The sequence below is a fragment of the Bombina bombina genome, chromosome 2 (assembly GCF_027579735.1).
Source record: "Bombina bombina isolate aBomBom1 chromosome 2, aBomBom1.pri, whole genome shotgun sequence".
NCBI lineage: Eukaryota > Metazoa > Chordata > Amphibia > Anura > Bombinatoridae > Bombina > Bombina bombina.
Window position 1 is genome coordinate 526,784,448 of NC_069500.1, and position 144,179 is coordinate 526,928,626.

Sequence of the window (144,179 nt, forward strand, 5' to 3'; positions counted from 1 at the left end):
TTTCTAATAAAGAAGGGGTGGAAAATACATTTACAGAACAGCACTCTTTTAGCCTCTGGCAGTGAAGGGGTCATTCATAGCTCTGCAAGTCAAAGTTAAAAGAACATTGTTCTGAAAATGTTTCCTTTCTCTATCTTCTTTCTTTCTTTTTTTTTTTTTTTTTTTTTTTTTTAAAAAGGCATTTAAAGGGACAGTCAAGTCCAAAAAAACTTTCATGTTTTAAATAGGGCATGCAATTTTAAACAACTTCCCGGCCAATTTACTTTTATCACCAATTTTGCTTTGTTCTCTTGGTATTCTTAGTTGAAAGCTAAAACTAGGAGGTTCATATGCTAATTTCTTAGACCTTGAAGACTGCCTCTAATCTGAATACATTTTGACCACTAGAGGGCATTAGTTCACATGTTTCATATAGATAACATTGAGCTCATGCACGTAAAGTGACCTAGGACTGAGCACTGATTGGCTAAACCGCATGTCTGCAAAAGAACTGAAATAAGGGGGCAGTCAGCAGAAGCTTAGATACAAGATAATTACAGAGGTAAAACGTGTATTGTTATAACTGTGTTGGTTATGCAAAACTGGGGAATGGGTAATAAAGGGGTTATTTTTCTTTTTAAACAACAAAAATTCTGGTGTCGACTGTCCCTTTAAACTTTATTACAGTATTGTTTTAAATGGGTGGGTTTTTTTTCTTCTGAAGGAACTAACTTATTCCTGTCCAGCTTGTGAGGGTCTTGTTTCTCTCCACTAATGGAGCTTATACTTTGTCATGATGCTTTTTTGGGGAATCACGTCAGTCAAGTAAATTCAGGGTTCTCTTTAACAGAACTGAACTGGAAATCTTTGTAGTTTTGAAAGTCTGTATGTCATTGCAATTACCATGAATACTACTACTAATAATAATAATCATGTTGGCTCACACAGGGGGAACTCACATTGGTGGTGTTTACTGAGACGTTAACATGTTAAATAATAGTTTACATACTCACTCCTTCTTACAAGTTCACAAAAAAATCATCAGGGGTTAGGTGTAACCCTACCCATGCATTTTTTTTAATGTTCAACATCTTAGCAGTTTTTGGAAGAAAATTAGTATCTCAGTGTAAGTTTCTTAGCAACTCTAATCTTATGGTATAAAAGATGTTTTTGAGTCTGCCACCTTTCACCTGTGATCGACTCAGCTACAACAGACACGCAAATATATTTAAAACAATTTAATAAACTATTTAATTTACTTTTATGTCAAACTCCTACTGCAATGAGAGCCTGCAAACCGGCTTAAATTATCCTGGCTTAATTCGTCCAGAACGACTGAAAAACTGCACAAGCATGCTGCTCACTTGCCCCATACCCAAGTGCACAGGTTTCCTGGCTAGGAATCTTGGCTTACCACATATTGATAAATATACCCCATGATATTTCAAGATTTAACATATTTTATATTCATATTTTTGTTAAGTATATAAAACTTCACGGTGAAAGTACCTTTATTTGCCTGCGAGTTAATGCAGAGCTGAGCACCTCCGGTGACCCATAGCAAAATGGTATTTTTTCAATGAAGTGACGTTTCAACCTCTTAGCCAATAGGAGTGGTTGCTGACCTCCATTATGTCTAGCATGGTATTGGCTTAGAGGTGGAAACATCACCTCTTTGGGAAAATAGCATTGGCCCTGGGAGGCCGGATGCAGACCGTTGCGCATAAACTCGTGGGCACATAAAGGTACTTTCAGCGTGAAGTTTTTTATACTTCATGACTGAAAATCCCTTTTATTTAAAGCACTGGGAAGTTTACCATCACTTTAACTTTTATATAAATATTAAGGGGCCTATTTATCAAAGCGTCAACTGAAAATACGCTTGAATTCTACGTCGTAATTCTCACGAGATTGTTCTTGTCAAAGCGTCAAGATCGGCAAATGTTGAACTTTGTGATGTAAAATACAATCCCGCAATCTCAATCCGACACAGATCGATGCTTGCGTCATTACAGATGTTCCGAATTTAGATTCAACTCTATTTGAGCCTTTTCCCAATTTATCAAACATTTAACAGGTACGCTTGCGTGTATTCCGATGCAGCGTACCTAGTTTTCAATCCGCCACCCTTGAGGTCGCGGATACCATAGACCTCAATGGGAGTCTGAAAACACAGAAAACTTATATTCGATGCTGCAAGAGAATGAAATATATTACATAATAAAAGTAAATTAGAAACTTTATTAAACTTGTATAACCTTTCTAAATCGAACAATATTATTGCTCCACATTTGGTGCACTAGTAGATATAGGGATAAAAATTAAATACATTACTACTTATGGATTATGTTACAATTTTGTCTCCCATTACAAAGCAAGGGGACAATATTTCTCCAAATTTATTGAAAACTTTTCCCCCAAACTTTGCACTAATAGATATAGAGATAAATATAAAATAGATATAGAGATAAAAATTAAATACAAAACATAATATAGCTAACTTCCTTTTTATTTTTTTGGAAAAATCTATTTGAACCTTGTTTAAGCCATGTAATACAAGTCCTACTCTCCACTTTGCGTCATATTTAGAGTTGCCACCTCGGCCATGTTTTCCTGGACACTTATGAGTTACACATGCTGCAGGGTGTGCAGGGAGGAATATGTATTGTGCTGTTTATGAGCACTATTCATGTGATGTCCAGAGGCTCAATACATGTTCCGCCCTGCACACCCTGCAGCATGTGTAACTCATAAGTGTCCATGAAAACATGGCCGAGGTGGCAACCCTAGCCATATTTGACTCAACACTTTTCACACCAAAACTCATAAACAACCCACACAATAGTGAAGTTTTCCACCACTTTTGATTGGAATATGCATAATCACATGATTTATAACATCAGCCAATCTGATTCAAATATACATTATAAACTATCACTAACAAATCAAATTGCTCAATACTTGTGTCATTGATCACTCATCAGAACTTGTAAGTGCCATTTGTTACATTGTGTATTGTTACATTGTGTATTATACTTTCAAAGTATGTATATGTGAAACTAGTATTAAAGGGACAGTCAACACCAGAATTTTTGTTGTTTTAAAAGATAGATAACCCCTTAATTACCAATTCCCCACTTTTGCATAACCAACACAGTTATAATTATACATGTTTTACCTCTGTAATTATCTTGTATCTAAGCCTCAGCAGACTGCCCCCTTATTTCAGTTCTTTTGACAGACTTGCATTTTAGCCAATCAGAGCTGACTCCTAGGTAAAATCACTTGCATGAGCTCAATGTTATCTATATGAAACACGTGAACTAATACCCTCTAGTGGTGAAAAACTATCAAAATGCATTTAGATTAGAGGCGGCCTTCAAGGTCTAAGAAATTAGCATAATTACCCTCTAGGTTTAGCTTTCAACTAAGAATAACAATAGAACAAAGCAAAATTGGTGATAAAAGTAAATTGGAAAGTTGTTTAAAATTACATGCCCTATTTGAATCATGAAAGTTTTTTTTGGACTTAACTGTCCCTTTAAAGATAAACATTGATGTTGACATTGGACACAGTGTAATATTTTAGACAAGAATTTTAAAATTCGAATTTATGTTTGATTCAATATAATCTTAAACTGATAGCTCAAAGGCATAGCCCATCTAACTTTAAACTTTCATGATTCAGATACAGCAGAAATTAAAATCACCTCTTTACTGGCATGCTATTTTCAGTGTATTTCTTCCTTCTCTTTATTTTATTTTTCAATAAGAAATGTCATCTTATATGCCAGCCCATTTTAGAACACCTGTGAAGGGGTGGTTTTTAAAACTAGATTGCAATCAAGAGGGGTTACACAGGTACAGAGAGAAAAACTGGCCCAATTCTTAAAATATCCATTGATTGCAAATAAATACATATGATACCCTGATTACATGTTGTATTTGAAATTATTCCTGCTCAGAATAATAATACATTTACACTATATCCATATAGTGGTATAAATAAACACAGAGATAAGGGGCGCGATCCGATATCGATCGCAGTTTGCGGCGCAAGCGAGGGAACCGGCGTCGCCCGCAGTTTCAGCTCGCAACTCGAGCCATCCCATATAGGTCGCCGTCAGATGCTAACGTGCCGTAAGTCTCACAAACCAGCGATGTCCAGAAATCTGCGTAAGTACAAATTTCTGGCGTCGCCAGTGACTTGCGCCACGTTAGAAACTGCCGGCGCCTATAAAACCTGACTAAAGTTTAAAACACCCGCACTGTCTAACACGCCTCCCTAACATAGCCCGCACTGTCTAACACGCCTCCCTAACATAGCCCGCACTGTCTAACACGCCTCCCTAACATAGCCCGCACTGTCTAACCCTCTATCCGCTATCCCCCCTCACTAGCCTAACAATAAAAATGCTATTAACCCCTAAACCGCCGCTCCCGTACCCCGCCGCAACCTAATAAAGTTATTAACCCCTAAACCGCCGCTCCCGTACCCCGCCGCCAGCTATATTATATCTATAACCCCCTAAAGTGAGCCCCTAACACCGCCGCCATCTCTATTAAAATGATTAACCCCTAATTTAATCTACCTACCCTGCCGCCAGCTATATTATCTATATTAACCCTAAGTATATTATAGTTAATATAGGTATTACATTATATATATTAACTATATTAACCCTAATTATATTAGGGTTAATATAGTTAATATAGTTACTATAGTATTTATATTAACTATATTAACTCTATCTAACCCTAACTAAATTTATATTAAATTAATCTAATTCATTTATAAACTAAAATGTTCCTATTTAAATCTAAATACTTACCTATAAAATAAACCCTAAGATAGCTACAATATAATTAATAATTACATTGTAGCTATGTTAGGGTTAATATTTATTTTACAGGTAAATTGTTAATTATTTTAACTAGGTATAATAGATATTAAATAGTTATTAACTATTTAATATCTACCTAGTTAAAATAATTACCCAATTACCTGTAAAATAAATCCTAACCTAAGTTACAAATACACCTACACTATCAATAAATTTAATAAACTACTAACATCTATCTAAAAATACAATTAAATTAACTAAACTAAATTACAAAAAAAAACAAACACTAAATTACAAAAAATAAAAAAAAGATTACAAGATATTTAAGCTAATTACACCTATTCTAAGCCCCCTAATAAAATAATAAACCCCCAAAATAAAAAAAATTCCCTGCCCTATTCTAAATTCAACAAATTTCAAAGCTCTTTACCTTACCAGCCCTTAAAAGGGCCTTTTGTGGGGCATGCCCCAAAGAATTCAGCTCTTTTGCATACAAGAAATACAATACCCCCCCCCCCCATTACAACCCACCACCCACATACCCCTATTCTAAACCCACCCAAACCCCCCTTAAAAAAGCCTAACACTACCCCCCTGAAGATCTCCCTACCTTGTCTTCACCACACCGGGCCGAACTCCTGATCCGATCCGGGCGATGTCTTCCTCCAAGCGGCAAAGAAGAATTCTTCCTCCGGCGACGTCTTCCTCCAAGCGGCAGCAAAGTCTTCATTCTTCCGGCGGCATCTTCAATCTTCTTTCTTCGCTCCGCCGCCGCGGAGCATCCATCCCGGCCGACTGCTGAACTTGGAATGATGTACCTTTAAATGACGTCATCCAAGATGGCGTCCGCCGAATTCCGATTGGCTGATAGGATTCTATCAGCCAATCGGAATTAAGTTAAAAAAATCTGATTGGCTGATTGAATCAGCCAATCAGATTCAAGTTCAATCCGATTGGCTGATCCAATCAGCCAATCAGATTGAGCTCGCATTTTATTGGCTGTTCCGATCAGCCAATAGAATGCGAGCTCAATCTGATTGGCTGATTGGATCAGCCAATCGGATTGAACTTGAATCTGATTGGCTGATTCAATCAGCCAATCAGATTTTTTTAACTTAATTCCGATTGGCTGATAGAATCCTATCAGCCAATCGGAATTCGGCGGACGCCATCTTGGATGACGTCATTTAAAGGTACCTCATTCCAAGTTTAGCAGTCGGCCGGGATGGATGCTCCGCGGCGGCGGAGCGAAGAAAGAAGATTGAAGATGCCGCCGGAAGAATGAAGACTTTGCTGCCGCTTGGAGGAAGACGTCGCCGGAGGAAGAATTCTTCTTTGCCGCTTGGAGGATGACATCGCCGGAGGAAGAATTCTTCTTTGCCGCTTGGAGGACGACATCGCCCGGATCGGATCAGGAGTTCGGCCCGGTGTGGTGAAGACAAGGTAGGGAGATCTTCAGGGGGGTAGTGTTAGGCTTTTTTAAGGAGGGTTTGGGTGGGTTTAGAATAGGGGTATGTGGGTGGTGGGTTGTAATGGGGGGGGGATTGTATTTGTTGAATGCAAAAGAGCTGAATTCTTTGGGGCATGCCCCACAAAAGGCCCTTTTAAGGGCTGGTAAGGTAAAGAGCTTTGAAATTTGTTTAATTTAGAATAGGGCAGGGAATTTTTTTTATTTTGGGGGTTTATTATTTTATTAGGGGGCTTAGAATAGGCGTAATTAGCTTAAAAATCTTGTAATCTTTTTTTTATTTTTTGTAATTTAGTGTTTTTTTTTTTTTGTAATTTAGTTTAGTTAATTTAATTGTATTTTTAGATAGATGTTTGTAGTTTATTTAATTTATTGATAGTGTAGGTGTATTTATAATTTAGGTTAGGATTTATTTTACAGGTAATTGGGTAATTATTTTAACTAGGTAGATATTAAATAGTTAATAACTATTTAATATCTATTATACCTAGTTAAAATAATTAACTATTTACCTGTAAAATAAATATTAACCCTAACATAGCTACAATGTAATTATTAATTATATTGTAGCTATCTTAGGGTTTATTTTATAGGTAAGTATTTAGATTTAAATAGGAATATTTTAGTTTATAAATTAATTAGATTAATTTAATATAAATATAGTTAGGGGTGTTAGTGTTAGATAGAGTTAATATAGTTAATATAAATACTATAGTAACTATATTAACCCTAATATAATTAGGGTTAATATAGTTAATATATATAATGTAATAACTATATTAACTATAATATACTTAGGGTTAATATAGTTAATATATATAATGTAATAACTATATTAACTATAATATACTTAGGGTTAATATAGATAATATAGCTGGCGGCGGGGTAGGTAGATTAAATTAGGGGTTAATCATTTTAATAGAGATGGCGGCGGTGTAAGGGGCTTACATTAGGGGTTAATAATATTAATATAGCTGGCGGCGGTATAGGGGGATTAGATTAGGGGTTAATAATTTTTATATAGGTGGCGGCGGTGTAAGGGGTCAGATTAGGGGATAGATAAGGTAGATGGCGGCGGTTTTAGAGGCTCACAGTAGGGGGTTAGTTTATGTAGATGGCGGCGGGGTCCGGGAGCGGCGGTTTAGGGGGTAATAACTTTATTAGGGATTTCGGGGGGGGGGGGGGGTCGCGGTTGACAGGGAGATAGACATTGCGCATGCGTTAGGTGTTAGGTTTATTTTAGCAGATCGCGGTTGACAGGGAGATAGACATTGCGCATGCGTTAGGTGTTAGGTTTATTTTCTAGTTAGTTTAGGGAGTTACGGGGCTCCAATAGTCAGCGTAAGGCTTCTTACGGCTGCTTTTTGTGGCGAGGTGAAAATGGAGTAAGTTTTCTCCATTTTTGCCACGTAAGTCCTTACGCTGCATATTGGATACCAAACTGCGCGGGTTTGGTATACCTGCCTATGGCCCAAAAAACTGCGGGCGACGGCAGAAATATACGCGCGTAACTTCTAGCTTACGCCGTATATAGGATACCAAATCCGCGCAATTATTGGCGTCGCCGGCTTTTGCGGGCGACGATTTTTATCGGATCGACCCCATGAAAGACAACATTGTTTCGAACAAAAAAAGGAATTTAGGGACATGTAAATATGTTTGCAAAAGATTTCTGACATAACACACACACACACACACACATATATATATATATATATATATATATATATATATATATATATACACAAGTATGTGCAAAGATATATGTACAAATCCTAGCATTAATAATCATTTATTAAAAAAAAATGAGATAAAAGCATATCATGACTATATAAAAAAATAACTTTCTATGAGATATTGTTTGTTGAGGTATAAATCTATCTATTTCTTGTACATTAACAGATGAAAAATAAAAGATTAGCTTTAGAGAAATGTGCTTATTCATGGACAGTAATGAAATGGTATAAATAAAGTTGGGAAAAACCCGAATAACGGAGACATCGATGACTGTTAGTTAACACCAGTCCGATGCTCTTTGCACCTTACTCGACGCGCGTGTTTTTACCAACTTTTTTGATAAATAAGATCATCGTATTCAGGTCCGCGGCAGCGATGTTTGTCGATGTCTGGCGAGCGTATTGACGCTGGTGAATGCCTCATAGTTGACGCTTTTATAAATAGGCCCCACAGTGTATGTATATATATTTATATATATATATATATATATATATATATATATATATATATATATTACATATTTTAAATATTTCACATTTGATAATACTAGTTGTAAAGGACATTTTTACCCTAGGTATTTTGATGCATAGGAGACTGAATCAAAAAGTAGGCATGTGCATTCCGCAGTTTCGTTAGTTGCCAGATTCAGAAAATGGAGGCTGCATCCAGCATCATTCAGCTCTTTTCAGAGCCGGATTTCTGCTTGTGATAGTGCAACACACTAAGATTTGGATTTACACTTACAGCAGCTAATCAAACTGCTGAATGCACGTGCCTACCAAAATGTCTATAAATGACAGCATATGACAAGCAGAGAGCTTTGGGCATATTACCGACTCCAACCTCCTGCTGTAATACTTTGCCAAATGCACAATGAATATTAGACACCTCTGTAAATTGTCATAGGGTATTATTTATTTATTTATTTAGATTTTTGTAATGTGGGCGCTATTGCTGATCAGTGTTTTTGGTGATCCCCCGCACTACAGACTGTGGATAATTAATGGCACTCCCAGGCTTCATAGGAATGTCGTCACCATATACACACATGGTGATGTCACAAAGGGGGCAGTATGGAATAAGATTTCTGTCAAAAAAGCAAGTGTGTATGATTCTTTATCATTGTACATAAATAGTGACATATGAATACAAATCTAAATTTTCAAATACAGTTTTTGTTTTTTTTAAGTACAATCTTCATTTTTGGAATTACACTTTTTTTTTTTTGGAATTACACTTTTTGGGGTTTTTTTGGAATTACACTTTTTTTTTTTTTATTACAATACTGTTTTTTTTCTTTTGGAAGTACAATTCTTTTTTTTGGTATTACATTTCCAGTATGTGTCAAAATACTATCAAAAATATATCTAGTTCCCATTTTGCTAAAGGTCTTGTGATGTCACAGCATTCACTTCAGTATATGCCTGGGAAGTAGCTGCTCTTCTGTTTTCAATTAAATGTGGAGAAATGGTTTATAATCCCAGTACAGGTAGCCCTCAGTTTACGCCGGGGTTAGGTTCCAGAAGGAATGGTTGTAAATCGAAACTGTTGTAAATTGAAACCCAGTTTATAATGTAAGTCAATGGGAAGTGAGGTAGTTAGGTTCCAAGCCCCTCTCAAAATTGTCATAAGTAACACCTAATACATTATTTTTAAAGCTTTGAAATGAAGACTTTAAATGCTAAACAGCATTATAAACCTAATAAAATAATCACACAACACAGAATATATAATTAAACTAAGTAAAATCAACAAAAAACATTTGCTAAACAGCATTATAAACCTAATAAAATAATCACACAACACAGACTTCACTTGCATTTTTCTGCAAACAGTTCTTTCTATGCATTCCAATCTGGACTGATTTATAGACAGGAAGATCTTGTTCCTTTGAAATCTGCTCGATAGCTCAGGTCTGGTTAAACTGATTAATTTCAGCTTGCTTGCCTTTGCTGCGACACAATCGGAAAGCTCCCCCTACTGGCTATTTTAATAAATGCACTTCTTCTCAATGCTTTTCAATAGCAGTCACATGACTGGAAAAAAAGGTTGTTATTCTGAAACGGTGTAAATTGAACCGTTGTAAAACGAGGGCCACCTGTACATCAACATCTCAGGTAAACTTTTTTTAAAAAATGTTTTATATTCAACAAAGGGTACAATCATACATAGTGTATCGTCATCACACCTCGCAGGGTGAGTTAAAAGGCAAAGGAAAGACAAGTCAATGAAAAGAGGCAGCACACATTTGCATTTACATGAAAATACAAAGCTTAGTTGAAACTGTGATTACAAGAGCTTTCAATGGAATGAAGAATGTTCCAACTGATATGCACCTTTACCACAATGCTGGGATTTAAAAAAAATAAAAATAAATAATTTAACTAATCTCAACATAAAATAAAAAAATTCAAACAGTGATTAACTCTAGGAAAACATTGCAATATCAGAATATGTTCTTAATGACGATGGCCATTGTTTATTCAATGATATAGACTATGGCATAATAGAGCAAATTGGAATGAGTGTGCCATTTCCATGCTACACAAAATATGGTAAGGGGTGTGTTAGCCATGTCGATGTGTTACGTTTAGATTTATATTCATGCGGTTAACCCAGATTAGGCTACAAATAACGTGGATAATTATGCTCCATTGGGATTCAGTGGGTGAGTTGCCTAATAGTATTGATAAAGAGTTAAATGAAATTGTAGATAGATCACTTAGCCCTGTGTGGTAATTCTAGTGAGGGGTGCGGACAATATCCATTTATCTGGGGGATAAGTGTGGGACTAAAGATTGCAAGGTAAAAAAAAAAAAAATCTGCTGTGTTGAAGATAACACATTCCTTTTATAAATTGTCTATGCACTCATTTCAAATTAATATAAGCCTGTTAAATGCTATAAGTCTTGTATAAGGCTATGCATATGACCCGGGGCAAACATAGAACAGAAAATATATGACCAATAATGAGTGCAAATATACAATATACATATCATTATGCCACACAGTGCAAGGAAAGAAAAGTACTACAATGACGCAATATTACAGTGTCATTTAGAGTACATTGAGGTAACATAAAATAGGTGTTCTATAAAACTAAACCTATATAAAAACTAGATCTGGATAGCTACTTGCACCAGAGCAGATATTAATCTATATTATATTGATGAATGACTAACATGCTAAAACAATTAGAGTCATAATTACGTTTGTAGAAAATTCACCTCACTCAGTTGTTTGAATATGTGAAGGGGAAAATATGATATGTGACTTCCTGTCCAAGTCTAGTAATAGACCTAGACAGTAATCTGTTGCTTCTAAATAAATATTTTTTACATTAACTAAATGGCAATAGCTAATGACATTTTGTTAGAATGTTAGAAGAGTGGGAGCAGAATGTCAAATGGTTATGTAAAGTTTGTATGATGCCTGATATGTGACAGTAAAGCATACTACCAGCTTTAATATATTTTTCCATAGTGAGAATAACAACTCTCCACCAACTCATTCAGTTATCCTATAGCAACCATATTAGTCATCTCTGCTGGTATGGTATAAATGAGTTAGTGATGAGACAAATGAATATCCCTTCTCACTATGTTCCCACAGTCCATGCCGATGTCAGCATAAACCCCAAACAGACTAGCATTAATCTTAATGAACATTATAGAAAACAAAACAAAAACAAATGAACAAAAAGAACAATTAACGCTGCTAGCTATGTTGCTTGAGCTATTAATTATAGATATGGTGTAGGAAAATAAACAAACATATTAAAGAAATGCAGCATGATAATTAGAGGCCAAATTAAGTCTGGCGGCATGCAGAAAGAAAACCTTATACGCTTTCGAACAGTGCATCCAGATATGTTTTCGTAAATATGTATCTCAGCCGATTCCTATGGCGCAGTGGGGTTTTAGTGCTCTCTTCCTGAAGGCTATCTGCCAAGTCTCTCAATGTAGACGGTTGCAGGGAAAAAACAGAGTGTTAGGCAGAAAGAGCTGTGTATCAACCAGCCCGTCAGTTCCAGGTTTGCCGGTTGGTTGTACGGGCAGGCTTTTAGCTCTGTATATATGGTGCTCATGTCGGTTGTCATGTGCAGTGACGGGCATGCCGGGAGCATCAGGAGACTCACGATATGGGGAAGATGACAATACTGCAGTTGCACAGAGGAGAAGGGTAGGGCTGTATCCATCTTTTGCAGGTCCCCATCACTAAACCAGAGACGGCATCCTCCATGATTGGCCGCATTTTTCCGGGGTGATCTCTTCATATAATCTATAGCTGACATTTGCGTATCGGGCACAGGAAATGGCCCCGTTGTTTTGAAGGGCTCATTGGCATCATCAATTTCCTGTCCTTCCTCCTCTTGTCCCTGGGGTCTCTGTATTGTAACCGCATTAGCAGCCTCACGGGGGAATATTTCTGGCAGTGGGTGACGCTCAGGAAAGAAAGATGGCGACTCAGGAACTTGGGTCTCAGTCAGCAGACGCTGCATAGTTTTTTCCAGTCTAGTGACCGCTGGGAGCAGTATAATTTTCAGGGCAGAAAGTATATCCTGCATCTGGCTATCTTCCATTATTTTAACGGTTTTCATCAAAGCAGTAGTAAGGAGTCCGTGTAAGGCATATAGCGTAGTGTGTTCCTGTCCACCTCAGAACACCTCACACACTCTTCAACCTTTTACCGACTTCACGGGGGCCAAGTGGTGCAATTCTTGATCCCTTTAGTGTCCGAACAGCTATACTGTTAAGGATAGTATGGATGGCTGTAGATTAGTCCACATAAAGTAGATATAAAGAAGAGTCTATGTTCAGAGCCTCACAGATATGTGGCCATCTTGGTTCGCCACCCACCGGAAGTCCCCAGGAAAACTTTTTAACATTTATCATGTAACATACAAGATGGCTTAACATGCCAGAAGAAATTATTCTCATTTGCAACATACAACAATATATAGGGGAATATTGATTTTGATGTTTTAATTACAGCTCATGGAAGCATTAAAAAACTCACTGTAGCGTGTGGTTTTCTTTCAGAGTATGTTTTTATGCTTTAACATGTCCAACGTGCTTATTCCTCCTTGTTTTATACAATAATGTACTAAGGGATATTAATTTTGATGATTTAATCACAGCTTTTATATTAGCAGCATTTCTACCCTCTCCCTTTATCAGGGGGTCTTCTAAGCTAATATATTTATTTGAAGTGACATCATTATCATTTAATTCTTTGTAAATTAAAATAAAACCATATTCTAATACTAATTCATTATGTATTTACCTTGCTTTTGCAAAAAAAAAAAAAAAACTTTCAATGATGTATGGAACTTTAAGACCCTGCTCTGATCCAATCAGCAGCGCTAATTGCACATGTAGCACTTCTACTGTGTGTTTAACCCCTTTGCAGGGTTGTTAGTTGTAAAATTACATGCTCTAATGGAAAATCAATATTCCTCTGTATAGTGTTGTGCAAAAGAGAATAATCACTTTTGGCATATTAAGCCATGTTGCATGTTACATGATAAATGTTAAAAAGTTCACCTGAGATGTTAATGTTCTGGGATTTTCAGCCATTTCTCCACATTTAGGGCTAGATTACAAGTGGAGCAGTAGTTTGTGACCTTGCTCGCACGTAAAGCCCCTGCTCTGATCCAATAAGCAGCGCTAATTGTAAATGCGGCACTACTATACTATACAATATATGTATACCTTTTTTTTTTTCCCTTTGCTGGATTTACATTATGTAATGAATATGTATTCGAGAAATTTTAATAAAGACTTTTGAAACCCCCCCCAAAAAAAGAAAGAATACAACTGTATTTCCCCATAGACTACATTGGATCTTGAAAAGTGGGGAGGAAACTAACACTCATCAAGTCACGCAAACCCGACCGCGTTTTCTCAAGTGCGCTAACCTGACATGAAATATAAATATTTTACAATCCAGTGTTCTTCACATAGAAGAATACTTTCTATTTATTCTTAAATACATATTTCTATATATATAAAACATAAAGAAAACAGCGCTATAAAATCATGTATACAAAATATATTTTTCCAAATTAAAATGACTAACAATCAGTGAAAGTCTATAAAAAAGGAATATAAATATATCTGTCTGTCAGTGAGATCAAACAATGTGGGGTTCACTTATCACCATATATTATTATTGCAGGATCTCTTGTTTGAGCAAAATTTTAACAATTCAAAAATGTCAAGGTATCAATACAAAATATGTTGATACAATGGGGCCGATTTATCATTGCGTCAATCTCAACGCATTCGCTGGAGTTAATACGCTCACCAGACATCACTGCCGCAAATTTACATACGATGGCATTACTTATTAAAAAGTCTGTCAAAAAAACGTGCATCAAGGACGGCGCAATGAGCATCGGACTGTTGATAAATAAGAGTCATTGATGTCACAGATATTTTGTTTTTTCCAACTTTATTTATACCATTTCATAACTGTCCATGAACAAGCACATTTCTCTAAAGCAAATATTTTATTTTTCATCTGTTAATGTCCAAGACATAGCTAGATTTATTCCTGATCAAACAATATCTCATAGAAAGTTATTTTTTATTTATTTGTTATACAAAAACTTGAAATATGAGATTTCCCCATAGATTAATGTGTATTTGTATTTCTATAAATCATGATATGCCTATCTCATCTTTTTATTCTTTTTTTAAAAATGATTATTAATGCTAGAATTTGTACATATATCTTTGCACATACTTGTATATATATATGTGTTATGTCAGAAATCTTTTTCAAACATATTTACATGTCCCTAAATTCCTTTTTTTGTTCTAAACAATGTTGTCTTTCATATCTCTGTGTTTATTTATACCACTATTTGGATATAGTGTAAATATATATTTATTCTGAGCAAGAATAATTGTGAATATAACATGTAATAAGGGTATCATATGTATTTATTTTCAATCAATGGATATTTCTCCAACATTGGTGTGTCCGGTCCACGGCGTCATCCTTACTTGTGGGATATTCTCTTCCCCAACAGGAAATGGCAAAGAGTCCCAGCAAAGCTGGTCACATGATCCCTCCTAGGCTCCGCCCACCCCAGTCATTCTCTTTGCCGTTGCACAGGCAACATCTCCACGGAGATGGTTAAGAGTTTTTTGGTGTTTAAATGTAGTTTTTATTCTTCTATCAAGTGTTTGTTATTTTAAAATAGTGCTGGTATGTACTATTTACTCTGAAACAGAAAAGGATGAAGATTTCTGTTTGTAAGAGGAAGATGATTTTAGCAGACAGTAACTAAAATCGATTGCTGTTTCCACATAGGACTGTTGAGATGAAGTAACTTCAGTTGGGGGAAACAGTTAGCAGACTTTTCTGCTTAAGGTATGACTAGCCATATTTCTAACAAGACTGTGTAATGCTGGAAGGCTGTCATTTCCCCTCATGGGGACCGGTAAGCCATTTTCTTAGTCAAAAACAAACAGAATAAAGGGCTTATTATGGGCTAAAAAACTGGTAGACATTTTTATGGGCTAAATCGATTGCTTTATTTGTGCATATTATTCAAATTTAGGCTAACAATTGACATTTATAATCTTGGGGAACGTTTATAAAACGGCAGGCACTGTATTGGACACCTTTTTCAGTCAGGGGGCCTTTCTAGTCATAGACTGAGCCTCATTTTCGCGCCATTAATGCGCAGTTGTTTTTTGAGAGCAGGGCATGCAGATGCATGTGTGAGGATCTAAGAATCTCTGAAAAAGCTTTTAGAAGGCGTCATTTGGTATCGTATTCCCCTCAGGGCTTGGTTGGGTCTTAGCAAAGACTGTATCTGGGACTGTATAGGGGTTAAATTGAAAAACGGCTCCGGTTCCGTTATTTTAAGGGTTAAAGCTCTGAAATTTGATGTGCAATACTTTTAAGGCTTTAAGACACTGTGGTGAAAATTTGGTAATTTTTGAACAATTCCTTCATACTTTTTCACATATTCAGTAATAAAGTGTTTTCTGTTTGAAATTTAAAGTGACAGTAACGGTTTTATTTTAAAACGTTTTTTGTGCATTGTTGACAAGTTTAAGCCTGTTTAACATGTCTGTACCTTCAAATAAGCTATGTTCTATATGTATGAAAGCCAATGTGTCTCCCCATTTAAATTTATGTGATAATTGTGCTATAGCGTCCAAACAAAGTAAGGACAGTACTGCCACAAATAATGATATTGCCCAAGATGATTCCTCAAATGAGGGGAGTAAACATGATACTACATCATCTCCTACTGTGTCTACACCAGTTTTGCCCATGCAGGAGGCCCCTAGTACATCTAGTGCACCAATACTTATTACCATGCAACAATTAACGGCTGTAATGGATAACTCCATAGCAAATCTTTTATCCAAAATGCCTACTTATCAGAGAAAGCGCGATTGCTCTGTTTTAAACACTGAAGAGCAAGAGGACGCTGATGATAATTGTTCTGTCATACCCTCACACCAATCTGAAGGGGCCATGAGGGAGGTTTTGTCTGAGGGAGAAATTTCAGATTCAGGAAAAATTTCTCATCAAGCTGAACCTGATGTTGTGACATTTAAATTTAAATTAAAACATCTCCGCGCACTGCTTAAGGAGGTGTTATCTACTCTGGATGATTGTGACAATTTGGTCATTCCAGAGAAATTATGCAAGATGGACAGGTTCCTAGAGGTTCCGGTGCCCCCCGACGCTTTTCCTATACCCAAGCGGGTGGCGGACATAGTAAATAAAGAGTGGGAAAAGCCCGGCATACCTTTTGTTCCTCCCCCTATATTTAAGAAATTATTTCCTATGGTCGACCCCAGAAAGGACTTATGGCAGACAGTCCCCAAGGTCGAGGGGGCAGTTTCTACTCTAAACAAACGCACTACTATTCCAATCGAAGATAGTTGTGCTTTCAAAGATCCTATGGATAAAAAATTGGAAGGTTTGCTTAAAAAGATTTTTGTACAGCAAGGCTACCTTCTACAACCAATTTCATGCATTGTTCCTGTCAATACGGCAGCGTGGTTCTGGTTCGAGGAACTAGAAAAGTCGCTCAGTAGAGAAACTCCATATGAGGAGGTTATGGACAGAGTTCACGCACTTAAATTGGCTAACTCTTTTATTTTAGATGCCGCTTTGCAATTAGCAAAATTAGCGGCGAAAAATTCAGGGTTTGCTATTGTGGCGCGCAGAGCGCTTTGGCTAAAGTCTGGGTCAGTAGATGTGTCATCCAAGACAAAATTACTTAACATTCCTTTCAAAGGTAAAACTTTATTTGGACCTGATTTGAAAGAGATTATTTCAGACATCACTGGGGGAAAGGGCCACGCCCTTCCACAGGATAGGTCTTTTAAGGCTAAAAATAAGCCTAATTTTCGTCCCTTTCGCAGAAATGGATCAGCCTCTAATTCTGCATCCTCTAAGGAAGAGGGTAATGCCTCACAACCCAAACCAGCCTGGAAACCAATGCAAGGCTGGAACAAGGGTAAGCAGGCCAAGAAGCCTGCCACTGCTAACAAGACAGCATGAAGGAGTAGCCCCCGATCCGGGACCGGATCTGGTGGGGGGCAGACTCTCTCTCTTTGCTCAGGCTTGGGCAAGAGATGTTCAGGATCCTTGGACGCTAGAAATAGTTTCTCAAGGTTATCTCCTGGAATTCAAGGAACTACCCCCAAGGGGAAGGTTCCACAAGTCTCACTTATCCTCAAACCAAATAAAGAGACAGGCATTCTTACATTGTGTAGAAGACCTGTTAAAGATGGGAGTGATACACCCAGTTCCAATAAAGGAACAAGGAATGGGATTTTATTCCAATCTGTTCGTAGTTCCCAAAAAAGAGGGAACGTTCAGACCAATTTTGGATTTGAAGATCCTAAACAAATTTCTCAGGGTACCATCGTTCAAAATGGAAACTATTCGAACGATTCTACCCACCATCCAGGAAAGTCAATTTATGACTACCGTGGATCTAAAGGATGCGTACCTACATATCCCTATCCACAAGGAACATCATCAGTTCCTAAGGTTCGCTTTTCTGGACAAACATTACCAGTTTGTGGCTCTTCCATTCGGATTAGCCACTGCTCCAAGGATTTTCACAAAGGTGCTAGGGTCCCTTCTAGCGGTTCTAAGACCAAGGGGCATTGCAGTAGTACCTTACTTGGACGACATTCTAATACAAGCGTCGTCCCTGTCAAAGGCAAAGGCTCATACGGACATCGTTCTAGCCTTTCTCACATCTCACGGATGGAAGGTGAACAAAGAAAAGAGTTCTCTGTCCCCGTCAACAAGAGTTCCCTTCTTGGGAACAATAATAGATTCCTTAGAAATGAGGATTTTTCTGACAGAGGTCAGAAAATCAAAACTTCTAAGCTCTTGTCAAGTGCTTCATTCTGTTCCTCGTCCTTCCATAGCGCTATGCATGGAAGTAATAGGATTGATGGTTGCAACAATGGACATAGTTCCTTTTGCACGAATTCATCTAAGACCATTACAACTGTGCATGCTCAAACAGTGGAATGGGGATTATACAGACTTGTCTCTAATGATTCAAGTAGATCAAAAGACCAGAGATTCACTCCGTTGGTGGCTGACCCTGGACCATCTGTCCCAGGGAATGAGCTTCCGCAGGCCGGAGTGGGTCATTGTCACGACCGACGCCAGTCTAGTGGGCTGGGGTGCGGTCTGGGAATCCCTGAAAGCTCAGGGTCTATGGTCTCGGGAAGAGTCTCTTCTCCCGATAAACATTCTGGAACTGAGAGCGATATTCAATGCTCTCAGAGCTTGGCCTCAACTAGCAAAGGCCAAATTCATAAGGTTCCAATCAGACAACATGACGACTGTTGCTTATATCAATCATCAAGGGGGAACAAAGAGTTCCCTGGCGATGAAAGAAGTGACCAAAATAATTCAATGGGTGGAGGATCACTCCTGCCACTTGTCTGCGATCCACATCCCAGGAGTGGAAAATTGGGAAGCGGATTTTCTGAGTCGTCAGACATTTCATCCGGGGGAGTGGGAACTCCATCCGGAAATCTTTGCCCAAATAACTCAATTATGGGGCATTCCAGACATGGATCTGATGGCGTCTCGTCAGAACTTCAAGGTTCCTTGCTACAGGTCCAGATCCAGGGATCCCAAGGCGACTCTAGTAGATGCACTAGTAGCTCCTTGGACTTTCAACCTAGCTTACGTATTCCCACCGTTTCCTCTCATTCCCAGGCTGGTAGCCAGGATCAATCAGGAGAGGGCCTCGGTGATCTTGATAGCTCCTGCGTGGCCACGCAAGACTTGGTATGCAGACCTGGTGAATATGTCATCGGCTCCACCATGGAAGCTACCTTTGAGACAGGACCTTCTTGTTCAAGGTCCATTCGAACACCCAAATCTGGTCTCCCTCCAACTGACGGCTTGGAGATTGAACGCTTGATTCTATCAAAGCGTGGGTTTTCAGATTCGGTGATAGATACTCTGGTTCAGGCCAGAAAACCTGTAACTAGAAAAATTTACCATAAAATATGGAAAAAATATATCTGTTGGTGTGAATCCAAAGGATTCCCATGGAATAAGATAAAAATTCCTAAGATTCTCTCCTTTCTTCAAGAAGGTTTGGAGAAAGGATTATCTGCAAGTTCTCTAAAGGGACAGATCTCTGCTTTATCTGTCTTACTACACAAAAGACTGGCAGCTGTGCCAGATGTTCAAGCATTTGTTCAGGCTCTGGTTAGGATCAAGCCTGTTTACAGACCTTTGACTCCTCCCTGGAGTCTAAATCTAGTTCTTTCAGTTCTTCAAGGGGTTCCGTTTGAACCCTTACATTCCATAGATATTAAGTTACTATCTTGGAAAGTTTTGCTTTTGGTTGCAATTTCTTCTGCTAGAAGAGTTTCAGAGTTATCTGCTCTGCAGTGTTCTCCTCCTTATCTGGTGTTCCATGCAGATAAGGTGGTTTTGCGTACTAAGCCTGGTTTTCTTCCTAAAGTTGTTTCTAACAAAAATATTAACCAGGAGATAGTTGTACCTTCTTTGTGTCCGAATCCAGTTTCAAAGAAGGAACGTTTGTTACACAATTTGGACGTTGTCCGTGCTCTAAAGTTCTATTTAGAGGCTACTAAAGATTTCAGACAAACATCTTCCTTGTTTGTTGTTTATTCTGGTAAAAGGAGAGGTCAAAAAGCGACTTCTACCTCTCTTTCCTTTTGGCTTAAAAGCATCATCCGATTGGCTTATGAGACTGCCGGACGGCAGCCTCCTGAAAGAATCACAGCTCACTCCACTAGGGCTGTGGCTTCCACATGGGCCTTCAAGAACGAGGCTTCTGTTGACCAGATATGTAAGGCAGCGACTTGGTCTTCACTGCACACTTTTGCCAAATTTTACAAATTTGATACTTTTGCTTCTTCGGAGGCTATTTTTGGGAGAAAGGTTTTGCAAGCTGTGGTTCCTTCCGTTTAGGTGACCTGATTTGCTCCCTCCCTTCATCCATGTCCTAAAGCTTTGGTATTGGTTCCCACAAGTAAGGATGACGCCGTGGACCGGACACACCAATGTTGGAGAAAACAGAATTTATGCTTACCTGATAAATTACTTTCTCCAACGGTGTGTCCGGTCCACGGCCCGCCCTGGTTTTTTAATCAGGTCTGATGAATTATTTTCTCTAACTACAGTCACCACGGTATCATATGGTTTCTCCTATATATATTTCCTCCTGTCCGTCGGTCGAATGACTGGGGTGGGCGGAGCCTAGGAGGGATCATGTGACCAGCTTTGCTGGGACTCTTTGCCATTTCCTGTTGGGGAAGAGAATATCCCACAAGTAAGGATGACGCCGTGGACCGGACACACCGTTGGAGAAAGTAATTTATCAGGTAAGCATAAATTCTGTTTTTACGATCTGGGCCAGTTTTCTCTCTGCACCTGTGTAACCCTTCCTGATTGCAGTCTAGTTTAAAACACCACCCCTACTCAGGTGTTAAAAAATGGACTGAAATATAAGATGACATTTCTTAATGAAAATGAAATTCAAGAGAAGGAAGAAAAACACTGAAAATAGCATGACAGTAAAGAGGTGATTTTAATTTCTGCTGTATCTGATTCATGACAGTTTAATGTTAGGTGGGCTATCCCTTTGAGCTATCAGCTTAAGATTATATTGAATAAAACAACATTTAATTATTAAGAATTATTCAGAGGCAGAGAATTAGTGTGATTACCCCTACAATAAAATGTACAATTCCAAGGGAGTAACTCTTCCCGGTCCTGTAACTGGGACTTACAGATAAATAACACTCATCCCACTTGTGGTACTTCCACACTGCAACAATCCAGTTATAGCTCAAGTTTACTGTCAGAGGCGAAAAAATGCAGATAACTGTAGAATCTGTCTCATACAGATCAAGAGATTCCTCGACAGCAGCGTTCTCTGCTGTTCGCACAGTGACGCAGTGAAACATCTTTAAAAAGGTTAACAATTAATCTGTTAATTGTCTATTCGGTTTCACAACCTATCAGATTAATTGTTAACCTTTTCAAAGATGTTTCACTGGTGTGGCACCATAGGCTATGATTACGGCTTTTTGCTAAAACATGTAAGCCACTGGTGCCACGCTCACACTACTCAGCTTTTTGCATTTGCTGCACTGTTGATCTTCTGGATTTTAATTGATGTGAATAAACCTTGGATTTTACTACGTCATACTTTCTTCTCTCTGGTATTAAAAATTATTGTCAGAAATATTACACTGTGTGGCCTAATGTCATCATCAGCGTTTATCTTTAATACTAACTTCACATATACATACTTTCAAAGTATAATACACAATGTAACAAATGGCACTTTCAAGTTCTGATGAGTGATCAATGACTCAAGTATAGAGCAATTTGATTGTTTAGTGATAGTAGAAAATGTATGTTTCAATCAGATTGGCTGATTTCATTAATCACGTGATTATGCATTTACCAATAAGAAGTTGTAGAAAACTTTACTAGTTTGTAGGTTGATTAGCAGTTTGAGTATTGCATCAAATTTGGTGCGAAAGGTGTTGCGTCAAATTTGGTGCGAAGTGGAGAGTGTGACTTGTATTACATGTGTTAAACATGGTGCAAATAGATTTATCCAAAAAAAGGAAGTTGGCTATATTATGTAATGTATTTATTTAATTTTTATTCTTATATCTACTAGTGCACCAAATTTGAAGCAATACTTTGCACCAAATTTGGAGCAATAATATTGACCCCTAGATTTGTAATGGAAGAGGGTCAAATAGAGTTGATTGTGACGGCGGATGATCAGTATTCCGCTCAAATAACACAAGCATCGATCTGCGTCGGATTGATATCACGGGAGCATATATTACGTCACACATTTCAACATTTAACGATCTTGATGCTTTGTTAACTATGGCGGATCAACTTTGAGTCTAATTTGACGTGAGATTCCAGCGTTGAAGCATTAATAAATCGGCCCCAATAAGTCAAATGCAAGAAACATTAAACGCTGGTGATATATATATATATATATATATATATATAAAATTCTAGAGAAACACACTAATTACTGACAGCATTGTGCATATCAATACAGGAAATGAAACATACAAAATGCTAGCAGCATATCAAATAGTAAGCATTAAGACAGTGCTAAAAGAAGAATGCCCTAGTTACTAGCAGTATAAGGTATATACATATTGGTGCAGAAAATAAAACATTTGAATTGCGAACAACGTATATGTTAAAAAAACCCCAGCAAAAAACAGATTCAGGATACAAAAAAAATGCTAAAAAGCTGTGACTAACAACAATTGCCTGGTCAGGCCATTGTTTGCCTCCCCAGTTTTGCATAACCAACATGGTTATTTTAATACACTTTACCTCTGTTATTACCTTGTATAAAAACCTCTGCAGACTGTCCCCTTATATCAGTTGTTTTGACAGACATGCATTTTAGTCAATCAGTGCTGACTCTGCAATAATTCCACAAGAGTGAGCACAATGTTATCTATATGAAACACATGAACTAGCACTGTCTAACTGTCAAAAACTGTCAAAATGCAATGAGATAAGAGGCAGTTCAACTGCTTAGAAATTAGCATATGAGCCTACCTAGGTTTAGCTTTCCACAAAGAATACCAAGAGACCAAAGCAAATTAGATGATAAAAGTAAATTGGAAAGTTGTTTAAAATTGCATGCCCTATCTGATTCATGAAAGTTTAAGTTTAACTAGACTGTCCCTTAAAGTAAATGAAAACATGTAAAAACATATTTATGCTATATTCCTATTTAATAAAGTGTTATACTGTGTATTTACTGTAAATATTTCACATTTCAATGTTTTTCACATAAGGGCATATGTTATATGTATTTGTAAATAGATATTCCTATATATCTGTATATACCTATATTTATTTATAATTATCTATATATAGGTATAAACATATATTTGTGCAAAAAAAATCATCAGATAGATATAGAAATATATATTTATGAATACATAGAACATATTCCTCTATGTGAAGAACATTGGAATGTGAAATATTCATATTTACATGTTGGGTTAGCGCACTTGGGAATATGGGATCGTGTTTGCACGATAAGGGAAAATAGGTTATCACACGCGATATCTTAAATTTGGCTTTTTACGCACATCAGGTTAGCACGCAAGCGAAGACAGTATTTTCAACTCATAATACGTGCGCAACTTGGCACAAGCAAAAAGCTTACTTCTAGCTCAGATAACGCTCAAGCGGAAGCATTAAATAGAGCTCCACTTGTAATCTGGCCCTCAGTCGGTAAGTAACACAAAAGTCAAGTGATCAGTAAATAGGCTGAACTCTGGAGGATTTCCGTTCCATTAAATTGCTGCTTTAAAATTGTGCCTTAAAGTGCGGAAAGATGAGAAGTATTCATGTCGCACACAATTTTATTTTAGAATATCAAAGAAGAAAAAAGGAAACATGAAAGAGTTCAACTCTGTGATACAACTTCTATAGAAATATAGAAATATCAAAATGTTATATTTAACTATTTTATCTGCATACAAAAAAGCCAAACTCTCCCAAAAGTAAGCGTTATTGCAAAGTTGTGCGATTCCAAAGGCTTGAATAGCAATTAGATTCATTTCACACAGGTTAAAGTGCTTTCTTAGTTATGTACATATTCATTCCTGCTGGTCTATGGCAGAGAAAGGGGTTAATCGGAGAGGGTTTAATGACTTATCTGTGTGTTTCTTGGCAGGAGATATTCGGCTGGTCCCTACAGGATACAGATCAGCATTCTTAGGTCTCACTGCCAGTAAGAGGTTCCTTTCTGCTTCTAGTACTGAATTAAATAATCCATATTCTGTATTTAAGATATAAGTAAATACACTGTATGTTCTTAAACAGAAGGGGTTAATACCTCACTCTGTACTTTTCTTTGGCAGCAAAGGGGTTAATCACAAATCCACATCTCTTTTCGGAAGAGAAGGGGTAAACCGCAATTGTGGCAAAGAAAGAGTAAAATAAAGCCCTTTACCCTTTGGAAACAGAAATATGCTCAGTGTTATGTTGCACAGCTATGTTCCTCTCCTCTCATATGTCCCCCGTTACCCCCCTATGATTCCAGCACAATGACGTGAGACCCTCAATTGTTCACAGGGGTGTGATGGGGGATGCGGCTCTCAGACAATGGAGCCCAAATCTGGGTGGGACGGGAGGGGGGAGAGAGACAGGTGTGTGTATATATATTTATGCACAAGAAAATTATCAGCAGAACTGTCTACCAAATCTGCATCAACTGCTAACATTCAGGTGACAACGGAGTGGTATAATGTATTTATCTGTGTTCTATGTGTTTGTGTGCATATTGTTATATGTCAGGTAATTCCAACATCAGCTTATCGCTTAATAATGTTTGTGTAGGTGCTTCTTCTTTTTCCATATGATAATATTATTTGTTATCATACACCTTTATGTCCAGCTCAGCAATGATGTCTGTTACACAGATGTACATATCTAAGCTTGTTCAGCGAGACCACGTGCCCTGCTCTTTGCAGCTATGCACAAGCTATCCATATGTGATTACCATGTGCTTGTCCCATAGGCTCACAATCTCTTTTGCAGATACCGTGATGGGTGACGCTCATATGGCAGAGTTTGGGGCAGCAGCTCCTTATCTGAGGAAGTCAGACAAGGAGCGTCTAGAGGCCCAGACCAAACCGTTTGACATGAAGAAGGACATTTATGTACCAGATGACAAGGAAGAGTTTGTGAAGGCTAAAGTAACCAGCCGTGAGGGCGACAAGATCATAGTGGAAACTGAGCATGGCACGGTAAGCATGGCCGCATGACCACGTGTGTGAGCTCCCAGTTGTGGATATGATTTACTTAGTATGAGAGCTGACATCAGGCTATTTGTATTGTAGACAGTGACTCTAAAGGACAGTGTTCTGATGCAGCAGAACCCACCCAAGTTCGATAAGATTGAGGACATGGCGATGCTGACGTTCCTGAATGAGCCAGCGGTGTTGTATAATCTCAAGGAGCGTTACGCAGCCTGGATGATCTATGTGAGTCTATCTTCTGGTGACTCCTACACTGATCCTAAAACTATCCCTAACATGCAAATCAGCGGATTGCTTACTAACTTTAAATCAGATTCCTAAATCTCAAACTGAAACATGAAATGTTGACTAATTCATTACAATACACCAGGCTAATGTAATGTGTGAGCTACTGAACATAGTAAAGACACATAAAACTGCAAAAAAGAAAACACAGAGATTAAACACATAGTTAAAATTATCTACAAAGCAGCCATGCACTGAGAGCTAGCTGAACACATCTTGTGAGACAATGACAAGAGGCATATGTGTGCAGCCACAATAAAGGCTAAGAAGAGAATACATTTTATTCAGGTAATCTTATCCATGTTATATTAATTTGTGTTCCACATAAACGTTCTAAATTTCTCAAATACCTTATGCAATCTTGTAAAATACATTGTATTATATTATACACTCCTCTATATTCTATATTCTATTTCATATAAACAGACAGAGAGAGATAGATAGATAGATAGATAGATAGATAGATAGATAGATAGAAAGATAGATAGATAGACTGATATATAACAGACAGATAGGTAGATAGATAGATTGATATATGACAGACAGATAGATAGATAGATGATATATAGATAAATAGATAGACAAAAATGGAAATTTTGACTTTTTCCCAAACAAGTAAGAATATGCAGTGTATGAGTAAAAAAATGTGTATTTTTTCCTATCATTTACATACAGTGAACTAGTAACTTTTTTTCTGGACTAGTAACTTGTCTCTGCTAAACAGTTAACTACAGTGAATATCATATATATATATATATATACACACACACCTATGTAACACATACTGTATTTTGTTATTTCCACCAGACATACTCAGGTCTCTTCTGTGTGACAGTGAATCCCTACAAGTGGCTCCCTGTGTACAATGCAGAGGTGGTGTCTGCTTATCGTGGGAAGAAGAGGAGTGAAGCTCCCCCCCATATATTTTCCATCTCTGACAATGCTTATCAGTACATGCTGACAGGTCAGAGTTCAATCTTCTGTTCAGATGTAAAATCTGTTTCCACTTGTAATTATTTTATTATTTTCTGTAATTTAGTGGGGGGGGGGGGGCTTTCGTACTTTAGATAATTTTTTTAAATTGTATTTAATTGTATTTAGTTAAGGTAATTTATTTAATGATAGTGTAGTGTTAGGTGTAATTGTAACTTAGGTTAGGTTTTATTTTACAGGTAATTTTGTATTTATTTTAGCTAGGTAGTTATTAAATAGTTAATAACTATTTAATAACTATTCTACCTAGTTAAAATAAATACAAAGTTGCCTGTAAAATAAAAATAAACCCTAAGCTAGATACAATGTAATTATTCGTTATATTGTAGCTAGCTTAGAGTTTATTTTATAGGTAAGTATTTAGTTTTAAATAGGAATAATTTAGTGAATTGTAGTAATTTATATTTATTTAAATTATATTTAAGTTAGGGGGGGTAGGGTTAGACTTAGATTTAGGGGTTAATATATTTAATATAGTTGCGGCGACGTTGTGGGCGGCAGATTAGGGGTTAATAAATGTAGCTAGGTGTCAGCGATGTTAGGGATGGCAGATTAGGGGTTAATAAAATTAAACTAGTGTTTGCAATGTGGGAGGGCGGCGGTTTAGGGGTTAATATATTTTTATAGTGGCGGCGATGTCCGGTTCGGCAGATTAGGGGTTAAACATTTTTATTTAGTGTTTGCGATGTGGGGGGGGGCCCTCAGTTTAGGGGTTAATAGGTAGTTTATGGGTGTTAGTGTACTTTTAAGCACTTTTAAGAGTTTTATGCTATGGCGTTAGCCCATAAAACTCCTAACTACTGACTTTTAAATGCGGTATCAGTCTTGACAGGAGAGGGTCTACCGCTCACTTTTGGTTAGACTAGTATGCAAGTCCCATAGAAAATATAGGATACGCAATTTACGTAAGTGGATTTGCGGCATTTTCGAGTCTGAAAAAAAGTGAGCGGTACACCTGTACCTGCAAGACTTGTATACCAGCGGGCATTAAAAAGCAACGTTAGGACCTCTTAACGCTGCTTTTTAAACCTAACGCACAACTCGTAATCTAGCCGTAAATGTTTTAGTATGTAAAGAATATCTGCTTCTATATTCATTTTGCAACGTTAAAAAAAATGAAACGAATTTTAACACATTTGTTTCGAATTTCGAATGTTTGTACAACATTCTAACATTCGTTTAATGTAATAGTATTTCTAGTGCTTGTAATATTCATTTAGAATTTTGCTAATAATGTGATTCAAACTATGCAATATTCAATATATTTATAATAGTATTTCCAATGCTCTCTTTAAATGTAATGTTTGAATTATGCAATATTCAAAATAGAAACATTCAAATTGATATATTTGTATCTATTATGTATCAATTTACTAAATTCCCTACCACACAAACTATTGAACTTCTGAATAGTATTTGTTAAATCGAATGTTGCATTAAAAATTTTAAATGTGGATATTCGATTTAATTATGAACATTCGAAAACGAAAGTAACATTCGATTGTCCAAAACGTATGTCATCTGGACAATAATATTCGGTCTACCAAACAAATTACACTTTCCGCAAATTCGCCCATCCCTACTCTTGATTTTGTGGCATGGTGAGTGGAAATGGTGAATTAACAGATAATAAACATAAAGGACATACTGAGTTTGTTGTTTTCTTCCAGATCGTGAGAACCAGTCCATCCTGATCACGTAAGATTGCACTTTTAACTCACATCCCCATCTATCATCCAGCTCATGATTTCTCTCACTACTCACCACTCTCTATGTCCTTTTTTGGCTTCTTCTAGCGGAGAATCTGGTGCTGGGAAGACTGTGAATACCAAGCGTGTCATTCAGTACTTTGCCAGCATTGCAGCCATTGGTGGAAAGAAGGATGCAGCCGGTGCCAACAAGGTAGGATGGAGGGTGATCTAATAATAGATTGTATGCAAGAAACTGAGGAAAAAGAAAAAATAAACAAATTATCTGAGATAGACGTTGGATAATAAAGAAGAGAATTGGGATAAATAGAGGGATAGTGTAAGTAAAACAACAAAACATACAACCCTTTAGCTTTCTGGTGGGAGCTATATACAAGAATGGGGTGAGTCACAAGAATTGTGATGATTAAAATAAATTAGATGTGCACAATCCCACGTGTTACTGACCTCTCTGCTTCAATCTAGGGGACTCTGGAAGATCAAATCATCCAGGCTAACCCTGCTCTGGAGGCCTTTGGCAACGCTAAGACTCTCAGAAATGACAACTCCTCTCGATTTGTGAGTATGTGAGCTAAAAGGCCAAGTCATCTTAGCTGCATGGTTAACCGTCATGATAATGACAGATGAAGACAATGTATTTTGGCAACTCTATGGTGCCTACGCACTTGACTTTAATGATGGTTCTAGGGGTGCTGGGTGTCCTATGAACCCCAGTCATTATTGTAGCACATCTAATTCTCAAAGATGTGAACAGACATACATTTTTGAAACAATACATTTGTGCATGTATTTTGCTCTATTGGGTCAAGGAGAGAGGGAAATGGGTGTAAAAGGGATATTTAAAGGGACATCAGTTTACATTGTTATCAAATGTATTTCCCTCCCTTGTTATCCTTTGTTGAAAAGCATACCAAGGTAGGTTCAAAAGCAGCAATACACTACTGAGAACTAGGTGGTGATTGGTGCCTCTTGTCACTCGCTCATTTGATGTGTTCAGCTAGGTCCCATGAGGGTATTGCTGCTTTAACTAGGTGTTTAACATGGGTTAAAAAAATGATGACCTCTAAGATTGCTTGTCTCTAAGTTCCTACAGACCACCCCCTAGCTCAGTGTTTTTTTTAGCTTTTTATAATCTTGCACTACAGCCAGACAGTGCTAGTTCATGTGTCTTGTGTGTCATATAGATAACATTGTGTTTACTCCTGTGGAGAATGATAATGGGTTCACAAGAACCAGCACTAATTGGCTAAAATGCAAGACTGTAAAAAGCTAAAAAAAAAAGCATTCAGACAAGGCGCAGTCTGCAGGGGCTTAGATACAGGTAATCATAGAGGTAACCGTAAAAAGGATTTTAATGTAACAGTGATGATTCTGCAAAATCGGATAATGGGTAATAAAGGTATTATCTATCTTTTTAAACAATATCAATTTTCAAGTAGACTGTCCCTTTAAATACAAACAAAAGTGTAATAACATCATGTACAGTATGCTTACCTGATAAAATATTTTTTTTTCTGCTTATTGTATGATTTTTTTTTCTGAAACCTTATGTGTTATGTTGACGTGTGTAGACAGGTGTCAGGTGATATATAATACCAGGGAGAGGATGGAGACAAGGGGTGATGAACTCAGGGATCTCAATAGTGTAGCACAGTTTGGAACATGTGTAATTTCCCCAATTCATACATTGAGGCTTTGTTTAGCAGGAAGCCAAAAAACAGGACTGTCCCATGAAAAACTATACAATTGACAACTATTCCTTTTCAATGCATTTTCTCGCTCTTTCCTTAACCTATAATATACTTCATTAGGTCACAATTTATTTCTCTTAGTCTATTCTGTAATGTTAAAGTACGTAGCATAAACTCTGTTTAAGAACTAACGTTAACATTTCCCTGTTTCTTTACATAAATGCCCTTTCTCAATTATAGAACTAAACTGGCTTCTTTAAAAAGCCTCTTCTTAAAGGGACAGTCTAGTATAAATTAAACTTTCATTATTCAGATAGGACTTTTAATTTTAATCAACTTTCCAATTTACTTTTATCATCAAATTTGCTTTTTTTCTCTTGGTATTCTTAGTTTAAACTAAACATCGGTAGACTCATATGCTAATTTTTAAGCCTTTGAGGGCTGCCTCTTATCACATGCTTTTTAAATCTCTTTTCAACACAAAGAGACAGAAAGTACACGTGGGCCATATAGATAACACTGTGTGGCACAGGGGGTTATTTAAGATCTAGCACAATACAATGCTAAATGCAAGACAATAGAAAATAACAAGTCATAGTCATGTGATTAGGGGGCTGGAAGAAGGTTCCTAGATACAAGGTAATCACAGAGGTAAAAAGTATATTAATATAACTGTGTTGGTTTTGCAAAACTGGGGAATGGGTAATAAAGGGATTATCTATCTTTTAAAACAATAACAATTCTATGGTAGACTGTCCCTTTAAGAATGCATCAGAGAGTATGGCTTCCATTAATAAGAGGCTTTGTTCTACAAATATTTTGTGGTAGGATATGAAGCAAGGCTACTTTAGGATGAAAAATGCAGCTCCAAATTAATTTATTTTTAGAACAAATATGATTCTTCCCACAGGTTTAGATTTATTTTGTCTTCAGATTTCCATCCATATCTAGACACAATATACTGCAGAAGATTAATAGCAGCTAAAGATTTAAAGTAGTGTGAACCAGATCATCTGCATAAAAATAAAACTAATTTCATCCAATCTTCATTTGCTTTATGCCCTCCTGTGATCTAATAAATTGTGCTATGGTCTTTCTAGATAACATTTTGATAAGTGGTGAGAGGGAACACCGCCATGACTGGTGCCATTACATAACTTAAAAAAACTTCTGATGCCTTTTTATTTCTCTCCATTCCTTTCTCAGGGTAAATTTATCCGAATTCACTTTGGTGCCTCTGGGAAGCTGGCGTCTGCTGATATAGAGACCTGTGAGTTTCTTCCTTCCTGTCATCTCATATAGCCTTACTACTTACGCCCTCTCTTCTTCCCACCACTCACACTCAGCCTTACCTCCACAGATCTCCTGGAGAAATCACGTTGCGTCTTCCAGCTGAAGTCTGAAAGAGATTATCATATCTTCTACCAGATCCTGTCCAATAGGAAGCCAGAGCTTCTGGGTACAACTGTAACCTCTGATTTTCTGTATAGATGCATCTTTTCTAGCACATTGTTGCATTAATCACTCACTATTTGTCTCCATCATCTTTATTTATGGGTCATACTCCTGATGTATATAATTTCTCTTACTCTAAAAAACCTCTGTGTCTGCCGGTAATAATCAGATCCTTTTTCCCTTATTAATCTCTACAGATATGTTACTGGTAACCAATAACCCTTATGACTATGCATACATATCTCAGGGAGAGACCACGGTTGCATCCATTGATGATGCCGAGGAGCTGATGGCCACAGATGTGAGTGCTCATATATGGTTTGATTTCCTTCTCAATTTGTTTAGATCCTAAATATATGCTGCTGAATATGACAGGTTTCTATAACTACAATTTAATAAGTGACATAAGTTAAAAAAATAATAGGATATCTGCACTTTTTCAACCATCTACACAGAGCGCCTTTGATGTTCTGGGGTTTTTTCAAGATGAGAAGAATTCCATCTACAAACTCACAGGAGCCATCATGCACTTTGGGAACATGAAGTTCAAGCAGAAGCAGCGTGAGGAGCAAGCAGAGCCCGATGGGACTGAGGGTGAGATATACAGATATGCTTATATTGCAATATTTGCTGCTCATAGGACTGTAACAACAAGTGTAATACAGAGGTGTACCTGAAACAATCTATACAGATAATAAAATGATGCACTGTGTGTATGAAATCACAATTTTAAAGGACACAATGTATTTCACTGCTGGTAGGTACAGTATATGATATACAGTATGATGTGCAAGGTTGCCATGTATTTATGAGACCCACCAAGGCATTTGAAAATATAAGGAAAAATTAGCCCTTGACATTAAAAAGAACTTTGATCAGTGCTAACTGTCCCATTAACTGATCTGTTTAATCAGTCACTATTAACAGGAGCTGTCCCAGATGATTGGAGAATAGCAAATGTAATACCTCTAAATAAAAAGGGCAGTAGAGAAGAATCTGGTAACTACAGGCCAGTTAGTTTAACTTCAGTAGTAGGGAAATTAATGGAAAGCCTCTTAAAAGAAAGAATTATGACTTACATAAAGACAAACAATTTAGAGGACCAAAATCAGCATGGTTTTACTTCAGGGAGATCATGTCAGACTAATCTAATTGACTTCTTTGATTATGTAACAAAAGTATTAGACAAGGGTGGAGCAGTTGATGTAGCATATCTAGATTTCAGCAAAGCATTTGACACCGTCCCACACAATAAACTAATTCACAAACTGTATCTCCTTGGTCTAGATTTAAAAATTGTGAACTGGGTGGAAAGTGTATTAGTAAATGGAGTTCATTCAGCAGAGGGGGCTGTTACTAGTGGTGTTCCTCAGGGGTCAGTTCTGGGGCCTGTTTTGTTTAACATATTTATCTGTGATATCAGCAAAGGGCTACAGGGGAAAGTATGTCTGTTTGCAGATGATACAAACATTTGTAACAGAGTGGATGTTCCAGGGGGGGTAGACAAAATGAGAAGTGATATACAATAATTGGAGGATTGGACAAACGACTGGGATCTAAAGTTTAACACAGCAAAGTGTAAAATAATGCATTTAGGGAAGAAAAATCCAAATGTTAATTACAGACTCAATGACACTTTACTGACTGTTACAGATGAGGAACAGGACTTGGGAATTATTATTTCAGACGATTTAAAACTTAGTAAACAATGTAGTAATGCAGCGAGTAAGGCTAGCAGAATGCTTGGATGTATTGGTAGAGGTATTTGCAGCAGAAATAGTAAGGTTCTTATGTCACTTTATAGATCATTAGTTAGGCCTCATCTTGAGTATTGTGTGCAGTTCTGGAGGCATTGTGTGCAGTTCTGGAGGCCGTATCTTCAGAAGGATATTAACAAACTTGAATCTGTGCAAAGGAGGGCTACCAAAATGGTACATTGTCTAAAAAATAAAACTTACCAGGATAGGCTCAATGACCTAAATATGTATAGCTTAGAGGAGAGAAGGGAAAGAGGTGATATGATAGCAACTTTCAAGTACGTTAAAGGGCTTAGTAAAACTGAGGCTGTGGGTATTTTACATAAAATGGAAAATTCAAGAACAAGGGGTCATGATCTCAAGCTAAAGGGTAGTAGATTCAGGAGTAATTTGAGGAAGCACTTCTTTACAGAAAGAGTGATTGATGTATGGAATAAACTTCCTCAAGAGGTAGTAGCGACAAACACTGTGGGGGACTTTAAAAATGCATGGTACAAGCATAAGGCTATCCTACAAACTAGATAAGTTTATACTATTAGGTCAGGGGCGTATTTAGGTTTTGTGCTGCCCTAGGCACTCAAAATTCTGCTGCACCCCACCCCAGGTTTAAGGCCTTTTTTTAGACATAATATTTTTGGGGTAGAGTGTAAAAAAATAAAAAAATGTCTTTTTGAGTAGATGTTCACCAGGGCTTGCATTCACTGTGGTCACACACACACACACACACACACACACACACACACATATATATATATATTAAGACATTATTTTGCAAGTCAGATGATTAAAGTGTTTATATCAGAAAAAATATCCTTCACTGTATGATAGTTTGTCAGTAGGTAGTTGTTTAACCTTAAACATCTTCTTTGGTGATTGACAGTTTTTTAAGCAAAATATCTGCTTGGATAAATATGTAATGAATATACAAACTGGCCTTTAAAAGTACTTAAAAAATACAACAGTAGTTATGATAGGTTTAGGAATTGTATCCTAGGGGATAAAGTCACATGATACATTCATAATAAAGTATATACTTGTATTGTTTCTGAATGTATTAAATGCATACAACATATTTTCAGTTGTGTTTTAAGTCACATAGTTGTATAGATTCAGCAATAAATACTTAATCTTTGCATGTATGACAGATAGACAAACAGTAAATGTACAAGTATGTAGGGACTAATCCGTTTAAGTATTTTAATGCTTAATGAAGATGTATTGAAGGGAGAAAGGCATATGCTGTTTCACAGTGGTCACGTTGTAGTGCACACTGCACTGTGTAGTCTGTGTGAGTCTCAATCACGCAGTGGAGCCAGGAAGAATACCACATTCCCTCTCAGTCCAGGCCAGGCTGCGCAAGTGAGCTCTGCCTCGACTGTCACCACGTCATGTGCACCCACATACAATCCCATAGGATAGCAATAGCCGGGTCAGCCATTTAAGTCATTAGTAATTGGCCCTGAGTTCAGTAGAGTGGCCCTAGGGACTCAAAATTCTGCTGCCCCTTAAAAATCTGCTGCCCTAGGCACCAGCCTTGTTGGCCTATGCCTTAATACGCCCCTGTATTAGGTAATATCGGGAAGACTTGTTGGGCCTATGGCTCTTATCTGCCGTCAATATCTATGTTTCTATTAAAACAGAGGTTTATAAAATGGTGAAAACATTTGTTTATTACTCAGATATCTGATAAGTGGGTGAGTTTATCCAGAGGCCACAACAGAGGCAGTGACTCAGAGTTTTGAGAGGGTTAGGGCTGTCCCCTTATCTCCGTGAAACACAGTACAAATTAATGCATAGGGGCCTATCTCACACCACAACAATAGGCTAAGTGGCCCTGTCCCCAGATCACACTTGTAAGAAATGCTCCTCCCCTAGCCTAGTCCAAAGATCTGTAAATTCTGGGAATGATCACTGGCTAAAGAGGGTGTGTCAACTTAATGTGACTATATCATGATCTATGGTCCTGTTGTGTAGTGACAGAAACAAATAATCAGGCAACGTTTGTAAATACTGTATTTTTGTTAGCTAGGAAACTAATATTATCACTCTGGCTTTCTACAACTCCCCGAGGCCTGCAGTTCTAAGGAATAGGATCTATCGCCAGCTGATGATAGAACAGGCATATGTGAAAGGAGAGATCTCCATATGTATAAAAACCTTCTTTTTTAAATGGGAGATACTAATTAATACACTTTCTGTTCCACTACAACACAATATACTAACCCTCTCTACCTCTGAATTTATTATGGAAGAGCTGCTACGTGGTAAATGGAGTTTTTTTAATAAGACAGGGGGAAGAAATGATGGATGTTCCAGTTCCAGAGAGCTGTAGGCTGGTCGGGGTCTGGACCACTTCATTATCAGTGTTTGATCTTGGGGAAATGTAGTACACTAGTTTTAGTTAATATGTTAATATATTTTTTGTAAGTTTAAAATATAGAAAAAAAACCTAAGAACCTTCTCTAGAATACTAAATAATATATCCTTTTGATGGAATATGTTTTTTTTTTTTATCCTCAGTTGTCTTTATACTGCTTTATGATCATGCAATGTAATTGTGCGACATGTTCTTGATAAGTCTATGGGGTAGATTTATTAAATGCTGGGTGGACATGATTCGCTGTAGCAAATCATGTCCGTCCGACATTGCTGTTGGCATTTAACATTGCACAAGCCAATCGGCCGCTAACAGGGGGTGTCAATCATCCCGATCGGATCGGAATGATAAATGCAGGAGCGGTCTTACGACCGCTGCTTCTTAACTTCAGTTTCCGGCAAGCCAGAACCTTGAGGCGGAGACAGCAGCATCCGCTGTTTGTTAAATCTGGCCCTATGCCTCAAGTTTCTTGAATAAAAAAAAGAGAGAGAAAACATGAACAAAACAATTTTTCTCCAACATAGGTGTGTCCGGTCCACGGCGTCATCCTTACTTGTGGGATATTCTCTTCCCCAACAGGAAATGGCAAAGAGCCCAGCAAAGCTGGTCACATGATCCCTCCTAGGCTCCGCCTACCCCAGTCATTCTCTTTGCCGTTGTACAGGCAACATCTCCACGGAGATGGCTTAGAGTTTTTTAGTGTTTAACTGTAGTTTTTATTATTCAATCAAGAGTTTGTTATTTTAAAATAGTGCTGGTATGTACTATTTACTCAGAAACAGAAAAGAGATGAAGATTTCTGTTTGTATGAGGAAAATGATTTTAGCAACCGTTACTAAAATCCATGGCTGTTCCACACAGGACTGTTGAGAGGAATTAACTTCAGTTGGGGGAACAGTGAGCAGTCTCTTGCTGCTTGAGGTATGACACATTCTAACAAGACGATGTAATGCTGGAAGCTGTCATTTTCCCTATGGGATCTGGTAAGCCATGTTTATTAAGATAGTAAATAAGGGCTTCACAAGGGCTTATTAAGACTGTAGACTTTTTCTGGGCTAAATCGATTCATTATTAACACATATTTAGCCTTGAGGAATCATTTAATCTGGGTATTTTGATAAGAATTTATCGGCAGGCACTATTTTAGACACCTTATTCTTTAGGGGCTTTCCCAAATCATAGGCAGAGCCTCATTTTCGCGCCGGTGTTGCGCACTTGTTTTTGAGAGGCATGACATGCAGTCGCATGTGTGAGGAGCTCTGATACATAGAAAAGACTTTCTGAAGGCGTCATTTGGTATCGTATTCCCCTTTGGGCTTGGTTGGGTCTCAGCAAAGCAGATACCAGGGACTGTAAAGGGGTTAAAGTTAAAAACGGCTCCGGTTCCGTTATTTTAAGGGTTAAAGCTTCCAAATTTGGTGTGCAATACTTTTAAGGCTTTAAGACACTGTGGTGAAATTTTGGTGAATTTTGAACAATTCCTTCATATTTTTTCGCAATTGCAGTAATAAAGTGTGTTCAGTTTAAAATTTAAAGTGACAGTAACGGTTTTATTTTAAAAAGTTTTTTGTACTTTGTTATCAAGTTTATGCCTGTTTAACATGTCTGAACTACCAGATAGACTGTGTTCTGAATGTGGGGAAGCCAGAGTTCCTTCTCATTTAAATAAATGTGATTTATGTGACAATGACAATGATGCCCAAGATGATTCCTCAAGTGAGGGGAGTAAGCATGGTACTGCATCATTCCCTCCTTCGTCTACACGAGTCTTGCCCACTCAGGAGGCCCCTAGTACATCTAGCGCGCCAATACTCCTTACTATGCAACAATTAACGGCTGTAATTGATAATTCTGTCAAAAACATTTTAGCCAAAATGCACACTTATCAGCGTAAGCGCGACTGCTCTGTTTTAGATACTGAAGAGCATGACGACGCTGATAATAATGGTTCTGAAGGGCCCCTAAACCAGTCTGAGGGGGCCAGGGAGGTTTTGTCTGAGGGAGAAATTACAGATTCAGGGAACATTTCTCAACAAGCTGAACCTGATGTGATTACGTTTAAATTTAAGTTGGAACATCTCCGCGCTCTGCTTAAGGAGGTGTTATCCACTCTGGATGATTGTGACAATTTGGTCATCCCAGAGAAGCTATGTAAAATGGACAAGTTCCTAGAGGTCCCGGGGCTCCCAGAAGCTTTTCCTATACCCAAGCGGGTGGCGGACATTGTAAATAAAGAATGGGAAAGGCCCGGTATTCCTTTCGTCCCTCCCCCCATATTTAAAAAATTGTTTCCTATGGTCGACCCCAGAAAGGACTTATGGCAGACAGTCCCCAAGGTCGAGGGAGCGGTTTCCACTTTAAACAAACGCACCACTATACCCATAGAAGATAGTTGTGCTTTCAAAGATCCTATGGATAAAAAATTAGAAGGTTTACTTAAAAAGATGTTTGTTCAGCAGGGTTACCTTCTACAACCAATTTCATGCATTGTCCCTGTCGCTACAGCCGCATGTTTCTGGTTCGATGAGCTGGTAAAGGCGGTCGATAGTGATTCTCCTCCTTATGAGGAGATTATGGACAGAATCAATGCTCTCAAATTGGCTAATTCTTTCACCCTAGACGCCACTTTGCAATTGGCTAGGTTAGCGGCGAAGAACTCTGGGTTGGCTATTGTGGCGCGCAGAGCGCTTTGGTTGAAATCTTGGTCAGCTGATGCGTCTTCCAAGAACAAGCTACTTAACATTCCTTTCAAGGGTAAAACGCTGTTTGGCCCTGACTTGAAAGAGATTATCTCTGATATCACTGGGGGTAAGGGCCATGCCCTTCCTCAGGATCGGCCTTTCAAGGCCAAAAATAAACCTAATTTTCGTCCCTTTCGTAGAAACGGACCAGCCCAAAGTGCTACGTCCTCTAAGCAAGAGGGTAATACTTCTCAAGCCAAGCAAGCTTGGAGACCAATGCAAGGCTGGAACAAGGGAAAGCAGGCCAAGAAACCTGCCACTGCTACCAAGACAGCATGAAATGTTGGCCCCCGATCCGGGACCGGATCTGGTGGGGGGCAGACTCTCTCTCTTCGCTCAGGCTTGGGCAAGAGATGTTCTGGATCCTTGGACACTAGAAATAGTCTCCAAAGGTTATCTTCTGGAATTCAAAGGGCTTCCCCCAAGGGGGAGGTTCCACAGGTCTCAGTTGTCTTCAGACCACATAAAAAGACAGGCATTCTTACATTGTGTAGAAGACCTGTTAACAATGGGAGTGATTCATCCTGTTCCATTAGGAGAACAAGGGATGGGGTTCTACTCCAATCTGTTCATAGTTCCCAAAAAAGAGGGAACGTTCAGACCAATCTTAGATCTCAAGATCTTAAACAAGTTTCTCAAGGTTCCATCGTTCAAGATGGAAACCATTCGAACAATTCTTCCTTCCATCCAGGAAGGTCAATTCATGACCACGGTGGATTTAAAGGATGCGTATCTACATATTCCTATCCACAAGGAACATCATCGGTTCCTAAGGTTCGCATTCCTGGACAAGCATTACCAGTTCGTGGCGCTTCCTTTCGGATTAGCCACTGCTCCAAGGATTTTCACAAAGGTACTAGGGTCCCTTCTAGCTGTGCTAAGACCAAGGGGCATTGCTGTAGTACCTTACTTGGACGACATTCTGATTCAAGCGTCGTCCCTTCCTCAAGCAAAGGCTCACACGGACATCGTCCTGGCCTTTCTCAGATCTCACGGATGGAAAGTGAACGTGGAAAAGAGTTCTCTATCTCCGTCAACAAGGGTTCCCTTCTTGGGAACAATAATAGACTCCTTAGAAATGAGGATTTTTCTGACAGAGGCCAGAAAAACAAGACTTCTAGACTCTTGTCGGATACTTCATTCCGTTCCTCTTCCTTCCATAGCGCAGTGCATGGAAGTGATAGGTTTGATGGTAGCGGCAATGGACATAGTTCCTTTTGCGCGCATTCATCTAAGACCATTACAACTGTGCATGCTCAGTCAGTGGAATGGGGACTATACAGACTTGTCTCCGAGGATACAAGTAAATCAGAGGACCAGAGACTCACTCCGTTGGTGGCTGTCCCTGGACAACCTGTCACAAGGGATGACCTTCCGCAGACCAGAGTGGGTCATTGTCACGACCGACGCCAGTCTGATGGGCTGGGGCGCGGTCTGGGGATCCCTGAAAGCTCAGGGTCTTTGGTCTCGGGAAGAATCTCTTCTACCGATAAATATTCTGGAACTGAGAGCGATATTCAATGCTCTCAAGGCTTGGCCTCAGCTAGCGAGGGCCAGGTTCATACGGTTTCAATCAGACAACATGACAACTGTTGCGTACATCAACCATCAGGGGGGAACAAGGAGTTCCCTGGCGATGGAAGAAGTGACCAAAATCATTCAATGGGCGGAGTCTCACTCCTGCCACCTGTCTGCAATCCACATCCCGGGAGTGGAAAATTGGGAAGCGGATTTTCTGAGTCGTCAGACATTGCATCCGGGGGAGTGGGAACTCCATCCGGAAATCTTTGCCCAACTCACTCAACTGTGGGCATTCCAGACATGGATCTGATGGCCTCTCGTCAGAACTTCAAAGTTCCTTGCTACGGGTCCAGATCCAGGGATCCCAAGGCGGCTCTAGTGGATGCACTAGTAGCACCTTGGACCTTCAAACTAGCTTATGTGTTCCCGCCGTTTCCTCTCATCCCCAGGCTGGTAGCCAGGATCAATCAGGAGAGGGCGTCGGTGATCTTGATAGCTCCTGCGTGGCCACGCAGGACTTGGTATGCAGATCTGGTGAATATGTCATCGGCTCCACCATGGAAGCTACCTTTGAGACGAGACCTTCTTGTTCAAGGTCCGTTCGAACATCCGAATCTGGTCTCACTCCAGCTGACTGCTTGGAGATTGAACGCTTGATCTTATCGAAGCGAGGGTTCTCAGATTCTGTTATCGATACTCTTGTTCAGGCCAGAAAGCCTGTAACTAGAAAGATTTACCACAAAATTTGGAAAAAATATATCTGTTGGTGTGAATCTAAAGGATTCCCTTGGGACAAGGTTAAGATTCCTAAGATTCTATCCTTCCTTCAAGAAGGATTGGAAAAAGGATTATCTGCAAGTTCCCTGAAGGGACAGATTTCTGCCTTGTCTGTGTTACTTCACAAAAAGCTGGCAGCTGTGCCAGATGTTCAAGCCTTTGTTCAGGCTCTGGTTAGAATCAAGCCTGTTTACAAACCTTTGACTCCTCCTTGGAGTCTCAACTTAGTTCTTTCAGTTCTTCAGGGGGTTCCGTTTGAACCCTTACATTCCGTTGATATTAAGTTATTATCTTGGAAAGTTTTGTTTTTGGTTGCAATTTCTTCTGCTAGAAGAGTTTCAGAATTATCTGCTCTGCAGTGTTCTCCTCCTTATCTGGTGTTCCATGCAGATAAGGTGGTTTTACGTACTAAACCTGGTTTTCTTCCAAAAGTTGTTTCTAACAAAAACATTAACCAGGAGATTATCGTACCTTCTCTGTGTCCGAAACCAGTTTCAAAGAAGGAACGTTTGTTGCACAATTTGGATGTTGTTCTCGCTCTAAAATTCTATTTAGACTCTACAAAGGATTTTAGACAAACATCTTCCTTGTTTGTTGTTTATTCCGGTAAAAGGAGAGGTCAAAAAGCAACTTCTACCTCTCTCTCTTTTTGGATTAAAAGCATCATCAGATTGGCTTACGAGACTGCCGGACGGCAGCCTCCCGAAAGAATCACAGCTCATTCCACTAGGGCTGTGGCTTCCACATGGGCCTTCAAGAACGAGGCTTCTGTTGATCAGATATGTAGGGCAGCGACTTGGTCTTCACTGCACACTTTTACCAAATTTTACAAGTTTGATACTTTTGCTTCTTCTGAGGCTATTTTTGGGAGAAAGGTTTTGCAAGCCGTGGTGCCTTCCATCTAGGTGACCTGATTTGCTCCCTCCCATCATCCGTGTCCTAAAGCTTTGGTATTGGTTCCCACAAGTAAGGATGACGCCGTGGACCGGACACACCTATGTTGGAGAAAACAGAATTTATGTTTACCTGATAAATTACTTTCTCCAACGGTGTGTCCGGTCCACGGCCCGCCCTGGTTTTTTAATCAGGTCTGATAATTTATTTTCTTTAACTACAGTCACCACGGTATCATATGGTTTCTCCTATGCAAATATTCCTCCTTAACGTCGGTCGAATGACTGGGGTAGGCGGAGCCTAGGAGGGATCATGTGACCAGCTTTGCTGGGCTCTTTGCCATTTCCTGTTGGGGAAGAGAATATCCCACAAGTAAGGATGACGCCGTGGACCGGACACACCGTTGGAGAAAGTAATTTATCAGGTAAACATAAATTCTGTTTTTAGGAGATAAAATGATGTATTTTAATACTCTACAATTATTCTGGATTCTGCAACTTACTAGTTTGTGTATATGTTTTAAGAAAATAAATGCTGGAAAAGTTCAAGAATAATACGACATACAGTGGGGCAAAAAAGTATTTAGTCAGCCACCAATTGTGCAAGTTCTCCCACTTAAGAAGATGAGAGAGGCCTGTAATTTTCATCATAGGTATACCTCAACTATGAGAGACAAAATGTTGAAACAAATCCAGACAATCACATTGTCTGATTTGGAAAGAATTTATTTGCAAATTATGGTGGAAAATAAGTATTTGGTCAATATCAAAAGTTCATCTCAATACTTTGTTATATATCCTTTGTTGGCAAACGTTTTCTGTAAGTCTTCACAAGGTTGTCACACACTGTTGCTGGTATGTTGGCCCATTCATGCATGCAGATCTCCTCTAGAGCAGTGATGTTTTGGGGCTGTCGCTGGGCAACACGGACTTTCAACTCCCTCCAAAGGTTTTCTATGGGGTTGAGATCTGGAGACTGGGTAGGCCACTCGAGGACCTTGAAATGCTTCTTACGAAGCCACTCCTTTGTTGCCCGGGCGGTGTGTTTGGGATCATTGTCATGCTGAAAGACCCAGCCACGTTTCATCTTCAATGCCCTTGCTGATGGAAGGAGGTTTGCACTCAAAATCTCACGATACATGGCCCCATTCATTCTTTCATGTACACGGATCAGTCGTTCTGTTCCCTTTGCAGAGAAACAGCCCCAAAGCATGATGTTGCCACCCCCATGCTTCACAGTAGGTATGGTGTTCTTTGGTTGCAACTCAGCATTCTCTCTCTTCCAAACACGACGAGTTGTGTTTCTACCAAACAGTTCTACTTTGGTTTCATCTGACCATATGATATTCTCCCAATCCGCTCTCTAGCATACTTCAGACGGGCCCGGACATGTACTGGCTTAAGCAGGGGGACACGTCTGGCACTGCAGGATCTGAGTCCCTGGCAGCGTAGTGTGTTACTGATGGTAGCCTTTGTTAAGTTGGTCCCAGCTCTCTGCAGGTCATTCACTAGGTCCCCCCGTGTGGTTCTGGGATGTTTGCTCACCATTCTTGTGATCATTTAGACCCCACGGGGTGAGATCTTGCGTGGAGCCCCAGATCGAGGGAGATTATCAGTGGTCTTGTATGTCTTCCATTTTCTAATTATTGCTCCCACAGTTGATTTCTTCACACCACGCTGCTTGCCTATTGCAGATTCAGTCTTCCCAGCCTGGTGCAGGTCTACAATTTTTTTTCTGGTGTCCTTTGACAGCTCTTTGGTCTTCACCATAGTGGAGTTTGGAGTGTGACTGTTTGAGGTTGTGGACAGGTGTCTTTTATACTGATAACAAGTTCAAACAGGTGCCATTAATACAGGTAATGAATGGAGGACAGAGGAGCCTCTTAAAGAAGAAGATACAGGTCTGTGAGAGCCAGAAATCTTGCTTGTTTGTAGGTGACCAAATACTTATTTTCCACCATAATATGCAAATAAATTCTTTCCAAATCAGACAATGTGATTGTCTGGATTTGTTTCCACATTTTGTCTCTCATAGTTGAGGTATACCTATGATGAAAATTACAGGCCTCTCTCATCTTCTTAAGTGGGAGAACTTGCACAATTGGTGGCTGACTAAATACTTTTTTGCCCCACTGTAACTGTGTAAAAAGAAAATGCTTTAATGTGTTAGGGCCCTTTATTAATGCACCATTGCTCGCATAAAACAATGTATTTAACCCCTGTAAACGGGTTAAACACACAGTCAAATCAAGAGCAATAATGCACTTCTGGGACTTAGTTGAACACATCTGGTAAACCAATGATAAAAGGCATATGTGTGCAGCCACCATTCCCCACTAGCTCCTGGTAGCACTCTACTGCTCTTAAACCTATCTATGTATGCTTTTGAACAAAGGATACCAAGAGAATAAAGCAAATGTGATACTAGATGTAAATTGAAAAGTCCATTAAAGAGAAGTGACATCCAAATTCTTTCGTGATTGAGATAGAACATACAATTTTAAGCAACTTTCTAATTTACTCCTATTATCAATTTTTCTTCGTTCTCTTGGTATCTTTATTTGAAAAGCAGGAATGCATGCTTTGGAGCTGGCCATTTTAGTTTAAGCACCTGGGTAGCACTTGCTGATTGGTGGCTAAATGTAGCCACCAATCAGCAAGCGCTACCCAGGGTGATGAACCAATATATAGGCCAGTTCCTAAGCTTACAATCCTGCTTTTTCAAATCAAGATACCAGAGAACGAATAAATATTGGTAATAGGAGTAAACTAGAAAGTTGCTTAAAATTGCATGCTCTATCTAAATCATGTAATAAAATAGAAATAGGGATAATGATAATATAAGTTGTAGTTGATAATTCCCCGTCAGGTACTAGGTTACTACAAATTAGGCAATAGAAATATAGTCTCCCGAATTGGGGACAATAATACTCATATATGATATAATGTAGTATAAACCAATAAGACCAGGGGAGGGTGCTCACTGTTCAAATAAATGTAGAAAAAATGGAGACAAGCGAACAGAAAATAGAGCACTCACAAAAGGAATGGCATTAGTGGCTGTGCAGTGTAGGTGTATAACATTAAAACTTAACATTTATTATGCAAAAAAATGGATTAAAAAATACTGTTTAAGTAGTAATTAATACTTAGATTAAAAGACATACAAGTAATGGATGGCTGTCTATCCACATTAGCCCCAAAAAATGTAGCAATAAAACTCAGAATTAAGTAAGAGGGATTTTAGGCAGAGACACACCAAAACATGGTTCACGGATTGCACACTGTATATCTGAAAAAGAGGATTGACCTCAAACGTATTATACTATCTAGTGCAATACTGGACCGGTGTGAGTCTGTCCAAAATGATCCCTAGTAACAAAATTAGTGATAATGATAGAGAGGGGAAGTGTAAGTAGCGTAGGTCCACACAACAATAATGTACTATACAATACACAAACCCAATGGATAAGAGGGTATGCTCACAATTAAACTAATAGCAAAGGAACCTAGGATAGGTTAATAATAAGGTAATGTGGACCCTAAGGTTCAACCTATTATAGTTTGCACAATGCCTCATAAAGTGTGACCAGCACCTAATTACATATGGTGGATAGACAGCCAGAGTTTTAGTGTTATACACCTACACTGCACAGCCACTAATGCCATTCCTTTTGTGAGTGCTCTATTTTCTGTTCGCTTGTCTCCATTTTTTCTCTATCTAAATCATGAAAGGAAAAATGTGGGGTTCATATCCCTTTAACTGCTTGCCTGATTATATTGTTTCTTTAATATTTAACATAATTAAAAACAGATTGATGACTGTATTTAAAGGGGTATTGTATTGTAAATTGTTCTCCCCTTTTATATGTTCCCAATGATCCATTTTACCTGCCGGACTGTATTAAATGGTTTACTTTAAGCTCCTTTATACATTGTGAATTCTTGCACATGCTCTTTAGAAGTTAGTGCCTCAGAAAGTGTGCATAAAAAACTGAGAACAAATTGATAATGAAAGTAAATTGGAAAGTTTTTTTTTAAAATAGGATGCTACCTATAAATCACAAAAGTTTAATTTTGATTTTAGTGTCACTTTTCAATTGTTATCTTTAAAGGGACATTAAACCCAAATTTTTTCTTTCATGATTCAGATAGAGAATACCATTTTAAACAACTTTCTAATTTACTTATATTATCTAATTTGATTCATTCTCTTGATATTCTTTCCTGAAAAGCATATCTAGATAGGCTCAGTAGCTTCTGATTGGTGGCTGCACATAGATGCCTCCTGTGATTGGCTCGTCCATGTGCATTGCTATTTCTTTAACAAAGGATATATAAAGAATGAAGCAAATTAGATAATAGAAGTAAATTGGAATGGTGTTTAAAATTGTATTATCTGTCTGAATTATGAAAGAAAAATGTTGGGTTTAATGTCCCTTTAAGTATCAACCTTTGTGTATATACAAATATATAAGATAAAGAAATGTGTGTGTATAGAGATATTGATAATATAAGGATGTCTGTGCTTTCTGCAAACAATTAAATGTGTTGTTTTATATTAGCAAAACTAGTTATTTTGTATACAAAAATAAACCTAAAGGAAAATGTTTCCATACATGTAATACTCTGCAGCTGGTATAACAAGTAATTGAGAACACATTACGGTGAATATCATTTTACAGGTTCCTTTAACCATTTCATATAATGAACATGCTAGTTATATTGGTTGCATTGTATTACATACATAAAAGTGTAAGAAGTAACTCTCTGTATCTCGTGTGTTTTTGTTTCAGAGGCTGACAAAGTTGCATACCTAATGGGTCTCAATTCTGCTGACCTGCTGAAGGGTTTATGTCACCCTCGGGTCAAGGTTGGCAATGAGTATGTCACCAAAGGGCAGAATGTTCAGCAGGTGAGTGTTTTTTATCACTGCCTAATTATTACTATTTCTGTTTATTTGTTTAATAAAACAGGGCTGCCAAATTCTGTGCTGTGCACATAAATAGCAGAGCACAAACAAATACAGATACATAAAGCAGACAAGACAAACCTAATGCAGAGCCCTGCTCTGAAGAGCTTGCAATCTAATGTGACAGTGTAAAGTAAGGGCTCTGGTTAAAGGGACACGGAACCCATTTTTATTTCAGTAGTCAGATAGAAAATACAATTTTAAACAACTTTGTAATTTACTTCTATTATCAAATGTGCTTTTTTCCCCCTGGTATCCTTTCTTGAAGGAGCAGCAATGCTCTACTGAACATCTAATCAGTCAATTACAAGAGACAAATGTGTGCAAATCAGCAGCTAGCTCCCACTAGTGTAGGATATGTACATATTCTTTGTCAACAATGAATACCAAGAGAACAAAGTATATTTGAAAATAGAAGTGCATTTAAAGGGTGTCTACTCCAAAAATGTTATTATTTTAAAAAGATAGATAAACCCTTTATTATCCGTTCACCAGTTTTGCATAACTAACACTGTTATATTAATACACTTATTGCCTCTTGGCTAGATTACAAGTTTTGCGTTATGAGCGGCTTGGTGCTAACTTGCAAGTTATTGTCACCGCTCACCTCCCTATAGCACTGCTATTACAGGTTTTCATAAATCCGGCGTAAGCAGGCAATAAGTGAACGTTGAGCAAAATTGAGCTCCATACCGCACTCAAATACCAGCGCTGCTTTGAGCTGGTTTTACGTGCTCGTGCACGATTTCCCCATAGACATCAATGGGGAGAGACAGCTAAAAAAAGCCAAACACCTGCAATAAAGGAGCGTAAAGCTCCGTAACGCAGCCCCATTGATTCCTATGGGGAAAGAAAAGTTATGTTTACACCTAAAACCCTAACATAAACCCCCAGTCTGAACACCCCTAATCTGCCGCCCCCGACACCACCGACACCTACATAAATTTATTAACCCCTAATCTGTCGCCCCCAACGTCGCCGCCACCTACCTACACTTATTAACCCCTAATCTGCCATCCCTGACACCGCCGTCACCTACCTACATTTATTAACCCCTAATCTGCCGCCCCCAACATCGCCGCCACCTACCTAAATTTATTAACCGCTAATCTGCCGCCCCAGACATCGCCGACACCTACATTACACTTATTAACCCCTAATCTGCCGCCCCCAACATCGCCGCCACCTACCTACACTTATTAACCCCTAATCTGCCGCCCCCAACGTCTCCGCCACTATACTAAAGATATTAACCCCTAACCTAACCCTAAGTCTAACCCTAGCACCCACTAACTTGAACATAATTAAAATAAAGCTAAATAAAAATTACAATTAATACCTAAATAATTCCTATTTAAAACTAAATATGTGCCTATAAAATAAACCCTAAGCTAGCTACAATATATCTAATAGTTACATTGTAGCTATCTTAGGTTTTATTTTTATTTTACAGGCAAGTTTGTATTTATTTTAACTAGTTAGAATAGTTACTAAATAGTTATTAACTATTTACTAGCTACCTAGCTAAAATAAATACAAAGTTACATGTAAAATAAAACCTAACCTGAGTTACACTAACACCTAACCTTACACTACAATTAAATAAATTACATTAATTAAATACAATTAACTAAATTACAAAAACAAACAAACACTAAATTAAAGGGACACTGTACCCAAATTTTTCCTTTCGGAATTCAGATAGAGCATGACATTTTAAGCAACTTTCTAATTTACTCCTTTTATCAAATTTTCTTCAGTCTCTTGGTATCTTTATTTGAAATGCAAAAATGTAAGTTTAGATGCCGGCCCATTTTTGGTGAACAACCTGGGTTGTCCTTGCTGATTGGTGGATAAATTCATTCACCAATAAAAAAAGTGCTGTCCAGAGTACTGAACCCAAAACAAGCTTAGATGCCTTCTTTTTCAAATAAAGATAGCAAGAGAAAGAAGAAAAATTGATAATAGGAGTAAATTAGAAAGTTGCTTAAAATTGCATGTTCTTTCTGAATTACAAAAGAAAAATTTTGGGTACAGTGTCCCTTTAATAAAAAAAAAAAAGAAATGATCAAATATTTAAACTAATTACACCTAAAATCCTATCTAAAAAAACCTAAGCTCCCAATTGCCCTGAAAAGGGCATTTGGATGGGCATTGCCCTTAAAAGGGCATTTAGCTCTTTTTCAGCCCAAACCCTAAGCTAAAAATAAAACCCACCCAATAAATCCTTAAAAAAACCTAACACTACTAGCCAACAGACTTAATAAACACATCTCAGGACTAATACACAGCGATCAGGTAGGCTTTATACCTAAGAGAGAGGCAAGGGTTAACACCACCAAAGTCGTCCAACTGATCAATCACGCTAGGATCTCCAGCATACCTATAGTGCTCTTCTCCACTGATGCGGAGAAGGCATTTGATAGGGTGGGATGGCCCTTTTTACAGCGAGCTATGACAGAGATTGGAATTCCAAAGGAATTTTTAAATATGACTATGGCTGTATACTCCAACTCAAATGCGAAGGTTAGGGTGAATGGCATGCTTTCCAATAGTTTCCATATAAGTAACGGCACGTGACAAGGCTGCCCGTTATCACCACTGCTCTTTGCAATCTCCATGGAGATCCTAGCCCAAAAAATCAGAAATAACACTAATATATCGGGGATAACAGTAGGTGATACAGAATATAAACAGGCATTATACTTAGTTTAAAACTCAGAATACACAGACACTTGCAGACCTAGAACAGTATCTACCCTATTGATATTATGAAATGGTGTTCATTGTATTAATTGTCACTCCCTCTCCTCCGAATAACTTATACGGTACTTCTCACAAGGGCCCCCCCTCCCTCTTTCTCTCCCCCCCCCCCTATTTTAACCAAAACAGCTCTTGCCTGTTGATTCCCCCATCTCTCTCTCTTCTATCTCATAACTTCGATTATTGCATCTCCTATTCCAGTTACTAATTCTCTTCTACTCATCTAGGTCCAAAAGTGGCCATTTTCAAAGCCAAATTCCTCTCTCACACCATGTAAGTTTGAAGGGTTCAAGAGTAACCCTTAGCTCCAATAGAGGAACACGCCTAAGATAATAATATAAAACTGAGGTTCAAACCGCCTACCTAAAAAGACTCACTACCCGACCTCTTATTATGCGATATCTTACTTTTGTGAAATATTGATTCTGCTTTTATTTTTATGTCTTATGGTATTTCATGTATGTTAAATTTCCTCTAACAACCTCAATAAAAAATGTATTTAAAAAAAAACAAAAACCAGGTATTATATGCGGATGACGCCCTCTTTATACTAACAAAAGCTGAATTCTCTGTCCCTGAACTTCTGAGAGAACTGAAAGCATACGGGAAGGTATCCAACTTTCTACTAAATCTTAATAAATCTGAACAGATGAACATTAACACCCAAAACCAATGTATTCAGAAAATTAAAACTGAGCACAATATTACTATAGCTAAAACCAATCTGAAATACTTGGGTATATACCTTACACCAACACCATCAGATCTCTACAAACACAATTTTATCCCTCTGAAAAAAGATATAGAGAGAGACTTACACACATGGAAAAATAAACCCTTATCTTGGTTAGGCAGAGTAGGGATTATTAAGATGAATGTGCTCCCCCAAATATTATACGTAATGCAGGCTTTACCCATTCCCTTTCAGGAAAATTATCTTAATCAATTACAGAAACTTATTGATCAATACATCTGGGCTGGTATCAGGCCGAGAGTCCCGAGAAAGACAATGTATCTTACAAGGGATAAGGGTGGTTTAGGCCTCCCAAACCTAAATGCATATAGAAAAGCTATAGTATTACAAAGGGTTGTGGAATGGTCCCATAACACTATGGATAAGGCTTGGGTGCATCTAGATCGACAAATACTGTCAGTTAATAACGTGGGCACTCTGGCTTGGTCTCCACCGCAGGACAGACCTAAAATTCTAACTAAATATATAATAACAGCAAATGTTTTGACCGAATGGGATAAGACAATTGCCACTTCCACTCACATCTCAACTAAATTTTCCCCTTTAACCCCAATTACTGAAAATAAGAACCTTCCATACAACGCATTAAGTTGCCATATTAAATACCCATACCACCTAAAAGAAGGTTCAGTTCTGTACGCGGTTGAGAACAAATTGTTTAAAACACACGCACAGCTACAAGAAGCACACAGAGAAATTTTCCCATTGGATACACTACAACCAACTCGTTCATTATATCTCTCATCATAAATTTAAGACAGACCTTGGAAGAGAACTCATACAGTTTGAAAGACTATGCGTCTCACTCACGACCCCAAGACATTTAATCTCGCTTGTATATAAACTCACATCCATGATAAACACTACATCTATCCCATCATACACACTAGCTTGGAGCAGGGATTTGTCCCATGAAATCGACAGTGACTCTTGGAGAAGAGACTTTTATTAACAAAACTCTCTTCTGTTTAAGCCACCATTCAGGAGATTCACCTGAAGTTCCTGACCAGATGGTACCTCACACCATCTAGGCTTCATAAAATATTCCCCGCGCTGAGCAACACTTGTTGGAGAGGCTGCGGAGAGGAGGGTACACTCCTCCACATATGGTGGTTTTGCCCTAAATTACACACATACTGGATAGAGGTTTTTGCTGCAATTTCACATATCTTACAGATACAGATCCCGCAAACCCCTGAAAGCTTACTGTTCCATTTGTATGCAACATGTTGAATGTAAAATGTATACCATATTTTGACTTTCTGTTGATCATATTTACTGTATTGTAAAAGTTACATCAATAAAGTTTCTTTTTTGGAAAAAAAAAACAACAACAAAAAACCTAACACTAACCCCCGAAGATCCACTTACAGTTTTTGAAGACCGGACATCCATCCTCAATGAAGCGGCAGAAGTCCTCAACGAAGCCGGCAGAAGTCTTCAACCAAGCGGGCCGAAGTCTTCATCCAAGCTGGCAGAAGTCTTCATCCAGACGGCATCTTCTATCTTCATCCATCCGGCGCGGAGCGGCTCCATCTTCAAGACATCCGGTGTGGAGCATCCTCTTCTTTCAATGGATCTTCAAGAATGAATTCTCCTTTAAATGATGTCATCCAAGATGGCGTCCCTTGAATTCCGATTGGCTGATAGAATTCTATCAGCCAATTGGAATTAAAAGTGAAAAAATTATATTGGCTGATGCAATCAGCCAATAGGATTATGCTTGCATTCTATTGGCTGATTGGAACAGCCAATAGGATGCGAGCTCAATCCTATTGGCTGATTGGATCAGCCAATAGGATTGAAGCTCAATCCTATTGGCTGATTGCATCAGCCAATAGGATTTTTTCACCTTTAATTCTGATCAGCCAATCAGAATTCAAGGGACGCCATCTTGGATGACGTCCCTTAAAGGAACCTTCATTCTTCGTTAGCCGTCAGAAGAAGAGGATGCTCTGCGCCGCATGTCTTGAAGTAGGAGCCGCTCCACGCCGGATGGATGAAGATAGAAGATGCCGTCTGGATGAAGACTTCTGCCGACTTGGATGAAGACTTCTCCCGGCTTCTTTGAGGACTACTTGCTGCTTGAATGAAGACTTCTCCCGGCTTCGTTGAGGATGGATATCCGGTCTTCAAAAACTGTAAGTGGATCTTCAGGGGTTAGTGTTAGGTTTTTTTAAGGGTTTATTGGGTGGGTTTTATTTTTAGCTTAGGGTTTGGGCTGAAAAAGAGCTAAATGCCTTTTTAAGGGCAATGCCCATCCAAATGCCCTTTTCAGGGCAATGGGGAGGTTAGGTTTTTTTAGATAGGATTTTATTTGGGGGGTTTGGCTGTGTGGGTGGTGGGTTTTACTGTTGGGGGGTTGTTTGTATTTTTTTTTTTTTTACAGGTAAAAGAGCTGATTTCTTTGGGGCAATGCCCCGCAAAAGGCCCTTTTAAGGGCTATTGGTAGTTTAGTTTAGACTAGGGTTTTTTTTTATTTTGGGGGGGCTTTTTTATTTTGATAGGGCTATTAGATTAGGTGTAATTAGTTTAAATATTTGATAATTTCTTTTTTATTTTGTGTAATTTAGTGGGGGGGGTTGTAATTTAGTTAATTAAGTTTAATTAATGTAATTTATTTAATTGTAGTGTAAGATTAGGTGTTAGTGTAGCTCAGGTTAGGTTTTATTTTACAGGTAAATTTGTATTTATTTTAACTAGGTAGCTAGTAAATAGTTAATAACTATTTAACAACTATTCTACCTTGTTAAAATAAATACAAACTTGCCTGTAAAATAAAAATAAACCTTAAGCTAGCTACAATGTAACTATTAGTTATATTGTAGCTAGCTTAGGGTTTATTTTATAGGTAAGTATTTAGTTTTAAATAGGAATTATTTAGGTATTAATTGTAATTTTTATTTAGATTTATTTTAATTATGTTAAAGTTAGTGGGTGTTAGGGTTATGTTTACACTTAGGGTTAGGTTTAGGGGTTTATAACTTTAGTATAGTGGCAGCGATTTTGGGAGCAGCAGGTTAGGGGTTAATAACAGTAATGTAGGTTGCAGCGATGTTAGGGACAGCAGATTAGGGGTTAATAATATTTAACTAGTGTTTGCGATGCGGGAGTACGGTGAAATAGGGGTTAATCATTTTTTTTGTGGAGGCGATGTCCGGAGCGGCAGATTAGAGGTTAATATTTTTATTTTAGTGTTTGGGATGCGGGAGGGCCTCGGTTTAGGGGTTAATAGGTAGTTTATGGGTGTTAGTGTACTTTGTGACACTTTAGTTATGAGTTTTATGTTACGGCTTTGTAGCGTAAAACCCATAACTACTGACTTTCAGTATACGGTATGGATCTTGTAGATATGGGCTGTACCGCTAACTTTTTGGCCGGACAGGCATACTCGTAATACCGGCGCTATAGAAGTCCCATAGAAGTCCCATTTTTTGAAAGCTGCAGTAGCGTTGCGTTACGGCTAAAAAAGTGTGCGGTACAGATATACCTGCAAGACTTGTAATAGCAGCGGTAGTGAAAAAGAGCCATAACGCTGCTTTTTCACTCATAACGCAAAACTCGTAATCTAGCCGACTGTTAATACCTTGTATCTCAGCCTCGGCAGACTGCCCCTTATCTCAGTTCTTTTCACAGATTTGTATTTTAGCAAATCAGTGCTGACTCATAAATAACTCCATGGGAGTGAGAACAATGTTATCTATATGGCACACGTGAACTAGCACTGTCTAACTTAAAATTTTTCAAAATGCACTGAGATAAGAGGTTGCCTTCAACAGCTTAGACAGTAGCATATGCGCCTACCTAGGTTTAGCTTTCAACAACAATTACCAAGAGAACAAAGCAAATTTGAAGATAAAAGTGAATTGGAAGTTGTTTAAAATTGCCTGTCCCTTTAAGTAACACAATACACCTAATGCACCAGCACAGCCTATCTATGCAACACTACAGCCCAGCAATACATCACCAATAAGCAACATGGCAGGATAATAATGTCACACAACAGCACATGACAGTAGACTGATCTAATACAAATCTCAAACACAGCTTATCATAATGCAAAAAGAAACAAAACCAAAACCCAGTAAAAATATATCTTAACACAAGTTATGCAAGTCAGCCCAACTGCAACGAAACACAGTAAGCCAGTGATGTAACAAGTCACACTTATTACTTTTCTCTTAATTATCTTTCCCCAGGTGTATTACGCTATAGGTGCGCTGGCCAAGTCAGTGTATGAGAAGATGTTCCTGTGGATGGTGGTGAGAATTAACACCACGCTGGAGACCAAGCAGCCCAGACAATACTTCATAGGAGTGCTGGATATCGCAGGATTCGAGATCTTTGATGTACGTAGGTACAGAGGAAGGAGCATATAGGTGAAGCTATATCAGCTATAGGGAAGCAGGGTAAATAGGCTGGTATAGGGTGACGTTGGGAAAAGAAAGTGTAGACCTAGTATAAGAAAGAATCAGAACTGAGGTATTGTGGGAAAATGGAATGACATAAGAGTTGTAGTTGAGTTAGTAGTGGTTTTGGTAGTAATAATGTATTTCCTATGACTAATGTGGCAGTGATATAAGATATGTAGTTAAAGGACCACTCAATGCAGTATAATTCCATAATTAAAAGATATTGCATAATAAAAAGACAATGATTTAACACAAAGCGGTCAATTTACTAAAGTGCGAACGGACATGATACGATGTAGCATATCATGCCCGCTGCACATCGATAAAATCCTGGCAGCATACGCTGTGCATTTATCATTGCACCAGCAGTTCTTGTGAACTACTGGTGCAATACCGCCCCCTGCAGAGCAGGGGGTGTCAATCAACCCGATTGTATTCGATCGGGTTGATTTATGTCCTCTACCGGAGAGCAGGCAGACAGCTTATGGAGCATAACTTCTGTTTCCATACGGGACTTGATACATTGACCCCTTACTCTGAATTTCAAATAAGCAGTAGTTTTCTTTTCCAACAAATGTATTTTTTCTCCCATTTTCCGAGCTTGTGCACATGCTCATTAGGAGCTTGTTCCCCAGAAAGTGTCAATATAAAAAGACTGTGCAAAATGTGATAATGGAAGTAAATTGGAAGGTGTCTTAAAACTGCAGCTCTTTCTGAATCCTAAAAGTTTATTTTGACTTGAGTGTCTTTAAGGGCCCAAGGATCAAAAGCTTGCCGGTATGGGCAGAAATTATAGCATCGTAATGTAATGTAGAAGTCTCTTTTTTACATTGAGTACTCTGTATAGTGAGATAAACAGTTCACAAGCTAAAATGTACTTTTATATAATTGTTTGAGGTACCTGACAGGACCTAATAGATACTCTCGCCAGAGCACATCATCAGGCCCTAAGCCTTTTAATTGAAGTTACAGTGATGTAACAGCTATGTTTAATGTGACAATGGAGTAAAGTGTTAATATTTCCTAGCTGTATTTTTCTGACTAAAGAGTTATTGATATAAATATTTTGGCTAGCATAGAAATGATAAATATTTACCCAGTCTTCTTTCTTTTCCCTTTTACAGTTTAACAGCTTTGAGCAGCTCTGTATTAACTTCACAAATGAGAAGCTCCAACAGTTCTTTAACCACCACATGTTTGTGCTGGAGCAAGAGGAGTACAAGAAGGAGGGAATCGAGTGGGAGTTTATAGATTTTGGCATGGACTTGCAGGCCTGCATTGACCTCATAGAAAAGGTGAGACTTGCCAGGCTTTACCTACCTTCAACACTGGTCTGGAGAAAATATAGCTGGGGATCTGTATTAATTATTATGGCCTAGATTACAAGAGGACAGCAACATTTTTAGCTATATTGAGCAAACATAGCTCAAGGACAATCATTAGAGCTTCTATTTTTGCAATCATATTACAAATGCATGCTTATTTATTTTAGTTTTATTGCTCAAGCAATAGTCCATGACAGGGTTCATCAATTGTGGACCTCCAGAGGTTTTGGAAATACATTTCCCATGATGCTCAGCCAGCATTTCAGCTGGCTAAGTATCATTGGAAATGCAGTTCCAAAACCTCTGGAGGGCCACACTTGATGACACCCTGGTCTAGGGCGTGGTAATATCTGCATGTCAGATGCATGGTGTGCTTTATCTCTTACATAACAGACCTCTATGTGGGCACACAGTAAACTTCATATCAGAAATCGCGTAAGCTTTAAGACGAGGGTGCACTAAACCAATGGTGTGCAAGTAGTGACATTCTGTGCTATATTACAATAATTAATGATAATGGATTAATTAGCTCTACATGTTGCAGCTGTACTTTGGATTGCCTTCAAGAGCAACACTTAAATAACCACTTGTAATCAGGGGCGGAACTACCATTGGTGCAGCAGGTGTAGTGGCACAAGGGCCCAAGTGCTGGGGGCCCATATTAGCTACTCTATACAGAGGTGTGTGCAGAATGTGTACAATCCACCTGCAACACTCATAGACCCATCTCTTCAGTTCTTATGAGCTACACACATCAAAGAAACAACACCAATACTCTCCTGTCAATCTCTATCTTGCAGTTATTAGCTGCTTGAGAGACCTCAATTAATCCTGGGACCTGTTTGATTCCATATAAATAGAAACATAGAAAACCTAATATCTATTCCTTGCTTAACCAAAGCAAGAACCCCTTTCGCTTGTGCACTACGGAACACCTGCTCTGTCTGCAATAAGTTCACTTCTGCCCATGATCGTTTCTCCTCCTACACCTGCAACCTTCTGGCACCTATTAACAAAAATTGGGAAAAAAACTCAGCCTGTGCCATTGCATATCTGCCTGTATACTGTTATAGTGCCACAAAGCTCAGTTCTTGATTCCATATTTTTCATTCAACACATTATTCATAAGTTCCCATATCCAATGTGATTCAGTATTAACTTCATGCTGATGATACCCAAATCTGCCTGTCTGTACCAGACATGTGCTCTACTTGTACAGTTGCATCCCTAGCATTCTATGAGTGTCTAGTTATCTACCCCCCCCCTTTTGTCTAATATTTAAGTATCAAATCTCAATAACTGTTGGCAAAAGTGCATCACCTCAACCCTTTTTACCCTCTGCTATAGCATCACATTTGCCTCAGGGCATTTATTCCCATTCCATAGATTTAACAGTGTAGTGTTCCCTCCCATACCTCTGTCGTTGACTACAAATATTCTCTTCTTCACTCTGCTCAAGACCTTTGTCTCTCCCCTCTCTTGTTACATCATCACATTTTTTAGAACGCTATCTAATCTGTGGAATTATCTGTTTTATCCAACAAGAATTTTCCAAACTTTTGGAGCTTCAAGCATTTCTTACAACACTACTGCTATCCTTACCATTTACATGCTATTTTTAACCCCTAAATGCTATCCTTACCCTTTACATGCTATCCTTACCTTCTACATGCTATCCTTAACCCCTACATGCTATTCTTAACCCCTACATGCTATTCTTACCCTCTGCATGCTATCCTTACCCTCTACATGCTATCCTTAACCCCTACATGATATAATTACCCTCTACATGCTATCCTTACCCTCTACATGCTATCCTTACCCTTTACATGCTATCCTTACCATCTACTTGCTATACTTACCCTTTACATGTTATCCTTGTTCTTTACATACTATCCTTACCCTTTACATGCTATCCTTACCCTCTACATGCTATCCTTCTATCCTTACCCTCTACATGCTATCCTTACCCTCTACATGGTATCCTTACCCTTTACATGGTATCCTTACCCTTTACATGCTATCCCTACCCTCTGCATGCTATCCTTCTATCCTTACCCTTTACACACTATCCTTACTCTTTACATGCTATCCTTAACCTCTAAATGCTATCCTTGCCCTTTACATGCTATGCTTACCCTCTATATGCTATCCTTACCCTCTACATGCTATCCTTACCCTCTACATGCTATCCTTACCCTTTACATGCTATCCTTACCCTCTACATGATATGCTTATCCTCCACATGCTATCCTTACCCTCTACATGCTCTCCTTACCCTCTACATGCTATCCTTACCCTTTACATACTATTCTTAACCTCTAGATGCTATCCTTACCTTCTACATTATATCATTACTCTCTACATGCTATCCTTACCCTCTACATGCTATCCTTACCCTCTACATGATATCATTACTCTCTACATACTATCCTTGCCCTCTACTTGCTATCCTTACCCTTTACATGCTATCCTTACTGTCTACATGCTATCCTTACCCTTTACATGCTATCTATACCCTCTACATGCTATCCTTAACCTCTACATACTATCCTTACTCTCTACATGATATTCTTACCCTCTACATGATATCATTACTCTCTACATGCTATCCTTACCCGTTACATGCTATCCTTACCCTCTACATGCTATCTTTACTCTTTACATGCTATCCTTACCCTCTACATAGTATCCATGTAGTAAATGTGTAGTGCAGTGTGTGTGTATGTGTGGGTGTATGTGGGTGTAGTAAGTGTGTGTGTGTAGTGAGACTCAGAAAGTGCTGCCCCCCCCCCCCAATCTGCTGCCCTAAGCAAGTGCCTTGTTTGCCTAGGCCAAAATATGCCCCTGCCTTAACCTCCTCATACTATCCTTATCCTCTAAATGGTATCCTTACCCTCGACATGCTATCCTTAGCCTCTACATGTTATCCTTATCCTCTACATGGTATCCTTGCCCTCTACATGGTACCCTTACCCTCTACATGGTATCCTTACCCTCTACATAATATCCTTAGCCTCTACATGTTATCCTTACCCTCTACATGTTATCCTTACCTTCTACATGCTATCCTTAACCCCTACATGCTATTCTTAACCCCTACATGCTATTCTTACCCTCTGCATGCTATCCTTACCCTCTACATGCTATCCTTAACCCCTACATGATATAATTACCCTCTACATGCTATCCTTACCCTCTACATGCTATCCTTACCCTTTACATGCTATCCTTACCATCTACTTGCTATACTTACCCTTTACATGTTATCCTTGTTCTTTACATACTATCCTTACCCTTTACATGCTATCCTTACCCTCTACATGCTATCCTTCTATCCTTACCCTCTACATGCTATCCTTACCCTCTACATGGTATCCTTACCCTTTACATGGTATCCTTACCCTTTACATGCTATCCCTACCCTCTGCATGCTATCCTTCTATCCTTACCCTTTACACACTATCCTTACTCTTTACATGCTATCCTTAACCTCTAAATGCTATCCTTGCCCTTTACATGCTATGCTTACCCTCTATATGCTATCCTTACCCTCTACATGCTATCCTTACCCTCTACATGCTATCCTTACCCTTTACATGCTATCCTTACCCTCTACATGATATGCTTATCCTTCACATGCTATCCTTACCCTCTACATGCTCTCCTTACCCTCTACATGCTATCCTTACCCTTTACATACTATTCTTAACCTCTAGATGCTATCCTTACCTTCTACATTATATCATTACTCTCTACATGCTATCCTTACCCTCTACATGCTATCCTTACCCTCTACATGATATCATTACTCTCTACATACTATCCTTGCCCTCTACTTGCTATCCTTACCCTTTACATGCTATCCTTACTGTCTACATGCTATCCTTACCCTTTACATGCTATCTATACCCTCTACATGCTATCCTTAACCTCTACATACTATCCTTACTCTCTACATGATATTCTTACCCTCTACATGATATCATTACTCTCTACATGCTATCCTTACCCGTTACATGCTATCCTTACCCTCTACATGCTATCTTTACTCTTTACATGCTATCCTTACCCTCTACATAGTATCCATGTAGTAAATGTGTAGTGCAGTGTGTGTGTATGTGTGGGTGTATGTGGGTGTAGTAAGTGTGTGTGTGTAGTGAGACTCAGAAAGTGCTGCCCCCCCCCCCAATCTGCTGCCCTAAGCAAGTGCCTTGTTTGCCTAGGCCAAAATATGCCCCTGCCTTAACCTCCTCATACTATCCTTATCCTCTAAATGGTATCCTTACCCTCGACATGCTATCCTTAGCCTCTACATGTTATCCTTATCCTCTACATGGTATCCTTGCCCTCTACATGGTACCCTTACCCTCTACATGGTATCCTTACCCTCTACATAATATCCTTAGCCTCTACATGTTATCCTTACCCTCTACATGTTATCCTTACACTCTACATGCTATCCTTATCCTCTACATGCTATCCTTACCCTCTACATGATATCCTTACCCTTTACATGCTATCCTTACCCTCTACATGCTATCCTTACCCTTTACATGCTATACTTACCCTTTACATGCTATCCTTACCCTCTACATGGTATACTTAACCTCTAAATGCTATCCTTGCCCTTTACATGATATACTTACCCTCTATATGCTATCATTACCCTCTACATGCTATCTTTACCCTTTACATACTATTCTTAACCTCTAGATGCTATCCATACCTTCTACATTATATAATTACTCTCTACATGATATCCTTACCCTCTACATGCTATCCTTACCCTCTACATGATATAATTACTCTCTACATACTATCCTTACCCTCTACTTGCTATCCTTACCCTTTACATGTTATCCTTACCCTCTACATGCTATCCTTAACCTTTACATGCTATCCTTACCCTCTACATGCTATCCTTACCTTTTACATGCTATCCATACCCTCTACATGCTATTCTTAACCTCTACATACTATCCTTACTCTCTACATGATATTCTTACCCTCTACATTATATCATTACTCTCTACATGCTATCCTTAGCCGTTACATGCTATCCTTACCCTCTACATAGTATCCATGTAGTAAATGTGTAGTGCAGTGTGCGTGTATGTGTGGGTGTATGTGGGTGTAGTAAGTGTGTAGTGAGACTCAGAAAGTGCTGCCCCCCCCCCCCAATCTGCTGCCCTAAGCAAGTGCCTTGTTTGCCTAGGCCAAAACATGCCCCTGCCTTAACCTCTACATACTATCCTTATCCTCTACATGGTATCCTTACCCTCTACATGCTATCCTTAGCCTCTACATGGTATCCTTACCCTCTACATGCTATCCTTAACCTCTAAATTCTATCCTTGCCCTTTACATGCTATACTTACCCTCTATATGCTATCCTTACCCTCTACGTGCTATCATTACCCTCTACATGCTATACTTACCCTCTACATGCTATCATTACCCTCTACATGCTATCATTACCCTCTACATGCTATCCTTACCCTCTACATGGTATCCTTACCCTCTACATGCTATCCTTACCCTCTACATGGTATCCTTACCCTCTACATGGTATCCTTACCCTCTACATGCTATCACTACCCTGTACATGCTATCCTTACCCTGAATCTGATTTCTTAGTTGTTGTCTTTCATGCTTTATCTTTCCTGCTTCTCTGTAAAATATTTATTAAGATTCAAGATTTTAATGTAGGGTTCAGGACAGGTTATTGGAGATGTTAGGAGAGATTGTCTATCTGAGCCTACTTAATATTCAGTGAATAGCCCTTGCTGTTTAACACACTGAGGCCACAGTGGACGTACAAGTTATCACATTAGCTTACAAATTAGATATCTATATGTTTTTTGAAATAATACACTGTGGACTTATTTTATCCTTGGGCTTATGAAATAGTCACCATAATTTGAAACATTGTATGCCTCTTTAAATAAACAAGCATTGTTTTTGTGATTTTGCTTGAAAATTCACAGTACGTAATTAACTACTGCCAGAAAAGGCTTTAAAATGCACAGCCTCTAGATGTTATTGGGTTGAATATATAGCCATGCTAGTTTAGGCAACCTCCCCATTAGTGAATTTAAGATATAGTCCTTGTTACTCTCATATAATCTCACTTGATTCTGCTGGCCGACTAATACATCTTGTACAAAGAATCTACACATCTTATCTCTCCTCAGCCCATGGGTATCATGTCCATCCTTGAAGAGGAATGCATGTTTCCAAAAGCAACTGATTTGACCTTCAAGGCCAAACTGTATGACAATCACCTGGGCAAGTCCAACAACTTCCAGAAGCCAAGGAACTTAAAAGGAAAGCCTGAGGCTCACTTTGCCCTTGTGCACTATGCTGGCACCGTGGACTATAACATTATGGGCTGGCTGGTGAAGAACAAGGACCCCCTTAATGAGACAGTGGTGGGGCTGTTCCAGAAATCCTCCATGAAGCTGCTGGCACATTTGTTTGCTAATTACGCTGGTACTGAATCAGGTACAAAAACAAGGAAGTTCTTGCCACAGTTTGTATCAGTTTATAAAGTTTATTGCAATCTCTGTCTTATATCTATATCTGATTCTCAAAGTTTATCTCAATTTCTCCACCAGTTTCCTGCTTATTTTTCTATTTTGCCCTCTCCCTGATGCTAACTACCCTTGTTTATTGTCTGCCTGGCCCTTACCATGCAATGAATTTCAGAATTACAGTTATCTTTGCAAATAAAAACAAATGTATGCCTTTCCTAATGCATCCAATTTTTTTTTTACCTTGGAATGTTAATGCTGTTAATGTCTTTCTTTTCTTTGTTTCATATTCATGTATTTATTTATTTTTCTTTGAAGTTATAAGTAGTGTGTGGCTACATTTTCACTGAGTGCTTGTCCCTATCCGTTCTGTATCTGCTCTTTCTCTGTCTCCCTCATCTCTTTTTTTCCCTGCTTTATTCTCACCCTTCACCTTAATTTAAAACATTGTATGCCCCTTTAACTAAACAATCATTAATTTGTGTGTGTGCCTGTAAATTCAGAATACCTAATTAACTACTGCTAGAAAATACCCAGCAGCCTTCTCTAGATGCCATTAGGTTGAACAGAGAAGGAATAACTGTGATGGTTTAGGCAACCTCTCCATTCTGAGTGAATATAGGTTTGTGTCCTTGTTGAGTGTTTGGCCCTATCTGTTCTCTAACCCCTCTTTCTTTGTCTCCCTCATCTGTTTTTCTGCTTTATTTTCACTCTGTGTGTTTCATTCTCTAGAACAAGCTGCAAAGGGAAAGGGCACTAAAAAGAAGGGTTCTTCATTCCAAACAGTATCAGCTCTACATCGGGTCAGTGATTGCTTATAGTTATGGCTGCTTATCTCCCCTATATTTTCCTCTTGACCTTTCTTTCTATTGTTTAGTCTTTGTTTCATGCGTCTCATGTAACATGGCAATGTTTTACAAATAACTCACACTAATTATATTTATGTTTTAAAGAAAATGCATTCATACTATCTGTTAATTACTAATGTAACCGAGAATTTAATCAAAGTTCCCTATTTTTACAACATGATAATAATAGAAAAGTACATCCATATTTGGGCAAACCACTCATTTTGCTGTATTCTGTGCATTTGCTTTAAAGGCAAAACAAGTGGCTCATTGGACAATTAAACGAATGCACAGAGACAAAAATGTAGGTGATTTGTTTGTACAGTTAAACCCATTACCCTAAAGACAGGAAAGGGTTCACATTGACAGTTTTACACTATTCAATAGTGATCCAGCAATGCCCTTGTAATTTGATTGATTCCTGTGCCAGACAACAAGTATGTAAGCTTCACTTTTGTTCTTAACAATCCTGACCCCATTAAAAAAATTACATTTATAATATGTATTTTTTAGGGCTACTGCTGGCTTGTGGCGCTAGATACTACTATATCTTTATTTAAGTTTATGCTGCTGCAAGGGCGTATTTAGGTTTTGTGCTGCCCTAGGCACTAAAAATTCTGCTGCCCCCCCCGCTGCCACAAGAAAAGGAAAAGGTTTTAGGCCTTTTTTCCCCTTAATATTTTTTTGGGTCAGTGTGTAAAAAAAATTTTTTTTTCCCCCCATAACAATTCAAAAGAAAATGGCTAGCAAAACACTTGCGTACAGGTGGGTTGAATTGCATGCATCTCATACCATTTTCTCCCTGAGAGAAGGGAAAGAAAAGAAGGGGAGGGGAGAAAAGGGAGGGAAAGGAAAGAAGGAAGTGAGGGAGGGAGAGAGAGAGAAGAGAAAGGTGGGGGAGGGAAAGAAGGGAGGGAAAGAAAGGGATAGAAGGGAGCAAGGGATGGAAAAGAGAGAAAGAAGGGAGGGAGGGAGGGAGGAAGGAAGGAAGGGAGGGAAAGAAATACGGGAGGGAGTTGGAGGGAGATAGAAAGGGAAAGAAGGGAGAGAGGAAGTGAAGTAAAGAAGAATACACTTTGAAAACTATCACTGCCCTTTACATGCAACAACATACAGTAATTACCATCATTCAAGTAATGAAACGTTTTAAGTGTTCGTTTACTATTTACTTTGTGGGTTCATGAATGCAGAGAAAGTTAGCAATTAGTAGCTAACATACATTAGCGCTGAGAGTTTACAATCAGACATCACAAGATGATCTAAGCATTGCACAGGCGCATCCAGTCTGTTAGTTACTAAGACCTGCAATAAGCACTGTGCAACCAGACCCACCACAGCTGACAAGGGGCGGCAGCATATCGGCACAAGGTCTTTTCCAGCCTCACCTTGTAAACATATCCCCGGGCAAGTTTCTCACCAAGAACGCTTCCACTGCAAATATGCCGGCAGCTCTAAATGAAGCAACGGTTTAAAGGAGCATTGCCTGTAAAGAGTGACCTTAATCAGTGCACGTGCCTTGTCTTCTCTGTAAAAGCCTGCACTTTATCGCTCACTGTACTGTGTGCTGGCTTTTAGAGAGAAGATAGGGCAGATGTGCTGCCCCTCCCTAATCTGCTGCACTAGGCACCGGCCTTGTTGGCCTAGGCCATAATACCCCCCTGTGCTGCTGCCCTGAATATATTCACCATAAGAAATAAGGAGTTAACAGATATCTGTTAACTAAATAATAATGTCAACATTCGGCTGAACAACATGACCCAGTGAATTAATGTCTAGATAATAATATGCTATAGACTTTCTATATATATTATTGTTTTATTGAAAAGCAGAGACTTGGGTCTCTAGTTATTAAGCCCTGTAATTTTCTTGCATTCGCCGGCCCAATACGCTCGCCTAAGCTCGCCTCACATCACAGCCGCGGACCTGAATACGTTCGCAAAAGTTATCAAAAAAGCTGTCAAAAAGCCACGCACCAAGTACGGGGTGATGAGCAGCGGACTGTGATAGTTATCACTCATCCAATCTCGCTGCTCTTCGGCTTTTTTACAGCTTTATTGATAAGCTGTCACTAAGCACCCACACTATACTATACTGTTCTACCCCCTATACCACCACCCCCGGAGCCCCCCGCAACTAAATAAAGTTATTAACCCCTAAACCCCGCTCCTAGACCCCGCCACAACTATAATAAATGTATTAACCCCTAAACTGCCGCTCCCGGACCCCTCCGCCACCTACATAATACCTATTAACCCCTATCCTGCCCCCCGTATACTGTCGCCACCTATAATAAAGTTATTAACCCTTATCCTGCGGATCCCGGACCCCGCCGCAACTAAATAAATTGTTTAACCCCTAAACCGCCACTCCCGGACCCCGCCACCACCTATATTAAACTTATTAACCCCTAATCTGCCCCCCTACACCGTCGCCACCTATAATAAATTTATTAACCCCTATCCTGCCCCCCTATACCGCCGCCATCTATATTAAACTAATTAACTCCTATCCTGCCTCCCTATACCGCCGCAACCTATAATAAAATTATTAACCCCTAAACCTAAGTCTAACACTAACCCTAACACCCCCCTAACTTAAATATTAATTAAATAAATCTAAATAATATTACTCTTATTAAATTAATTATTCCTATTTAAAACTAAATACTTACCTATAAAATAAACCCTAATATAGCTACAATGTAATTAATAATTAAATTGTAGCTATTTTAGGATTTATATTTATTTTACAGGTAACTTTGTATTTATTTTAACTAGGTACAATAGTTACTAAATAGTTATTAACTATTTAATAACTACCTAGCTAAAAGAAATACAAAATTACCTGTAAAATAAATCCTAACCTAAGTTACAATTAAACCTAACACTACACTATCATTCAATTAATTAAATAAATTAGCTACCAATACCTACAATTAAATAAAGTGAACTAAATTACAAAAAACAAACAAACACTAAATTACAGAAAATAAAAAAATATTACAAGAATTTTAAACTAGTTACACCTAATCTAAGCCCCCTAATAAAATAAAATAAAAAAATAATAATAAAAGTCCCTACCCTATTCTACATTACAAAGTAATCAGCTCTTTTACAAGCTCTTAAAAGGGCTTTTTGCGGGACATGCCCCAAAGTAATCAGCTCTTTTGCCTGTAAAAAAAATACAATCCCCCCCAACATTAAAACCCACCACCCACATACCCCTACTCTAACCCACCCAAACCCCCCTTAAATAAACCTAACACTACCCCCTGAAGATCTCCCTACCTTGAGTCGTGTTCACCCAGCCGGGCTGAAGTCATCATCCAAGGGGAGCTGAAGAGGTCTTCCATCCGATAGAAGTCTTCATCCAAGGGGCGCTGAAGAGGTCTTCCATCCGATAGAAGTCTTCATCCAGGCGGCGTCTTCAATCTTCATCCATCCGGAGCGGAGCCATCTTCAAAAGAGCCGACGCGGAGCCATCCTCTTCTACCGATGACTACCCGACGAATGAATATTCCTTTAAGTGAAGTCATCCAAGATGGCGTCCCTCGAATTCCGATTGGCTGATAGGATCAGCCAATCGGAATTAAGGTAGGAAAAATCTGATTGGCTGATTCAATCAGCCAATCAGATTCAAGTTCAATCCGATTCAGTCCAATCAGCCAATCAGATTGAGCTTGCATTCTTAAAGACGTCACTTAAAGGAATATTCATTCGTCGGGTAGTCGTCTGCTGAAGAGGATGGCTCCGCGTCAGCTCGTTTGAAGATGGCTCCGCTCCGGATGGATGAAGATTGAAGATGCCGCCTGGATGAAGACTTCTATCGGATGGAAGACCTCTTCAGCGCCCCTTGGATGAAGACTTCTATCGGATGGAAGACCTCTTCAGCGCCCCTTGGATGATGACTTTGGCCCGGCTGGGTGAACACGACTCAAGGTAGGGAGATCTTCAGGGGGGTAGTGTTAGGTTTATTTAAGGGGGGTTTGGGTGGGTTAGAGTAGGGGTATGTGGGTGGTGGGTTTTAATGTTGGGGGGGTTGTAATTTTGTTTTACAGGCAAAAGAGCTGATTACTTTGGGGCATGCCCCGCAAAAAGCCCTTTTAAGGGCTGGTAAAAGAGCTGATTACTTTGTAATGTAGAATAGGGTAGGGACTTTTATTATTTTGTTTTGTTTTTTATTTTATTAGGGGGCTTAGATTAGGTGTAATTAGTTTAAAATTCTTGTAATTTTTTTTATTTTCTGTAATGTAATGTTTTTTTTTTTGTAATTTAGTTTAGTTTATTTAATTGTATTTAATTGTAGGTATTGGTAGCTAATTTATTTAATTAATTTAATGATAGTGTATTGTTAGGTTTAATTGTAACTTAGGTTAGGATTTATTTTACAGGTAATTTTGTATTTCTTTTAGCTAGGTAGTTATTAAATAGTTAATAACTATTTAATAACTATTGTACCTAGTTAAAATAAATACAAAGTTACCTGTAAAATAAATATAAATCCTAAAATAGCTACAATGTAATTATTAATTACATTGTAGCTATATTAGGGTTTATTTTACAGGTAAGTATTTAGTTTTAAATAGGAATAATTTATTTAATGATAGTGTAGTGTTAGGTGTAATTGTAACTTAGGTTAGTTTTTATTTTACAGGTAAATTTGTCTTTATTTTATCTAGGTAGATATTAAATAGTTAATAACTATTTAATAGCTATTGTACCTAGTTAAAATAAATTTAAATTTGCCTGTAAAATAAAAATAAATCCTAAAATAGCTACAATATAATTATTAGTAATATTGTAGCTATCTTAGGGTTTATTTTATAGGTAAGTATTTAGTTTTAAATAGGATTAATGTAGTTAAGAGTAATTTTTATTTAGATTTATTAAAATAATATTTAAGTTAGGGGGGTGTTAGGGTTAGTGTTAAACTTAGGTTTAGGGGTTAATTAGTTTAATATAGATGGCGGCGGTATAGGGGGGGCAGGATAGGGGTTAATAAATTTATTATAGGTGGCGACGGTGTAGGGGGGGCAGATTAGGGGTTAATAAGTTTAATATAGGTGGCAGCGGGGTCCAGGAGCGGCGGTTTAGAGGTTAAACAATTTATTTAGTAGCGGCGGGGTACGGGATCGGCAGGATAGGGGTTAATAAATTTATTATAGTTGCGGCAGGGTCCGGGAGCGACGGTTTATGGGTTAATAAGTTTATTAGAGTGGCGGTGGGCTCCGGGAGCGGCGGTTTAGGGGTTAACATGTTTAATATAGGTGGCGGCGGTGTAGGGGGGGCAGATTAGGGGTGTTTAGTCTCGGGGTACATGTTAGGGTGTTAGGTGCAGACATCTCCCATAGGAATCAATGGGATGTCGGGCAGCAGCGAACATGAACTTTCGCTATGGTCAGACTCCCATTGATTCCTATGGGATCCGCCACCTCCAGGGCGGCGGATTGAAAACCAGGTACGCTGGGCCGGAAAAGTGCAGAGCGTATCTGCTAGTCATTTGATAACTAGCAAAAGTAGTCAGATTGTGCCGAACTTGCGTTCGGCACATCTGGAGTGACGTAAGAATCGATCTGTGTCGGACTGAGTCCGGCGGATCGTAGCTTACGTCACAGAATTCTACTTTTGCCGGTGTGTATGGCATGATAACTTAGGCGAATCAGCCTCGCCACAAATACGCTGTGGAATTCCAGCGTATTTGAGGTTGACGGCTTGATAACTAGAGGCCATAGTATTTTCTGCATATGAGCTAAATATTAAAAGAACAAGAAAGACATTTTTATATATATACACAAAAAATATAACCAACTAAGGGCCATATTACGTGGGTGTTTGCACACGTTGGGTTTAGCACTTGTATTACAAGTTGACGGTAAATGTGAATGCATGACCACAATCATGATTTAGACTAGAATGATTACTGCATCCTCAGAGCACTGGTTAACTGTTTTGTGAAACAAAAAAGTGTCACAAAACACATACAAAATACAATGAGCAGTTACACTCATAATAATGATATCTAATAAAAAATATTTTTGAAAAATTGCACAAAAAAGTTATAAGAAATCAAAGATATGCGGTTGAAGGTGTTAGAAAAAAAAGGACTGCAAGGATTTTAACCCCTTAAGGACCAGCGACGTACCCTGTATGTCGCTGGCCTTTTTTTGGGACTTGATTGTTTTATAGCACGGTCTTGCAACCAGCGTTGAGACTGCTCTATTCCACAAAGCCTGCTGGAGGGAGTGCATTAATAGCGTGTTCTTGCTAGACTTGTGCTATTATGTCCTGAAAAAAACCTTAACAACCAGTGACATACAGGGTACATTGTGGTCATTAAGGGGTTAACATACAAGGAATATAGGTCCACAGCATCTTCACATTCAGGACATCTTTATTGTAGACAGATATAAGACAAATCAACATTTCGACCTTCGGGGCAGACCCCTTAATCATGCATGATTAAGAGGTTTCCCCTGAAAAGTGGCTTTGTCTTATATCTGTCTACAATAAAGATATCTTGAATGTGAAGGTGCTGTGGACCTATCTTCCATGTATATTATTGGGATTAGCAGAGTCCCAGGTCGACACGGACACAAATACACAGATAGCAGCTTACCTATTGTAAAGGGCTTTAACATAGAGATACATACATATACATGTCTAAAGATGTATATGTATGTATATATATATATATATATATATATATATATATGTTTATATGTGTTTACATATGTATTTATATGTGCATTTATGAATTTACAGACATGTATACACATATAAACACATAAATACATATGTATACATATATAGACACATATAAGTGATTTGTAGCCATTGCAGTCAAGTAGATGAAAATATGTAAAAACATATTTATGCAATATTCATATTTAATAAAGTGTTATACTATGTATTTACTATAAATATTTAAAATTCCACTGTTCTGCACATAGGGGAATATGTTCTATGTATTTTTAAATAGATATTCTTTTATATACTGTATATATATATATATATATATATATATATATATACCTATATTTAATCATCTATATATAGGTATAGATATATTGTACCAAAATAACACCAGATATATGTAGAAATATTTATTTATGAATAAATAGAACATATTCTGCTTTGTCAAGAACATTGGAATGTGAAATATTCATATTTTAATGTCGGATTAGTGCACTTGAGAATATGCAATTGGGTTTGAGCATGAGTAAGGTTTTTCCCCCACTTTTTTGCTCCATTGACTTTTATGGCGGAATATGTTAATGCTATTGCGATATTCAAAGTTCGGCTTATGACTCGCATTGTGTTAGTGAACATGCGAAAACCTTTTACTTTCAACTTGTAATATGAGTGCTACCCGATGAGTGCGCAAAAAACTTACTTCTAGCGTAGTTAGAGTGTAAGCAGGAGCATTAAATAGTGCTCCACTAATTAATCTGGCCCTAAGAATTTCACTGTAAAATATCTACAGAAAAATAAATATTTTACAGGCATTTCAACTTTTGTTAGTAAAATTTGCAGGGTTTTGCTGCCAGCCACATAATCATTGGAAAGTATTCTTAACTTATATTTTCTGCTGAGGGCAGTTAGGGCCAGGTGTAAATGAGCTCTTGCACTAGTTAAGCAATCACTGGGTATAATGTAGCAGAACTGTGATGTATTTAATTTGTGCACTGCCCTAGATACCGAAAATTCTGCTGACCCTTGAACAGCTCAAAACTTTAAACTCTTATTAGCCTCTTATTCATATGCAACCAGAGGCCATGGCGCATAAAGGGGTCATGTAAACCACTTGACAACAAGGGGTCACTTATTTTTAATAAAATCACAAAATTAGAACATTTGGAGAGCACAGGAGTAGGAAGACATAATTTTAACATTTTAACAGTTTTTGGTAAATACACAAATTTCAACCTGTGTGTGGCAAACTTTACCAACAATAAGTACTGTGACTGATAAATATATCTTCATGTCTCCACCTACCATTGTTGTTTCATCTTACCTATTTTTCTATTCCACTCAAATTGCTCATTCCTCTGCAGGAGAACCTCAATAAGTTGATGACAAACCTACGCTCCACTCATCCCCACTTTGTGCGCTGCTTAATTCCAAATGAGACTAAGTCCCCAGGTGGGTAGTGAAAGCAATCAATAGCTACATCGCTTACAATGTAGACCATCACATCACCTTTTTCCCCCACACAAAAAATAAGTTACAATCACCACTTTCACTGCAGGTGTGATGGATAACCGTCTGGTTATGCACCAGCTTCGCTGTAATGGTGTCTTGGAAGGAATCAGAATATGCAGGAAAGGATTCCCTAACCGCATTCTTTACGGTGACTTCAAGCAGCGGTGAGTTCACGTCATAAAATGGAAACCTAATGGTAATTTTATGGAGGGAATCTGTTCCTAATCCTAACACTGATTTGGTTTGCATAGTAATATCTGATAAAAGGTGCATATATTATCTGAAGAAGCTGTCACATAAAGGAGACTGTCCCTACCAACACAGAGTGACCTTCACAGAACTGATACAGAGTCTATTGAGTCAGTATTAACAAATATAGCCGGACACACAGAATGCATATAAGCGTTACGCTCATTAAAAGGATATTAAACAGTTGGCGTATATTATAAAATTATTAATTATGTATAGTTAAAGAAACTTTGTAATATTCTTTCATTATTTATTTTGTTTCCTTTTCCTGTAATTTATAAGTACCAGTAAACACAGATTTGCATAATCACTAAAAGCATGATAAAAAAGACAATGCTATAGCACATAGGGGCCAGCGTTGTATCGGCCCCATTGCCTCTGTTTCCACGCGAGCCTTCAACCTCGCCGGAAATTCGTCCGTCACCTCTGAGGCGGCGGACAGCAATCTGCCTGATCGCAAACGATTGGGTTAAATGACACCCCCTGCTAGCGGCCGATTGGCCGCGAATCTGCAGGGGGCTGCATTGCACAAGCATTTCACAAGGAATGCTTGTGCAATGATAAATGCTGACAATTTGTAATTTTAGATTTAATAAATGTAATTTAATCTTAGGTTTAATATTTAAATGAATGTTAGGATTTTTATTTTAATTGTAATTTAGGATTTTTTATTTTAATTGTAATTTTGGATTTCTTAAATTAATGTAATGGGGTTAATTTAGGGGATGTTAGGTTAGGGGGCTTAGTGATTAGTTATTTGCGTTGTGGGGCATGGCTGATTAGGGGTTAATAGTTTTAATAGCTTGTTTGCGTTGTGGGGCATGGCGGATTAGGGGTTAATAGTTTTAATAGCTAGTTTACGTTGTGGTGGCATGGCAGATTAAGGGTTAATAGTTTTAATAGCTAGTTTGTGTTGTGGGGCATGGCAGATTAGGGGTTAATAGTTTTAATAGCTAGTTTGTATTGTGGGGCATGGCAGATTAGGGGTTTATAGTTTTAATAGCTAGTTTGCATTGTGGGGCATGGCGGTTTTAGTGGTTAATACATTTATTATAAATTGTGATGTGGGGGGGGATGGCGGATAGAGGGGTTTTGACGTGTCGGGTTAGATTTCAATAGGTAAAAGGTCTCAAAGAGCACCTTTTTCCTGTTTTACACCTAGTTGAGCTGGGTGTAATTTTTGTTACTGTATCGGCAGCCTCCAACAGTGTATTAACGGTTTATGCGGGCATTGGAAACCGGTATAATTTAAAGATTAGCGCGTTCTGATACTTAGTATGGGATACAATATAGTTTTTGGCAGCCAGAGTACGGTTGCCGAAATTGAGTTACAACGGGCTGTTAGAAGCAGTCGGTGAACGATATTGCTTCCAACAGCTTATTTAACGCTTTGCGAGCACACGCAAACCGAATTACGGCTCAATGGAAACGAGCCCGGAGTTTCTATAGAGTCTTGTTTGCACAGACTCTTTTATTGCCTGTTTTATATCTGTCCCTAATTGTCCTCAGCAGGAGAAAGAGATACATAGAAAATGTAAGTTCAAACAAACATGGCAGCAGCCATTACTTTTTAGAAACTAAAGTACTTTATTTAAACTAAAACTTTACACTTATATATTCAATAGTTAAACAGCTGATACAATTGTAAAAATAAGTCCCTCTGTATATTATTCTTTGGATAATCTTTGCTTTGAATACATCAATATGTCTAGCATGTATTTACTGTTTAATATCCTTTGCTGACTTTGCACTTTTTTTCTATTTCTAAGCTACCGAATTCTGAACCCTGCAGCCATCCCAGAAGGCCAATTTATAGATAGCAGGAAAGGGGCCGAGAAACTTCTGGCCTCACTGGACATGGATCACACTCAATACAAGTTTGGGCATACCAAGGTATTAAAGGGCCAGTATAGTAAAAACTGACTTGCTGTAATCCATTAGTTTTAAGATTATCAACCTTAGACTACTATGTCATTAATCCCTACATAGGGGTTAAGCACACAGAAGAAGTCCTGCCCCCTGAGCGGAAATTGCAGATGATCTAATCAGCAACACTAGTTATATTGAAATGTTTTTTTATTAGCAATTACAAACTCCATTACAGTGCTTACAGAAAAACTTGAACATCAGCACAGGATTTAAATTTATACATGAATGTCCTATGACATCTTCATTATACAGAAAAGAAGAGGTGAAAAAAAAATAATAAAAAAATAATAATGAATAAATAGATAAAAAAAAAAAAGGGAGAAAGAAGAAAAGGCTAAAAAAAGATAAGAAGAGAGGATAGAATAAGATGAGAGAGGGGAGAGGGGTTAGTTGGCATCCCATGGGTTCCAGCACAATTAAAGTTATTTACTAGTTGCACGATTTAGATGGAGAGCATCCCATTTGTTTTAGTTCATCTTTAGGTACCAGAAAGGATAATTTAGGAGGAAGCTAGATTGAGAGACTCCTTGTGACCACTCTCTGACATGCATTTTTGTACCCATGCAGGTGTTCTTCAAGGCTGGTTTGCTGGGTCAGTTAGAAGAATTGCGAGATGAACGTCTCTCCAGGATAATAACCCGCATCCAGGCTCAGTCAAGGGGAGTCCTTTCAAGAATAGAGTTCAAAAAGATTGTGGAGCGCAGGTAATTCACTTGCTAGTAATATTTTATGTGACAAATATCTGAGGAGCAAAAATATTTTGGGTACAAATGTCAATGTCAATTAGTCACGCTAACAGTTCCAGATGCAGAATTGTCTTATGCACAGTACAGCTCTGCAACAATAGTAAGGCTGCAGGCGCACTGTTACACTTCGTCTTGAGTTGGAGGTTAGAGTCAGGGTGGAATTATATGATTACAATGTAAATGAATGGTTCTGGTTAGAATTTTGGTGACAGTAAATATGTCCATTACTTTTTCTTTTAATCGTCATTGTTGCTGGGAATTCAAGATTGTCTTGAATAGGTATATGGCCATCCTGAGAGCTAATTAAGCTTACATTTCTGCAGGAAATATTGGCAGACCCAATAAGCCTTCTAGTTCTTAACATTTCACTGTAATTCTCTAGTTCTTAAAATTTCACTATAACTCTCTAGTTCTTAACATTCTTAACATTTCACTATAACTCTCTAGTTCTTAACATTTCACTATAACTCTCTAGTTCTTAACATTTCACTATAACTCTCTAGTTCTTAACATTTCACTATAACGCTCTAGTTCTTAACATTTCACTATAACTCTCTAGTTCTTAACATTTCACTATAACTCTCTAGTTCTTAACATTTCACTATAACGCTCTAGTTCTTAACATTTCACTATAACTCTCTAGTTCTTAACATTTCACTATAACTCTCTAGTTCTTAACATTTCACTATAACGCTCTAGTTCTTAACATTTCACTATAACACTCTAGTTCTTAACATTTCACTATAACTCTCTAGTTCTTAACATTTCACTGTAACTCACTGTTATAGTGAATAGAGGAAATTTTCCATGGTTATTGTTTCCTTTTTGCACAGAGATTCTCTCCTTGTTATCCAGTGGAACATTCGAGCCTTCATGGGTGTCAAAAACTGGCCTTGGATGAAGCTTTATTTCAAGATTAAGCCCCTTCTAAAGAGTGCTGAGACTGAGAAAGAGATGCAGACCATGAAGGAGGAATTCCACAAGCTGAAGGAAGCTATGGAGAAGTCTGAGACAAGACGCAAGGAGTTGGAGGAAAAGATGGTGTCATTGCTTCAAGAGAAGAATGATCTTCAGCTGCAGAACCAAACTGTAAGTGTTTCTGACTGACACAGATGCTGAGATAGACTACATAGACTAGAAACATAGACCTGGATTACAAGTGGAGCACAAAATGTTAGCGCTGACATTGATAGAATGCAATTTATAGCACTTCTATTTTTACTTTCATATTACAAGTTGAAAGTTAAATATTAGCGCTTGAGCTAAAGTATCTGTATGTCAGATAGTATGGGTGTGCTAAATCTGGCTTTGCACAGATTTTAGTGTATTGCTTTTTCACAAGTATAAATATGACTCAGTAAAATAGCTGACCGCACAAAGGACCGCCTTTTTCCGCATTCTGAGATATCCAAAACCTTTAAACGCACATGTCTGTTGCACACTCTTCCCAGTCCAGCATATTGTCATGTGCCATATCCCATTAAACCTCTGTTAATACATTTATTATAAAAACAATCCTATATATATTATAAATGTGTTTTGTTATGCATTTATTCTAGTTTTAACACTTTACTCCAGGCCTTCAAATGTGCAAAATGTTTCAGTACTATCTTTTTTTTTGCTGCACTTGCGCAAAACACATAACTCACTATTTGTAATATGAGTGATTATAGCACACCCTGTGCTAACCATTGAAAGTACAGGGCGCACTTAAAAAAATCTTGGAAGAGCTAACATTCTCTGGTAAAATTGGTCCCTAGGAATTATTGACCAGGACATCAGATTATATCAAGATGGGATTCATTCTATCTCTATATGGTATAAGCTTCTGACACAAAAATTAGGTCATATACAATTAAATGATACTAAATGGTTAAAAGATTTAATTGATCTTGATCCAGATTAAGTTTCAAAAAGCATAATGAAGGTAATAAAAACTACATTTTCAAATGCGTGGAGTTAATCCCAAATACGTGCCAAATTATTCACCGGTCATATATTTCCCCGGCTTTTCTATCTAAATGGTCTGCTGCCTCTAGTGGTGTTGTAGATGTAACTTTCCTAAGGCAGATTTATTACTCTGTTTCTGGAATTGTCCAAAAGTACAAAGATTTTGGAGCCTGATCAGATATTGGTTAAATAGGTTTAATGAACAGAATATATACTGTATCTGAATTGTTATATATTTTTTTTTATAATAAAACTATGACTCTGAGAATGTTGCTTTGATAAATATGGCAAACCTTTTTAGACTGGAATATAATTTTAAGAACTAAATCTAAACATAGCCCTATTATGGGAGAATTTGTTAAGAAAACTTTAGTCCATAAATTTGGAACAATATGACCCTAACACCCCCTCTTGAAATGGACAGAGGTGATCAAATAATTTCCTAGAGAGGTTCAGTTACAGATAATTTGTTTTATAAATCATATTATTTCAATATGGCAGTTCTTTTGGGTCGATAACCAAATTATTGGGGAAAAATTACACTTGTTGAGTATCTGCTATGGTTTTGTATTGTCTATTTTTTTTTAACATCATTTTCTAATTTGTATTTATTTTTTATATTTGTTATATGACTTGTAATACCAGAGGGTGCACTATTCTTAGCACAAGGTTGCTTTATCGATTTCACTCCACTTATAATTTAGGCCATAATAGCCTATTTTAACTCCATATTTGTCATGATAACACCCACGAGTAGAGATATAGAGGCCCATTTATCAAGCTCCGTATGGAGCTTGTGGGCCCGTGTTTCTGGCGAGTCTTCAGACTCGCCAGAAACGCAAGTTATGGAGCAGCAGTCTAAAGACCGCTGCTCCATAACCCTGTCCGCCTGCTCTGAGCAGGCGGACAGAGATCGCCACAATTTAACCCGATCGAGTATGATCGGGTTGACACCCCCTGCTAGTGGCCGATTGGCCGCAAATCTGCAAGGGGCGGCGTCGCACCAGCAGCTCACAAGAGCTGCTGGTGCAATGCTGAATACGGAGAGCTTATTGCTCTCCGCATTCAGCGATGTCTGTGGGACCTGATCCGCACAGACATTTCGTAAATAGGCCTCATAGACATCTGTTTTCCGTTGCACATAGACACTTTTAGCCATGTCATAAAGACATGCCAACATGAGGTTTCCAATCAACACACTACAGAAATAGGAGATGAGTATTTGGTAATCTATAGTGCTTTACAAAAGAACGATATTAACATATAAATGCACTTGACATTAGGTCAACATTAAAATCTTGCTAAATATCTAAGGGGAAAAAATGGGAAATATATTTAGGAGTGTTCCAGAGCAAACATAAAATCAATCTAATTTACAACTAGTATTAATGTTCAATATGTATAATTTATTAACTTATATATTCTATTTTCCAGGAACAAGACAATTTGGCAGATGCTGAGGAGCGTTGTGACCAACTGATTAAGAACAAAATCCAACTGGAGGCCAAGCTAAAGGAGCAAACAGAGAGATTGGAGGATGAGGAGGAGATGAACGCAGAACTGACAGCCAAGAAGAGGAAGTTGGAAGATGAATGTTCTGAACTCAAGAAGGATATTGATGACCTGGAACTGACTCTGGCCAAAGTGGAGAAGGAAAAGCACGCCACAGAGAATAAGGCAAGATGCTTACTTTTGTGCTAGCAATAAAATATTTTTCTCTGTTTGAATATTTATGATAACAATTTCTCTCTTTCAGGTTAAAAATCTGACTGAGGAAATGGCTAGTTTGGATGAAATTATTGCCAGGTTAACAAAGGAAAAGAAAGCCCTCCAAGAGGCTCACCAGCAGACACTAGATGACCTCCAGGTTGAGGAGGACAAAGTCAATGTGCTAACTAAAGCCAAGGCCAAGCTGGACCAGCAAGTAGATGATGTAAGTGACAGTCAAAATATGTATTCATTAACAATAAACATTTCACAAATGTTATAACTAATGTCCACTTATTATTTTAAAGCTGGAGGGTTCTCTGGAGCAGGAAAAGAAACTTCGAATGGATCTGGAACGAGCGAAGAGAAAGTTGGAAGGGGACTTGAAATTGTCTCAAGAGAGTCTCATGGATCTGGAGAATGACAAGCAGCAGCTGGATGAGAGGATAAAAAAGTGAGAGGATGTCTTCTAGCTACCTATTGAATGAATGAGACATCACAGACTAAGTGTATATGAAAACAATTCTTATTGATTGATTATTTGTTTTGTAATAGCAGATTAGATCTACTCTAGTAATTTAAGATCATACGGTATGTGCTTCAAATCTTTGTCTCTCTTATTCAGGAAAGATTTTGAGATCAACCAGTTGAATGCAAAGATTGAAGATGAGCAGAACATTTGTGCTCAGCTACAGAAAAAGATGAAAGAGTTGCAGGTAGATCTATTTTTAGAGTAATATTATAATTCAAAATGCAAACAATAATTTTTATATTAAAATGTAGTTTATCCTTATCTGTAATAAAAGGTTAAAGACCTTCCATATATCCCAGTTTGATTTACTTCTGTTATTACATTTCAGTATTTATTTTTTCTCCTTCCTCCAGGCTCGCATTGAGGAACTGGAAGAAGAGCTAGAAGCTGAGAGGACAGCTCGAGCCAAGGTAGAGAAGCTTCGCTCTGACCTATCACGTGAGCTGGAAGAGATCAGCGAACGTCTAGAGGAGGCTGGAGGAGCAACCTCGGTGCAACTGGATCTGAACAAGAAGAGGGAAGCAGAGTTCCTGAAACTAAGGAGGGACCTGGAGGAATCCACCTTACATTCAGAGGCCACAGCAGCTGCCCTAAGGAAGAAGCATGCAGACACTGTAGCAGAGCTGAGTGAGCAGATAGACAACCTCCAGAGAGTGAAACAGAAGCTGGAGAAGGAGAAGAGTGAATTCAAACTGGAGCTGGATGATGTGGCGTCCAACATGGAACAGGTGGTGAAATCCAAGGTTAGTTGCGGCTCCATGATCATCATTCTTCATATTGCACTACTTTCTTCCTTTTGATATTTTCTCTTTCAACTGTGTGGCTGTACTCTGGAGCATGTCGGACAGACCGATGTTAAATCGGCCCCATTGTGTTAAAGGACCAGTAAATACAGTAGATTTGCATAATCAACAAGTAAATGATAACAAGACAATGCAATAGCACTGTTTATTTCCACTCCTCTTGTATCATGTGACAGCCATCAGCCAATCACAAATGCAAATATGTATATTCACTGAATTCTTGCTCATGCTCTGTGGGAGGTGGTAAATCAAAAAGTGTAAATGTAAAAAGGCTGTGTACATTTTGTTAATGGAAGTAAATTGGAAAATTGTTTAAAATTGCATGCTCTATCTGAATCATAAAAGTTTAATTTTGACTTGAGTGTCCCTTTAAAAACAGAATTTTTTTTTTTTGCAAAATAAGCACTTCGAAATTCTCAGTGTAGCCACTTCCTTCAGTGAGATAAGGGAGCTCCCGTTGTATAATTTAAGTTCTACTGTCACATGATTTTTGCCACAAATGTCCTCTACTGAGCATGGGTAAAAAACTGACTGGAGCTAGTGCATGTATCTCCTAGCTATTCCTTTGCCTTCCTGTAGAGACCACAGTCCCCTTAAGGGGCTGTGACAGAAAGTAGTGGAATCTGCATAAATGAAGTTAAAAAAAAATATAAATGGTAAAATAATTTTAAAATGATGAATAATATAACATATTGCAATGCTTTCTATTAAGTATAACCCACTGGTAGGGCTTTTCTTTTACAGCAATGAGACTGTTTTATCAAAACACTGCAACATCAGTCATCAGTAGTGTATCCTGTAACCTCACACTCCTGCTGTGAAGTCCTATAAGCTTCTTCCAGCGGTGCTCTAAACATTCCCAGCAGCAGTGCTCCTGCCTAATATCTGTATCACAAAATGCAGCACTCTCATCAGTTACACTTAAGGCTGCGCGTCGCTCCGCTTGCAGTGTGTCACAGCCTTAACTCCTTTTTCTGCCCGTACTCTCATCCCCCTTCTCTCTAGTCATTTAGTATTGTAGTCTCTATCCCCAGCAGTAAAGCACTATAAACTGTTTCCAAGCATGTTAACAGTACAGCACTGTAAAAACTAGCAAAGCAACACTTTAAAGGGACATGAAACCCAAAACATTTCTTTCATGATTCAGATAGAGAATGCAATATTGAACAACTTTCTAATTCACTTCTATTATCTATTCTGTTTCATTCTCTTGGTATCATTTGTTGAAGCAGTAGCAATGCACTATTGGTTTTTAACTGAACACATGGGTGAGCCAATCAAAATCGATATATATATATGCAACCACCAATCAACAGCTAGAACCTAGGTTCTCTTTTGCTCCTGAGCTTGCCTAGATAAACCTTTCAGCAAATGATAACAAGAGAAGGAAGCAAATTAAATAATAGAAGTAAATTGAAAAGTTGTTTAAAATTGTATTCTCTATCTGAATCATGAAAGAAAAAAATGTGTGTTTCATGTCACCTCTAAGCAGTGCAGCACTGCAACATGTTGCTATATCTCCAACCTTGTAGTACACGAGCCACGGTGTGAAGCAGTGCAGCATTCTATATCTCGCTCACTAGTAGTTTAGTGTTCCTAAACTCTCTATTAGAGTGTCTAACATTTCAGTGCAGTGTTTCATCTCTAAACTCTCTATTAGAGTGTCTAACATTTCAGTGCAGTGTTCCATCTCTAAACTCTCTATTAGAGTGTCTAACATTTCAGTGCAGTGTTCCATCTCTAAACTCTCTATTAGAGTGTCTAACATTTCAGTGCAGTGTTTCATCTCTAAACTCTCTATTAGTGTGTCTAACATTTCAGTGCAGTGTTCCATCTCTAAACTCTCTATTAGAGTGTCTAACATTTCAGTGCAGTGATTCATCTCTAAACTCTCTATTAGAGTGTCTAACATTTCAGTGCAGTGTTCCATCTCTAAACTCTCTATTAGTGTGTCTAACATTTCAGTGCAGTGTTCCATCTCTAAACTCTCTATTAGTGTGTCTAACATTTCAGTGCAGTGTTCCATCTCTAAACTCTCTATTAGTGTGTCTAACATTTCAGTGCAGTGTTCCATCTCTAAACTCTCTATTAGTGTGTCTAACATTTCAGTGCAGTGTTCCATCTCTAAACTCTCTATTAGTGTGTCTAACATTTCAGTGCAGTGTTCCATCTCTAAACTCTCTATTAGTGTGTCTAACATTTCAGTGCAGTGTTCCATCTCTAAACTCTCTATTAGTGTGTCTAACATTTCAGTGCAGTGTTCCATCTCTAAACTCTCTATTAGTGTGTCTAACATTTCAGTGCAGTGTTCCATCTCTAAACTCTCTATTAGTGTGTCTAACATTTCAGTGCAGTGTTCCATCTCTAAACTCTCTATTAGTGTGTCTAACATTTCAGTGCAGTGTTCCATCTCTAAACTCTCTATTAGAGTGTCTAACATTTCAGTGCAGTGTTCCATCTCTAAACTCTCTATTAGAGTGTCTAACATTTCAGTGCAGTGTTCCATCTCTAAACTCTCTATTAGAGTGTCTAACATTTCAGTGCAGTGTTCCATCTCTAAACTCTCTATTAGTGTGTCTAACATTTCAGTGCAGTGTTCCATCTCTAAACTCTCTATTAGAGTGTCTAACATTTCAGTGCAGTGTTCCATCTCTAAACTCTCTATTAGAGTGTCTAACATTTCAGTGCAGTGTTCCATCTCTAAACTCTCTATTAGAGTGTCTAACATTTCAGTGCAGTGTTCCATCTCTAAACTCTCTATTAGAGTGTCTAACATTTCAGTGCAGTGTTCCATCTCTAAACTCTCTATTAGAGTGTCTAACATTTCAGTGCAGTGTTCCATCTCTAAACTCTCTATTAGTGTCTAACACACATTTCAGCACTCTCCAATAATACAGCACTCTATACTCTTCCTGAGAAGAATAGTACAGCAGTTGTACATTTCCCACAGTGCAACTCTCTGTGAATGCATCAGTCTATACTCTGAGTACCTACATTTCCTCCCCACTAGTTATTTTGTGTTTTGCTGTCTGTAAATTAAGGTTATAGTTTTGAAGCTATCTATACTGATTTCCCTCTAACATTTTAATGCATTCTCATGATATTTTTCTCTGTCCTTGAAAATTCATGTTTTCTTTTTGTGTATTCAGTCTGCTCTCTTCTACATTATTTTAATTTTATATATATCTTAATTTTATATCACTATTTTCTTTACAACTAAGGCTAACTTGGAGAAGATGTGTCGTACGTTAGAGGATCAGGTAAATGAGCACCGATCAAAATCGGAGGAGACACAGCGGACTGTTAATGAGCTTTCCACTCAACGAGCCAAGCTTCAGACTGAAAACGGTATGTGGAACTAACAGACTTTCTAACCTCTGGTAACACCCACTTACTTGTAGCACACACACCCACTGACCTGTGGCACACACACACACTGACCGGAGGCACACACCCACTGACTTGTGGCATACACAAGTACTGACCTGTGGCACACACACACAATGAATTGTGGGCGGCATATACACAATGAGCTTTGTCACACACCGCCACTGACCTATGGCACACACACGTAACAACCTGTGGCGCACACACACACACACACACACACACTGACCTTGGGCACACACCCACTGACTTGTGGCATACACACATACTGACCTGTGGCACACACCCAAAAAGAAGTGTGGCACACACACCCACTGACCTGGGGCTCACGCCCACTCATCTGGGGCACTCACCCACTGACTTGTGGCATACGCACGTACTGACCTGTGGCACATACCCAATGAGGTGTTGCATACACACACTAAGCTGTGACACACACACACTGACCTGTGGCACACACATCTAGCAACCTGGGGCACACACACTCAATGAAGTGTGGCATACACACACTGAACTGTGGCACACCTAATAACCTAGGGCACACACATCTACTGACCTGGGGCACACACACACACTGAGCTGTGGCACAGACACCTAAAATGTGCATACACACATTGAGCTGTGTCACACACACCCACTGACCCATTACACACACACACACACACACAATGAAGTGTGTCATACACACACTGAGCTGTGGCATACACACCCACTGACCAGTCACTCACACACCCACTGACCTGTGGCATACACACACCTACCTAGCAACCTGTGGTATACACACACACACTGACCGGTGGCACACACACACACACACACTGATCTGTGGCTAATACACCCACTGAACTGAGGCAAACACATCAAATTAATTGGGCATACACACACAATAAAGTGTCACATACACACACTGAGCTGTGGCACACACCCATTGATTGACATGTGGCATACACGTCACCCACTGACCTATGCCATAGACATGCCCAGCAACCTGTGTCATACACACCCACTGACCTGTGGCACACATACCCACTAACCTCTGGCTTACACACATACTGACCAGTCACACACCCACTGACCTGTGGCAAAACACACACACGGATCAGGAATATCATGCTCGCTGATATATAAATATGTGGTTACAGGAGAGCTATCTCGGAGACTGGATGAGAAGGATTCACTGGTGTCACAGCTTACCCGAGGCAAACAGACCTACACACAGCAGATGGAAGACCTAAAGAGACAGCTAGAGGAGGAATCCAAGGTATGTTTGTAGCAAACAGCACACTTTGTGCCATCCTGACTTCCCTTCATGATACAATTTATACTTTTGCAAACTGCCCCCTCCCCTCTCTGCCATCCTCCTTCTCTCCTGTGTCTTACTGTGCCACATTCATGGCAGACACCATTTTGTGTCACACCCTCTCCACACTGTGCCACCTTTTTCTTACATCTAAGCCATTTTCTCATTGTGCCTCACTTTCTGCCTTTTGTGCTATGCTCTCCCCTCTTTGTGCAATGTTACTGTTTAGTTTCTTCCCATAGTGCCATGCTCTCAATCCTAGCTGTGCCACTAGTAAGTACTATATTGGCTCCCATTTGTAACATAGTGCCATGTTCTCAATCCTAGCTGTGCCACTAGTAAGTACTATATTGGCTCCCATTTGTAACATAGTGCCATGCTCTCAATCCTAGCTGTGCCACTAGTAAGTACTATATTGGCTCCCATTTGTAACATAGTGTCATGCGCTCGATCCTATCTGTGCCACTAGTAAGTACTATATTGGCTCCCATTTGTAACATAGTGCCATGCGCTCGATCCTAGCTGTGCCACTAGTAAGTACTATATTGGCTCCCATTTGTATACAGTTGCACACTTAACAAAATTTAATGTGGCCAAAGAAGAAAACCTTTGTTCTTCAATTCGTAACAAGTTGCAAATACTAAAATTACTTCCGCACTACATCAAGCAATTCGATTGTGATGGTGTAAAAACATACATTGCAGCACAAACAAATTTTCCTTTATTAATCCCTGGACTAAGAAAAAACACCATATTAAACGTTGCTTATTAAAAGTTGAAAGCTCACTTTGTAATTATTATAGCCATGTCAGATGACCTTGAACCATATTTTTAAAAACTCTAGCCATGTTATAAAAAATTACATGCTTGAAAAAATTCTGTAAATCAAAGAAATTAACTGACATGAACCATAATCAACCCTTATTATTTGCAGGAGGCAACAGAGGCCTAAATTACAAGTGTAGCATTTTTTTGATTAATAGTTTTAGCGTAAATTGTGCTCATGTGAAACTGCTACTGTGAGCATTTGTGCACTTGTATGAAAAGTTGAAAGTAAAGATTTCCCACTCGAGTATTAGGGGCCCATTTATCAAGGTCCGAACGGAGCTTGTGGGCCTGTGTTTCTGGCGAGTCTTCAGACTCGCCAGAAACACCAGTTATGAAGCAGCGGTCTAAAGACCGCTGCTCCATAACCCTGTCCGCCTGCTCTGATGAGGCAGACAGGAATCGCCGGAAATCAACCCGATCGAGTACGATCGGGTTGATTGACACCTTCCTGCTGGCGGCCGATTGGCCGCGAGTCAGCAGGGGGCGGCGTTGCACCAGCAGCTCTTTTGAGCTGCTGGTGCAATGTTAAATGCGTAGAGCGTATTGCTCTCCGCATTCAGCGAGGTCTTGCGGACCTGATCCGCACTGTCGGATCAGGTCCGCAAGACCTTTGATAAATAGGCCCCATTGTATCGATCAAGCGCAATATACCAGAGCTAAAAGTAAACTGTGATTCCCATTGTGAAGTTACCGGAAAACTACCAGTTACACCTTATACAACTGCAAATCACTAATGCAATGAGCATTCAACATGATTATCACTTACAATACAACAGTTTTCCGTGATCATTTTTACTGTATTAAAGGTTAATAGCATTTTACATGAGTTATTTTAAAAGAATAACAAAACTTGTAAATTCACTAGTCATACATTTGAGCTGTGTGTATTACAGTTCGTGTGTGTATGATGTGTAATTTATATGCATTATACTGTAAATTTGATCATTATACATTTTGTTTTTCTTTATTGTAAAAAAAACCCTGTTTTGGTATGTTTTTTTGTTTAGAAACAAGATTTACAGTACAGGATATCAATAGCTCACATATAAAAATGGCCACAGCTTTTTAGGATCACCATTGTGCATTTTGAAACATTTTACGTTACACTGTCCCTTTAAAATATAAATGCACATAGATTTATTGCATCTTTGAATAGAAACACATTTTCAATATATTTCTACTGGCAAAAATGCTTCTATTAAGAGTTATCACTGTTTTAGTGTTAAAAAAAATTCTCTGCACGTGCATGTGAAGCATAGCTAGATATTCACCAGCATTTTAAATACTGCAGCTGCTCAGATAATCAGTGGGGATTGTATCATGTCAGCAATTAATAAATTGAGTCATTACCAGATGGTACAAGCACCTTAGGCTCTCTGAGCAAGCATTGTGTTTAAAGTGCTAGTGCACGGTGCATACTTAAATACACTTTTGAAACAGCTATAGCTTTTATTAGAAGCATTTTTGCTAATGCATGTATATTACAAAATTGCTTCTGTTCAATACAGAATGCACCCACGTGGTTTCCAATTTTGGCTGGAATATCCCTTAAAAGGGACAGTTAAGTCCAAAAAAACTTTCATGATTCAAATAGGGCATGTAATTTTAAACAAATGTCCAATTTACTTTTATCACCAAATTTGCTTTGTTCTCTTGGTATTCTTAGTTGAAAACTAAACCTAGGAGGTTCATATGCTAATTTCTTAGACCTTGAAGGCTGCCTCTAAGATAAATGCATTTTGACCACTAGAGGGCATTAGTTCATGTGTTTTATATAGATAACATTGAGCTCATGCACGTGAATTTACCGAGGAGTGAGCACTGATTGGCTAAAATGCAAGTCTGTCAAAAGAACTGAAATAAGGGGGCAGTCTGCAGATGCTTAGATACAAGGTAATTGCAGAGATAAAACGTGTATTATTACAACAGTGTTGGTTATGCAAAACTGGGGAATGGGTAATTAAGGGATTATCTATCTTTTAAAACAACTCTGGTGTTGACTGTCCTTTAAGTACACCTTAAAATGTAATTAGTGTGTTTTGCCTAAGCACAAAAGCAATGTTCTTTGTAAAAAAGGGACAGTCTAGTCAAAATTGAACTTTAAAGGGACAGTCTAGTATAAATTATACTTTCATTATTCAGATAGGACTTTTAATTTTAATCAACTTTCCAATTTACTTTTATCATCAAATTTGCTTTTTTCTCTTGGTATCCTTAGTTTAAACTAAACCTAGGTAGGCTCATATGCTAATTTCTAAGCCTTTGAGGGCTGCCTCTTATCACATACTTTTAAAATCTCTTTTCAACACAAAGAGACAGAAAGTACACGTGGGCCATATAGATAACACTGTGTTCAGGCACAGGGGGTTATTTAAGATTTAGCACAAAACAATGCTAAATTTAAGACAATAGATAATAAACAGTCACAGTCATGTGATCAGGGGGCTGGAAGAAGGTTCCTAGATACAAGGTAATCACAGAGGTAAAAAGTATATTAATATATTTGTGTTGGTTATGCAAAACTGGGGAATGGGTCATAAAGGGATTATCTATCTTTTAAAACAATAACAATTCTATGGTTGACTGTCCCTTTAATGGTTCAGACAGGGCATGCAATTTTAAACAACTTTCCAATTTACTTTTACAATCAAATTTGCTTTGTTCTCTTAGTAATCTTTGTTGAAAGCTACACCTAGGTAAGCTCATATGCTAATTTCTAAGCCCTTGAAGGCTGCTTCTTATCTCAGTACAGTTTTTTTACAGCTAGACAGTGCTAGTTCATGTGTGCCATATAGATAACATTGTGCTCACTCCTGTGGAGTAACCTAGGAGTCAGCACTGATTGGCCAAAAGGCAAGTCTGTCAAAAGAACTGAAATAAGGAGGCAGTCTGCAGATGCTTAGATACAAGGTAATCACAGAGGTAACAATTATATTAATATAACTGTGTTGGTTATACAAAACTGGGAAATAAAGGGATTATCTATCTTTTTAAACAATAACAATTCTGGAGTAGACTGTCCCTTTAAAAACAATGACTTAACAATGACTTTACCAGAGCTTTTGGGTAATATTTCCAGTGTTAATATGATTATCACTCAAGTACAAGGGTTAACTGTGAGTTTGTTTATCTTTAAATTTTCTTTACAAACTTACAATAGACTTTTTTTAAAAACAATAGATTTTATACATACATTTATAATAAATAACTAATAGTACTGTAAATCTTAAAAAGACAAAACACAGTCTACTAAAGGAAGGTGATTCAAAACCTAATATTGAAAGAATGCCTTAGAACACAGCACAGAAATAAAGGTAGATTTAATAACCGGGGAAATCATTTATTTTTGTAATGCATAATCCAAAGATTTTATAAACATTTGCCATTTCTGTACAAATTTTTTATACTATTGGTGACATCATTTAACTTATTATATTGCTCATTAATAATAAAAAAAATGTCATCAATTGTTGTTTTAAAGTAACAATATTTGGGGGTCTATCTAAAGTTTCAGGATACATCACCAACCGTTAACGCCAAAAACGGTATAAATCTATTACAACGGGAGTCCCAACTCAAACAAAAAAAAAGATTTGTGGGATTCCCGGTTCTACATCCAGGTTTAAGATTTGTGATAGACAATATTTTATCTTCCCCCAAAATTGTTTGATTTTTGGACTTAACCAGAAGTAATGTAATAAGTCAAGATTAATTAACCATCAACTTGTAATACAAGAGTGAGTATCCGTTTTGCACTTGTAATACAGGGTCCAGAGGTACAAATATTGCAACCTCGCAAATGCATTCACATTTAAAATTCTAGCAGTAACAATTGAGCTCAATTTGTAATCTAGGACAGAATGTGCAGCAAAATGTAAGGGAATGCAGTAAGAAGAACTATCTTTAAACCAGCAAGAGGTATATTATTAACCTAACTTGTGTTTCAAGGAAATGTGTGCCTGTATTAGTAACACAAAACCAGCAGAGGGTGCTACAATATAGATTTACAGAATAAGCTGTGGCTTGGGACCAATACCTTACAATTTACCATTCTGTTTCTACAAGGCTAAGAATGCACTGGCCCATGCCCTGCAGTCTGCTCGTCATGACTGTGATCTTTTGAGAGAACAATATGAAGAAGAGCAAGAGGCTAAAGCAGAACTGCAAAGAACCTTGTCCAAAGCCAACTCAGAGGTAGCTCAGTGGAGAACCAAGTATGAAACAGATGCTATCCAGAGAACTGAAGAGTTGGAGGAGGCCAAGTGAGAAGCTCTAGATTAACAGAAACCCATTAATTAGTGACAGCATTTGCCTAACCTTTCTGAGATGCCTACTCTTTTACTTTATTACATTTACTTTTAATTTAATATTCCAGGAAAAAGTTGGCACAGAGGCTGCAAGATGCAGAAGAGGCTGTAGAAGCTGTTAATGCTAAATGCTCCTCCTTGGAAAAAACCAAGCACCGCTTGCAGAATGAGATTGAGGATTTAATGGTAGACCTTGAGAGGTCAAATGCTGCTGCTGCTGCAATGGATAAGAAGCAGAGAAATTTTGATAAGGTGAAGTAAATAGATCAGGGATGGTCAAGAAATGGGTCAAAAAAACTCTAATATTTTCTCCTACTATATGTATAGATCCTTGCTGAGTGGAAGCAAAAGTTTGAAGAATCCCAGACAGAATTGGAGTGCTCTCAAAAGGAATCTCGATCCTTGGGCACTGAGCTATTTAAGCTAAAAAATGCCTATGAGGAGTCTCTGGAGCATCTGGAGACCTTCAAACGAGAAAGCAAGAATCTGCAAGGTAAGACGTTTGGAAGAAACCAAATAAATCACAAGCACCTAGATTCCAAGATTTGCATTCGTGTTTTAGCGCTGAAAAAAATGGCCATTTCAGCGTTAAAACAGCAACGCAGCCATTACGAGTCTTGTCGGTATAGCTGTACCGCAAGCATTTTAATCTGTAATGCAACTTCAGTCCCACACTAAAAATAAATACGTTTTTGTGTGGGATTTCCATAGCGCTGCCATTACAAGTTTTGCGGTCAGGCTAAAAAGCTTGCGTTACACCCTATACCGACACGATCCGTTTCGCAATCTAAGAGCAGTAGTTATGAGTTTTACGCAACAAAACTGTTACACAAAACTCATAACTAAACTGTTACAAAGTACACTAACACCCATAAACTACCTATTAACCCCTAAACCGAAGCCGCCACTAATAAAATTTATTAACCCCTATTCTGCTGCTCCCCGACATCGCCGATACTAAATTTAAGTTATTAACCCCTAAACCTCTGGCCTCCCACATCTCTGCCACTAAATTAACCTATTAACCCCTAAACCGCCAGCCCCACACATCGCAAAACACTAAATTAAACTATTAACCCCAAAACCTAACAACCCACTAACTTTAAATTAAATAACAAGATCCCTATCTTAAAATAAATAAAAACCTACCTGGGAAATTAAAAAAAAAAAACTAAGTTTAAACGATAAATTAAACTAACATTACTATTATATTAAAATTAAAATAACTATCAATTAATTAAATTACTCATTAAAAAAAAACTAACACTACCCAAAAAAAAATCTACAGTTACAAAAAAAGTAAAAATACTAAATTACAAAAAATAAAAAAAATACTAAATTACGAAAAATAACAAACAAAATTATCCAAAATAAAAACAATTACACCTAATCTAATAGCCCTATAAAAATAAAAAAGCCTCCCCAAAATAAAAAACCCATAGCCTACAATAAACTACCAATAGCCCTTAAAAGGGCCTTTTGTAGGGTATTGCCCCAAAGAAATCAGCTCTTTTCCCTGAAAAAAATACAAAGACCCCAACAGTAAAACCGACCACCCAACCAACCCCCCAAAATAAAAAACCTAACTCTAACAAAAACCTAAGCTACCCATTGCCCTGAAAAAGGGCATTTGTATGGGCATTGCCCTTAAAAGGGCATTTAGCTCTTTTTATTGCCCTTAAAAGGGCATTTAGCTCTTTTAAGACAAGCCCACACCCTAATCTAAAAATAAAAACACCCAAAAAAAACCAGACGATCCAAATTCAAATCAGCCAATAGGATGAGAGCTACTGAAATCCTATTGGCTGTTCAAATCAGCCAATAGGATGAGAGCTACTGAAATTCTATTGGCTATTCAAATCAGCCAATAGAATTTCAGTAGCTCTCATCCTATTGGCTGATTTGAACAGCCAATAGGATTTCAGTAGCTCTCATCCTATTGGCTGATTTGAATTTCAAAAATCAAATCAGCCAATAGGAATGCACAGGACGCCATTTCGAAAAGGCTCCCTTGCATTGAAGATTCAGTATACGGCGGCGACCGTATGAAGAGGATGCCGTCTGGATGAAGATAGAAGACTCCACCTGGATAGATGAAGACCTCGCCGCCTGGATGAAGACTTCTCGCCGCCTGGTAGTCCGGACAGAAACTGTCAGTGGATCGTCGGGGGTTAGTGTTAGGGTTTTTTAAACTTTTTTTGGGTGGGTTTTTTTTAGATTGGGGTTTGGGCTTGTCTTAAAAGAGCGAAATGCCCTTTTAAGGGCAAAAAAGAGCTAAATGTCCTTTTAAGGGCAATGCCCATACAAATGCCCTTTTCAGGGCAATGGGTAGCTTAGGTTTTGGTTAGAGTTAGTTTTTTTATTTTGGGGGGTTGGTTGAGTGGTGGGTTTTACTGTTGATTTGGTTAATAGTTAACTTTAATTAATAGTTTAATTTAATTTTTTGCTATGTGGGGGGCTGTTGGTTTAGTGGTTAATAGGTTTATTTAGTGACAGTGATGTGGGAGGCCAGAGGTTTAAGGATTAATAACTTTATTTAGTGGCAGCGATGTTGGGTAGCAGCGGAATAGGCGTTAATATCTTTATTATAGTGTGGGCGATGTTGGGGTGCGGGGAATAGGGGTTAATAACTTTATTATAGTGGCGGCGATATCGGGAGCGGCAGATTAGGGGTTAATCTATTTATTTCGGTGGCGGCGATGTCAGGGGCGGCATATTAGGGGTTAATAAGTTTATGTAGGTGTCGGCGATGTCAGGGGCTGCAGATTAGGGGTGTTTAGACGTGGGTTTTATGTTAGGGTGTTAGGTTTAAACTTAACTTTTTTCCCATAGACATCAATGGTGTGCGTTACGGAGCTTTTCATTCCGCGATCGCAGGTGTTAGTTTTTCTCTTGTTAAGTGTATCCAGTCCACGGATCATCCATTACTTGTGGGATATTCTCCTTCCCAACAGGAAGTTGCAAGAGGATCACTCACAGCAGAGCTGCTATATAGCTCCTCCCCCAGCTGTCATATCCAGTCATTTTCTTGCAAGCCTCAACCAAGATGGAGGTCGTAAGAGGAGTGTGGTGTTTTATACTTAGTTTATTCGTCAATCAAAAGTTTGTTATTTTTAAATGGTGCCGGAGTGTACTGTTTATCTCAGGCAGTATTTAGAAGAAGAATCTGCCTGCGTTTTCTATGATCTTAGCAGAAGTAACTAAGATCCATGGCTGTTCTCACATATTCTGAGGAGTGAGGTAACTTCAGAGAGGGAATGGCGTGCAGGTTTTCCTGCAATAAGGTATGTGCAGTTAAAATATTTTTCTAGGGATGGAATTTGCTAGAAAATGCTGCTGATACCGAACTAATGTAAGTAAAGCCTTAAATGCAGTGAGAGCGACTGGTATCAGGCTTATTAATAGAGATACATACTCTTATAAAAATGTAATATAAAACGTTTGCTGGCATGTTTAATCGTTTTTATATGTATTTGGTGATAAAACTTATTGGGGCCTAGTTTTTTTCCACATGGCTGGCTTGAATTTTGCCTAGAAACAGTTTCCTTAGGCTTTCCACTGTTGTAATATGAGTGGGAGGGGCCTATTTTGCCGTTTTTTTGCACAGCAAAAATTACAGACACAGACATCCAGCTTCTTCCTGCATGATCCAAGACATCTCTGGAGGGCTCAAAAGGCTTCAAAGTCATTTTTGAGGGAGGTAAAAAGCCACAGTAGGGCTGTGGCAGTTGTTGTGACTGTTTGAAAAAAACGCTTTTGTCATTTATTATTCTGTTTTGGGTATTAAGGGGTTAATAATCCATTTGCAAGTGGGTGCAATGCTCTGCTAACTTGTTACATACACTGTAAAAATTTCGTTAGTGTAACTGCCTTTTTTCACTGTTATTTCAAATTTTGATAAAATTTGTGTTTCTTAAAGGTGCAGTAACGTTTTTTATATTGCTTGTAAACTTGTTTAAAGTGTTTTCCAAGCTTGCTAGTCTCATTGCTAGTCTGTTTAAACATGTCTGACACAGAGGAAACTACTTGTTCATTATGTTTGAAAGCCATGGTGGAGCCCCATAGGAGAATGTGTACTAAATGTATTGATTTCACCTTAAACAGTAAAGATCAGTCTTTAAATGTAAAAGAAATATCACCAGAAGATTCTGACGAGGGGGAAGTTATGCCGACTAACTCTCCCCACGTGTCAGACCCTTTGCCTCCCGCTCAGGGGATGCACGCTAATATGGCGCCAATTACATCAGGGACGCCCATAGCGATTACCTTACAGGACATGGCTGCAATCATGAATAATACCCTGTCAGAGGTATTATCCAGGTTGCCTGAATTAAGAGGCAAGCGCGATTGCTCTGGGGTTAGGAGAAATACAGAGCGCGCAGATGCTGTAAGGGCCATGTCTGATACTGCGTCACAATATGCAGATCATGAGGACGGAGAGCTTCAGTCTGTGGGTGACATCTCTGATTCGGGGAAATTTAAGCTTGAGAACCTCCGTGTGTTGCTTGGGGAGGTATTAGCTGCTCTGAATGACTGTAACACAGTTGCAGTACCAGAGAAATTGTGTAGGCTGGATAAATACTATGCGGTGCCGGTGTGTACTGATGTTTTTCCTATACCTAAAAGGCTTACAGAAATTATTAGCAAGGAGTGGGATAGACCGGGTGTGCCTTTTTCCCCACCTCCTATATTTGGAAATTTTTTTCCAATAGACGCCACTACACGGGACTTATGGCAGACGGTCCCTAAGGTGGAGGGAGCAGTTTCTACTTTAGCAAAGCGTACTACTATCCCGGTTGAGGACAGTTGTGCTTTTTCAGATCCAATGGATAAAAAATTGGAGGGTTACCTTAAGAAAATGTTTATTCAACAAGGTTTTATTTTACAGCCCCTTGCATGCATTGCGCCTGTCACGGCCGCGGCGGCATTCTGGTTTGAGGCCGTGGAAGAGGCCATCCATACAGCTCCATTGACTGAAATTATTGACAAGCTTAGAACACTTAAGCTAGCTAACTCATTTGTTTCTGATGCCATTGTTCATTTGACTAAACTAACAGCTAAGAATTCCGGATTCGCCATCCAAGCGCGTAAGGTGCTATGGCTTAAATCCTGGTCAGCTGACTTGACTTCGAAGTCTAAATTACTCAACATTCCTTTCAAGGGGCAGACCTTATTCGGGCCTGGTTTGAAGGAAATTATTGCTGACATAACTGGAGGTAAGGGTCACACCCTTCCTCAGGACAGGGCCAAAGCAAAGGCCAAACAGTCTAATTTTCGTGCCTTTCGAAATTTCAAGGCAGGTGCAGCATCAACTTCCTCCGCTTCAAAACAAGAGGGAACTTTTGCTCAATCTAAGCAGGCCTGGAAACCTAACCAGTCCTGGAACAAAGGCAAGCAGGCCAGAAAGCCTGCTGCTGCCTCTAAGACAGCATGAAGGAACGGCCCCCTATCCGGCGACGGATCTAGTAGGGGGCAGACTTTCTCTCTTCGCCCAGGCGTGGGCAAGAGATGTTCAGGATCCCTGGGCGTTGGAGATCATATCTCAGGGATATCTTCTGGACTTCAAAGCTTCCCCTCCACAAGGGTGATTTCATCTTTCAAGGCTATCTGCAAATCAGATAAAAAAGAGGCATTCCTACGCTGTGTGCAAGACCTCCTAGTTATGGGAGTGATCCATCCAGTTCCGCGGACGGAACAAGGACAGGGTTTTTATTCAAATCTGTTTGTGGTTCCCAAAAAAGAGGGATGCTGGCATTCACAGAGGCTAAGCACGGCGTATCGGCGTCCGGAACCGGAACCGGCAACGGAGAGTAAAGTCCTCCAATGAAAGAAGCTGACAGAGTGCCGTAGCCAGCGATTAACTCACATCACTGATAATGAACCAAAACAGAAGGGCAGATGGCAGGCACTGCAAAAACCAAATCGGCGCCACTCAAAAAGGTAAAAAATAGAAAAACTTTAATTGAAAAATATATAAAATACAATACACATATAAAAGGCTGAACACAGATACAGGGGGGGGGACAAGACAAGAGTTCTCTATCCCCACTCACAAGAGTCTCCTTCTTAGGGACTCTTATAGATTCTGTAGAAATGAAAATTTACCTGACGGAGTCCAGGTTATCAAAACTTCTAAATGCTTGTCGTGTTCTTCACTCCATTCGGTAGCTCAGTGTATGGAGGTAATTGGCTTAATGGTAGCGGCAATGGACATAGTGCCATTTGTGCGCCTTCATCTCAGATTATTATGCTCAATTATGCATGCTGAGTCAGTGGAATGGGGATTACACAGATTTGTCCCCTCTGCTAAATCTGGATCAAGAGACCAGAGATTCTCTTCTCTGGTGGTTGTCTCGGGTACACCTGTCCAAGGGTATGACCTTTCGCAGGCCAGATTGGACAATTGTAACAACAGATGCCAGCCTTCTAGGTTGGGGTGCAGTCTGGAACTCCCTGAAGGCACAGGGATCGTGGACTCAGGAGGAGAAACTCCTTCCAATAAATATTCTGGAGTTAAGAGCGATATTCAATGCTCTTCTGGCTTGGCCTCAGTTAGCAACACTGAGGTTCATCAGATTTCAGTCGGACAACATCACGACTGTGGCTTACATCAACCATCAAGGGGGAACCAGGAGTTCCCTAGCGATGCTAGAAGTCTCAAAAATAATTCGCTGGGCAGAGTACCACTCTTGCCACCTGTCAGCAATCCATATCCCAGGCGTGGAGAACTGCGAGGCGGATTTTCTAAGTCGTCAGACTTTCCATCCGGGGGAGTGGAAACTCCATCCGGAGGTGTTTGCTCAATTGATTCATCGTTGGGGCAAACCAGAGTTGGATCTCATGGCGTCTCGCCAGAACACCAAGCTTCCTTGTTACGGATCCAGGTCCAGGGACCCAGAAGCGACGCTGATAGATGCTCTAGCAGCGACTTGGTTCTTCAACCTGGCTTATGTGTTTCCACCATTTCCTCTGCTCCCTCGACTGATTGCCAAAATCAAACAGGAGAGAGCATTGGTGATTCTGATAGCGCCTGCGTGGCCATGCAGGACTTGGTATGCAGACCTAGTGGACATGTCATCCTTTCCACCATGGACTCTGCCTCTAAGACAGGACCTTCTGATACAAGGTCCTTTCAATCATCCAAATCTAATTTCTCTGAGACTGACTGCATGGAGATTGAACGCTTGATTCTATCAAAGCGTGGCTTCTCCGAGTCAGTCATTGATACTTTAATACAGGCACGAAAGCCTGTTACCAGGAAAATCTACCACAAGATATGGAGTAAATATCTTTATTGGTGTGAATCCAAGAATTACTCATGGAGTAAGGTTAGGATTCCTAGAATATTGTCCTTTCTCCAAGAGGGCTTGGACAAAGGATTATCAGCTAGTTCCTTAAAGGGACAGATTCTGCTCTGTCTATTCCTTTGCACAAGCGTCTGGCAGAGGTTCCAGACGTCCAGGCATTTTGCCAGGCTTTGGTTAGAATTAAGCCTGTGTTTAAACCTGTTGCTCCCCCGTGGAGCTTAAACTTGGTTCTTAAGGTTCTTCAAGGAGTTCCGTTTGAACCCCTTCATTCCATTGATATTAAACTTTTATCTTGGAAAGTTCTGTTTTTGATGGCTATTTCCTCGGCTCGGAGAGTCTCTGAGCTATCTGCCTTACAATGTGATTCTCCTTATCTGATTTTTCATGCAGATAAGGTAGTTCTGCGTACCAAACCTGGGTTTTTACCTAAGGTGGTTTCTAACAAGAATATCAATCAAGAGATTGTTGTTCCATCATTGTGTCCTAATCCTTCTTCAAAGAAGGAACGTCTTTTACATAATCTGGACGTAGTCCGTACCTTGAAGTTTTACTTACAAGCTACTAAGGATTTTCGTCAAACATCTTCCCTGTTTGTCGTTTACTCTGGACAGAGGAGAGGTCAAAAAGCTTCGGCAACCTCTCTTTCCTTTTTGCTTCGGAGCGTAATACGCCTAGCCTATGAGACTGCTGGACAGCAGCCCCCTGAAAGGATTACAGCTCATTCTACTAGAGCTGTGGCTTCCACCTGGGCCTTTAAAAATGAGGCCTCTGTTGAACAGATTTGCAAGGCCGCTACTTGTTCTTCGCTTCACACCTTTTCCAAATTTTACAAATTTGATATTTTTGCTTCTTTGGAGGCTGTTTTTGGGAGAAAGGTTCTTCAGGCAGTGGTTCCTTCTGCTTAATCCTGCCTTGTCCCTCCCATCATCCGTGTACTTTAGCTTTGGTATTGGTATCCCACAAGTAATGGATGATCCGTGAACTGGATACACTTAACAAGAGGAAACATAATTTATGCTTACCTGATAAATTTATTTCTCTTGTAGTGTATCCAGTCCACGGCCCGCCCTGTCCTTTTAAGGCAGGTCTAAATTTTTATTAAACTACAGTCACCACTGCACCCTATGGTTTCTCCTTTCTCTGTTTGTTTTCGGTCGAATGACTGGATATGACAGCTGGGGGAGGAGCTATATAGCAGCTCTGCTGTGGGTGATCCTCTTGCAACTTCCTGTTGGGAAGGAGAATATCCCACAAGTAATGGATGATCCGTGGACTGGATACACTACAAGAGAAATAAATTTATCAGGTAAGCATAAATTATGTTTTTTCTAACACTTTCTACCCATTGATGTCTATGGGGAAAGCGTGCACAAGCACGTCAAAGCAGCGCTTGGATTTTGTGTGGTATGGAGCTTATCGCAACCATATCGCACGCACAAGGCGGCTTTTCCAAAACTCGTAATGGCAGCGCTTGTAATCTAGGTAAAGGAGAGTAAAAAATAACAACATACATTTATTTTAGAAATAGCTTGTTTGGATTACCACAGCAAGTAAGAAATTGTGTGTTCTTGTAATTTAACACATTAAATAATTGTTGATTTACTTTCATAACTGCCTGTTTAAAGTGAAGGGATCTGTATCCCATACAAATAATAAAAACAAATAGAAAGGGGGCATTCGTTTTCATTCTGTTTTCACCTTAACTCCAGAGGAGATCTCAGATCTGACAGAGCAGCTGGGTGAAAATGGGAAAAGCATTCATGAGTTGGAGAAAGTCCGCAAACAACTAGATCAAGAAAAGATGGAATTACAGTCTGCCCTAGAGGAAGCTGAGGTGAGAATATTCATGAAGATGAAAAGGACAAAAGATATACGGCACTATAGTTGCTTGTCTCTCTAGCATAGTATTAAAATCCTAATAGATAATGTCACCCATAGCTGTTGTATCAGTCTACCACACTCTCTTTTTTCTAGGCCTCATTAGAGCATGAGGAGGGCAAGATCTTACATATACAGCTGGAGCTGCACCAAGTGAAGGCTGACTTTGAGCGCAAGTTAGCAGAGAAAGATGAGGAGATAGAGCAGGCCAAACGCAACCACCAACGCGTGGTTGATACTCTGCAGACATCTCTAGAAGCTGAGACCAGAAGCCGTAATGAGGCATTGAGGATCAAGAAGAAAATGGAGGGAGATCTAAATGAAATGGAGATCCAGCTAAGCCAGGCTAACCGTGCAGCTACTGAGGCACAGAAACAAGTCAAGAACCTGCAAGGTTACCTGAAGGTACCGGACTCATGCTGCGTGCTAAACTGGCCCTTCTGTATTCTCACCTAGATGTTATTTTGAATAAAAAAAAAAAAAGTAGTTTGTCTTTAATAGTCTCACTCTCCAACATGTCAGGACACCCAGATCCAGCTGGATGATGCCATAAGAGCCAGTGAGGAACTGAAGGAGAATATTGCTATTGTGGAAAGGAGAAACACACTGCTACAGGCTGAGCTAGAGGAGCTGAGGTCCCTTGTGGAACAGACAGAGCGAGCACGCAAGTTGGCAGAGCAAGAGCTTATTGAGACCAGTGAGAGAGTGCAGCTCCTCCACACACAGGTCTGTTACATGAATAATACATACAAAAGCTACATAATGAAGTATATCTTGTCACTATTTCTTTTCTTAAAGGGACACTGAACCCAAATTTTTTCTTCGTGATTCAGATAGAGCATGCAATTTTAAGCAACTTTCTAATTTACTCCTATTATCAAATTTTCTTCATTCTCTTGGTATGTTTATTTGAAAAGCAAGAATGTAAGTTTAGCTGCCGGCCCATTTTTGGTGAACAACCTGGGTTGTCCTTGCTGATTGGACAGCACCAATAAACAAGTGCTGTCCATGGTTCTAAACCAAACATTTGCTGGCTACTTAGCTTAGATGCCTTCTTTTTCAAATGAATATAGCAAGAGAACGAAGAAAAAATGATAATAGGAGTAAATTAGAAAGTTGCTTAAAATTGTATGCTCTATCTGAATCATGAAAGAAAAAAAAATTGGGTTTAGTGTCCCTTTAAGATAGTGTGCTATCATTTATTTCATTGACAATTGTTTTCTTAACAGATTGTCCTTTGAAAGCCAGATACCCTTTCACATTAAAGTGACATTAATATATATATAGTATTTATATAATGACCACCAAAACTGCACTAAAATTGCAAAAGTCATTTTTTTTTATCACCCAGTGAACAAATTATACGCATGCTCTTGTAATTAGCTTAAGCTGTTTACATTTTGACATCCAAACGTATTGTACTTGTAACCAAATGTACTGTGTCACAAACAGAATACTAGCCTAATAAATCAAAAGAAGAAGATGGAGTCTGACCTGTCACAGCTGCAAACAGAAGTGGAGGAGGCAGTACAGGAATGTCGTAACGCAGAGGAGAAAGCTAAAAAAGCCATCACTGATGTATGAGCACAACACACACTTCCCATAGCCTTTTTAATTGGACCATACCTGTCAGTCTCATATATATTTTCCCTCTACAGGCAGCAATGATGGCAGAGGAGCTGAAGAAAGAGCAGGACACAAGTGCTCACCTGGAAAGGATGAAGAAGAACATGGAACAAACTATCAAAGACTTGCAGCAGCGCCTAGATGAGGCCGAGCAAATCGCCTTGAAGGGTGGAAAGAAACAGCTTCAGAAACTTGAGGCTCGGGTTCGAGAACTAGACAATGAGCTGGAGACTGAGCAAAAGCGCAATGCAGAGTCTGTGAAGGGCATGAGGAAGTATGAGAGACGCATTAAAGAGCTCACCTACCAGGTACACAGGCCATCTGATGGAGTAGATTTTACACGAATGTCAGGTGGAATTGCTAAAAGTCCTGGTGGCAATCACAGAAGATTGATAGATTGGAAGCTAGTAGAGGTTAAGCTGATAGAGGTTAGGTTGAAAAGGTGATATTTAGCAAACTATTGAAAGGTATTGCAAAAGTAATATCAGAAGCAAAAGCTGAGACATATGAATACAGCTTGATTTGCCAATATACAGAACCACTGAAAAAAAGATCAAAAGGTATAAACACACAAGATGAAAAAAGTTCTAAATAGATTTAACATACTTTGGATATGAGAAGATGTGTGGTCTTTTTTCTACTACTCAGACATTTGTCACAAGGCTTATCTTCATATATCATCTATGCATCTCTGTATATGTATTATATTTTCCATTCTCTCGCACAAAAACTTTTGTGTCTCTGATATCTTTATTTTCCACCATAGACTGAGGAGGACAGAAAGAACTTGGCTCGTCTTCAGGATCTTGTTGACAAGCTGCAGCTCAAAGTGAAGGCTTATAAGAGACAGGCAGAGGAGGCTGTGAGTATCTGTCCTGATAAACTTATCTGTCCCTTTTGCTTATGTGTCAAGGCTTATTTCAAGAGAACGTTTCATGCCAAAGTGCAGTTCTCTTCCCTCTGGTTTTATGTAACTATTTAACTCGTAGATTTCTTTTATATGTCACATATAGTATAGTATTTTCATGGTATATTAAATATATGTTTTTAGGGAATATACGTGATAATTTACTCATAGATATTAAATGATGACACTTCTATACTTACAGGAGCATTATAATAGCTCTAATATCTGTTATATTTTATTTCCCTTTCTTTTTTAAATCTGCTCTTAATGTCAAATCTATTTTTTTTTAGGATGAACAAGCCAACTCAAACCTCTCTAAGTTCCGTAAGGTTCAGCATGAGCTGGATGAGGCTGAAGAGCGGGCAGACATTGCAGAGTCCCAGGTCAACAAACTGAGAGTCAAAAGCCGGGAGATAGGTGGAAAGGTGAGTGCTGAGGCAGCAAATTAGGATGTACTGAGAATTTGATGAGCATTGATTTAGAAATAGCAGAAAGCAATATGGTGTATGCAATTGGAAAGTGATAAACCAAGAAGTAGGAAAGAGAAGTTAAGGTAATTGTTAAATAAGGACAAATAGCAACTATAGGATGATATGTATACAAGGCAAGTGATGTAAAATGAATATCACAAGGTGCTAAGAAGGGGACGAAATATAGTTATGAGCTGACACCAATATTAATAAAAGCCCTGAAGGACAGACACAGATCTTATTTGCAATTAAACAAAGCTATGATGATGATAATGTTGATACTGGAAGAAAAAGTGCATAGAAAGATTACATTGGAATTCAGGATGGTGGCTTTATCACACACAGCACTTCTGTGCTAAGTATCTACATACACAAACACATCTTCTTCATTTTCCTTCTGTACTTTATTCTTACTCCCTCTGTCTCTTTGTCTTTCCTTCTCCAGAAAAGTCTGAATGAAGAATAATCTGAGATTCCTGTCCCATCCCTGTAGGATGCTGTGTCCAAGACCCTGCATCATGTAACTCGTCTCCTGTCTGTAGAATAAAGTAATCAATCTGCTTTCTGTCTTTTGTCATTGTCTCATCGCCTTTATTTCACTCTTGCAATCTGACACAGTAAGACAGGGACTTATGTCCACTGATGATGAACGACACAGTAATAAAATGGCACAGTAACAAACACTCACCGGGTCTAACACACATGCCTGAGCTTAATGTGCAAACTGTAGTTACTGCATCATCCACCAAAAACTGTAGGGTTCCTGTATAATCCCCAAAACATAATCTACTGCAAATCACAGCAGCTCCATCCAAGTGAAATTCAATATCTTAACGAATGTGAAGCAGGTCAAGACAGACAGAAAATATTTCAGGTTGATACGATTAGTCATGAATTACATAGACTGCAGGTCAGAACATTTATAAAAGGCAAAACCAAGTACATAATCAGTTACATAATCAACACCATCTATTGAGCAACACATACTTTGCAAAGGTACAAATACAGAGGTAGACCTCAGCTTACATTTTCTAAAGGAAAAACATATATGTAAAATGATCCGTCTTATGTACAGTATGTCAACAGGAAGTGAGTTAAGTTCAAGGCCACACCCAAAGCTGACGCAATTAATACAGTAATTGTATATTTAACGCTGTGAAATGCATGCAGGGAATGTAAAAACGCATTGCCGTAATATAATCGAAAACAATTAGCTGTATAAACTCACACACTCTAAATAAACTTAAAGGGACATGAAACTGCTGAGTACAACTACAGTAGCATGGTTACCACTCGCCATGTTTTCCTCTAGTTCCTACAGCTCTCATTATAGCTGTTCTCATAATTACCCAATTACAGCAGCCAATTAGTAATGCTCTGTATCTTTATACTGGGCAGCGCCATATTGGTACGCACATATTGTTGTATCCAGTGACAGAAGAAGCGTACTTTCACAAATCAGGGATATTATCATCTGTTTTACAGCTTTACCTTCTACTTTGGATTAGCTTGCATAATAGAAAGCAGAAGAGTTACATTTTTTCAGTTTTTTACATGGTTTAAAAGTTACATAATAAACATTAAAAAAACATAACATAGGAAACAAATATAAAAAACAGCATAAAGAATGCAGCACAGAAAAAATGATCACTGATCTGTAAGTCACCTCTGTCACAGGGCACAAGAATACTTCAATTTCAAGATGGCGATACTCAGGATCTGATTATCAAATGATTCTCCAGCTTGGAGAGAAATTGTAGTGCAGACTTTACAGGGAATGATCTCATGTTCAAAAAGGAAAAGGGTAGAACTCTCCTGCACTGCAAGATCTTTCTCATTTCGGTATATGAAGGAGAAACAAGCCCAGTGCAATATAGCACTGTCCAATATGACAGTTTTGTTACACTTACACTTTCTGCTTTGTATTTGATATTACTTTAAACTACAGATTGTATCCTTTCAGTATTATTAGATTTAAGCTTTGCACTTTCTATTTTATATTTTAATACATTTCGATTTAGATGCAGCAGTGATTAAACAAATTCTGATTGTTTTGAAAGTTTCTGTGTTACTTAAACAAATTAGGATCATACTTTGTATATTTCTGTCCCCTGGGCTTTATTAAAGGGACATTGCATAAATGTTTTGTAGATAATCCATTAATATAGCCCAAACAGGGTTTTTTGTTTTGTAAAAATATATAGTTTTGTTTATTTTTAAATAACATTGTGCTTATTTTAAGACTCCTAACCAAGACCCAAAGTTTTAGAAGTAGACGGTTGTCTACCTACTCCAGCTTGCTCCTGTTTGTGTAAAGGGTCATTTAATTTGTAGGGGAGGGGGGGGGGATGTCTGCTCTTTTTGCTTTCCAGTCCATTTCAGGGGGGGTGTCACTGCTAGACTGGGAGTTTGTAAGTACGTTTTTAAAAAGCTTTATACTGGATTTTTAGATCAGTATCTGTGCATATTATTCTTTATACTAGTGTCTATTACATGCAGTTATATAAAGAAAACTGTCCCTTTAAATGTGGCCCTGAGCCTTTATATCAGCCCCAGATGTTTCCCAGTTAACTTTTTTCTCACATGTAAAATGTTGTATCACAGAGAGCTTCATTACTTTCTTTGGAAGGCATCTCTCATCTCTTTAGTGGCCTGATATTAAAAACCTCACTGCTCAGGCTAAATATTCTAAGAAGTCTCGCCAGTACGGCAAGGTACTTAAAAAGAATATAGAAACATAAAAAAATTTATCTTGAGAAATATTTATGTTGCTACGTTGTGTAGAAACAAATCAAGGTCTAAAATAAATCCAAAAGACTTTGTGTGATTTCTCACCATGCCGGCAAGGTTTTAAATATCAGGCCATAGGACTTCCAGGTTTTGCTATTTTTCTTACAAAAATCAGTGACTTCAGCCCCTGTAAAGTCTGCACAATAATTCTCAATATCTGGCCCATAGAAAGTAATGAAGCTCTCTGGGAACCTGAAGCTGACAGTTTTTCAGGTTGTTTATATATATATATATATATATATATATATATTTATAATCCAGATCAAGGTACAGATCAATGACATGACAAAAATGTAAAAGAAATTTCAATTTAATTGTAAAAGATACACATAAGTATACAATGCATGATCCCATTGTGAAAGTATAATCAAAATTTGTAAAATCACAATCCTAAATACACTACTGTATACAAAATAAAATACAAAATAGAAAGTGCAATGTTTAAATGTAATAAAATTTAATCTGAATTGTAAAGTAATATAAAATACAGAGCATAGTGTAAATGCTGCAGAACTGTCATATCATGCAGTGCTATATTGCACTAGGCTTGTCGTTCCTTCACATATAGAAATGCAGGGAATTCCCCTTGGAGAATTATAGCAAAATCTGCCTTTTGAAAATTTCACTAGGGATCTCGCAGTGTTGGAGGATCATTTTAGATCATATTACCTGATAGGAGATCTTTTGATTATCGGGCCCTGGATCTTTTCAGTCATTTTGCATTTAAGCTTTGTACTTTCTGTTTTATGTTTTAATACATTTAGATTTCGATCCAGCAGTGATTTTACAAAATCTGATTATGTTTTCAAAGTTACTTTGTATTTGATCTATTGTAAACTAAAACTGACAGTTTCATAAAATGGGAGGGACAGGGCAGTTTCCTGGGCTAAACAAGGGAGTTCCCAGTGTATGTCTAAAGCTCTCTCACAATTCTTGTGAAATGTTGTAAGCTCACTGATTTATCTCGCCAGCTGTATGCAGGTGAAATTTGCTAAAAATTCAAAATATACTAATTTTAATTAACAGAAAAGTAATATACACTAAAATATAGATACAGATCGATGCTTACGTCACTACAGATGTTCCACACACAAGTTCGGAACAATCTGACTACTTTTGCTAGTTATCAAAAAACTAGCAGGTACGCTCGGCACTTTTCCGGCCCAGCGTACCTGGTTTTGGATCCCATAGGAATCAATGGGAGTCTGACCATAGCGAAAGTTCATGTTCGCTGCTGACAGACATCCCATTGATTCCTATGGGAGATGTCTACACCTAACACCCTAACATGTACCCCGAGTCTAAACACCCCTAATCTGTCCCCCCTACACCGCCGCAACTAAATAAAGTTATTAACCCCTAAACCGCCGCTCCCGGAGCCCACCGCAAGCTATAATAAATATGTTAACCCCTAAACCGCCGCTCCCGGTCCCCGCCGCAACTATAATATATGTATTAACCCCTAAACCGCCACTCCCGGACCCCGCCGCCACCTACATTATACCTATTAACCCCTATCCTGCCCCCCCTACACCGCCGCCACTATAATAAATTTATTAACCCCTATCCTGCCCCCCCTACACCGTTGCCACCTATAATAAAGTTATTACCCCCTATCCTGCCCCCCCTACACCGCCGCCACTGTAATAAAATTATTAACCCCTAAACCTAAGTCTAACCCTAACCCTAACACCCCCCTAACTTAAATATTAATTAAATAAATCTAAATAATATTTCTCTTATTAACTAAATTAATCCTATTTAAAACTAAATACTTACCTTTAAAATAAACCCTAATATAGCTACAATATAAATAATAATTTTATTGTAGCTATCTTAGGATTTATTTTTATTTTACAGGCAAATTTCATTTTATTTTAACTAGGTACAATAGCTATTAAATAGTTATTAACTATTTAATAGCTACCTAGTTAAAATAAAGAGAAATTTACCTGTAAAATAAAAACTAACCTAAGTTACAATTACACCTAACACTACACTATCATTAAATTAATTATTCCTATTTAAAACTAAATACTTACCTGTAAAATAAACCCTAAGATAGCTACAATGTAATTAATAATTACATTGTAGCTATTTTAGGATTTATATTTATTTTACAGGTAACTTTGTATTTATTTTAGCTAGTTAGAATAGTTATTAAATAGTTATTAACTATTTAATAACTACCTAGCTAAAAGAAATACAAAATTACCTGTAAAATAAATCCTAACCTAAGTTACAATTAAACCTAACACTACACTATCATTAAATTAATTAAATAAATTACCTACAAATAACTACAATTAAATACAATTAAATAAACTAACTAAAGTACAAAAAATAAAAAAAGCTAAGTTACAAAAAATTCAAAAATAAGTTACAAACATTTAAAAAATATTACAACAATTTTAAGCTACTTACACCTAATCTAAGCCCCCTAATAAAATAACAAAGCCCCCAAAATAAATTATTATTTATATTGTAGCTATATTAGGGTTTATTTTAAAGGTAAGTATTTAGTTTTAAATAGGATTAATTTAGTTAATAATAGTTATAATATTTAGATGTATTTAAATAATATTTAAGTTAGGGGGTGTTAGGGTTAGTGCTAGACTTAGGTTTAGGGGTTAATAATTTTATTACAGTGGCGGCGGTGTAGGGGGGGGCAGGATAGGGGTTAATAAATTTATTATAGGTGGCAACGGTGTAGGGGGGGCAGATTAGGGGTTAATAAGTTTATTATAGGTTGCGCCGGGGTCCGGGAGCAGCGGTTTAGGGGTTAAACTATTTATTTAGTTGCGGCGGGGTCTGGGATTGGCAGGATAGGGGTTAATATCTTTATTATAGAGGGCGGCGGTATAGGGGGGGCAGGATAGGGGTTACTAGGTATAATGTAGGTGGCTGCGGTGTCCGGGAGTGGCTGTTTAGGGGTTAATACATTTTTAAGAGTTGCAGCGGGATCTAGGAGCGGCGGTTTAGGGGTTAATGACTTTATTTAGTTGCGGGGGGCTCCGGGGGCGCCGGTATAGGGGGTAGAACAGTGTAGTTAGTGTGGGTGCTTAGTGACAGCTTGTCAATAAAGCTGTCAAAAAGCCGAAGAGCAGCGAGATCGGATGAGTGATAACTCTCACAGTCCGCTGCTCATCGCCCCTTACTTGGTGCGCGGCTTTTTGACAGCTTTTTTGATAACTTAGGCGAAATTTTTCAGGTCCGCGGCGGCGATGGTAGGCGAGCTTAGGCGGGCGTATTGGACCGGCGAAGGCAGGTAAAGTAGACGGCTTGATAACTAGGCCCCTTTATATCAGCCCCATGTGTTCTCCAGTTACTTTCTCTTTCCCATGTGAAATTTTTATCACAGAGAGCTTCATTACTTTCTATGGCAGGCATCTCTCATCTTTCTGGGACTTCCAGGTTCCACCATTTTTCTTAGAAAATTCTGTGAGTTCAGCCCATGTGAAGTCTGCACTATAATTTCTCTTCAAACTAGAAATTGTTTCATTATCTGGCCCATAGAAAGTAATGAAGCTCTCTGGGAAATTGGATCTGTCAGTTTTTTTGTACAAAAAAAACAAAAACAGGCGAATATTCCAGGCACTGTTCAGTAAAATATCAACTAGCTTTAGTGGAATCCATAAGAAAAAGTGAAGTTAAAACAAAAGTGAAGACATAAGATCAATAGCTGGATTGTCTTACGCGTTTCGGCTACATGTGAGCCTTACTCATAGAAATACTTTGTGAGGATAGACACAGTGCTTAAATAGCCTTGCGTCCAATACAATCACAGAGCCCCAGCTGAACATAATTAAAGTGAAAAAAAGATAATTGCCTTGAACGACATTAGTTTACCCTCTTTCCAAGAGTTGGGTCGTGAGAATTTCACTATTTTTTTCAAAATCAATTTCATTTGTACAATTTTGTTTCAGGCGTATGAACTGCCCCTTAGCTATCCCAAATCCAGTATGTCTAGGGTGGTTGCTATTTGCATGTAAAATTGTATTAGAGGAAATTGGTTTGCGATACAAATTAGTTGTAACCTGGCCCATTTCAAGATGACCAGTTAAAGTTAGATCTAAATAAGTAGTCTGAAAAAAGATCAGATTGGAAGGTGAATTGTAGTCCCACCTCATTATGATTAATAACCGACACAAAGTCTGATTTCTCCTCTTCGGTACCTGTCCAGATGATCAAAAGATCATCTATATATCTTTTCTATGTTTTTATACAATTTCTGTATGGGTTACCTTCTCCATAGACGTGGGACCGCTCCCACCAAGCCATGAAAATGTTAGCATATGATGGTGCAAAGTTGGCGCCCATAGCGGTCCCACGCCTCTGGAGAAAGTATTCACCCTCAAATTTAAAATAATTATGATGTAAAAGGAAATCAAGTACTCTGACCAAAAAATATTTAAGAGTATCATCATAATTACTTAATTGATCTAGAAGACATTTAACAGCCTTAAGCCCGAAGTCGTGCGGAATGGCTGAATAAAGGCCAACTACATCAATTGTTAGCCAAGAACAGTCCTTGTCCCACACAACCTGGGTAAGGCTGTTTAGAAGGTGCTTAGTATTACGTAAATAAGATGGAATCTGTAGGACAATGGGCTGGACGAGAGAGTCTACCCAGCTTGAAAGATGCTCAAAAAGGGAGCTGATACCGGAGACTATAGGTCTCCCCTTCACCTCCTCCAAAGACTTGTGTACCTTCGGGAGGTGGTGAAATATGGGTACAACAGGGTGGGAGACATATAAAAAATTAATTGTCTCTTGGTCTATGACTCCCTCCTCCAGACCATCATCCAACAGACTCCACAACTTAGTTTTAAATATCTTGTGGGATCAGAATTTAGAACTTGGTACACATTTTTGTCATATAATTGCCTGTGGGCCTCAGCAATGCAATGTGACTTGTCCAAAACGACTATGCTCCCTCCCTTATCCGAATCCTTGATTATTTGGTCTTCCCTCGATTTAAGTCTATCCACTGCCTCTTTTTGCACTGTAGTTAGATTAGGATAGGTTTTCTTTGGGTTATTAAAAAGTTTAACCAGGTCTTGTTCAACTCTCCTGTGAAAGGCTTTTAAAAAAGGTCCCCTTTCACAAGTAGGGTAAAACAAAGACTTTGGCCTGAAGCCAACATGTGAAGTCTTTAGTGTCTGTAACTCCATGTGGGACTCAGCACTTAAGTCTTGTAAACTAAGTATATCACATACTTCTTGGAAATTGACTATATCAAATAACTGTTGTTCTGCTAGGTGTGTGTGTGTGGATCAGAAATAGGTGTATAATCATTAGTAGTGCCCTTATCCCAAAAGAACTTTCTTAATGTTAAATCTCTGATTAATTTATTGACATCCACAATGGTGTCGAACAGGTTAAACTTTTTACTGGGAACATAACCTAAACCTAAACACAGCACCTCTATTTCTGGTTCTGTCAATGTTGTGGAGGACAAATTAATGATCTTCATAGGGTATATTATTTTCATCTTCCCCTTCCCCTGCTTCATCCCCTTCTGCCTCTTGCCCCTCTTCCTCTTTCTCCTCCTCCTTCGGTGGCCCTGATGGCATTCTGAAAACCCTGTGTGCTTACCGAATTATCTGGAGGTGCTGGGGTGACAATTGGCCTTGTATCTGAACCATTGTCAGTGAGAAACTCTATACTCCTTTGTTCATGAACTGATAATTGTGAACTAGCATTACCTTTTTTATAGGTGTTTCTCGTGACAATGGGATCTGACCTAGTGTTTTTTATAATTGGACGTAATGTTAGTGAATCATCATCTGAAAGACCACTTGAGTCAAACCTAGTTTCATTATCTGAACGTTCCTCTTCAGAGGTATCATTGTCTGAAAAAGTTACCTTCTTGTCTGTTCTCTCCTTGCTAGATGATTGTATTGATCTAGAATTAGACCTAGACTTTCTTTGTTTTATATTCATAAATTGGGAACGCAAATGCCAAGTATAAACTCTATTATTGGTGTGGTCAGCATAATCCCTATTGTATTTCTTAAGCTTAAAGTTGTCTAGATCTGTTCTGAATTTCTTAATTGTGTCTTGTAGGATGTGGTCAAACTGTGTATATTTGGGATGATCTATAAATGTATTAAGATGTTTTTGTATATTTACTAGTTCTTCTCTAGTTTTCTTCAATTGTACCTCCTTATACCTAATAATGAGACCCATTAATCTATTAGAACATTCAGTTAACACAGTGTTCCAGTCCTTAATAAAGTCCTTGTCATCAACTTGAAAAGAAGGATATTTGTTTAATCTTAGTCCTCCTGATATAAGGTTCATTAGTAAATATTTTTCCAGTGCACGTTTGTCCCACCAAATCCTATACTCTTGCAAGAGAGTCTTTTCCAGTAATTGAAAAACATCACTAATAGACAATGTCTCTGTTTGCTTAATAAATGTGTCATCCAAGGAAAGTCTTTCTGTGTCCATGTCTGTAAGTGATCTCATTGAAAAAAGATCAACGGTTTCCATTGTTAGTGATAGTTTAGACAACTTATCAATATCGTTGTTCAAAATTAGAAAATATTTCTTTAACAGGTGTCACTGTTTGAAAAACAACATTGAATCACCGAGCCCACGGAAGAAAATTAATCAATAGATAAACAAGGCAGGAAAACTCTCCCTAGTGCGGCACAAGGTGTGTGGTGTATGGGGAGGGAATTATAAGTCCTGTCGAGGAGGATATAAATGAGGCCAAACGTCTAAAAACCAAACTTCATGTGCAGTTTTTCAAAAAGTCATAAGTTGTGTGCGCTTGCTTAGGGGTGTTGAAACAAGGTCTACGGTATAACAAAAGAATATCAGCGTGAACCCGAATGATGTGTAACTCGCCACTCTTGCTTGTTAGCTTGTCATCGGAAGCCCTTGTAATTTTGCTTCTTACCGGACCTTGATCTTTTCGCTCCCAAAGGTAGTAGCCTGCTCCGTGGCTTCCATAAATGAATATGCCGCTCCAACTCTTCTGCAACGCTGACTCGTTGCACGCTTCCCCTCTGCACTTCCGGTCTGTGACGTGACTCCTCTTCTCCACCAATAGGATTCCCTCCTACGACTCTGTAGCCCCAATTCACCACTGTGTGACCTGTGTGCCGAGTTTGTAGCCCAGTAAAAATATTTCCAAGTAGTACTGTTCAGTAAAACATCAACTAGCTTTATTGGAATCCATAAGAAAAAGTGAAGTTAAAACAAAAGTGAAGACATAAGATCAATAGCTGGATTGTCTTACGCGTTTCAGCTACATGTGAGCTTTACTCATAGACATACTTTGTGAGGATAGACACAGTGCTTAAATAGCCTTGCGTCCAATACAATCACAGAGCCCCAACTGAACATAATTAAAGTGAAAAAAAGATCATTGCCTTAAACGACATTAGTGCACTAACAGACATGCAAGGCTCACATGTAGCCGAAATGCGTAAGACAATCCAGCTATTGATCTTATGTCTTCACTTTTGTTTTAACTTCACTTTTTCTTATGGATTCCAATAAAGCTAGTTGATGTTTTACTGAACAGTGCCTGGAAGATTCGCTTGTTTTTTTTTTTTTTTGTACTTTGTCACTACTTAGAAATACACATATGTAGACACATACACATACATACACATATTTAAGTACATATATATATTTATATATATATATATATATATATATATATATACATACATATACACACATTAGAGACCTTTTTTAGTCAAAGACTTTGCCATATATCATATCCCTTTTAACCCTTTTAAAACCTTTGATATTAATGTGACATATCTTTATTACAAAGTATATAATACCAGTAGAAGCTCCTCCATAGGAGCAGTTTAGCACGTGAACCCCCTGAAGCCCCTGAGAGAAAAAAAAAAGAAAAAGAAAAAAAAAACTTTTTTGGCTGAATAAATATAATTTTTCCAATAGCCTGCCTATTGCTGAAATTATACTTATTCAGCAATAAAGGTTCCAGTCCAGTTTTGTAATAAAAAAATAAATAATAAAAAATGCCATTTTTACTTCTATCTATCACACCGCACGTGCGATAGATAGAGGTATAGGCTTCAAGTCCTCCGCCCCCAACCCAGCCCAATACCTTCTTTTTTTTTTTTTTTATATAATTTTTTATTGAAGTTCAGAAAGGTAACATATTACAATCCATTGCAAGACAGGTTACATAGCTTTTCATATGTTACAGTTGGTTATAACATGGCAGGAACAATTGAAACAAGTAGACAGACATATAACATTGAATCTCCTTATGAACATTGAACTTCTCTTGCTAGGTTTCTTATCTCTTTTTCTTATCTTGTCTTTTGAAATAAACTATGCACATATTAAGCTATTGGTGGGTTTCAGATGTCTATATTATTGTGCGAGTTTGGGAAGAGCATAATCACAGTTGGGTGTGGCTAATAAGGCCAACACCTAGGGTGGGAAGAAGAAAGAAAAAAAAAAGAAAGAGAAAAGAAAGAAAGAAAAAAAAAAAAAAAAGGGAAAAAAGGGGGGGAAAGGGGTCACAGGTGGGGGAAAATGGGAATGGGAGGGGGAGATGACTGGCTTGTATGTCTATCGTTCCTGCTTGCTATTCAGCGTGGGAGTTAGGTCATCTGTCTCCATGTTTCCCAGATTTCTGACTGGAGGAAGATTTTATTGTGGTGAGTGAAAATCGGGCCTTCCATTGTCTCGAGATAGGTCATGGTTCTGACAACTTCCTCCCAGGTGGGAGGGTTTTTTTGTCTCCATAATCTCGCAATGGCCAATTTGGCTGAGATAAGGATGTAGACAAGAAGTAAGGATTTTGAGGGTGAAGCTGTGTCTATGTTTAGGTGCAGCAGAGCCACTTGTGGGGAGGTCCTAAGGTGAGGAAATAGATTCCTGCATTGGTGTGAATATTATCAAGTCTGCAGTTTAGTATCAAGAACCTCCCTTTTGCATCTTTAAAGGATTCTGTTTTTTCAAAAAGTATGGACTTGTGTATCAATATTGCTACCCCCCTGGATTTTCCCGTGAAGGAAGCCGCCTCTACTATCGGGTACTGTTTACATTGTAGAGAGATAGGGGAACCCTCCACCCAGTGCGTCTCCTGTAGAAAAGCTATTTTAGTTTTAAAGCGGGTCAGATAAGAGATTAGTCTGCTTCTCTTGTCCGGAGAGTTAAGCCCTCTGGTATTAAGGGAGGAGCAGATGAGCGCCATCTTTAAATAGGTTAAGGGGGGGTAAGGAGGGTGGGGGAAACAGGGGAAGACAGGGGGAGTAGCTAAGAAGATCGGAAAGAGGGGAAGGGGGAGAAAAAGGGTAAAAGAAAAAAAAAAAAAAAAAAAAGGGAAAAGAAAAAAAAGGGGGAGAAAACCCTACTGGTGCTGTTCCTATAGCTTGGAGTAATTCCCAAATATTATAGCTCAGAATAGACTATGTTGTTGTGAAGGTGAGTTAAAAACAAATTAAAGATCGCGGTATGGCCAAGATAAACCGCATTAATCGTCTTCCCAAGAAAGGGAGGCACATTCAAAAAATAGGGGGTGGGGGTCTATTGCTGGGGGGAGGAGGTGGTGGAACCTGTTAAAGGAAATTGCAATTCTTAATATTATTATTACTGGCGGGCCATATGGGGGGGGACCAGCCGCACCATGACAGATTAGGTGAAACTTAAGTGAAGGGGGTCAGAACTGAGATTGTCGGCCTTGTGGCCTGTCACATGAAAGGAATGTATGTTAGCTGAGATTGTACAACAGTGATAATATATAGCATACAGAGAACATAACAGATAACAGTAATTTCATACCTGGAACTACTATAACGATAACAACAGTTATAACATCATAATGTAAAAAAACAGGGAATCAACTTTACGACACCCAGTGGACCCACGCGATGGAAACTAGGGTTTGTGAATGTGGTGCCGGAGGAATGCTTTGATGGCTACCTGCTAACTCTGACTAGCCAAGCATTGAGGAGATGTGTATGCTCTGGATGCGGGTCATGCGGCTAACGCTACCGCGCTGCATTGTAGAAACCATGTGCTCTGTAATATGATGAGATCGCCTGCATCGCTCATTTAGGAGTGTGTGAGAGTGTCAGCTAGCTATGTCGTGCCCTGTACATCTATCTATGGTGTGATAGTTCTACTGTTGAGTTAACTAGACAAAGGTGTTAATGAGAAAGTTGCTGACTGCGCTCGCAAGCTAGCTTACCTCTCTAGTTATGCACCCCACAGCGCTAGAGAGTGTCATGTTCGAATTCTATGAGTATATCTGAAAAGTAACATTGGGGGCGACCGTGCCAAACTGTTCTACAATGTATACTATGTACAATCGTAAATAAGTGCTATCAGACAAAGACATGTTTGTTTAATGTGCAGGCTACGTGCTTCGGCTGGGCCCACACCAAGCACTCAAGACCTGCGGACCAACCCGTCCCCGACTAGCAAGGTAATCATCACACAGTTGAACCAGTAGGGTCTAAACTAGAGCTTACTGTACAGATAGGACAATATTACAGTCTATACACAGAAATGGTAGCTGGGTAGTATGAAGATCTCAGCAAATTTATATACACAATGGCAGAAGCATCTTGAAAACACATTTTTATTAATAAGAAATAGAGTCTAAGAAAGATACTTATCGTCCATAGGCCACAGTAGTCAGCAGGCAGGACCAAGGAGTGTGAAGGATGCTGGATCGCTTTCCTCCAACTAGCACAAAAACAATGTCCCTCAAGAACCGTTTCCGTTAATGGGACCACAGGATGACATCACATCTTCGGATTTTAGGAATGAGATGATCCAGATCTGTGTCTTTGGGGAAGAGAGGACCATTCTAGAGCGTCATGTCGCTTCTGTGGCCCAAGACCACGAGCAGAGGGAGTTGACAAATCCTTTGGCCGGGAGGCCTCTGGAGCACCCTGTCGGCCAGCAGGAATGTTGGAGTCTGTCCATTCTGCTGCTGATGCACTCAGTTGGGAATGCCTGGCTTGTGGTTTTTCTTTATCTTTTTGGGGGGGGTATAGGTTCCACATCTTTAGAAGTTCGTATCCCTTGGTTGAAGTTTGGACAGTGAATAACTGATTGTTTCGGAAAATTAACAGCTTAATGGGGTAGCCCCACCTGTACCTAATTTCGTTTCTCCGTAGGATGGAGGTTATTTCAGCGTAGGTCTTTCTTTTTTGTAAAGTTCTCACTGAAAGGTCAGGGAAGATCTGCAGGTTTTTGAATTTTTCCGGGAGAGGTGGTTTCTGGAAGTGCGCTCTCTGGATTCTCTCCTTGTAGGTGAAATAGTGGAGCCGTACTATTGTATCCCTAGGCTGATCGTCTGAGAGACCTCTAGGTTTAAGTGCACGATGTGCCCGATCCATTAAGGCTTCTAATTCTGTGGCGGGAGGGGCGAGCACTTGAAACAGTTCTTTCAGGTATGGTTGAAGGTCAGCTGGGGAGATTGTCTCGGGGATACCTCGGATCCTCAGGTTATTCCGCCGAGATCTATCTTCTAGATCAGCTATTTTGTCGTCTACCACTTCAAGATAATCTGCTAAGCGCTGCGTGAAGGATTGCAAGTTGGAATGCTCAACAGCAGCGTCCTCCTGCCTTCTCTCTAGAGAATCTATTCTTTCATTAGTGGATGAGATCTCTTTTTTGAGTTCAGCTGTGGAGGCTGCCATTTGGGCTGTGAATGAGGCATGGTGCTTGTCCAGCAGGGATTTTAGAGAGTCCATAATGAAAGATGGAGTAGCTACCTCGGGTTGGGCATGCTGTATATTTTGTATGGCCGCAAGTGCAAGATCTGAGGCATCAGACCTGGGGGAGTCTGGGGGTTCCATGTCACACTGTGATATTCCTCCCGAGGGACCAAAGTGGTCCATCACAGTTTTTTTTTGGTAGGAAAGGCTGCTTGTTCTTTTTCCCTCTTGCTGATTGAGACATGCTGAATGTTAGATGAGATGTGAACACTGTGGCGGAGGTGCTTGGTGGGAGCGTGTGCAGGGGTGTCAAGGTATTCCCCCTAGGGTGGCTATAATAATCACTGTGTGGTAGACAGGCCTAGGTGGCCTAAAGGAAGTTATTCCATATTAGATAGATCCAGTTTCTGTCAATTCTGAAGGAGCCACAGGCGTTTGAGGTGTCTGTCTGACAGCTTAAAATGAGTCAGGTGCAGTCTTTTTCAAGTTGGCAGATCTCTCTGAACTAGGAGTCAGCGTTTGGCACCCCCCCTGGGGAAGTTGCCACCTCTGGGCCAGTCCGGTGAAGGGGAGATGGGATATGACCTGCTGTAGTGAAAACAGCAGGAAAGGGAATGGGAGAGTGCCCACCCACTGCACTAAATAAAGATTGCTTAGGTAAAAGTCACTTCTGTCACTTCAGAAAGAATCACTGTTCAGTGGCCTGAAAGATTGAGTGTCCAAAAGCAGTCCCCAAATCTGAGCTAGGTGCCTGGAGGAGAACCTGCAGCGTGTAGCTGGGGAGGCCAATAGGGTTTTCAGTTAGCAAGTGAGCATTAATTTAATTCCCCTTGAGTGTATTGTCAGCTCAGATGTTGGAGTGGGGCACTGGAGATTGCGTAGCCGTTGCTCTGTAACAAAAATTTAAGGCCCCAAAAGAAGCGGTGTGCTCCACGTGGGCAGCCGGTGAGGCGATATGTAAAGCTATAGGCCTGCCAGCAACCTCACACTTAGATAGGTGCCAGAAACAAACTTATAGTGAGGCTTGATATGGGTGGTGACCAGGAGGTAGCGTGGGCTTAGGGCTAGAATGGCTGCTTGTTGCAGTGAAGTGCTGTGCAGGCTAAAATGGCGGCTTCGCGCCACTTCACTGGGAGGCCTGTAGCTGCAATGAAGCCCCAGCTATCAGTCCGGAGCTATGAGGCAATGCCCCTGTGTCTGATGCGCTGTCCCTGAGGTGTGTTAGTATGAGCGGGAGCAAGGCTTATTTGGTCGCAGCTTGCGTATTGGGTATTAGGTACTCACTTGAAACTCGGGTGAGGAGAGTCCGCCTGGAGGGACTAATTAGGTTTTAAGGTGCGGGTTCCGGAGCCGGCGCCAGTAGTGAGAGCCGCTGCTCCGATCTGGAGCCTGATGTTGATAGCGCAGCTTCCAGTGCGGCTCACTTTAAGGTAGTTGCGGGCGGGTTCCCGGTTCCTCTAACCCAGCTGTGAGATGAGCTTCGGGTGCTGGGAAGCGTGTTGGGGCTCTGTTTCTGCACAGAGGGGAAGGTAAGGCAGCGATCCGGATGCGGAGTTCGGGTGGGAGTGAAACCACCGTTGCCTGCGATACACTCGCTGCAGTTGACGTTGTCCAGGGGTATGAGGAGCTGTCACACTATGGTAGAGCCCCACAGCCTGCTCCCAGATATTAAAAGTAGGTAGAGACAGGAATTAAGGGATATAGACTAACTGTAACAGTGCCCCTTAACTGATATGTACAGAGAGCTCTGACTATGTGCGGCCAGCCATGATGGAAGTTGGCTCCGCCCCCCCCAGCCCAATACCTTCTTAATCGCACATCTTTTGATGTGCGAGTGAGAAGAACCAGCCTAAGCCTTCACTGTCGTGCTGACGAGGCTCCTCCTCCCACATGTGCGTGATGATGCATATCCTTCAACTGCCCGCAGTCACTGTTCCATCAAAGCAGGAGCTGGAGTGTGTCTGTGAGTACACAGAAGGAAGTCTCCACTGTGGTGATGGCTGACTGCCCTTGATGCTGGATGATCGGATTTCTGTGTCTATGTGTGATGTGCTGTCTCAGTAGGTGACGTCTGGGGCAGGGGCGCCATGATGATTGTGAGTACCCGGTGGTTGAGGGTTCTTATTGCGCTGTATTTGGGGATCTCAGCTGTAGTGTCTTTATCCTGCCACAGTTGAGACAGCTCTGCTGGCCTGCTTTAAAGCGCATCACTATTACTGTGGAGCACACTGGAGTGGCCTTTGTATTATCCCTTATTATTCGTCAGGGGTTTTCCTACTTAGATGCCTTTACTGTGGCAAAGGGATCATGAGCTAGCAAATGCATAGAACTGAACGTGTCCTGGTGGCATAGCAGCAGCCCCAGCATTGACATCACAAGGGGCCGCTAAGGGACCAGCTAAGAGGGCATTTGGAGAGGGGGCATTAATGCACACAAATCTAGAGCTTGCCACTTTACAGAGATTGTGGCACTATAGCCATAAATAGCTAACCAGTACTATTTATGGTAAATTACATAATAGTTTGAAATGCGTGACCAGGGGAGGTGAAAAAGATTTGAAAAGGCTTTTTTTATAGTTAGTGATATAACAAACCTGTCTTTATGTTGCAAACAATGTTTTAATTTTAAATTACTGAAAACCTGTATAGATCTTCCAAAAACACAATTTATGCTTACCTGATAAATTTATTTCTCTTGTGGTGTATCCAGTCCACGGATCATCCATTACTTGTGGGATATTCTCATTCCCAACAGGAAGTTGCAAGAGGACACCCACAGCAGAGCTGTTATATAGCTCCTCCCCTAACTGCCATATCCAGTCATTCGACCGAAAACAAGCCGAGAAAGGAGAAACCATAGGGTGCAGTGGTGACTGTAGTTTAAATTTAAAAATTACCTGCCTTAAAATGACAGGGCGGGCCGTGGACTGGATACACCACAAGAGAAATAAATTTATCAGGTAAGCATAAATTGTGTTTTCTCTTGTAAGGTGTATCCAGTCCACGGATCATCCATTACTTGTGGGATACCAATACCAAAGCTAAAGTACACGGATGAAGGGAGGGACAAGTCAGGTACTTAAACGGAAGGTACCATTGCCTGTAAAACCTTTCTCCCAAAAATAGCCTCCGAAGAAGCAAAAGTATCAAATTTGTAGAATTTTGAAAAAGTATGAAGCGAAGACCAAGTCGCCGCCTTGCAAATCTGTTCAACAGAAGCCTCATTTTTAAAGGCCCAAGTGGAAGCCACAGCTCTAGTAGAATGAGCTGTAATCCTTTCAGGAGGCTGCTGTCCAGCAGTCTCATAGGCTAAGCGAATTATGCTTCTTAGCCAAAAAGAAAGAGAGGTTGCCGAAGCCTTTTGACCTCTCCTCTGTCCAGAGTAGACAACAAACAAAGCAGATGTTTGACGAAAATCTTTAGTAGCTTGTAATTAAAACTTTAAAGCACGAACCACGTCCAGATTGTGTAATAGACGTTCCTTCTTTGAAGAAGGATTAGGACGCAAGGATGGAACAACAATCTCTTGATTGATATTCTTGTTAGATACCACTTTAGGTAAAAACCCAGGTTTGGTACGCAGGACTACCTTATCCGTATGGAAAATCAGATAAGGAGAATCACATTGTAAGGCAGATAACTCGGAGACTCTACGAGCCGAGGAAATAGCTATCAAAAAAAGAACTTTCCAAGATAAAAGTTTGATATCTATGGAATGAAGAGGTTTAAACGGAACTCCTTTAAGAACCTTAAGAACCAAATTTAAGCTCCATGGCGGAGCAACAGGTTTAAACACAGGCTTGATTCTAACTAAAGCCTGACAAAATGCCTGAACGTCTGGAACATCTGCCAGACGCTTGTGCAAAAGAATAGACAGAGCAGAAATCTGTCCCTTTAAGGAACTAGCTGACAATCCTTTTTCCAAACCTTCTTGGAGAAAGGGTAATATCCTGGGAATCCTGACCTTACTCCATGAGTAACCCTTGGATTCACACCAATAAAGATATTTACGCCATATCTTATGATAAATTTTCCTGGTGACAGGCTTTCGTGCCTGTATTAAGGTATCAATGACTGACTCGGAGAAGCCACGCTTTGATAAAATCAAGCGTTCAATCTCCAGGCAGTCAGTCTCAGAGAAATTAGATTTGGATGGTTGAAAGGACCCTGAAGTAGAAGGTCCTGTCTCAGAGGCAGAGTCCATGGTGGAAAGGATGACATGTCCACTAGATCTGCATACCAGGTCCTGCGTGGCCACACAGGCGCTATCAAAATCACCGATGCTCTCTCCTGCTTGATCTTGGCAATCAGTCGAGGGAGCAGAGGAAACAGTGGAAACACATAAGCCAGGTTGAAAGACCAGGGCGCTGCTAGAGCATCTATCAGCGTCGCCTTGCGATCCCTGGACCTGGATCCGTAACAAGGAAGCTTGGCGTTCTGGCGAGACGCCATGAGATACAGTTCTGATTTGCCCCAACGATAAATCAATTGTGCAAACACCTCCGGATGGAGTTCCCACTCCCCCGGATGAAAAGTCTGACGACTTAGAAAATCCGCCTCCCAGTTCTCTACACCTGGGATATGGATAGCTGATAGGTGGCAAGAGTGAATCTCTTCCCAGCGAATTATTTTTGAAACTTCTAACATCGCTAGGGAACTTCTTGTTCCCCCTTGATGGTTGATGTAAGTCACAGTCGTGATGTTGTCCGACTGAAATCTGATGTACCTCAGAGTTGCTAACTGAGGCCAAGCCTGAAGAGCATTGAATATCGCTCTCAGTTCCAGAATATTTATTGGAAGGAATGTCTCCTCCTGAGTCCACGATCCCTGAGCCTTCAGGGAGTTCCAGACTGCACCCCAACCTAGAAGGCTGGCATCTGTTGTTACAATTGTCCAATCTGTCCTGCGAAAGGTCATACCTTTGGACAGATGGACCCGAGATAGCCACCAGAGAAGAGAATCCCTGGTCTCTTGATCCAGATTTAGTAGAGGGGACAAATCTGTGTAATCCCCGTTCCACTGACTGAGCATGCCTAGTTGCAGCGGTCTGAGATGTAAGCGTGCAAACGGCACTATGTCCATTGCCGCTACCATTAAGCTAATTACTTCCATACACTGAGCCACCAAAGGGCGCGGAATGGAATGAAGAACACGGCAGGAATTTAGAAGCTTTGATTACCTGGACTCCGTCAGGTAAATTTTCATTTCTACAGAATCTATCAGAGTCCCTAGGAAGGAAACTCTTGTGAGTGGGGATAGAGAACTCTTTTCCTCGTTCACTTTCCACCCATGCAACCTCAGAAATGCCAGTACTATGTCCGTATGAGACTTGGCAATTTGGAAGTTTGACGCCTGAATCAGGATGTCATCTAAATAAGGGGCCACTGCTATGCCCCGCGGCCTTAGGACCGCCAGAAGCGACCCTAGAACCTTCGTAAAGATTCTTGGGGCTGTAGCTAATCCAAAGGGAAGAGCTACAAACTGGTAATGCCTGTCTAGAAAGGCAAACCTGAGAAACCGATGATGATCTTTGTGTATCGGAATGTGAAGATAAGCATCCTTTAAATCCACTCTAGTCATATATTGACCCTCCTGGATCATAGGTAGGATGGTACGAATAGTTTCCATCTTGAATGATGGAACTCTGAGGAATTTGTTTAAGATCTTTAGATCCAAAATTGGTCTGAAGGTTCCCTCTTTTTTGGGAACCACAAACAGATTTGAGTAAAAACCCTGTCCCTGTTCCTCCTTTGGAACTGGATGGATCACTCCCATAACTAGGAGGTCTTGTACACAGTGTAAGAATGCCTCTCTCTTTATCTGGTTTGCAGATAATTGTGAAAGGTGAAATCTCCCTTTTGGGGGATAGCTTTGAAGTCCAGAAGATATCCCTGGGATATAATTTCCAACGCCCAGGGATCCTGGACATCTCTTGCCCACGCCTGGGCGAAGAGTGAAAGCCTGCCCCCTACTAGATCCGTTACCGGATAGGGGGCCGTTCCTTCATGCTGTCATAGAGGCAGCAGCAGGCTTTTTGGCCTGCTTACCTTTGTTCCAGGTCTGGTTTGGTCTCCAGACCGTCTTGGACTGAGCAAAAGTTCCCTCTTGTTTTGCATTAGAGGAAGTTGATGCCGCACCTGCCTTGAAGTTTCGAAAGGCACGAAAATTAGACTGTTTGGCCCTTGATTTGGACCTGTCCTGAGGAAGGGCATGACCTTTTCCTCCAGTGATATCAGCAATAATCTCCTTCAAACCAGGCCCGAATAGGGTCTGCCCCTTGAAGGGAATGTTAAGCAGCTTAGATTTTGAAGTCACGTCAGCTGACCATGATTTAAGCCATAGCGCCCTGCGCACCTGTATAGCAAAACCAGAATTCTTAGCCGTTAGTTTAGTCAATTGAACAATGGCATCAGAAACAAAAGAATTGGCTAGCTTAAGTGCTCTAAGCTTGCCAAGTATGTCATCCAATGGAGTCGCTACCTGTAAAGCCTCTTCCAGAGACTCAAACCAGAACGCCGCAGCAGCAGTGACAGGAGCAATGCATGCAAGGGGCTGTAGGATAAAACCTTGTTGAATAAACATTTTCTTAAGGTAACCTTCTAATTTTTTTATCCATTGGATCTAAAAAAGCACAACTGTCCTCGACAGGGATAGTAGTACGCTTTGCTAGAGTAGAAACTGCTCCCTCCACCTTAGGGACTGTCTGCCATAAGTCCCGTGTGGTGGCGTCTATTGGAAACATTTTTCTAAAAATAGGAGGGGGAGAGAACGGCACACCTGATCTATCCCATTCCTTATTAATAATTTCTGTAAACCTTTTATGTATTGGAAAAACATCAGTACACACCGGCACTGCATAGTATTTATCCAGTCTACACAATTTCTCTGGCACTGCAATTGTATCACAGTCATTCAGAGCAGCTAAAACCTCCCTGAGTAACACGCGGAGGTGTTCAAGCTTAAATTTAAATGTAGAAATATCAGAATCAGGTATCTTTCCTGAGTCAGAAACATCACCCACAGACTGAAGCTCTCCTTCCTCAGCTTCTGCATATTGTGAGGCAGTATCAGACATGGTTCTTAAAGCGTCAGTATGCTCTGCATTTCGTCTAACCCCAGAGCTATCTCGCTTACCTCTAAATTCAGGTAGTCTGGCTAATACCGCTGACAGTGTATTATCCATGACTGCCGCCATGTCTTGTAAAGTAATCGCTATGGGCGCCCTAGATGTACTTGGCGCCATTTGAGCGGGAGTCCCTTGAGCGGGAGTCAAAGGATCTGACACGTGGGGAGAGTTAGTCGGCATAACTTCCCCCTCGTCAGATTCCTCTGGTGATAAATTTTTTAAAGACAGAATATGATCTTTATTGCTTAAAGTGAAATCAGTACATTTGGTACACATTCTAAGAGGGGGTTCCACCATGGCTTTTAAACATAATGAACAAGGAGTTTCCTCTATGTCAGACATGTTTGTACAGACTAGCAATGAGACTAGCAAGCTTGGAAAACACTTTAAATCAAGTTAACAAGCAAATATAAAAAACGGTACTGTGCCTTTAAGAGAAACAAATTTTGTCAAAATTTGAAAAACAGTGAAAAAAGGCAGTAAATCAAACGAAATTTTTACAGTGTATGTAATAAGCTAACAGAGCATTGCACCCACTTGCAAATGGATGATTAACCCCTTAGTTCAAAAAACGGATCAAAAAAACGATATAGACGTTTTTTAACAGTCACAACAAACTTCCACGACTTTGGAAAGCCTTTGAGCCCTTTAGAGATGTCCTATAGCATTCAGGGGACTTCTGAGGGAAGCTGGATGTCTCAGTCTGTAATTTTAACTGCGCAAAAAAGCGCTAAAATAGGCCCCTCCCACTCATACTACACCAGTGGAAAGCCTCAGGAAACTGTTTCTAGGCAAAATTTAAGCCAGCCATGTGGAAAAAACTAGGCCCCAATAAAGTTTTATCACCAAAGCATATATAAAAACGATTAAACATGCCAGCAAACGTTTTATATTGCAATTTTATAAGGGTACTACCCCTGAGAGTAAGCATGATACCAGTCGCTATTAAATCACTGTATTCAGGCTTAACTTACATTAATCCGGTATCAGCAGCATTTTCTAGCATTTCCATTTCTAGAAAAAATTGTAACTGCACATACCTCATAGCAGAGTAACCTGCATGCCATTCTCCCGCTGAAGTTACCTCTCTCCTCAGACATATGTGAGAACAGCAATGGATCTTAGTTACAACCTGCTAAGATCATAGAAAACTCAGGCAGATTCTTCTTCTATTTACTGCCTGGGATAAAATAGTACAACTCCGGTACCATTTAAAAATAACAAACTTTTGATTGAAGAAAAAAACTAACTATATTTCACCACTCTCTCTTACTACCTCCATGCTTGTTGAGAGTTGCAAGAGAATGACTGGGTATGGCAGTTAGGGGAGGAGCTATATAACAGCTCTGCTGTGGGTGTCCTCTTGCAACTTCCTGTTGGGAATGAGAATATCCCACAAGTAATAGATGATCCGTGGACTGGATACACCTTACAAGAGAAATCTATCATCTATCCTTCAAAGGTTATTTTAGTTTTCAGCCAATTATGTTATAAATGATAGAGGTTTTATGGTATTTTAACTTGTATGAATATAAAGTGTGCGTGTGTGTATATATACTGTATATATATATATATATATATATATATATATATACATATATATAGTGGTAAGCCATGGAATGCACTCGCTGGTCTTTTTCAAACGTGTAATTTATTGTAACGTTTCGGGGAACATATCCCCTTCCTCAGACAGATATATATATATATATAACTATTTTACATAACTGGTCCGTGAACCCCCATTTGAATAACCCATGAGCCGCCACTGTATAATACTTTATTTTAATGTGTTTTTGATGTGTTTTGTGCACAATTTTTTTAATGCTTGGAGACAACTTTAGTTCTGAAGTAATGCTAAATATTCTATTGCAGTTTCGGCTTTTGCTCGAGTGCAAACTATAACTTTAAACTTTGAATACCAGCGCAAATTAGCGCAGTTGCAAAATCCATTGAAAGTTTTGGCTCTGCTCAGGCTAGGTCGGGAGCGCTAACCCTTGTCTGATTAATGCACTTTACCATGGACTTGTAAAATAAAAGTTGCGTGCTAATGGTAGCGTGGTCCATCAATGTTGGTTATAGCGCCCGTGCTATCATTAGCGCACCACTTGTAATCTGGCCCACAGTGTATGTATCCATTAGAACAGAGATGGGCAAATTTTTTAAACATTGGGGCCCCAGATCAATATTTTAGGAGATTTAAGGGCTGCATACAATTGTACAATACACGACTAATAAAATATGTACTAAAATGTCCAGGTAGACAGTACTATATTTAGTTTAGGTTACAGGGTACCTTCTTTCTGCTAATCTCCCTTCTTCATTGCCCCTGCAGAGGGCACTTGTGAGTTGCAGTTATCATCTGAGGTCCCAATCATAGGGTCATAATAGAGAAATAATAAAATGCTATAGCTATAGCCTACTACACGCCTCTAATTATTTGCTTAGTCTTCACAATTGGGTTTAAAAACATAGATACAGATCACACTTTCCTTTGTATGTTCTTACAGATTTAACACCTAGACAGGGATAACTTCCTTTCATCTCTTTTGTAAAAGACTCAAAAAAGTGCTCAATATATAAGTAAAAAAATTGTATTTAAAACAAATCAGTACAAGCAATATATTTAAAAACAAGCACTACATTGCAATGCGTTTCTCTGCGTCTACTGCATCGTTTCCTCAGGCATATAATGCTGCATAGCACACAGAGTCTAATATATACACAGAGCTACCAATCCAGAGCAGGTTACCTCCCCAACACACAGATATCGGTTAATTAACATTGATGTTACTACGTATCAAAACATGATACATAATGTTACTAAGTTCAGCAGTTAAGTTCATATGGTACAATTTATACATATATCAAATAACAATTACGGAAGACATCATATAAGCTATTCGAAAAATAATAATATAAAACTGACTATCATGATGTGTCACTGATAGAATTATAATTAATCCAATATTAATATTTATATATACAGAACATTGATTATAGTTCACATATATTGTCAAATTAAAAAATTTAAAATTAAAAAGCACCGGTGTCAATAACTTCATTGAGTCCATCCGGATATAGCGATCCAAATTTATAAATCCAGTAGGTCTCCCGTTGACATAGCCTAGACATTCTATTTTGATAATTATTATGTAGGATAACTTCTAAAGGTGTAATTTTCATATGGCATTGTCCAATTCCATGTATGAGTGTATGATAAATCACAAGAAATCCCCCTTTAGACAGCTCCAGACTTGTATAGTGTATATGCCCAGCAGCATTATTCCTTAGAATATACAGAGCGGTATTGTGAAAACTCACCAGCACAAGTTGATTCAAGCGGATACCGAGCAGCCTAATCAGCCTCCGGATCGTTCACCACTCTGTGGGTCCCCGGGCCGGTACTAAGCACCTTTGACTGCCGTTGTTGAATTTTGTGAAGTCCCAAACTCTGTGAGCACACCCGCCTCTGTGAAATGCCTTCTATGAAATGCCAATCGACACACTCCGGCGGCTTGCGATGACGTCATCAGCCGGTATCAAAACCGGGTAATCCAAGCCTTTGTCCAGGAAGACGCCAAGGTTTAAGCTGGTTGTTAGACAGCAAGCAATAGCACCAAAAGAAATCCAGCAAACCTCCCAGGCGTATAATCAGTCAAAATTTATTTAAGGAAAACCGTGCAAAGAAATATAAAAAAAAAGTAAAACATACAAAATGTCCCAGCAACCTGGAACAGATAACGGAATCGTCCTACGCGTTTCAGCAGATATTCGCCTTATTCATGGACATAATTTACTCCACACCAGCTTGTCTATTTAAACACACCCTTGTCATCAGGTGTGAGGGCTCCAGGTGCTAATTATTAAAGGGACAGACCTATAGCAACACTATATGGAAATAAAGACAGACTAAAAATAGCTATTCATTGGGGGAGATTGCAAAACACAAATATCAACAATTCATTATCCGCTCAGGCTAAACATATATATATAACTTTGATAGCATATTCAACCATAGGCATCTAGTGAAAGACATTTTTTAAAAGAAAATGGGAACAGCCTCTGTTTATTATAAAGCCTTCATGCGAGCGGATATTTGTAAACTGATAAGATAGTGCCATGATGATAACCATATAATTTTATAAATTCATAAAATAAAGGGTAAAGGGTAATGAGTGCATCATATTATTAATTACCCCAATAACAGTGTGACCTTTATTATAAACATGTTTGGTGCTCATTTTTAAAGAACAGCAAAGAGTGTTTCAAAAAACGATAAGGAGATACACAGAATAATACATATAGATTTTCGTGTAAATCAGGATATGTTATATTGGTTATAATAATGTACCTAAAATAAATAAATTTAAGTTTAAGTTTACTCTATAAATTCATAGAGATAGAGATATAAACTAACCAGTATAAACAAAAATCCTATGTACTTATCTTTAGTGCATAATGAAGAACCTATTTAATAAGGAAATATATTTCATGCTACATAATAGACTCCCTAAGATCCTAATTATGATTCTTGTCTATTAATGCCTCCAAAAATTAATGACATCGCCCACTATATTGAAGCCATCTGGAATCCTAGTTTTCATTTTGAAAATCCAGAAAGCCTCTTTGTGTGAGAGTTTAGTTACTCTATCTCCACCACGTATGGCGGGTTTGATATGGTCAATAATTTGCCATTTTAGACTGTTTACCACTTTGTTGTGGACATGTATAAAATGTCTGGCAAGGTCAGAACATTCGATACCATGTTCAATATTTTTGAGATGCTCCCTAATCCTAGTTCTACACTCTCTGGAGGTGCACCCAATGTATTGTTTTTTACATTCTACGCAATCTATGAGATAGATTACGAAGACAGAGCGACAGTTTGTATATGCATCCAACTCATAGACCTTCTGTGTGGTGTATGATTGGAAGCTCTTTGTAACCTTTGTGAAACCACAAGCAATGCAATTGCTGTAATGACACCTATAGTGACCTTTTACATTTAACCAGCTATTGCTTCTTGCTTGTGTATTTCTAAGAAGACTAGGAGAAACTGCATTGCCTATCGTATAGCCTCTACGCGAGACAAAATTGCATCCCTTCTGTACAAGGTCTTTGAGGCTGTCCTCAGCAGTCAAAATAGGGAGATGTTTTTCCACAATTTCACATATTTCATTAAATTGCGCACTATATGTGGTTACAAATGTAGGTCTTGAGCTATCGAAGCGTTGTTTATTCACTGGGGCTTTTTTATCGAGAAGGAGGGTCTCTCTATCTAACCTAATTACTTCTAGGAGAGCTTGATCTATTGTTTTTGTATGATAGCCTCTCTCTAGGAGATTTTTTCTCATTTTCAAGCTCTCTGCATTAAAGACTTCATTATCAGTACAATTACGTTTCAACCTTATAAATTGCCCTTTGGCTATTCCAAAACCCATATGTTTTGGATGATTGCTTTGGCCATGTAATATGGCATTCGCCGCAATTGATTTACGATATAAAGTTGTCTTTATTTGCTGAGTATCAATTTCTCCTATCAATAAGAGGTCTAGATAGGGTATAGATACTTTGTTACTCTCATAGGTAAATTGCAGATTAGCATCATTGGAGTTAAGAAATTTAACAAACTCCTTTAATCTAGATGGACCCCCTGTCCAAATGAACAGGAGGTCATCGATATATCTTTTATACATGGTGATGTGACCCCTGAAGGGATTTGTATCTCCAAAGACGTGGCAAGCCTCCCACCAACCCATATATAGGTTGGCGTAGGCCGGGGCAAACTTTGCCCCCATGGCAGTGCCACGTCTTTGGAGATAAAAAGTCCCCTCGAATTGGAAAAAATTATGAGTTAGTAAAAAATCCAATGCTTGGATTAAAAAAGTCTTAAGATAATCATCATAGTTACTGAATCTGTCCAGCATATATGAGATGGCTTCTAGACCTTTCTTATGAGGGATAGCAGAATATAGACTGACTACATCTATAGTCAGCCATTCCGCTGTATCCGTCCAGGCTACCTCTTTCAGACAACCCAAAAGGTGTTTCGTATCTTTGAGGTATGATGGAAGACCATAGACTACTGGTTGTAGTAAAGATTCAATCCATGTTGAAATATTTTCAAAAAGAGATCCTATACCCGCCACAATAGGCCTTCCTTTCACCCCCTCCAAGGATTTATGAACCTTGGGGAGGTGATGGAATATGGGGGTAACTGGATCTTGAACATAGAGATAATCAACAGTGCCTTGGTCTAAAACCCCCATCTCTAAGCCATCATCTAGCAGTGATATAAGCTGCTGCCTGTATTTCTCAGTTGGATTGTATCTGAGAGTTTCATAGACGTCTGTATCATTGAGTTGCCTAAAAGCTTCCTCAAGATATAGCTGCCTGTCCTGTACTACCACGCAACCACCCTTATCCGCCCTCTTTATTACAATGTCCTCTCTAGATTTTAAATCATTAAGGGCCTTAGATTGTTTATTATTTAAATTTGGATAGGGATGCTTAGTGCCATTGAAAAGTACAATGAGGTCTTCTTCGATTCTGTGGTGAAAGGCTTCTAAGAATGGACCTCTCTCCCTAGTTGGATAAAAAATTGACTTTGGTGTATATCCACCATGTGTACACTTAAGTGGAATTTCATCAACTATTGACTCTTTGGCTAGATCATGTGCCTTTAGTAGATCACATGCCTCTGTGAAATCAACTATGTCATATATTTTGGGTAAAGTATCACTAGAGTATGTAAAATCTATATCTCTACTAACATCTATTTAATCTTTTTTCCAAAAGAATTTTCTTAGTGTGAGATCCCGAACCATTTTATTCACGTCTACAATAGTGTTGAACAAATTAAATTTATTAGTTGGTACATAACCTAAACCAAAACTCAATACCTCTTTCTCCTCTTTAGTAAGAGTGTGATTTGAAATGTTAATTACGTTCATAGTGCATATTTGTTTCTTCCTCCTCTCTTTTGCCTCCTTGCCCCTCTGCCTCTTGCTCCTCTTCCTATGCTTCCTCCTCTTTCCCTGGTATTTGGATCTGCCTGAAAAACCTGCTGATCAGTGTTGTAGACTAGATTTGTTTGTTGTTTTAGTATAGGGTTAGGAGTGTCATTATCCTTTAGAAAATCCTGCCTCCTCTGGTCAACTGGTGTAGCTACATTGGTGTTTTTAGATGTATTTCTATTACTGCTGTTGCTGTTATACCTTGTGACTATAGGGTCAACTCTAGTAATTCCTGTGTTTTTAGGTTTAACTATTTGTTCACTATGTTCTAGCTGCATGCTTGTAGGCAGTTCTATGTCAGCCTGATGTAAAGTATTCCCTTCAGGGTTTTGCTCTAAAAACGTTACATGCTTTTCTACTGGTGAAGTTGTCCTTGCTCTATTTCTGGACCTAGATCTAGATCTGGATCTGTTACCAGTACCAGGATTACTGCGTGTGTGCCAGGTGTAGACCCTGTCATTTGTATGGTCATCACTATCTCTAATGAATTTTTTAAGCTTGAAGTTATCCAACTCCACCTTAAACTTATCTATAGATTCTTTCAGCAGAGCGTCCATATCCCCATATTTGGGGTGCAACACATAATCATTAAGCTGTGCTTGTAATTCAGACAGTTCATCTCTTGTTTTATGTAAGCCAGTCTCTTTATAGGATATGATTAACTCCATTAGTCTCCTTGAACAGTCCGTTAAAATGGCATTCCATTTAGCAATAAAGGAAGAGTCATTTGTTTGAAATGTGGGATATTTATTTAGGCGCAGTCCCCTGGGAATTAAACCCATTATAAGATATTTCTCTAGGGCACGTTTGTCCCACCATGTCTTATATTCCTTAATAATGGTACGTTCCATATACAAAAATATGTCACTCATTGATAAAGTCTCTTTTTGATTAATAAAGGTGTCTTCAATTGTAAGTCTGTCCATTTCAATATGTGACATAGGTCTGAGAGAGTAAAGTTCACGGTTTTCCATGTTTTCCATAATTTTTAGCCCTTTATTACAAAAGATATTTGTGAAATATAAATAAAGAGCTTAGGACACAGTGTGTATAGAAATGTAAGGGTATACACTAGTCGAAATGTCAGAGGGAAAGTTAGCCAGTCACAGCAAGTAGATAAATCACAAGAAATCCCCCTTTAGACAGCTCCAGACTTGTATAGTGTATATGCCCAGCAGCATTATTCCTTAGAATATACAGAGCGGTATTGTGAAAACTCACCAGCACAAGTTGATTCAAGCGGATACCGAGCAGCCTAATCAGCCTCCGGATCGTTCACCACTCTGTGGGTCCCCGGGCCGGTACTAAGCACCTTTGACTGCCGTTGTTGAATTTTGTGAAGTCCCAAACTCTGTGAGCACACCCGCCTCTGTGAAATGCCTTCTATGAAATGCCAATCGACACACTCCGGCGGCTTGCGATGACGTCATCAGCCGGTATCAAAACCGGGTAATCCAAGCCTTTGTCCAGGAAGACGCCGAGGTTTAAGCTGGTTGTTAGACAGCAAGCAATAGCACCAAAAGAAATCCAGCAAACCTCCCAGGCGTATAATCAGTCAAAATTTATTTAAGGAAAACCGTGCAAAGAAATATAAAAAAAGTAAAACATACAAAATGTCCCAGCAACCTGGAACAGATAACGGAATCGTCCTACGCGTTTCAGCAGATATTCGCCTTATTCATGGACATAATTTACTCCACACCAGCTTGTCTATTTAAACACACCCTTGTCATCAGGTGTGAGGGCTCCAGGTGCTAATTATTAAAGGGACAGACCTATAGCAACACTATATGGAAATAAAGACAGACTAAAAATAGCTATTCATTGGGGGAGATTGCAAAACACAAATATCAACAATTCATTATCCGCTCAGGCTAAACATATATATATAACTTTGATAGCATATTCAACCATAGGCATCTAGTGAAAGACATTTTTTAAAAGAAAATGGGAACAGCCTCTGTTTATTATAAAGCCTTCATGCGAGCGGATATTTGTAAACTGATAAGATAGTGCCATGATGATAACCATATAATTTTATAAATTCATAAAATAAAGGGTAAAGGGTAATGAGTGCATCATATTATTAATTACCCCAATAACAGTGTGACCTTTATTATAAACATGTTTGGTGCTCATTTTTAAAGAACAGCAAAGAGTGTTTGCACGGTTTTCCTTAAATAAATTTTGACTGATTATACGCCTGGGAGGTTTGCTGGATTTCTTTTGGTGCTATTGCTTGCTGTCTAACAACCAGCTTAAACCTCGGCGTCTTCCTGGACAAAGGCTTGGATTACCCGGTTTTGATACCGGCTGATGACGTCATCGCAAGCCGCCGGAGTGTGTCGATTGGCATTTCATAGAAGGCATTTCACAGAGGCGGGTGTGCTCACAGAGTTTGGGACTTCACAAAATTCAACAACGGCAGTCAAAGGTGCTTAGTACCGGCCCGGGGACCCACAGAGTGGTGAACGATCCGGAGGCTGATTAGGCTGCTCGGTATCCGCTTGAATCAACTTGTGCTGGTGAGTTTTCACAATACCGCTCTGTATATTCTAAGGAATAATGCTGCTGGGCATATACACTATACAAGTCTGGAGCTGTCTAAAGGGGGATTTCTTGTGATTTATCTACTTGCTGTGACTGGCTAACTTTCCCTCTGACATTTCGACTAGTGTATACCCTTACATTTCTATACACACTGTGTCCTAAGCTCTTTATTTATATTTCACAAATATCTTTTGTAATAAAGGGCTAAAAATTATGGAAAACATGGAAAACCGTGAACTTTACTCTCTCAGACCTATGTCACATATTGAAATGGACAGACTTACAATTGAAGACACCTTTATTAATCAAAAAGAGACTTTATCAATGAGTGACATATTTTTGTATATGGAACGTACCCTTATTAAGGAATATAAGACATGGTGGGACAAACGTGCCCTAGAGAAATATCTTATAATGGGTTTAATTCCCAGGGGACTGCGCCTAAATAAATATCCCACATTTCAAACAAATGACTCTTCCTTTATTGCTAAATGGAATGCCATTTTAACGGACTGTTCAAGGAGACTAATGGAGTTAATCATATCCTATAAAGAGACTGTCTTACATAAAACAAGAGATGAACTGTCTGAATTACAAGCACAGCTTAATGATTATGTGTTGCACCCCAAATATGGGGATATGGACGCTCTGCTGAAAGAATCTATAGATAAGTTTAAGGTGGAGTTGGATAACTTCAAGCTTAAAAAATTCATTAGAGATAGTGATGACCATACAAATGACAGGGTCTACACCTGGCACACACGCAGTAATCCTGGTACTGGTAACAGATCCAGATCTAGATCTAGGTCCAGAAATAGAGCAAGGACAACTTCACCAGTAGAAAAGCATGTAACGTTTTTAGAGCAAAACCCTGAAGGGAATACTTTACATCAGGCTGACATAGAACTGCCTACAAGCATGCAGCTAGAACATAGTGAACAAATAGTTAAACCTAAAAACACAGGAATTACTAGAGTTGACCCTATAGTCACAAGGTATAACAGCAACAGCAGTAATAGAAATACATCTAAAAACACCAATGTAGCTACACCAGTTGACCAGAGGAGGCAGGATTTTCTAAAGGATAATGACACTCCTAACCCTATACTAAAACAACAAACAAATCTAGTCTACAACACTGATCAGCAGGTTTTTCAGGCAGATCCAAATACCAGGGAAAGAGGAGGAAGCATAGGAAGAGGAGCAAGAGGCAGAGGGGCAAGGAGGCAAAAGAGAGGAGGAAGAAACAAATATGCACTATGAACGTAATTAACATTTCAAATCACACTCTTACTAAAGAGGAGAAAGAGGTATTGAGTTTTGGTTTAGGTTATGTACCAACTAATAAATTTAATTTGTTCAACACTATTGTAGACGTGAATAAAATGGTTCGGGATCTCACACTAAGAAAATTCTTTTGGAAAAAAGATGAAATAGATGTTAGTAGAGATATAGATTTTACATACTCTAGTGATACTTTACCCAAAATATATGACATAGTTGATTTCACAGAGGCATGTGATCTACTAAAGGCACATGATCTAGCCAAAGAGTCAATAGTTGATGAAATTCCACTTAAGTGTACACATGGTGGATATACACCAAAGTCAATTTTTTTATCCAACTAGGGAGAGAGGTCCATTCTTAGAAGCCTTTCACCACAGAATCGAAGAAGACCTCATTGTACTTTTCAATGGCACTAAGCATCCCTATCCAAATTTAAATAATAAACAATCTAAGGCCCTTAATGATTTAAAATCTAGAGAGGACATTGTAATAAAGAGGGCGGATAAGGGTGGTTGCGTGGTAGTACAGGACAGGCAGCTATATCTTGAGGAAGCTTTTAGGCAACTCAATGATACAGACGTCTATGAAACTCTCAGATACAATCCAACTGAGAAATACAGGCAGCAGCTTATATCACTGCTAGATGATGGCTTAGAGATGGGGGTTTTAGACCAAGGCACTGTTGATTATCTCTATGTTCAAGATCCAGTTACCCCCATATTCCATCACCTCCCCAAGGTTCATAAATCCTTGGAGGGGGTGAAAGGAAGGCCTATTGTGGCGGGTATAGGATCTATTTTTGAAAATATTTCAACATGGATTGAATCTTTACTACAACCAGTAGTCTATGGTCTTCCATCATACCTCAAAGATACGAAACACCTTTTGGGTTGTCTGAAAGAGGTAGCCTGGACGGATACAGCGGAATGGCTGACTATAGATGTAGTCAGTCTATATTCTGCTATCCCTCATAAGAAAGGTCTAGAAGCCATCTCATATATGCTGGACAGATTCAGTAACTATGATGATTATCTTAAGACTTTTTTAATCCAAGCATTGGATTTTTTACTAACTCATAATTTTTTCCAATTCGAGGGGACTTTTTATCTCCAAAGACGTGGCACTGCCATGGGGGCAAAGTTTGCCCCGGCCTACGCCAACCTATATATGGGTTGGTGGGAGGCTTGCCACGTCTTTGGAGATACAAATCCCTTCAGGGGTCACATCACCATGTATAAAAGATATATCAATGACCTCCTGTTCATTTGGACAGGGGGTCCATCTAGATTAAAGGAGTTTGTTAAATTTCTTAACTCCAATGATGCTAATCTGCAATTTACCTATGAGAGTAACAAAGTATCTATACCCTATCTAGACCTCTTATTGATAGGAGAAATTGATACTCAGCAAATAAAGACAACTTTATATCGTAAACCAATTGCGGCGAATGCCATATTACATGGCCAAAGCAATCATCCAAAACATATGGGTTTTGGAATAGCCAAAGGGCAATTTATAAGGTTGAAACGTAATTGTACTGATAATGAAGTCTTTAATGCAGAGAGCTTGAAAATGAGAAAAAATCTCCTAGAGAGAGGCTATTATACAAAAACAATAGATCAAGCTCTCCTAGAAGTAATTAGGTTAGATAGAGAGACCCTCCTTCTCGATAAAAAAGCCCCAGTGAATAAACAACGCTTCGATAGCTCAAGACCTACATTTGTAACCACATATAGTGCGCAATTTAATGAAATATGTGAAATTGTGGAAAAACATCTCCCTATTTTGACTGCTGAGGACAGCCTCAAAGACCTTGTACAGAAGGGATGCAATTTTGTCTCGCGTAGAGGCTATACGATAGGCAATGCAGTTTCTCCTAGTCTTCTTAGAAATACACAAGCAAGAAGCAATAGCTGGTTAAATGTAAAAGGTCACTATAGGTGTCATTACAGCAATTGCATTGCTTGTGGTTTCACAAAGGTTACAAAGAGCTTCCAATCATACACCACACAGAAGGTCTATGAGTTGGATGCATATACAAACTGTCGCTCTGTCTTCGTAATCTATCTCATAGATTGCGTAGAATGTAAAAAACAATACATTGGGTGCACCTCCAGAGAGTGTAGAACTAGGATTAGGGAGCATCTCAAAAATATTGAACATGGTATCGAATGTTCTGACCTTGCCAGACATTTTATACATGTCCACAACAAAGTGGTAAACAGTCTAAAATGGCAAATTATTGACCATATCAAACCCGCCATACGTGGTGGAGATAGAGTAACTAAACTCTCACACAAAGAGGCTTTCTGGATTTTCAAAATGAAAACTAGGATTCCAGATGGCTTCAATATAGTGGGCGATGTCATTAATTTTTGGAGGCATTAATAGACAAGAATCATAATTAGGATCTTAGGGAGTCTATTATGTAGCATGAAATATATTTCCTTATTAAATAGGTTCTTCATTATGCACTAAAGATAAGTACATAGGATTTTTGTTTATACTGGTTAGTTTATATCTCTATCTCTATGAATTTATAGAGTAAACTTAAACTTAAATTTATTTATTTTAGGTACATTATTATAACCAATATAACATATCCTGAATTACACGAAAATCTATATGTATTATTCTGTGCATCTCCTTATCGTTTTTTGAAACACTCTTTGCTGTTCTTTAAAAATGAGCACCAAACATGTTTATAATAAAGGTCACACTGTTATTGGGGTAATTAATAATATGATGCACTCATTACCCTTTACCCTTTATTTTATGAATTTATAAAATTATATGGTTATCATCATGGCACTATATTATCAGTTTACAAATATCCGCTCGCATGAAGGCTTTATAATAAACAGAGGCTGTTCCCATTTTCTTTTAAAAAATGTCTTTCACTAGATGCCTATGGTTGAATATGCTATCAAAGTTATATATATATGTTTAGCCTGAGCGGATAATGAATTGTTGATATTTGTGTTTTGCAATCTCCCCCAATGAATAGCTATTTTTAGTCTGTCTTTATTTCCATATAGTGTTGCTATAGGTCTGTCCCTTTAATAATTAGCACCTGGAGCCCTCACACCTGATGACAAGGGTGTGTTTAAATAGACAAGCTGGTGTGGAGTAAATTATGTCCATGAATAAGGCGAATATCTGCTGAAACGCGTAGGACGATTCCGTTATCTGTTCCAGGTTGCTGGGACATTTTGTATGTTTTACTTTTTTTATATTTATTTGCACGGTTTTCCTTAAATAAATTTTGACTGATTATACGCCTGGGAGGTTTGCTGGATTTCTTTTGGTGCTAATGAGTGTATGATGTCTTGAGGTACTATATTTATTTAAACTTCTTTCTATGCTCCTAAAGACCATCTTTGGCGTACCTTCCTACAGGTACGACCTATATACTGTAGACCACATATACATGAAATACAGTACACAACGTATGTAGAATTGCAAGTAATCCCTTGAGACAATTGGAATGTCTCTCCAGTGTTATATGATGTAATGGATGTTATCCCATCAGTTATATATTTACACATATGGCAAAGAATGTGTTTACATTTATATGTGCCTATCTTTAATTTGTTACATTTACCTGGGGGTATACCATAAGTATTTTTTTTTATAGTTGAGACCTCGTTTACACATTACAACTTTGCTTGGGGCTAACCTCTCTTTTAGAGTTGAAGCTCTCCTAAAAGTACAAGTAGGGTTTTTTTTTCTAAAATTTGTTTGAATATGGGATCTCTCAATAACAAACTCCAATGCTTAGACAAAATCTTTTTAATCCTACTATGATTACTATTATATTTAGTTATAAATGAAGTCTTATAATGTGGAATTTCTAATTGCTTACTTTTTTTAGATAGCAAATCTTCTCTGTTCAGGGCACGTGCACAAATCTTCTCTGTTCAGGGTACGTGCTCTCAAAAAAACGGATTCTATGATCGTATCCGGATAATGTTTTTCTTTAAATCTATTCTTGAGAATATCACTCTCAGTATCATAAGTATCTAATTCAGTACAGTTTCTACGTATCCTGCGAAACTGACTGTAGGGGATATTTAATTTCCAACTTGAATAATAATTGCTGTAGAAATCCAGAAAATTATTACTATCTACAGGCTTAAAATAAGTGCTGGATTGAATACAATTGTTCGGATCCCATGTTAGGGAAACGTCTAAAAAATCAATTTGGTCCTTCTGTAAATTCCATGTGAATTTTAAGCCCATATCATTCTTATCAATCTCTTATTTGAAAGATTCAATAGATTTTAGTGAGCTGTTCCATATAAATAACAGGTCGCTGATGTAGTGGCCATAGAAGACCAGATTGCGATCCCATTTTGCATTGTAAATTAACCTGTTTTCAAATGTCCCCATAAACAGGTTTACAAAACTGGGTGCAAATTTGGTCCCCATGGCCGTACCTCTAATTTGAATATAAAAGTCATCTAAAAATTTGAAATAATTATCGGCTAGATTACGAGTTTTGTGTTAGAGGTTATGCGTTGCTAACGAGCAGTTTATGCTCACCGCTCACTTTTATACAGCACTGGTATTATGAGTTGTTATAAACCCGGCGTTAATAGACAAAAAGTGAGCGTTGAGCAAAATTTTGCTCCACATCTCACTCCAATACCAGCGCTCCTTACGTTAGCGGTGAGCTGGTTGTGCGTGCTCGTGCACGATTTCCCCATAGGAATCAACGGGGAGAGCCGGCTGAAAAAAAGTCTAACACCTGCAAAAAAGCAGCGTAAAACTCAGTAACGCAGCCCCATTGATTCCTATGGAGAAATAAAATTTAGGTTTACACCTAACACCCTAACATGAACCCCAAGTCTAAACACCCCTAATCTTACACTTATTAACCCCTAATCTTCCGCCCTCGACATCGCCGACACCTACATTATAACTATTAACCCCTAATCTGCCCCTCCGGACATTGCCGCCACCTACATTATACTTATTAACCCCTAATCTGCTGCCCCCAACATCGCCGACACCTACATTATATTTATTAACCCCTGATCTGCCGCCCCCAACGTCGCCGCCACTATTCTAAATGTATTAACCCCTAAACCTAAGTCTAACCCTAACCCCCCCTAACTTAAATATAATTTAAATAAATCTAAATAAAATTCCTATCATTAACTAAATTATTCCTATTTAAAACTAAATACTTACCTATAAAATGAACCCTAAGCTAGCTACAATATAACTAATAGTTACATTGTAGCTAGCTTAGGTTTTATTTTTATTTTACAGGCAAGTTTGTATTTATTTTAACTAGGTATAATAGTTACTAAATAGTTATTAACTATTTAATAAACTACCTAGCTAAAATAAAGACAAATTGACCTGTAAAATAAAACCTAACCTAAGTTACACTAACACCTAACACTACACTATAATTAAATTAATTCCCTTAAATTAAATACAATTAAATACAATTAAATAAAATTAGCTAAAGTACAACAAACAAACAAACACTAAATTACAGAAAATAAAAAACAAATTACAGATCTTTAAACTAATTACACCTCATCTAATCCCCCTAACAAAATAAAAAAGCCCCCCCAAAATAAAAAAAGCCCTACCCTACACTAAATTACAAATAGCCCTTAAAAGGGCCTTTTGCGGGGCATTGCCCCAAAGTAATCAGCTCTTTTACCTGTAAAACAAATTACAAATCCCCCCCAACATTAAAACCCACCAACCCTTTCTCTAAAACCCACCCAATACCCCCTTAAAAAAACTAACACTAACCCCTTGAAGATCACCTTACCGGGAGAAGTCTTCATCCAACCCGGGCCAAAGTCCTCAACGAAGCCAGGAGAAGTCTTCATCCAAGCCGGGCGAAGTGGTCCTCCAGACAGGCAGAAGTCTTCATCCAGACGGCATCTTCTATCTTCATCCATCCGGCGCAGAGCGGGCCATCTTCAAGACAAACCCGACGCGGAGCATCCTCTTCATCCGACGGCTAACACTGAATGAAGGTTCCTTTAAATGATGTCATCCAAGATGGCGTCCCTTCAATTCCGATTGGCTGATAGAATTCTATAAGCCAATCGGAATTAAGGTCGAAAAAATCCTATTGGCTGATTGGATCAGCCAATAGGATTGAGCTGGCATTCTATTGGCTGATTGGAACAGCCAATAGAATGCAAGCTCAATCCTATTGGCTGATTGCATCAGCCAATAGGATTTTTCTACCTTAATTCCGATTGGATGATAGAATTCAGCCAATCGGAATTGAAGGGATGCCATCTTGGATGATGTCATTTACAGGAAGCTTCATTCAGTGTTAGCCATCGGATGAAGAGGATGCTCCACTTCGGATGTCTTGAAGATGGACCCGCTCCGCGATGGATGGATGAAGATAGAAGATGCCGTCTGGATGAAGACTTCTGTCCGTCTGGAGGACCACTTCGCCCGGCTTGGATGAAGAATTCTCCCGGCTTCGTTGAGGACTTCGGCCCGGTTGGATGAAGACTTCTCCTGGTAAGGTGATCTTCAAGAGGTTAGTGTTAGGTTTTTTTAAGGGGGTATTGGGTGGGTTTTAGAGTAGGGTTGGTTGTGTGGTGGTGGGTTTTAATGTTGGGGGGATTTGTAATTTTTTTTACAGGTAAAAGAGCTGATTACTTTGGGGCAATGCCCCGCAAAAGGCCCTTTAAAGGGCTATTTGTAATTTAGTGTAGGGTAGGACTTTTTTTTATTTTGGGGGGGCTTTTTTATTTTGTTAGTAGGATTAGATTAGATTAGGTGTAATTAGTTTAAAAAATCTTGTAATTTGTTTATTATTTTGTGTAATTTAGTGTTTGTTTGTTTTTGTACTTTAGCTAATTTTATTTAATTGTATTTAATTTAGGGAATTAATTTAATTATAGTGTAGTGTTAGGTGTTAGTGTAACTTAGGTTAGGTTTTATTTTACAGGTACATTTGTATTTATTCTAGCTAGGTAGTTATTAAATAGTTAATAACTATTTAGTAACTATTCTACCTAGTTAAAATAAATACAAACGCCTGTAAAATAAAAATAAACCCTAAGCTAGATACAATGTAACTATTAGTTATATTGTAGCTAGCTTAGGGTTTATTTTATAGGTAAGTATTTAGTTTTAAATAGGAATAATTTAGTTAATGATAGAAATTTTTATTTAGATTTCTTTTAATTATATTTAAGTTAGGGGGGTTAGGGTTAGACTTAGATTTAGGGGTTAATAACTTTAGTATAGTGGCGGCAACGTTGGGGGCGGCAGATTAGGGATTAATAAATGAAGGTAGGTGTCGGCGATGTTAGGGACGGCAGATTAGGGGTGGGGTTAATATATTTATTATAGTGGCGGCGATGTCCGGTTCGGCAGATTAGGGGTTAAAAAAAATTGTGTTTGCGATGCGGGAGGGTCTCGGTTTAGGGGTTAATAGGTAGTTTATGAGTGTTAGTGTACTTTTTAGCACTTTAGTTAAGAGTTTTATGCTACGGCGTTGTAGTGTAAAACTCTTAACTACTGACTTTAAAATCCAGTACCAGTCTTGACAGGAGAGGGTCTACCACTCACTTTTTGGAAGACTCGTTATACCGGTGCTATGCAAGTCCCATGGAAAAAAGAGGATACGCAATTTACGTAAGTGGATTTGCGGTATTTCCAAGTCTGGCCAAAAAAGTGAGCGGTGAGCCTGTACCTTCAAGACTCGTAATGCCAGCGGACATTAAAAAGCAGCGTTAGGACCGGCTAACGCTGCTTTTTAAACTTACCGCAAAACTCGTAATCTAGGTGTAAGAGTTAATATGAAACCTATTAATGCTATCAGATAATCTTTTTGTTTCCAAAGCATATAAGGATCCTCATTCAAATATGTTTCAATAGCTTGCAAACACAAACTGTGTGTGATATTTGAATATAGGGAACTCACATCACAAGATAACCAGTAATAATTATCGCCTCTTTTGATATTAGACCATTTAAATAATAAATCAGTAGTGTCTTTAATATATGATTGTAATTGTATGACATATCTCTGTAGGTAGAAATCTATATAGGCTGACAGTCTATCTGTCATACTATTAATACCAGCAATAATAGGTCTACCAGGGGGCTTAGATAAATTCTTGTGTATCTTAGGCAGATGGTAATAGTATGGGATATTCAGATTTCTTTCATAAACATATCTGTAGGGTCTTTATCAAGTTTTTTATAATATTCTTTGTCTAAGGGGGCGGAGTTAGCCTTTGAAGTAACAGGATGCATCTTCATGAAGCTCCTCTCTCTAAGACAGTTTTTTCAGCTATTTTTCCTAAATGTTGGACACTAAAGTGGTATAATGCCGCTAATTGTGGGACTATGTACACTTTGAAGTCTAAGGAGTAGATAAATGGACTGCATCCTGCCCAAGATTGCTTTAAACTCAAAGGGGTGACCAGATAACACGGCTAACGCTACAAAGATGGCGACGATGAATGCATGGGGAGTGAGAGTGCGACATACACTGGAACTTCTCTCTTTTTGCAGTGGCAGGCTCCAGGGATCTTGAACAAATGCGATCTGCTTCAGTTTGTCAGACGTACGGCACTATTCCGACTGCCTCTGAGACGGAATCAACCCGGTCTGTGGAAGTGACTTCGCAAGCAGTCGATCTACCTGTCTATACTACGGCTGGTACTTGCCATTGGGAATCCACGTCTGGGAGTGAGTCTTCTGGCCCATGGAGGTCATCCAGAATGACGCCTCAGAGCTCTTCTTATGAGTATGGGAGGCTGACTCCCATGTGTCCCACAGTGGAGCAGGTGGAGTGCTGCATAGGCCATGGGGAGAAGTGGAATCAGCGTATCACAGTAGAATTGCCACAAAACCATTGCGGCACTAATAAGCCTCCAGTGCCTTCCCTCAGTAACACGGTGCTATCGGAAGCAGGGGACCTTACATACCTGAAAGTGTGGCGACAAACGGAAGGTGACAACACGAGGGTCATAGGAGCAAGCCGACTGGATAGACCGGACACTGAGTTTGGGCTCTACACAGCGAGTAGCTTCACTACTCAGCATGCTATGTATGACGCATCTGGCCCAGCCGACTACACCGCTCCAGGAGAGAACGTAACTGCTTGTAAGGCTAAGGCTCAGGGACACCTAATATTGGAGATGAAGCTTTTTCACTGCCTGACAACATCCCGCAAACTTCAGATACTCACCCCTTTTTCCGGAGCGGACATTACATATGTTGATGAGTCTCCACCCGCACATGCAGTACAGAGGATCTCTGATATGGATCCAATCGGCCTCTATAATTCACAAAAAGCTGGCATAGGTTGAAATACCGTGGACTGGGGAGAGGTTGTACATATTGTGATCGGGGTTATCTGAGCTAGAGATCTATGGACACAACTGTCACAACCCTATTGCTGGTATTGTTTGCTTTCTGTTTGTTTTTACTTGTGGCCCTTAACATTTTGATAGAATGACCCATAATGTACACTCTCCGAGATCACTTGCTTGCTTGATCTAAATTGCCTGATGTCTGTGTGTGAGTTACACTATCTTGCTCAAGTTTATACTCCTATTACTTAGTTTAGCTGTGACTATTTTCCTTAATAGCATAATTCTTGTTTGTTTAACTTGGTACAACTTTTAGTTTAAAGACATATATGCCCTTCCTTGATGTTTATAACATTCCATTGGAGCAGCCTAAATTCTATACTCTTCATAGAGACTTAAGTGTCTGATCTGATCTGTCTGATATATGTGGGTCTGCTGTATTACCTGAACAATTACATGGAACAAAGTAGAATATAAATGGAACAAGGAGTAGAGTAATTCCCATATATCTCATGTGAGGGCTGTACATAATATAGGGGTTGGCTCTACTTTGATGCTGCTGCTGCTGCTGCTGTGGCTTGAAACCTTGCTGTGAGTCGTTTGAAGAGATATATGACTCCCAATCTACCCCAGATTCAGGGATCTCCCAGTTAGGTTGCTGACACTGTTCTATGCATAGTGCTTGCTGTTATATACCTACATATTTATGCACTAGTTCTCTTGGGTTCGGGTTGTTTTGCTGTATATGCATATGATTCATATGATATTTAGATGCTTGTTGTTAAACCTGTTTAAAGTTTTGTATATTTCTGCGGATAAGTATCTGATTACCTGGACACCTAGGTTCTGATCCCAAGCCATTTATCTACCAGTGTGCAGAGATTAACATGCATAATATGTAAACAATTTTCTTGTTTCATGATTTGTCTTGCATAGATGTATTATTGCCTTCCCCAGGTAAAAGGAACTAGCATGTTATGAAAAGAGTACCTGAGAAATGTTTGGCGAAAGGTCATTCCCTCCTAGTATATACACTTAAGCCTACAGAGGATAACAACATCCTAATATATCTCTTTATAAGTTAACAAACGGACGGCAGATATTTATTTACGC

The 144,179-nt window shown here is 39.0% G+C and overlaps 1 protein-coding gene across 1 annotated transcript; it reads left to right on the plus strand.

Annotated features, from left to right (window-relative positions):
• The first annotated feature begins 24,798 nt into the window (after window positions 1-24,798).
• On the plus strand, window positions 24,799-101,858 carry MYH7 (myosin heavy chain 7). Its single transcript, XM_053702326.1, has 39 exons — window positions 24,799-24,828; window positions 25,141-25,349; window positions 25,443-25,586; window positions 26,454-26,610; window positions 28,310-28,337; window positions 28,436-28,541; window positions 28,814-28,906; window positions 31,246-31,309; window positions 31,400-31,498; window positions 31,692-31,795; window positions 31,950-32,088; window positions 46,357-46,475; window positions 54,249-54,398; window positions 55,586-55,756; window positions 61,984-62,293; window positions 63,055-63,125; window positions 71,224-71,311; window positions 71,418-71,535; window positions 73,390-73,513; window positions 74,117-74,253; window positions 75,129-75,384; window positions 77,680-77,922; window positions 78,002-78,178; window positions 78,261-78,406; window positions 78,578-78,668; window positions 78,838-79,227; window positions 82,509-82,635; window positions 83,817-83,935; window positions 88,868-89,064; window positions 89,178-89,361; window positions 89,437-89,602; window positions 98,126-98,250; window positions 98,391-98,699; window positions 98,817-99,020; window positions 99,747-99,872; window positions 99,953-100,228; window positions 100,687-100,782; window positions 101,118-101,252; window positions 101,743-101,858. Exons 2-39 carry the CDS (start codon window positions 25,149-25,151, stop codon window positions 101,761-101,763), a joined length of 5,811 nt encoding a protein of 1,936 aa, XP_053558301.1. The 5' UTR covers window positions 24,799-24,828; window positions 25,141-25,148; the 3' UTR covers window positions 101,764-101,858.
• The last annotated feature ends 42,321 nt before the right edge of the window (window positions 101,859-144,179 follow it).

Excerpts from the sequence above, each read along its gene's own strand:
- MYH7 (XM_053702326.1), top strand. The coding sequence starts at position 25,149 with ATGGGTGACGCTCATATGGCAGAGTTTGGGGCAGCAGCTCCTTATCTG. Across the intron at positions 28,542-28,813 it reads ATGCAGCCGGTGCCAACAAG|GGGACTCTGGAAGATCAAAT; the intron begins GTAGGATGGAGG and ends GCTTCAATCTAG. Across the intron at positions 54,399-55,585 it reads CAGGATTCGAGATCTTTGAT|TTTAACAGCTTTGAGCAGCT; the intron begins GTACGTAGGTAC and ends TCCCTTTTACAG.